The sequence below is a fragment of the Cydia amplana genome, chromosome 15 (genome assembly GCF_948474715.1).
Source record: "Cydia amplana chromosome 15, ilCydAmpl1.1, whole genome shotgun sequence".
NCBI classification, from domain to species: domain Eukaryota; kingdom Metazoa; phylum Arthropoda; class Insecta; order Lepidoptera; family Tortricidae; genus Cydia; species Cydia amplana.
In genome coordinates this window covers 12,598,677-12,742,855 of record NC_086083.1, presented here as the reverse complement: position 1 = coordinate 12,742,855, position 144,179 = coordinate 12,598,677, and the positions used below count along the sequence as shown (strand labels likewise).

The following is a 144,179-nucleotide window of genomic DNA, read 5'->3' as shown; positions in this document are numbered from 1 at the left end:
GAGCGTCAGCAGAACAAGCGGTAATTTCACTAAATAAAATTACAATTTCAAGCTCATCTTCCTGGCGTTGTTCCAGCTTTTGGCCCTAGGGTTTGCACGACGAATCCGAAATGTATGGGAAGATCCGCGAATCCGGATCCAGATCCGGATAATTTCATACATTTCGGATCCGGATTGCAAACCCTAGCCACGGCTCATGGAAGCCTGTGGTCTGCTTGGCAACTAATCTGAATTAGCGTAGGCACTGCTATCTGACCTCCCGACCCAGAGGAGAAACTAGATAGGTCTTATAGTTATTAAGATTAGTCCGGTGTCCTCACGATGTTTTGCCTTCACGGAAAAGCGACTGAAAAATAAGTTCCGAAAAACTCCAAAATATTGGGATATAATTATATTATTTTATTTATATAATAACCAATGAATATAACTTAATTCTATGTGTTTTGTAACAATGTTTTTGAATATCCAAACTTATGATGTAAACGTATGGGTTATGTGACTAAAAAAAAATGAAAAAGTCAATAGCACTAGTTAAACTTTTCTAACGTTAAACAGCCATGTAAAATACCACTTTAGACCAACTGTATTAAAATAGTTATTTACGATACAAATGCGGAAAGTAGGAGATTCGCAACGAGTGGTGATAAAGTAAAACACTACCGAAGGGAGAGTTTGAAATTAATACGAGTTGGGACGTTTTACAGTACCTACAGTAGGTACTTTAAAATTTCGAAATAGTGCAGGAAAGTAGCATCATAATATGTACCTACTGTAATAGTTACGATACAAGTGCGGAAAAGAGGAAATTCGAAACGAGTGGCGGTAAATTAAAACACGACCGAAGGGAGTGTTTTAAATCGACACGAGTTGCGAATTACCTATTCGCACGTGTATCGTACAACGTTTTACATAATTATGGCCCTTTAAACTTTTGACATACACACGAAAAGTGCTATTTTACGCACTAGTGCGGGAAAATAGGGCCATATGTACTGTAAAAATATTTTTTTAAATGTATCACGTTTGCTGACGCTACATTGTGCTAAAACACCCATCAGGGGCATCCAGGCAAAACAAAGTTAGTGCCAAATATTTTGCTAAAAGTATTTTTAAATGAATTATTACGGAGTTTTACGGCACTTTTATAATTAATACACATAGGAGCAAACATGTTACATATTAGTCAAATAAATTTGTCGAAAATATTGTTTTATAGTTCTCTGCTCATGAATATTGTTTAAAGTGTAATTTTGATAGCTTATTATGACAGACAGACGGACGGACGGACAGAAGGACATGGCGAAAATGAAGCTCATCTGTGTTTGTAGTTTCGAGTGAGATGCGCTGCGCATTGTATCAAATCAATATCAAATAGGTTTCGAGAGCCACTCTAGAGGCCGATTCACGTTTAACGATTTGTTGTGTTTTAAAACTGGTTTTGACACGACCTTGTATCTCATGCACGACTTTCACTTCAATTCAAATGCACCAATCAGCGTGAGCGATCTTCAGGATCGTATTAAAATGATATCAAACCCATAACAATTTTGTTAAATCTGAATCGGGCTTCTTCTTCTATATCGTGACGGTGTCCATATGATGTATAGCATCAGGCACTTTCAAACGCTAATGCACTTCCCGTGCACGCCGCCATGTTTAAAAACATGTTAAAGTGTTACACAACTTCAGCAGGAAGACAACCGACAGCGGAACCGGAAGTTCAGCCGCAGACAACATGGCCGCCGGCCACTTCCGCCGGCTCAGTTTCCGGTTTTAGCTTTCCAGTGGATGTAATAAGTTTTAAAAATGTCGCAGCCGAGGCGTATGTAAATTTTGTGCAATGATGTCTTTCTGATAGGGGTTATGCATACAGTATTTTTTATGTTGGTTGGTATTTTTAAGGGTTAGTAAAGGTAACATGATTTATTTCCGCTTTAATAGAAAATGGGCTTAAGAATGTTTGCTTCACTACATAGTATAAAACAAAGTCGCTTCCCGCTGTCTCTATGCCCGTTTGCCCGTATGCTTAGATCTTTAAAACTACGCAACGGATTTTGATGCGGTTTTTTTTAAATAGATACCTAGAGTGATTCAAGAAGGGGCAGGTCGCTAGTTAGGTATAAACGTGTCGTTTGTTTATTAAAATTATGTATCATTCAGAAATAAAAGCAAAGGCTTGATTGCGCGCATCTCTAGCGCCATTTTCACTTCATTTTGCATTCACGAATCGGCCTGAGAAGGCGATTCAAGTAATGATATTTTCGTCGGGCTCCAAAACAGCACTCGTCGGCTTACGAGATCTCTACGACGTAGCACTTTGACGATAGCGTCTAGTGCTACGAGATGGCGTAGAAAGGAGAGTTAGTTATATCCAAAGACATATTTTCAAATTGATGAGTGTGGGCCCGATTCGGGTTTAGAAATAGACATCTATTCGCAAAAAGACCTGTCCGCCCTCGGAGTACCCAACTGGCGCGAAGTGGCGCAGGATAGGGCAGAGTGGCGCTCTCTTGTGTCAGAGGCCAAGATCCTCTTTGGGTCACTGAGCCAGTGATGTATGTATGTAGATATCTAACTCTATCTAACGTAAAAGTGATATTGGTTGCCCGAATTGCGCTGCAAAAGAGAACTAGTTGATATCTAAACTATAACGTATCTAGAATGGATCTAGTACGTGTCGTCTCTTGTGAATATCTTGAAGTTCGAATACGGCAGTTTCTTTTGTTACATTTGGAAGAGACCACTTCTTATACCATGAAATATGGCGTTAGGCAAACGTGAGTTCACGCGATTGTAAGTGGACACTACAGTGTACAGACGCCAGCAATTCTAAGTCTTAAAGTTTTCTATTCTTGTCGCCATACAGTTGTAGGCTTTAAAAATTTCGAAGCTTTGCTTAGCTGTGACAACAGCACATACCTTTCAGAAGTAAAAAACGATATCATAGCCACGTTAGCTTATGGGCACGATTCGGATTTTGTAATAGACATCTAATAGATATCTTTTAGACATCGCCAAGATACGATAACGATATGTTTAAGATCTAACCTGTCAAATTTGACATTTCCGCGATTCTGGAGATACTCTTAAACGATTTCCACAAGATATTACTTAGAGATCTAATTCACATCTAATAGATATCTAACACAATGTATCGTAAAAGTGACATTGGTTGCCCGAATTGCGCTGCAAAAGAGAACTAGTTGAAATCTAAACTATAACGTATCTACAATGGATCTAGTACGTGTCGTCTCTTGTGAATATCTTGAAGTTCGAATACGGCGGTATGACACTTTTTATAGTCTAATTTGGCTGTTGGTAATTATTAATCATTCAGTTGAATAATTTCTTGCAAACTTTTTGTGTATTAGCTTATAATAAAATAAAATACTTTGAGTTTCTATAATTGTTTAATATTTTTATCAGATTTAAGACGACACAAGCCTAGATCTACAATAGTATACACAAAGGGTACAGTTTTTACAGTAACTATTTATACAATACATGAGCTTTTTAAGAACGTCTATATAAAATCTTAACATTTAAAAATAACATAGCTACTTAATAGCACTATAGTTTGTTAGAGTATATTTATGAATCAATATTTATACACTATTTATAAAAATGCAAACGTATTAAATGCTTACATTTGTTTTTTTTTACGATTAAATGATGTATTACTTATAAATAATATTAGGGAACAAATAGATAAAAAAATATGCCAATAAATTTGGCAAACAGTCACATAAACACAGACATTAAATTACTATGATATACATATAAAAGAGCACTTAAAAAAATCGTAAAGAAATTCCCACACTTTTCAATTTCTATCCATTCAAACGATTATAAATATTTGTGGTAATTTATTACTACTTATTTAAAAACCAAGTCTTAAATAGATAAAGAATGTTAGGGCTAAGTCCTATCCCCAATACCACAAAAGTTGGTAAATAACTATGAATTTACGTTGACAATCTTCTGCATATACCTATTTAATTTCACAAACGGGTCTAACGCGATATATTTTCATTGGTTTTTACGTCGGAATTTAAGGTAAAAACAATGAAAATATGTATATCGCGTTAGACCCGTTTGTGAAATTGAATATGTGTACAAAACGCGAGAGTTTAAAGTGGTTTAATCTTCTGTACATATATGCATACACGGTGTCGCGATCAAACGAAGATAAAATAAAAATGTTATTTAATGATAAAATAATAATGTTAACGGATTATATCGCGTGTAATAAATTTAAAATACATCCCGACGTTTCAAACTCTTTACAGCTTTCTATTATATAGGTAAAGTCAGCAGAATCATAAGCAGTAAGTACGGTTATACTGCTACATATAATATACATATATTTCGCATATGGATATTCGTAAAAATATTGTTTCTATCTTAACAGTAGTTACCTAGTCATAAGCTTTTTTTAGTCTAATAATTATTTTTTCTATATAGATTTTTATTTAAATGGCGAAGGCTCTGTAAAAAACAAATTACGGAACCCTAAAAATCAATATCAAGTTATTCAATTTGATAACAGACAGCACTATTTGAAGTACTACATATTTACGATAAGAATCTAATGTCTGTTTTCGCATAAATGTATATTATATTTTGCTCCCTTAAGACTCATCTACGCATATCTCTACAAAATTTAGATATTTATTTTTACATAACTAAATTATTTTTAGTATGTTACAATTCGATTGTCTGGTGTCAAAATTTAAAATTTACACTTACGCCTACTGGCGTTATATCTTTTGAAGCATTACCTCATACCATAATTATAGTTTTGCCGAAGCTTACCCATAGGTATAATATTCCTGTATACTTATGTTTTGGATAAATACAATTAAATTGTGGACGAAATCCGATACTTCCATTTATAATTAACCTATGAAACACCTATACATATATACAGGTAGGTAGTACATACACATACTTCTAAAGTTATCGTCTACTTCTACAACTACATTTACACAAATAACATTCAGAACAGTAGGCACACTTTACACTAGATTTTATGTGGGAATTGTTGTAGCAATGGCGTATTGACAAAAATGCATTAATTCTCACATGACGTGATAGATTTACGGTAGTCTGCATTGCGAATAAATTTAGCACGACTAGCTGCCAAATAAGCAAATTGAAACGAACCAAAAATAGATAGGATTACAAACAGTTGGGTAATAAACCGGACTTTAGAATTAAATTAATGACTAAAAGCGCCACGTAGTGGCAAAAACATCGAATCTCAACTCGATTAATTCAATTATAAGACGTGTAAAGTGAGTCTATTGCGCCAAGGTTCTAGCGTAGGTACTAATCGTAGTTAAAAGCATTGTTACACTTTCATATTGCTTAGTTTGTTATCCAAGAAGATATTGTCTACACAATTGACGTTTTAGAATAATAGCACAGAATATATACACAACAGAACAATCTGAGGAATAATCGGTTTTAACCTCTTCGACGCCGTGTCAAACACAAAAGCTGTCACTCAGACGCCACATCATTGAATTGTCAAAACTGAAGTTGAACTTTATGCCTATGCACGTAGGTCGCTGTTACTCTGTGGTCTGTGACCGATTAATCCGTCTTTGGCGTTGGACCTGCGGTGCCAATATATACGTCTTTGGCGTGGAAAAGGTTAAAAATCTACTGGTACCAACTGCTAGTAGACTGATAATTTTAACGGGTATCGATGGTTCAACCAGAATTGACCTACTGGCATTGTATTTCAAATGGCGCATAGTTCACCTCAGGGCTAATAAATTAGGTATATTTCTAATATTTATTAATATGTAGGCAAACAAAAAAGTTACAAATTAAATCTAAATTCTATAAAACATCCGTATTTACAAAGCTTAAAAAATTACGACGCACCTAAATATTATTTATTTCACATATGACTTTTTATAGATGGCTATTACAGATTTAGGTAAAACAATCTTCTAAACAACGGCATAATATGCTCACCTATAAATACAACATGCATAGGTACTTACAGAGTGTCGTTATTTTAGCAAAAGTTACAATTTTGTCGGTTACCAATAACCTCCAGACTGTGTAACTTATGATTAAACATCCTGACCGAATTTTCAGTCATGTATTTGGTATTTTCAAGGATATATTTTTTGCTCGATACAGCACAATCGCGGTTTGTACAGTCACGCTCCGTGATTGTTACGCCATTTAAGAGCCAACAGGAGTGGTCATTTCTCCATACAAACGTACTCGACTGTTTCCTCCGTGGGTTTTGAAGCTAGAGCAATGATTTTTTTAACACAGATTAATATTGTCAATATCTGTGTCGGACCGTTTTGCTTTTTTTGATATTTTTGTTTATTAAGGCGCTAGAGCCCTTCAAAAATGGCCAAAATGGCCTAATTGACTATGCCGCAATGAGAGGCGTGGTATTCAAAACTGATATCAATTAGCCAAAAAAGCAAAACGTTCCGACACAGATAATTTCATAATCATTTAGATTTCCAAATTTGGTTACGATTGGTTAAGTTTTGAAACCTCGATATTTGAGATTTTTACGCAGGTTTTTTCGCCTTGTCCTTATCGCACTAGTTTTAGGAGCCGCTTCCGTTAGCGAGACGGGTATATTTACCTAAAATATTTAAATCTCAGCTCCTGTTGGCTCTTAAGGTTCTAGCTAAATTGGACATTCCGTAGTGTAAGTATGGAACAACCAATTTAGGTAGGACCCTAAATGGCGTAATCGCGGAGCGTGATGGTAATAACGATTTTTGACCATCACAAGCATAGGGCCCGGCCACATGTCAGCGGTGCGGCGCCGCCGCCGCCGCGCGGCGCGGCACCGCAGAAATCTGCGGCGACGCCCGCCGCAACGCAAAATTTTGCGGTGCCGCGCTGCGGCGCCGCAAAGCGGTGCGCGGCGCCGCGCGCGGTGCCGCAAAGCGGTGCGTTTCGCCGCGCGCGGTGCCGCAAAGCGGTGAGTTTCGCCGCGCGCGGTGCCGCCAAGCGGCGTGCGGCGCCGCGTGCGATGCCACGCTGCATAGTAATGAATAAAATTCGACTACCAGTTGTTTAATCAGATCCCTTCACACGTGTTCTGCTCTTGCTGTTGTTATAGCGATAGCGGTTTGCCAAAAAACGCTGCAAATGGCGTTAAAGGTATGAAAATCGGTACGATTGATCTTTAGGACATTTGAAACAATTTGACCCGAAGCACCAACAAATAAAAAAAAATGAGAGGAGTTATGACGTCATCTTTTTTTTGTATGAAATTAAAAAAAAAAATTGTTTATAAACCTATCGTGTGTAGTATTAAACGAAAGGGCTTTCTGAGCCGATTCCAAAAATATATCACATCATTACACTTGAGTCATTTTTTTTTCAATTATAATAAAAATATTTTTCAAAACATACTAAGCTTGGGTTTCTCCTGATACAATACCGTTAAAATTTTTATCTACACACATGTCATTAGTGCTCTATAATACGTTCAGAAACCGTAGGAAATGACCAGCTTTATTACAACCAATTTTACTATGAGAACTTTCTTATCTGTGGTAGTAGGAAAATTTGTACTGTAATGTTATAAGTAGTATAAACCTTACAATTTTTTTCTACCCCCCATACCTTTATTTGTCATTTAAAAGGTCGTACACACACCTTTAAACCCCTATGTTATAGTTGTCAAGCCAAGTCTTTAGTCTATTCCCCAAAAAAGTATTTGTGCATACACGCAGTATCTTTTTGGTACTTTTACGATACTTCGTGTAATTACCACTTAAAAAATATTCTTTGAAATGCATTGTTGCCAACCTAATTTTAATTGTCATCTCTGACAGATGAGTACTAAGTGCATTGCTGCCAATTTACAAAATTGGCAGCAATGCACTTAGTTAAAGGTGAGTTTTTTCAGTTAATTCTTACATAGATAATTTTTACTACGACTTATAGATTCCGAGATATAAGCGACTTTCTGGAAAGACCGTTATACTTATATTAATTTTATGCTTTCTATTTAAATATTTAATTGAGAGATTCATAGATCACACTTTGTAAAATTGAAAATTAAAAAAAAACATATTTCATGTAATTATTTTCAAAATTGCTTTTTTAGGGTTAGGTATGAGGATATTAGGTAAGTATAATTTGAGGTATATTTTACAAAAAAATATTGAACGGTATTATATCTGGAGAAGCCCAAACTTGGTATGTTTTGAAAATTATTTTTATTATAATTAAAAAAAAATGGCTGAAATGTAATGATATGATATTTTTGGAATCGGCTCAGAAAGCCCTTTCGTTTAATACCACACACGATAGGTTTCAAAACAGTTTTTTTAAATTCCATACAAAAAAAGATAACTCATCTCGTTTTTTTTTATTTAATGGTGCTTCGGGTCAAATTGTTTCAAATGTCCTAAAGATCAATCGTACCGATTTTCATACCTTTAACATCATTTGCAGCATTTTACTGAATATCTCGGTGTACTGCCAGCGCTATTAAGAAGGCGCAGAAATAAAAAAACAATTGAAAAGAAAATTTTGGGTGAACCCATATCTTCGTATAATGAATGAAGATGCAAATCATTTCAAAAGAAAATACCGGCGCGGCACCGCAGATTTCTGCGGCGCCGCACGCCGCTCGGCGGCACCGCGCGCGGCGAAACTCACCGCTTTGCGGCACCGCGCGCGGCGCCGCGCACCGCTTTGCGGCGCCGCAGCGCGGCACCGCAAAATTTTGCGTTGCGGCGGGCGTCGCCGCAGAGCGGTTTGCGGCGCCGCAGATTTCTGCGGTGCCGCGCCGCGCGGCGGCGGCGGCGTCGCACCGCTGACATGTGGCCGGGCCCATATTATTATGAAAGGTTCTTTATTATTAATATGTACTTTTTGTCGTAAATATGCAATCTTTTAATGTTTCGTTGATAGGTAACCAACAACATGGTATAATTTACAAGAGCGTCACAATTGGTTCAATTAAAGATGGACTCTATCAGAACGAGGTAAAGATCTAATTGGGCTGCAGCATGGCTAAGTCTTCCGCGCTCCTATACCGAAGGTTGTGTTCACGAGGCCATTGTGTTGCTGAAAATTTTACATAGTAAATAACATGGACATTGAAAGAGAATTAACCTCCTAAAGTCCAAGGTCCTAACTATAGTACCTATTCGGTTCGATGTAATTTAAACCATATGCAATTGGAACAGAGTCGCTTTTGCTTTGATTCGTTCAGTTTTCAATCAACGCAAAATCAACTCTATTTCCTACCATTTAGGTTCAAATTTCAGTGGCAAATTTTGGATGTTTCGTTTGTATGGCTGGGCCTTAGGAGGTTAACACATTAAATAACATAAGTAGGTACAGTCACCTGCAATTATCTTTAAATAATGTTGAGTTCAGTTCATTAACTGAGCTTACCAATTTCTGCTGCTTACTGTACAAGCTGTACCTACTGCAATTTATTTACTGGTATATTTTACTGTAATTAGTTATTAGTAAACAGCTACTGAATACTTACCAGTACTTCACGTAAACATTATTTAAATTGCAACTACATAAATATGAGTATATATGTATAGCTAAAATAATATTAGGTAACAACAAAGCAAATTAATACACCATTCGTGCAACTAATAGGTCTTGACTGATGATACAGTAAGTGATAAAATATACGTAGGACAAATGTACAGACTAGACTAGAGCGTAAAAAATATATTTAATATTTTAACAGATTAAGATAAATAGGTTAAAAAATAGGTTAGAAGGTGAAGTGCGAAACAGCTATACCTACTTTTTTGCGACACTTTTTTTGCACATGCTTGGGTTTGCATGCAATACTTTTTGTGGTACGAATCTTGCGTGAATATCGTGCTGAAAACATGTAACATTAAGATTATTAAAAAACATATTTATAACAAGTACATATTATGGATGGATGGAAGAAGAGGGGGGAGGCCTTTGCCCAGAAGTGGGACACAATAGGCTCACAATAATAATAATAACATATTATGGTTGTGTCGTATAACTAACTCAAGGGCCACATAACGCACGCTCCGAGCATTAACGCTTGACGCTCGGTCGATCGTCAACATTGTTTGAAACAAAAGTATGGCGGTTGGCGTTGGCATCGAGCGAGTTTCATTGACTAACGGCCTTTAATATACTTTAATATAATTACGTCAAAAATTTGCTATAGATACGATATTCTGGGTGGGGAAAAGTGACGATTCTTCAAACAAAATATCACTTTTGACACTGACATATCCAATCCATATCGTAACTAGAGCTAATTGTTGACGTATATAAAAGTTCAAATCAAGCCGCGAGGCGTTAGTCTTTTAACAAGTGTTGTGTTTATCCCCTCTTTGTAAAGTTAGAAAACATTCAACATGCTTCGTGCTTTTACACATTATGAAAGGTATGGTTGGAAGTTTTATATTATAACAATCATTCACGAATAGTATACAATGAAGGTAATAAATTATTATCATGCTACGTGCGAGTGTAGATAGACAGTTTTTGAATTTTAAATTTTTTCTGTCATGCATCGTGCATTTAATTGTGCCATCTTGAATTTTGATTTTTGATATTGGGTAGTATTAATAAGTAAGTATTAAATTAATTAAAATATACCTGTATAATGCATATTCCGGTACATGTCTGGACAGTTGCTGTTGATCTGTGGAAGACAAAAAAAAATTTGAACAATTAGTACATGTTCTTTAAACGCTGTCAACGAGTGGCCCTCCATTTTAATGTTTTTTAGTAATTAAGGGCTTACCAGAATAAAACTTAAGCATACACCTGCCCTAGTAGCACGGTCGCATTTTTATCGCTTGTCACCATGCCTGTCACGTTCTAACAAGTATTTAAGTGCGAAAGTGACGGGCATCGCAACAGGCGATAAAAATGGAACCATGCTGCGCCCGCTGCAGTCACCTTAATTTCGCTCGATAAGAAACCAATTAAATAAAATCTAACATTAAAATCTCCTAACGTTTTTAGTCATTACGGTAAGTAAAGCCATGTGTTGCTAGTTCGATAATAAATTGCGAATATGCGCAATGCGACGGTTACCAAGTCGCACGTTTAAATGACGTCATATGCATTCTCTCCTACCACACTCCACCTGCAAATCCCTATCTCACAGCCCCGCCTAATCTAATTTAATCTTTAATAAGCTTGCGCTTAGGTCGTTTTTACGTAAACTAGCTTGATGGACATAGGATTTTTTGAGCGGTTTTGGTGGGAATAGTTTGAATCGTTCAATTAAGTGTGCAACCTGGTTTAGCCAATGCATATTGGTTGATAGAATAGCCGCAAGCAATTTAGTATTATCTGTTGCAGTATTTGAGGATAAGATGTGGTTGCGGCGTGGTTTTGATGCATTATATAGGTACTTGGTCAACCAGATCTTGACAGTAGAAAAAGGCAGCAAATTTGAAAAATGTAGGCGCGAAGGGATATCGTCCCATAGAAAATTTGAATTTCGCGCCTTTTTTTACTGACAAGATTTGGTTGACCAGCTATATTTCACTTTTTTTTTACCGTATGTGTATCTTTTATGTTCAATATTTATACTGGTATTTAAATGCGTTTACTGGTATTTAAAAGATAATCTTAGGTGTGCCTAAGGTTATCTTTTATTTAAATTCGCCTTTGTACGAATGATGTGTGTTTTTTTCATGCATTATGTTTATTTTTGTACAATAAAGTGTTTTACTACTACTACTACTACTTAATACTCTTTTCCATTATACTAAGAAAGGTACACATTTTAACATTATATGTTATCCGACAAGCCAACTTTTCCAGTAGAAAAAGGCTCTAAATTAAAAAAAACTTGTATGGTTTCTCCATCCATCGCGCCTTTTTATTATTTGCCACCTCATTCTACTAACAAAGCTGGCTTGCCAAAGTATAGCTACCAAACTCAAGCAGCCATATTGTTTTACTCTATAGTCTACGCCATTATAGATGCAGACTATACCGGCCCAAGTACAGATGTAGTGCACCGGACTTCCGCCTATAAATCGCGGGGGATCCCCGGCTAAGACGAGCTTGTTCGACTCACGGCGTAAATATAATTTACACCCGATGTTAATTAATTCTGCAGTGCTGCGGTTGTGGTTAGAGGGCTCGTGGCTCGTAGTAGCTTATTGCCTATAGGGCTTTGACCTTGATAGTTTGTGCTTATAGGGTTCAGTGGCAAAAATGGCTGAAACGGAACTCTAATAGTTTTGTTGAAATGTTTGTTCGTAGAGTCTGTGCGGAAAGAGAAGAGTCGTGGAATGTATGGGGCCCAATACATTCGACGACTCTTCTCTTTCTGAACAGACTCTATGAATGATTTGATTTGCCGTGAGACTTAAGGTGTCATCAGTTCGGATGTCAACTGCAGCTCATTGCTGTTGCGATTATGACGTTCATTCTGTCAATGAAATTGACAGATACAGCGGCAACAACGATGCTGCAACAGTAATACAGTTGCAGTTGACATCCGAACGTCACCTTTATAGTTTTGTATTTTTAGGGTTCCGTAGGTAGGTACCTCAAAAGGAAAAAACGGAACCCTTATAGGATCACTCGTGCGTCTGTCTGTCTGTCCCCCCTCTTTGAAAAAAATACGCAAAATAGGTAGTTCTTTACCTAAAGATGACAAGAAAACCTATAATAAATCTGCAGTCAAGCGTGAGTCGGACTTAATTACTAAGTTTTTGATCCGAACCCTACGGGTTTATTTAAAGTCATTTCATTCACGTTCCACATAAAAAAATACATTATTAAAAATTGGGTAATGTACGGAACCCTTGGAACGCGAGTCCGACTCGCACTTGACACATTTTATTCGTATTTTGTATTTCATATTAATGATTCCATTTCAGATATTGGGATGATTGTCGTCAGACTTATTTAATATTAAGGCATGTATGTAACTGCAGGTCTAAATATTATCTACAGTGTGCTCGCAGTGTAAGCTGCGATATGTTCAGTTTGACAGTAACACCCCCTTGAGTTATAGCATCGCTTAGTACACTGTTACCAGAGTTCGATTGTACACCGCCGTGTGCTATTGAAACAGGCGGCGGGCCAATGCCGATATTATCTCCTGGCTTGTATTGTGGCTAGGCGCACTTGGATAGTGAGTTAGGGCATTAGTTTATGGGGCTCTAAAATCTTGAAATTGATATGATGAATTATTTTTTGTTTATAGCATAAGTTTACAACTTACGCCAGAAAACTTACAAAAGTACGAATACCTACTTAATTCAAATATAACTTGTGGCGCTGTAAGCTGTAGACCTCGCGAGCATGGCTTAAAACTCAACAAATGTATGCCAATTTTTTAAATTTTTTCAATACTGAATCTAAAAAAATCATTAGTAACATTTCATTTTAGCGTTTCCTATACAAAGAGGCACTTGACAGTTTTATAAGCTAACTTCACTTTTTTTTTAATAAATTGAAATTGTAAAATGAGTCCCAAATAATACGTTTTTGAGACACTGATATTAATGTTGACTAACTAAATATACTCAATCTGTGAATAAAGTTTCATGTAGTTTTTTTCCATACAATATCGCCTTGAAATAGTGCCAAAATATTTAAACCATTTACATACCATTTACGCTCATTAGCGCATACAAGCTCGTCGTGAAACGGCGATATATTTAGGAGCTCAGTTAGACAGTAAAAACTCCTTAAAGTTATAGCTTTATAGGTAGATATTATACCTGGTGGCTTGTATTGTGACTAGGTGCATTTATACACTGGGTTAGGGTATTAATATATGGGGTTCTAAAAATAGAATTTAAAATGATTTACGGGAAAATTCCTCCAACCTTTCATAATCAGTTTATTGTTATTTATAATCCACTTATTGTTACTAGAATTAACATGCCCTTTATATTTAAATACAAAAGTCAAAGAAGCTTGTTCATTCAGTTGTAAAAGTAACGTTGATAAAATTTTCCTAATTCCTTTTATCTTAATTCCAGTCTTACTTTAGGGAATAAAACGGAGAAGCGTCTTGTCTGTAACACAGGGGACTGAACTTATCCAAGGACTGTCTTGGAACTAGAAGCAGTAAATAAACTGTAATAGAAACTCAGACTTATGGCGTCCATGGAGATGTCATGCGAATTATTTAGCAGTCTCAAATCTTCTATAGTTTAGTCTATTTAATCATATCAAAAATTAAAATGCATGTCATTGGTAAGTATTCCATACCTAGTACCTATCAGTTAAGGGTGGCATTATGTAGTTTAATACTGCGGAATTTGACCTCTAGCTCACCTCATTTAAATTTCCTTATTTAATACCTATCTGTCCAAAACCACTAAGTTAATTATTATGACAGTGAATCGTTCTAACCGAGTAAAAGTGACTTTCTAAAAAACTGACACGACAGCATGTTGGTCTATATATATTAACAACTTTTAAATACACATGTTTGTACGTACAGCTTTCGTAGATAATTAAATGATTGATATTCCCTAAGAAAATATTTTAAGCTGCCGACTCCATGCAACCATTGTCCCAAGTGCAGCACAATCTCTGTCTAGTTCTTGTTCACACGTTCTAAACAGCTCATTTGCGTTTGATAAACTGTGCTGTTTTTGCTATCACAGTCCGTTTTATTGCTCACTGCAGTTGCGGTTGATATCCAGTTTTTATTGTTCACATAAAGATATGGATATCACTGAGAATTGCTTAAAGCAGTTTTCTTATTGCAGTCTTTGGCTATTTTCACTATTAATAAATAAATATACAATAAGTATTAAAAAGACATTTTCACACAAATTGAATAAGTCCCACGTTAATTAAGCTCAAGAAAGTTTGTGATGTGGGCACTCAGACAACGATATACAAAAACTTAAATACTTAGAAAACATCCATGAATCGGGAGGAATAATATCTGTGCTCATCACACAAATAAATGCCCTTACCGGGATTCGAACCCAGGACCATATATCTGCTTCATAGGCAGGGTCGCTACCCACTAGGCCAGACCGGCCGATTAATAATTAAGTTGATGTAAAAAGCTAGTGATGACATCTTTTGGCTAATGTGGTAATTATAAAATAATTTACCTGAGAGCCTTGCTTGTTGAAATTGATGTTAGTCCGGACGGTGCGGTGGTGCAGTGGCTGAGTTGGTCGCGCATTATTCCCCAGTGGTGCCTTTGGAGATACGTCCGAGCCTTGCATCAGGCGACGGAGGGCGTACATCTGTGTGAACAACAATTGTTACCACATTATCATCTACAATTACACAAGGTTTAACCGGTTAAACCTGGAGTTTTACAATTTAACCCTGTGTTAACGGTTAACTCAGAGTTAGTGGGTAACCCTGAATGTTGCAAGTGGCCCTAAGAGGTAAAGCTAGACTAGGAAAATTTCGAAAACGCATTTTCGGAAGCACAAAAACGTGTTAGCAAACGTGAGAGTGTTTAGTAAATAATTAGTGGTCATGATAGTGATGCTCAATGGACACTAGAGATTAGAGAGAGTGGTGTCCCGTTGTTTCCCATAAAGTTTTAAGTCATAATGTATCGTTTGTCATATTATCATTAGTCATAAAACTGAAACCGTTAACTTTTCAGGATTTTCGTTAGGTTTGTTTTATGGCAATCCTGAAAAGTTACGCGTTTTTGAACCAAATGAATGATGACTAACGAAAATGCGGACAAACAATACTTATGACTTAAAACTTTTTAGGATCCTTCGTACGTGAGGTACTGCTGTGTGTTGGGAAGCAACGAACTTTTAGGAAACAATAGAGACCCGAGAGAGTATTACCTCTTGCTTGGAGATATAAATGGGCTTGTTAAAGATGATCCACACTGCGGTCTCCCAGCAGCCGGGGTGCGTGGTGGACCCTTCGTACGTGAGGTACTGCTGCGTGTTGGGAAGTAACGAACTTTTAGGAAACAATAGAGACCCGAGAGAGTATTACCTCTTGCTTGGAGATATAAATGGGCTTGTTAAAGATGATCCACACTGCGGTCTCCCAGCAGCCGGGGTGCGTGGTGGACCCTTCGTACGTGAGGTACTGCTGCGTGTTGGGAAGTAACGAACTTTTAGGAAACAATAGAGACCCGAGAGAGTATTACCTCTTGCTTGGAGATATAAATGGGCTTGTTAAAGATGATCCACACTGCGGTCTCCCAGCAACCGGGGTGCGTGGTGGACCCTTCGTACGTGAGGTACTGCTGAGTGTTGGGAAGTAACGAACTTTTAGGAAACAATAGAGACCCGAGAGAGTATTACCTCTTGCTTGGAGATATAAATGGGCTTGTTAAAGATGATCCACACTGCGGTCTCCCAGCAGCCGGGGTGCGTGGTGGACCCTTCGTACGTGAGGTACTGCTGGGTGTTGGGAAGTAACGAACTCAGCGGCAAATGCTTAATAGAAACCGAGCTACCTGTGAAGTTAAAATTGGTTAAATTATGGAATAACAGTATATCTTTTCACTGAACAATTGCGGACTTTATGTCTTTGTAATAAGGTCTACCAATCGCCTAATAGTTTGGACGATGGTACCTAAATTTGGAAAACCTTTGTACATTTTGTATTAGTTTAATATTGAAGGACGTTAACAGTAAATAAACGTGCAAATCTTAAAATATGATCACCTGAGGGTATCTAATAACTGAGTAAGTAAGACATAGGTATTTTAATATTTTTTTATAGGTATAACTAATTCAAAAGATCGACTGACATGGGTTTCAAATGCACTTAATAAAGTGTTACTAAGTGAGAAAGATATTTAATTTTCATCATAATTCTCGTGTACACGGGTTTTGTATTAAATAGACACTTATCATGGCATGTAGATTAATTTTACGAGTAGATAATTGAGAGCTTAAATTTAAGCTAAAACACTTACCTCTATAATTGACTCTGTTGAAAGCACTAGTTATTAACCTGAGCTCTTTATTAGTCGGTTCGCCGATCTGGAACAAATATGCAACTATGAAAATATTAGTTCTCAGACTTTCGATAACTATCCAGTTTAGCCTGTAAAGTGGGGGCTCATGTACTGAAAGTTAATATCGGATTCCAAGTACCTATTGAAATATAGAAGTACGTTTTATTTAGCACTAGCGACCCGCCCCGGCTTCGCACGGGTACTTCAACGAATTTACACAAAACCTCTACAAATTATACACCAAAACCTTCCTCAAGAAACACTCTATTAATAGGTGAAAACCACATGAAAATCCGTACAGTGGTTTTTGAGTTTATCGCGAACATACAGACAGACAGACGCGGCAGGGGACTTTGTTTTATAATATGTATTGATAATTGAAATATAGTAAGTACGTTTTATTTAGATCCCTCTTGATCTAATCAATTCAATGTATTACAGTTACTACTTTATGAAAACAGACTATTATTTAATGTCGACATAAGCTGGTAAATAAAAATAGAAACTTCATAACACAGTACACATTTTTTTCATCACGTCTTTAAAAAAGTTTCAACTGTACCCATGTAGCATGGCTCCCTCCTGACTCTCCTCTACTTATGGCTCCTCTACACGATGGGCCAACGCCGGCCACTCCAAGGGACGCAGCCAAGCGGTAGAATGAGATAGCAATATTTGAGCTTGTTTTAGATTTAGGTACTTACTAACTTTTAATTTAAGATAAAAGATAAGAGCGCACCGCCAACAAACTGTTCTACAGTTTGGCGAAATTTTTGTTACTGTTTATGTATGTGTTTTTATATAACAATAAATTAAAAAAAAAAAATATCACTTGCTCGCTCTAACGCATAAATGCGTCCCTTGGAGTGGCCGGCGTTGGCCCATCGTGTAGAGGAGCCATTAGATTTTTACAAGAATTGTACGATATCGCGGTATTCCCGCAGCTCGGCATCGCCAAGTGCTTGTGAAAATTGAGAGCCAAAAACACAAAAAGAAAAATAGGAACAAATAGCAGCGTTCTTTTATAGGTAGTACAAATGAATTTGGTTCATTTTTGAAGTGAAAACTTCTTTAGGTCGAGACAGGTCACGTGACCGACAGATTCGACAGATATGTATATTGAAAATTTGTAAGACGGACACGTGACTAGGGGGCCGATTTTTGAATATCGATCGCTCGATTTCGCCACTCGAAAATCGGTGGAAAACGGCGAAATGCTGATTTTTGAAATACGGGTGATAGAAATTTGGAATCTAGTGGTATATTCCAAATTTCTATATTCTATTAGTAGAATTTAAATGCTTAGCAATAGAGATATTACTGAACGAAATACACGAAATCGAACGGTCGAAATTCAAAAATCGGCCCTCTGATCGAAAAACTGTTACAATGTCATTGAGTTTTCACTTCTGCCGGCACTCCCGTTGTTTTTTTTTACCTCACGTATGCTAACTGTGTGCTAAATGAAGTGAAAACTTTAGCAACTTTTAGAACCACGTAGCACCCAAATTTGCCAAAACGCACATGCATAGGTACATTGTATTTACCACCCAAAAAAATTTTGGTAACATAAGTAGATTACATAGACGAATATTACGAATAAATGACTTTTCTTTCTTCTTCTTTCTTTCTTTCATAGAAATTAAAAAGGTGTGTTACTTGAACCATGAGCGAGATGCCCACGATGCCCTGCGACTTGTGCTGCGCCTCGGACATGTTGTGGTACAACTCCTTGTTGAAGCCGTATAGCTGGATCTGTATGAAATAAAAGAGGAAAGTCATTATAACTACCATTACTTGTACATTTTTTTTTCATTTGCAGCTTGTTTTTTCTGATGAATTCAGAATTTTACAAAATCATAGAAATAACTATCGTCTTTATATCTGTATTAATAAACCTCGAAGCACTGCACCTCAAGTATTACTTCTTTTTTTATATGTGTAAATTTTTAACATAATAACTTGAAATTAAACAAATGCTTGATCTATAAAAAATCGCATGTCCTATCTATCTTTTCAAAGAACAATGCATGTCATAGAAAACTCGCATTTAAAATTTCACAATCGAGGCACTTAAAAATGAAACTCTTTCATTTGCAATTAGCACAAAAGTTGGAGCCGAGGGTCCAGAAGTTGAACAAACGGAGAGCGATAACGGCGATGGGGTGAAACTTGGACGTGTTAATTTGCTAAAAGTTGGCTTTAACGATTTTAAGGTCCAATAATCTTATTAGGGAATTAATTGGGAAATTCTTTTAGAATATTTTAAACGTCTTTTTAGATGAGCCGAAGTAAGTACTAAGCGAACATTTAAATATTTTAAATGCCTATCAGGCTACGATTCAATCAACATACAATGGAAAAAATATGTTTAGAGTTTATATCGGTGTTTTGTCAAGTTCTTCTAAAACGATTTCATATGACAACATACAATAACACGATGGAAATCGTACATCTACAACCGCCAATCGAAAATAAAATACCAGGGGCCCGTTTCTTAAAAGCTTGTAACTTGTAATCCAAGTGGAAATCCCTTTCTAACAGCTGTCAAAAAGTGACATCCGCTTGTATTACAAATTACATGCTTTTGAGAAACGGGCCCCAGGCCGCGTAGCCAACGTACCAATCGCTTACTCTCCGTAGCGATCGAAACGCAACTGTCACTGTCGCACTAATATGGAAGAGTGATAGAGAGACACAAAGCGTTTCGTTGTCGAAGCGATAGCGATTGTAACCTTAGCTAGGCCGGCAGGATGACAGATGACTGTAGACCCCGTTATCTTGTCGCACTGACATTAATTTTCCGTAGAGCGTGAATGTTTTTTTTATCGACTGTTTAAGTTTCGATAGTGTAGAACTTAAAGTTATATGTCAGTGATAATGTCAAATGGTTTACATTCGCGTGCGAGCCACGAGCCGAGCTGCGAGCCGAGCCACGAGACGCGAGTGTAAGCTGTGGGGTCGTGGCTCGCACGCGAATGTAAACCGGCGGTTTACCTATTTATTTTTAATCAAGAAGTTTTCATTGAGATTGAGCATAGACTTAAAAGGCGAAAATTCAATTGCATTATAATAAACATCGATATCAAGATAGTCGATAAAAAAAACATTCACGCTCTACGGATAAGGATAGGCCCCAGTTCAGTATACCTACCTCACCAGGAAACGTATGGTGGTCGATCTGGTGCTCCGAGCCCCGGTTATCCTCCAGCCCATAGTGGAAGTATATCTCCTCGAACTGGTAGCGGTAGGAGAGCGGCCCTCCGCTGATGTTGACCTGGTGTTTCGAGTCCTTCTCGACTCGGAACACGAGCGACTGGCCAGTGTTTTGGAGGACTCCGCTGACCTGGTAACATGGATAATAATTTAATTTTAAAAGGTTCATTTTAATGATGACGCCGGGCCGGAGCTTCCGGCGCTTCGTTTTATATGGTACTAGCGACCCGCCCCGGCTTCGCACGGGTTAACCTTCCTCTTGAATCACTCTATCTATTTAAAAAAACGCACCAAAATCCGTTGCGTAGTTTTAAAGATCTAAGCATACATAGGGACATACAGACAGCGGTAAGCGATTTTGTCTTATACTATGTAGTGAAGCACCACGTGACCGATCAGCAGGCATACAAAAAGACGTGTCGGACGCGTCGACCCGGGCTCGGCCCGGTCTAGAGTGAGTCATCCTTTGCGGAATATACAATACTAATTTGTATTTTTGTGCGGTTCTAAAAACTCAATCTATCAGGTTAAGTTACGAATTTTAGATCAAGATAGAAAAGTAATAAGAACTCATTCGTTATATGACAGGGAAGAAAGACAGACAGACGAAGAGGGTTATAAAGTTCTGAAGATAGTGTCATTTCTATCACGTATACAGTCTATTACGCGTAATAAATTCATAATCATATTGCGCTGTAAGTGGCTTTCCAGTTATAATTTTGTCCAGAAACAATGCAGAAACTCATTAGCGCTGAAAATCACTATCGCTTTTGAAGAGCCCGTCCCAAACATTAATCACACTAGATTAAAATAAGCCCCAAAATGTAATCAGCTCGAAAACTAATTCAAATACCCATTAAACCGCGTTGAATTTTAAAAGCCACTATCACGGGTAACTTTAATTTGGCTCTGTTATGAATGATAACAGCCATTGGCATCACAAAGAGTAGTGGACTGAAATAGGCCAACGCGGATATAGATTAGGAAACCACAATTTTCATTGACAAGTTTTGCATTGTTTAACTCGGGTATTATGGTTGCGTTGTTTGAGTTTGTTGGCAAGAAAGTTCCCTATACTTTCGTCTTGTCCTTCTGCCCTTCTATCCGTCAATATTTGTGTATCAGTCTTAGCTTAGTGACCCATATAAAAGTATGACTAGAAAAAATTGCATAAGTACTTATACTCAATCACACCCAAAGAGTCGTGAAATAAAATATCATAGGGTTCCGTTCCGTAGCAAAAATTGTTACAGGCATTTTAGATACTCAGTGACATGAAGGTATGTTAATTAATATAAGGAACTCAAGAAGCTAACTGGATGTATGCATTGCCATAAAATATGAGGAAGGTGGGAAGCACTCCATATATGAAAGAAGAAGCGACTTTTTTGAAGTGAAAACTTCTTTAGCGGCGCTGTGCACTTTTTGTGATGGGGAAATATGTTAAACTCGCGACAGGTCACGTGACCGTAAGATTCGTAAGACGTAAGACGGACACGTGACCTAATCGAAAAACTGTTACAATGTCATTGAGCTTTCACTTCTGCCGGCACTCCCGGAGTGCGACCCGTTTTTTTTTCAACGGGTACCTAACAGTTGTTCACTTTGAATGTATGTGACAAGGTTATGGGAGGTAGTGTCATAAACGTTCCTTTCTGTTCAAAGAGAGAGAGAGTTGCGTCACACCTGTTAGTGCACAGACTGACGTCACAAGCTGTCACGTGAAGAATTTTATGGGTATCGGTACCACAGCCTACACTAGGTTTAAAAATAGCGTGCTGTTATGCACGCCTTATCTAGCGCGGTAAGTCATCGTTCGCGTGTCAACCAGCAATACGTCATTCCCACTCAAAGCAACTTTCTGGATTTAATCAAGGTGCGACCATTGATTGATAGGATCCACCCGCGGCGTTATGATCTATAAATACGAGTAAGGGCGCGTGTACACGGTGCCGCCTTCGCGCCGCCGCTTCGCCGCCGTCGCACGGGCTCGTGTACACGGTGCCGCCTCCGCGCCGCCGCACCTTCGCGCTATGTACACGAGACGCGTAAAGCCCGCCGCCGCGCCGCCACCGCGCCGCCGCACCTTCGCGCTATGTACTACACGAGACGCGTAAAACCCGCGGCACCGTGTACACGCGCCCTAACGTCATCGCTAGCCTAGTCAATAAGGTCACATTTACAAGGCGTGATAACTTGCATCCAATATTCGATACATTGTTAACTACAGAGTACCATGAATTCCGTCGATTTTGGAGGCACAAAACCCATTAGCTAAATTAAAAACTTTTGTCGTTTAAAAAAACATCTAACATTTTGTTTTGATTATTAGAGCGGCAAATCACATGTGAGCCGAGATTTACGCATTAGTTGCCCAACAGAATAGTCCACGCTGAATCCTTTCGTTAAAATCCTCATTCGGACACAAATAGATAAATCTGAATAGAGCTGACAAATTTAGCTGCGGTACCTGATCATTAGTAGACCTTATTCAGTTGCGATAGGGTTCAGATTTGGTCGGTTAATTTATGTGGTACGGTAAAGCGATAGACCAATCGGCCGCGGCAGTAATCCCCGCTTTTCACGGATTACCTGCATCCAACATTAGCTACCCGTGCCACAGATTAAATACAATTAGAGGTAAAACAGTAGAATAAATGCAGATTTTACTGTTTGAACTACACAAAATATTTATTTAATTTCAGAAATAGAATAATAACAGTGTTACATTTATGCTGAAGCCCAAACTAAGCAAAGACTGTCCTGTGGGGAAAATACGGTTTACAGTAAATCCATTTGTCTAAAGTAGCGGAATAATTTTCATTGATTTAGAATGTTGACACGGGAGCGATGACCTACCGAAGTCGATCTTTTTCTCAGAACTGGTAACAATTTTTCGCTGCCCTGATAACCCCGAGTCAATGTAGCCCCCTTTATCCTAAAGTCACCCTATTTACTGTATGCAAAACCCGTTCGAGAATACATCATAAGCCGTGCTAATCCAGTGTATGTTGCAAAAACGCCTTCGATATCCAGCCCGATAGGCTATCGCACGCATACATTTCCATAGCATTACCTCCGTAATTCACTCTAAATGAATAATTCTGCATGAACTGAGCCGTTACAATATTCATTAGCCAAACATTGCAAGCGATTATGGACTTTAAAGTATTAACGGTAAAGTTGAATAGCGTACGTTTTCGTGGTTAGTGTTTTGTTAGAGCTAGATTGGCGGCGCAGTGCTCCTTGCATTTTTTATTGGCAATTTCGTTCTTGTGAGTGAGATTTAGGCTTAGTGTCAGAGCTAATTTATTTGGTTTCGGTAGTTCATTTAATTTCTAGTGGGGGAAGTAAGAACAGAAATGTATGGAGCTGTATGAAACGTGAACTGGCCCCGTAGACAATATGCCATTCGCTAACACTCCGTAGCGAACGAAACGCTACTGTCACTGTCACACTGTCCATAAGGAAGAGTGAAAGAGAGACACAAAGCGATGCGATAGCGAAGCGCAAGCGATTGTCACCTTGGCTAGGCCGCCTGGCCCGCCAGAGACGACTTTTCCCCGTCCCTTGTTGATGGGTAGCCAAAAGTAAATTTCGAGGTAGTCTTGGCTAGGGCCTTAGATCAGCTTACTTAGTAAGATTCAAGGAACCAATGTGCCGAGCGGCGTCACCTGAGACAAAAGTTCAAACTCACTGCACTTACTTTCCTAAAGCTAAAAAGGGTAAATTCATACAGTTAATGTTACTAAAACGATTACTAAAAATAAGAAAAGCCCTTATTCTGGTTTGGTTATATCAGGCCTAAGTGTTGAAGTTAATAGTTAATTAGTTATGCGAAATAATTCTATACTCCAATGAAATATAAAACACGGTTTTTAACGGCAAATCGTAAAATCCACGTGCCGTTAATGGTTCAAATAAATAAACAGTCTCACATTTAGTGCCCGTATGCACTTTATATCGTGTACGTGTAAAGTTTAATGAAAAAGCACCAATCCCGTACGAATCACATAGGGACTTACTTTCTTTCGATTCAGTCAGAATGGCCGAATCGGAATGCTTTTGATTTATTTAGCTGCAGTTTTTTCGAACTTCGATCTGGTGTTAAAGTAAATTTACGTTTAAACTTGCTTTTGGGAATTCTATTCATGTACGATGTTCATAAAAATTCCGTAAAACGGTAGGCTGGGTTGTGTCCTAATATTTGTTTTTGGAACGCATATTTCTAAATCCTATATAGTGTAGGTATTGGTGTTTTGAACATAGTTTGTAACTATGTGGTAACAAAGCCTAACATAGTTATTTGGAATCCCAGTCTAAAAATAGGATGCAACTGCCATGTATTTGCAACTAAAAAAAGAGTACTACAGGCAGACTTAATGCCACTATAGGCAGTCTCTACCAGTCAATCATAGGGCAAAATAGAAAAGCGTCAAGGTGCTTATCGCGAGCTTCAGCTCTCAGAGCCACTTAAATCTATGTTTTATTTTTTATTTTATTGTAGTTAGTTTATTTTAAATGTATATGGAATTTTATTCTGAAATAAATTATTATTTGAATTTGATAATCGACAAAGTATGTGTACGAATGTGTTGCTTAAAGCCACCAGCAACATGCTGAGATGAGGCCATTTTGTGGCACTTTAATCTGATTTTATATTTCTTTTATATTAATAGGTATGTATTGTTTCGTTTGTGTGCTTACGAATAGAAAGTTATTATATTATATTTTATTTAAATGAATTTGAGCAAATATCTTGCTAGATACAATGATATTATATAACCAGGCATCGGAGTTTTTATCGCATGGTAAGACTAATAGCAAGCTATGGAGTCGACATTTGCCATAAATGTAAACTCTTATTCATACTCATACTCATGATTAATTTTATTTAATATGTAGTAACTATTTAGTAATCTGTTCTCGATTACTAAATAGTTACTACGTATATGAGTTTAATGATGATATGACACAGATATGTTTTAAAATAAATGTATGTTTTAATTGGGTGAGTTGTACTTCACAACTCAAGCACACTATAGCAGATTTTTCATAGTCATATTGTAAATCGTTGTATGGCTCTATCCATGCCAAAATTGCAGCTATTTCTGGGTTAGGCATAATAATTAATTATGGAATATTCCACAACGTATTTACCACTTACAGATATAAATAACTACTACGTTTGCAATCACCAGTGATTGACACATGACAAATACTAATCAATTTTATCAGCGGTCAGTACCTACATGACATTAGGTCTTTCGCAGCGATGTAGTTTGTATAAGTAGTTGTATGTTAAAATAATTGAAGTTATGAATTCATAATGTAATAGAAAAATATTTTTATATATAATTCGACTAAGATAATATACACGACCGACCGCTCTAAAGGCATTTTAAGATAAATGAAATATGTAAATGAGTATGAGTATGAATAAGAGTTTACATTTATGGCAAATGTCGACTCCATAGCTTGCTATTAGTCTTACCATGCGATAAAAACTCCGATGCCTGTATATAACCATAGATAGGTTGTACTCATACTTGAGGAGCACAAAAAATACTTCCATATTTATTTCTGTGCCTACGAAGAAATCAGTTATTTTTGATTAATTTTCTCTTTCCATCCATCTTTGTCACACTCGTTGTTAAACATAAGCTCGTCTCTTTCTCTTTCGGTGTGCGGGAACTCGTTAGCATGTGCACATTTCTCGCTTGTCCAGCCGCGACTAAAGGCAACTTGTCCAATTTGTCACAAGGTAAGCGCTTCAATTTTGGAACGCCTATAACCTATCTTATAAATCATTGGCTAGATATAAACATAAGTAGGTAAGTGTTTTACGTACCTTATGCTTGTCGAACTGAATGTCCCTGAGCCAGGGGTCGAAGAGGAGTTTATCAGGCTCTATGTTGACGGGGCTCTGCCGCCGGCCCTTATTGCACATGCTCCACTGCGGGTTGATCAGACCCCAGAAGCCGGGACCTAGAGAACAAATAGAAAATAAATAATTTGCATGAAGTAAGTTTTAAATTTTTTGTAGATAGGTAGGTATAAGCGCTACTTGCACCATACCATTAACCCGGGGTTAAGTAGTTAAACCGTTAATCCAGAGTTAAATTGAACTGGTAGTCATGGTAACTCCAGCTTAAATCGGTTAACCCCGGGTTAATGGGATGGTGTAAGCGGCCCTAAGTCGTTTGACCTCGAGGTGTAATCGGAATTTGACAATTGTTTACAGTTGAAACAAGTCAAAATTCTTAAGACGATAGTGGACTTCTACTTCTATATTGAAAATGCAAAAATGATGCTACGCTATGAGTCATCGTCTTCATCTTCCTCGCGTTGTCCCGGCATTTTGCCACGGCTCATGGGAGCCTGGGGTCCGCTTGGCAACTAATCCCAGTAATTGGCGTGGGCACTAGTTTTTACGAAAGCGACTGCCATCTGACCTTCCAACCCAGAGGGCCCGTATTGGGATTAGTCCGGTTTCCTTACGATGTTTTCCTTCACCGAAAAGCGACTGGTAAATATCAAATGATATTTCGTACATAAGTTCCGAAAAACTCATTGGTACGAGCCGGGGTTCGAACCCGCGACCTCCGGATTGCAAGTCGCACGCTCTTACCGCTAGGCCACCAGCGCTTATACGCTATAAGTATAATTGTAAAAGAAAACAAACAATTAAATCTTAAATAATCAAATTCAGAAAAGAATGTGTATCTCCACTATTTTCCCCATAGTTGCCCTATCTGCCATTCCAAAACGCACGCAAAGCGATCTCCAGATAACTAACAGTAGAATAGAAAAGTTTACAGTTCGCGGTAAAGTTTGAAAGGTATCGATTGCCAACGGTGCTTAAATAGTAGGTGTATATTGTGAAAACTACCTTTAAGACAGGGAGTAAAGTCAGGAAATTAGAAGGGAATAAAAGATATCACGCGCCGCGCGTTTCGTATGAGAGAAGATATGGCGATCGCGTGGGTGTTTATCTTTTATCTCAATTATTTTGAAAATATACATCTCTTTAAAGTTATGCTCGTCAGATCCCTCGGTTACATCACTAGCTATTCTACCTACTGTACTTGGGGACTAAAAGTATATAAATAAGAGCCAGTTACAATACACTTGTAACTTTGGTTACTTTTGTAAGTAGGTACGTATACAACTGCTCATAACTTAGTTTATGGTAATGTCTATAAGCGTCATAGTTCTAAGCTGTTAGTTGGGCAATATTATGATTGGTGCCAGACAAAAGTCCATGATACTAGAGCCTGTCAGTATTGTGTAAGGTATGTATATATCATCCAAAACGAAAACTAAAACAATAGTACGTATTGTTCCAGCCTTTATCCAAAGCTGCTCTATTTTCGAGAGCAAAATAACCGTTGTCCGTCAAATTACGATTTTCAGCGAAAGCATACAACAGCAGAACAGCCAAGCTTCATAATCATTTCCATCCGGACTACCGCATCGACACAAAACCTGTATTCCACCAAAGACTAGTAAATATTTAAGAATAACCATTTATACAACACTTCCTCGCGTGACTTTTTAATTGTTTTTTTCACTATAACTTTATACATATAAAATCTCTTGCTTTTATGTCTTCTAAAATTAAAATTCTACTTTTCTATCCGCTGACATACTTATGCACAAAAATATATTTAAACAATGAAAAAAAAACTTTTTAGACACATTCTTATTGAATGCAGTTAAGTATTTTCAAACTTTTTCTAAGGACTCAAATTTTTTTATCTACGCTTTAAACCTAATATCTGGGTGACCGAGCTTCGCTCGGAAAACATATAAAAACTCGAAAATGCGCGTTTTCCCAGAGATAAGACCTAGCTAGATCGATTTCTCGCCCCCGAAAACCCCCATATAGTAAATTTCATCGAAATCGTTAGAGCCGTTTCCGAGATCCCCGAAATATATATATATATAAATAAATAAATAAATATGTAAATAAACAAGAATTGCTCGTTTAAAGGTATTAGATTTTGCGACTAAAGTGCAAAATACGTAAAAAAATTATTGCCAACTAGATCCATTGAGTATCCTCGCAGCGTTCTATGAAGGCTGTCAGTCTTATTTATTTACTAGACTCTGATACCACTAACCCTACGTTTTACAACTGAATTAACATTTAAACGAATCCTACGAATGGGCATATTTAAAACGATGACGCACCAAAATTACCCTCGCTACTCAAACAGAACGGCTATCCGAGCCCATGTAATACACTATCCAATTCAATAGGAATTTGGGACCACACAATTCGGCCATCACCGTGCATTGAAACGTACGTAATGTTAGTAGGGTGTCTGTGTCATTACCGGGGTCCAGTCATTACCGTTACATTAGGATTTTTGTAGGTCAAATAAAATATACACCACGGTAATTATTTTGCTTTATAAAAACCAAAGGTGATAATAGCATGTGTTTATAACGAAAATACTCTTGTTTAGGTATGAATAGTTTGGAGAAGTGTTATTATAGGTAGAGATTGGAGATACGGTGTAATTAGGCTAGCATAATTATACGTGCCGGGTTTCAGTGTGTGTAATCAAATTTTTGGTATCAATACAAAGCGCGTTTATTTTTTTAATATTCAATGTCTGCTGAAACCTTAAATATAAATACAGAGTTGCTAGAAATGAGCTATAGAATATTTCGGGACATGTATCTGAAAATGCACTCAACAAAAATATTTTACAATCCATTCGGTCATGTATTATTAATGAGTCTGCCGTAATAAGAGTATAAATATTTTTGATCGTAACGGTAACTGTATTAAATATTAAGGGTGTGCGTTTATCTAAATTACATTGCCAAACTATCTCCCAGTACATCATTCAATTATTGTAAGATCTTGGCATCGGTTTATTTAGCCACCAAACGGGGTTTTTGAAGTTATGAGCCAAGTTCCCAAAATTACTAAATACGCCCGTGTTTATAAAAATATTCCAACCACAAACATTTCTGTTTGAACAGATATCCTAAAATAGTTGTATTTGGATAGGTTAATCTCGCAACACAGTCATTACCATGTCATCAGATTCCAATGTCCTTTGACTGTAGATAAATGTGACCCGGGTCGGACACTAGCCGATACAAATGATACGGGCCGTCATTAAGATGGTATCTCCGTCATTACCCCGTGTCATTACCGTGCCGGGTAGTTTTTCGAGTGAACGTGATTAGGGGAATGAATGAGAATTGATATGATAGTGTCGTTTGATAGTTCAGAATTGTAATTAGAATACTATATATACGATATTTCTAGATATACGAGTATTATAAGTAGGAGGAAATTTTTGGTGTGCATGAAAAATGATTGAGAAATATAGAAAAATGCTTACCAGAAATTCCATCGTACGTCCACCATTCCTCCCAGCTTCCTGATATATCTGTAAGGAAATGAAATAGCAGAAACATGTATTAGGTACTTTCAAAATGGACAACATTCATCGTTTCATATAACAGTTATTATATTTAAAGCATTATATTTTTTCAATACTAATGTTTCATAGACAAAAATTATATAGATCCCATAATATCACGCTTAAACGGAAATACTCAGGAGAGTACCTAAGCCATTTTGAAAAACAGAAATGATTGTCAAACACAGCTTCAGGATTTTTAACTTTTAGGTTTGAAAAATTATCTAATTCGGAAAGACAAGACGGGCCGATCCAGATTTAACAACATGTAACAAGTTTTGATCTTATTTTGATACGACCCTGAAGATAGCTCACGCTGATTGGTGCTCGTAAAATGTAGTAAAACTCGTGTGCATGCCAATCACCAAGACGATCGTCAACATCGGATGTCGTGAGTGTTGTGTGTAGGCGAAGTGACAACCCTAGCGTACAAGTGAATAATCAAGATCAAGTGCGGGTAGTTTGCAAAACCCGCGCAGCAAGAAGATGATAATACAACTCCTCGCCAGTCTGCCCGTAACTATTTCGTGACTATTAAATGTTGTTGTATGTTACTTGTTGTTTTCTTTTATTTTTTGTCACGAAAAATTCTCTCTATTCTATTCTAACGTCATGTTCGAAACGTCAGGCCATAAATAAACGTAAGTCTAAAGGTGACAGTCCATTTCCAACCGCAGCTGCACTACTGATCATTTTACTATGGAAATTGACAGTAACAGCGACGCGTTCAGTACTAGTAGTGCAGCTGAGGTCAGAAATGGAATGTTACCCTTACGCGATTAAGGGTCGGTTGCACCAAACTGTTTGTCATCGTTAAAGAGTTCGCTAAATTGTATTATATGGAAAGTTTCATAATAAATCGCCGCGGAGCGCCGGGCGACGTTGATCAGTCTGTCAAGTGCGGATGGTGAAACTGGCACTTAGTCCCGTGTTAGTTATAAAAGTACTGGTTGCACGTGGGTAGGGTTTGCACGACGGATCCGAAATGTATGGGAAGATCCGCGGATCCGGATCCAGATCCGGATAATTGCATACATTTCGGATCCGGATTGCAAACCCTACACGTGGGCGGAGGTCGTAGGATCTTGAGGGGAGTCGGAGACAAAACAGCGTGTGCTTCTTATGGTGTATATTCGAAAAGTGTCAGTACATTTAATTCGTTAATTCGCCTAAAATAATAATAACTAATTACAGCGCCACCTATGCACTGTAAAGGGAACTAATTACCGTACTGGAGGACTAAGTACCTTTATGTAGATCATTAAGCCATCTAGGGTTCATTGAAGTATCTAAAAGGTCAGATAGATGGCGCTGTTAACTGCACAAGTTAACAAGTACGTCAAAGTAGTATCAAAACCATTTAAAAACCCTTTGTTAAATCTGAATCGGACTCAGATCGATGGAAAGTTGTGGTGAGTTTAGCAACTGACTGACCTTTGACTGAAACACAGAGTAGCGTGAGTATGAAGAGTGAGCATTGGTGCATGGTGCTTGAGGTCACGTCAGCATCGGGTCGGGGGCTGCAACAAGAAATAATGAAAATTATTTAGAAAAGAATAGAATATAAATAGCTAGTTTATTCGTGGCAATAAAGATAGATATAAGCTTCGTCACATGGGCGTAAGGTGAAATATGTATTCACTATTCATTATTTTTTATTATAAAATAGTTCTTGTAATAATGAAACGGCCAAGCCACATATTTTGACTAAGATGTAGAGTCTGTGAAGGTAGGGCCTGTAGAGTTAGAAGCTTGGCTCTACAAGATATCTGATAACTTTTTGTCAGTGCGAGCCTTATGGTTTCGTCTTGGCAACATTTTACATGAAAATGTTTTTGGTGGGATTTCACATCTTTTTGTAAGTTGCTTATGACAATCTTCTGATTTAAAGGGTTGCGGGTGATTTACTATTAAAAATCCTGAAATACGTACTTGGGGGGCATATTTTATATACAATCTGCTTTTTTACTGATTCCCCATACAAACTTCAACCCCCTTTTTTCCCTAACGCCTTTTTCCACCCCTTTTCACCCTTACGGGGTGATTTTGGGGTTGAAACTATTTTATATCCTTCCCCATAACAATAACTATCTACATACCAAATTTCAACTAAATCGGTTCCGCGGTTATCGATTTCCCATACAAAATTCCACCCCCCTTTTCACCCCCTTTTCACCCCCTTAGGGGCTAATAATTTCAAGTTTTTGAATTGTTTTGTTGTTTGTGGACTAATACTATCTCACATACCAAATTTCAGCTTTCTAGGACTTCAGGAAGTACCCTAGAGGTTTTGATGATCAACAGTGAGTGAATGAGTGAATGAGTCAGTGACGAAATCGGGGTTTTTTAGACATTAATAAAATCCAAAGTATAAGAGCTATGTAATTGAATTTTTTTATGCTTAATAAGTCCACTATTGACATCATATCTCGAGAGTTTTGTTTATCTGGTATAATCCAAACCCAAGTTAAGAGGGTTCAAAAAAAACGACGAAGCGCTTCGAGAAAAGGTAGGTGCGCATCGCTTTGCTCGTCTTGGCGGGGGCACTACCGTGCCCCCAGATTAATAATTATTAGTAAAGTAATAATAGTTCAATGCTTTAGTCAGACTACTATCGCTATTCAATTCAGTCAGTGTGCAGCGAGCCGAACTGCTCGCGCTGTGGTATTTTCGCGCGAACCTTCCGCCATAGTGCTGGCTGGCCGCCGCGCCTTCTATGCCGTATATCTTGAAAACGGCTAATTGCATGAAAAAATGTTTGATACCTAACTTGTTGCAAATTTAATGCTCTACAATACTTATCTACATGTAAACATCATTGGAGCTATAGTAATTTTGATATCCTCAAAAAACCGATTTTTATGACCTTTGACCTTGAATAACTTCCGACGCGCACACGATATAAGCGTTGACTTTTAAGAGAACCTTTAATACGTTACAAAGAAGGTGTATACAAGTTTCCAGCTTATTATCTCTCATTCCGAGGTGAAACCTTTAATTTAACTGGCCTATTTAGTGTTTGATGAAAATGCATCGTAATACTTAAACATGGCGCTTACAAACAAGTAAAATTTCACCTGTGTGTGGTGACCTCGTGGTCTTTGTAAATGCTTCATAATGCGATGCGGTGTGTAGTCTATGCTCTAATGTAACAAAATCTTGTACAACTCTTTACAACCGTGTTATTGAATGGGCGTTTTTTTTGTCCCCTACACTTTTTTTTCAAATTTGGGATTTATTATGTTATTTCTACTCAGAATCACGAGCTCTTTCTATCCTAATAGGAGAAAAAAAGTGTCTCAAAATTTCCATACATTTTTCGATCATTCCATTCCGCGACCGCCATACAAAGTCTATGAAAAATGGTGACGTAATGGAAATAAAAACCTTAGGACACTTTATTTCTCCTATTAGGATAGAAAGAGCTCCTGATTATGAGTAGAAATAACATAAAAATCCCAAATTTGAAAAAAAAAGTGTAGGGGACGACAAAAAAAAAACGCCCGAATACAAAATACACTTCCGTAACTTAAACTTCGCCTTAGGTAATCCAAACAGGTGTAAAGTGCAATCAATTCACTTAATCAAGCCAACCTGTAATCACGGGCATTGTTGAGAGCTTATAAATGAATTCAAATGATAGCGCGGCTCGTTAAAGGGTAGCCGCGCCGGAACCGCTATCAGCGGGTTAACGGCGCGGCCTAAGGCATGAGCGATAGCGGAAATGGCTCTATTAAAGGCACTTTTAGACGGCTCGCGAACTCGTCTACGGTTTCACGGCTGTATTCGAACTTTAAGATACATCAAATACTAGAGATTGAAATTATATGGAATGGATATGTCAGTGTCAAACAAGTGTCAAAAGTGACGTTTCTCCAACAAACGCGTCACTTTTGACAGTTGTTTGACATTGACATATCCAATCCATATCGTTTAAATCTCTAGTATTTGACGTATCTTAAAATTCGAATACAGCCGTTACTAGGTAAAAGTAGTTATCTTTATTACCTATTCACAATTTTAGTTACATTACGGACCATTGAGGTTACATCAATTCAACCGACCGACCAAATGACGCAACGTAATGAAACTCGCATGCCAGTTCTCGCACCGTCTAAATGAATCCTTAAGTAAGGACGCGAAGCAAAAAAAAGTCGTGTATCTCACGCCACTTCCTATCTCTATCGCACGCGCATAAATAGTATTGCGGTCCGGATCGCACAGTGGCTTGACCGCCGGCATCATCAGCGGGACAGCAATATAGTTATGCGCGTGCGATAGAGACAGACAATGGCGGGTGTAATTAGCGTTTTTATATTAAAATATTATGCTAGTCATTTATGCACCTTATGCCTTGCCTTCTGCCTTATGCACCTAGAAGTATATTAGCTACACTAACACTATGCGTAGCAGAGTCGTTTTCGTTTACCTCACATGATAATTAAAGAAGTAGGTACATCAAGAAAATTGGTTTCTATTCAAAACGTTGCTCTTACTGGCCTTACATGACTGCATTACCTGCTAGGAAACGTCAAATTTAATATAAATATCTTGATGAACGCTGGTGCAGTCTGAATTTGAACGGCAGTAAATGCCCTGAGGAAAAAATAAATTGTTTTGGATTCATCAATATGAGTGATATTGATGAGACTATTTATTTTTCACACCACCTATTCGGAAAAGACCTTTTTCTTCCCTGCTAGGAGGGATCAAAGTGGCACTTTTCCTCCCTGCTAGGAGGGATCAAAGTAACACTTTTCTGTTCTAGCACACTATTTTTAAATTTATTTGCACATTCTTTTTTAAATAATCTGTTTAAGCATCAGATTGTGTCAACACTAAGATTTTTTATTTTCCTCATAGTTGATGTATGTGTCACACAGTATCAAAATTATTTCGTCTTGGGCGTTAACACTTGAATCCCTCATTACGCTCAGGATTCTACTTTAGAATCCATCGCTTCATTCAGGATTCAATGTACGCCCTTGACGGAAATATATCATTTTGATCCCTTGTAACAAACTACTATTTATTACATTCATAGCGCTTGTGCTTTGTGCCTTATCACCGACGCAAGTAGGAGTGGCTAACGACCAAAGATTGCTCGCGGCTCTAAAAGATATTTGGCGCGAAAGCTTTCGTTAAAGATTGTAATCGTCCCGCGGGGTTGTATCGCCCGTGTTTACGCTTTTCTTAAGTGATTATTTAAATTATCCTTATACAAGTTACAGTAATGTCTGCATCAAAATTATAGTCCCAAAACATGTCGCCAATAGCGACTAAAAATCTAAGTGAGTGAAACCGTTGTCGTCTAGAAACAGTTTAAAATATGTCTCACGAAAGTTTAATTTCGAAAAGTACCTATAGTCTTTTAATAAAATAAGAAAATCTGGAATTTAACCCGCAATTTTGACTTTATCGGAGACAATGAACTAAGTGAGCCATATTAAATTGTGGATAAATGATAAATCCAGGGTAAATTCTCATATTCGTGTTAAAAACGCGATTTTAACAAACCTGTAAATCATTAGATATCGGGCGTGCGATTTGCCAATCGTGGTATAAAGAATAGGGTGCCAGAATTATTTAATTTAGTATGTACTTACAAAGGTTAACAAGACGTTTTTGCTTCCTATTGTCACTATAGGCTATGGCACCCACGCCAGCACAGTTCGGTTCTAAACATATTCACTGGCTTCTCATACAAAATTGAATTTGTAGTTAAATAGTCGTCGGCTTTGGAATAATTTTACTCTAGCTGTCCCACCGTTCCGTTCGCGTGTCCACTCGCAATTAACTCGAACTCATATTTGTCTTTAGCTTTAATTACAACCACTGATTCATGTCTGTAGGCGCAGGTCACTTATGTTGATGGATTTTCACAACTAATTATTACAATTTAGACAAAATAAAACGACCCACTTCATATGGGGTTTCCCACACACCGTTAGTGACCTATTGTTGTTTTTCTTTAGAGTATGAACCAGGGGGCCTAGCCAAGATAGACAAATGCGATGACGAATCGAAACTTAAATAAAGTATGGAAATAGTCACGTGACTTTTCGTACCATCTGTCATCCCCCTAGATTGTTCCTTTTCGTTTGGAGTTTGTCGATGTATGATTGTCATCGTGGCTAGGCAACCTAGGATGTATACAACATCGTAACCATGACAAACAACTATAAGTAATGCACCTAATAAACTCTTTAAAGGTCACATTATGTCCGTCTGCTTGTCTGTCCGTGTGTCAGACATTTTCTCGAGTTAAGGTATCAAGTTGAAATTAATAACAAATTCTCAAGTCAAACTTAGTATATCTCGATATAAAATCCATCAATTCCTCTCATAGTCTCATAATGATTGTTTTTCCTTAGCAATACTCAAGGTACAGTCGCCATCGGATACATCTGAGCAGCCAAGGTGTTCACAAATATCTGAGCGCGCCTCTATTGTCAAGGCGTTATTAGAGTGCTTGTTCAGATATTGTAAACACCTTGGCCGCTCCGATATATCTGATGATACTGTACTATGCTAGGAAGATTGTTAATTCTTAGTAATAACAGTCTAAGTTTGCCCCACTGCATAACATGCACCATCCCAGCCGCAAGTAATGCGCGGTATAAATAAATAGGAACAGTTTCATTTGCTTGGCATTAGCGTTATCCGCAGGACCGAGATACGGTTAATTTCCTCCCCGAAGAATCTTTTTTGTTAAGGAAACAAGGTGCCCGATTCAGATGTAATAACTTGATATGGTTTTGATCTTATTTTGATACGAACTTGAAGATTACTTACGCTGATTGGTGCATGCGAAATGAAGTGAGTCGTGCGCCAATCACCAAGATGATCGTCAATGTCGTATAAAAACCGTATCAAATTGGTAAATCTGAATCGTCTCCAAGGTCATGGATAGTATAGTGGTAGGTTGTAACATTTGAATACACTTTATATATGTTTACTTTCAAGTTAGCCTAGTTGGTAGTGAAAATGCTTATACGAATCCGGTGGACCTGGGTTCGCGTTCTGGTTAGGGAAATTTTTGTAATGAACTTTGGTTCTTGATCCCAAGTTATATAAATATAGATTATTATATAGAGAATATAGACAGTCTACAATCCTGCACTAAGTATAAGTTTTCTGTTTGACCCATTGGTTGACTGGTAGAGAATGCCTTAAGGCATTAAGTCCGCCATTTGTACAATTTTTATCGTGAAATAAAGTTTAAATAAATAAATAAAATTATTTCAGAATGTCGTTTTAAAATGAAACCGTAGGAAACTTCGATTGTATGGCGGCGGCCTGTGACGTAAGGATGACTCACATTGGACCGGGCCGTGTCCGGCCCGGAACTTCCGGCGCTTACTTCTCTATGACGATGACAGGTGATCACTTAATGCTTTCTATAAAAAACGAAGCTCCGGAAGCTACGGCCCGGACGCGGCCCGGTCTAAAGGGACCCACTGATTAACAGTCAGTATTGGCAGAACAGTATTGGCCTGTCAGTTAGAACAAAAAGTTGACAGTTCCGAACAACAGACCAGGGATGTTGCGAACATCCGCATTCGCATCCGCAACCGCGGAACTTCCGCATTATTTTCAACATCCGCATCTGCATCCGCATCCGCATAAAATCGATGCGGAGCTTATGCGGATGCGGATGTCGAACAAGTCGGTACAGGAACGTCTTAGCGGCGGTGTAAGTGCTAGGTATTTTCGTTCATTTCCTATAACGAAATCGTCTAGATCCAGAAAAGTCGGCCAAGAAACTATTTATTAAATATAATGCACCTATATTCTTACTCAAATCTAAACGTTTAATTTTTTTTTAAATTTAAATTTTTAAATAAAAAAATATTTGATATTTTCTAAGTACCTAATATTGACATCCGCATCCGCATCCGCATCCGCGGATGTGAGCCTTAAATATCCGCATCCGCGGATGTCAAAAAATCTGCATCCGCAACATCCCTGCAACAGACAGGCCAATACCGTCCGGCGGACTGGTAATCAGTGGGCCCCTTAACGTGAGTTATTCTTTAATCGTCTAGTATTTTGCAAATGCGTTGGCATTGACCTGCAAATCGATAAGCAAGTGAACAAGCTACATCACCAACAATAACATTTCGGTCCCCCCGACGCCAGCGCGGCGGGCGCCAGTCTGTCTGCACCCGTATCCGTACCCCGGGAGAATTGGGACAGATACTTTCTTGTACGCTAAAATTGTTGGAAACTGCACTCGGTTGGCGCTTGTGCAATTTATCGGGGACGTCGACTTCGTATCCAAAATTTAGCTTCAAAGAGCAGCGAACGTAGTATCGAGTGCGTCCACAGGTCAAAAATAAATAGATAAAGTATCATTCTATGGAACTTGCTAACTATGTAAACAAACCGCCATATTAAAATTGACTCTGAATGTCAATTTACTAGTGACTTTTGTTTACATACAGGGTGGCCAACTTCTCTAAGTTAAGGTAATAAAATGGCGGCAAAAAAAAGTTGTATACCTCTGTATACAACTTTTTTTTGCCGCCATTTTATTTGGGCGGTAAATATGACAGTTATCGCATAAAAATTCGTTTGTGTAGATACGGCAAATTTATTATGGAACGTTTTACGACGGAAGAACGTGTTTTAATCATTAAAAACAATAGAAACATTAAAAATAACGTTTCCCGGTCGATTAATTTCGAGAAACGGTGACATTGACTGGCCCCCAAGATCGCCTGATTTAACAGCTCCTGACTTTTTTCTGTGGGGCTATCTAAAGGGACGTGTCTATGCTAATAGGCCAACGAACCTTCAGCAATTAAAACAAAATATTCGAAACACTGTCGCTGAGATAACGCCAGAAATGTGTGAAAAAGTGATGAAAAACGCGATGAAAAGGGTTCGCATCTGCCATGCTGCTGGTGGACATTTGTCTGACATTAATTTTCCATGTGTAATTGCTGACCCTACATATTATATTTAACAAGGAATACTTAATATTTTTTATGTTTTATAGAATAAAATTTCAAAAATAAAGTGTATACCTCTTATTTGGCCACCCTGTAGTTAGCAAGTTCCATAGAATGACATTTTAAATAAATATTGGACATTTTAACCGTAGTTAATTAGCTTAAATAAAAATGCCTGTCAAAAATCAAATCGCGACCAAATACGGAATGATGTCAATCGTAATTTAAATCGCATTGATATGTTGCGATTACATTATTTTATACCCACCCATCGTACGTGCTAAACAGCTTTTTGTATACGTGCGTTTATTTTAATGCCTTATTTTTTGAGTCTTCTGTTCTGAAAACCCGTTATCTACATTTCTCATACGGAATCCCATTATAAGAAATCCGTATAGAACATATTATAAGATATCGTAACATGAAAAACGCCTTTTGATAAGAATGGCTCATTAAATGTGAACTTGTTTCCAACAGAAAAAGTTAAGAAATGTAGAAATAATAAATCTTAACCGACTTACGCCATTTTAATGTTTATTTTTAGCGTAGTAAAGATCAAAACGCGTTGCGTGGTCGTTAAAAGTATTCCTCGCAACCGGAAGTAAACAGCGGTTGGTAGACAAAGCTCGTTCTGCACCGGAAGTGGGTGTATCTGCAAGTTACGTTACTTGTTAATGCAATACAAGTGTTTTTCCACCCTATTGTTTAGTTTAGACTTGGGCAATCTAAAAGATAAGATCCAGTATGCTCTTTCTCTGACGATGGTTACAGTTAGTTTGATAGCATTTTTACCTAAAGCGATACGATATCAACCTGTCAGTTAAACGCAAAAGGTGACAGTTCCGAAAAACTAGGCAGATATCGTCCGGCGAACTGCTAATCTGTGGGCCCCTTTAGAAGCAGGCTGTCCTGTTTGAATCTCAGTAAAAGTAACTATGAAAGGATTTCCGGCTGAACTTCAAAATGCCGATGCCGTGCTGTAATGAAATCGGACGACGGAGAACGGATGTAGTGCGTAACTTACCATAGATTAGAAAATTTACGGCTACAACGGACCATATTTTCACGGGTTCGGATCGGATTCGGATCGGACGTAGTGCGAAACCGCTCTTACGAAACGTTAAATTGAATATAAATGTCTCGATGAAATGACCCACTTTATTAACATTTGTCTGCTGCAATATTGCGGTGCGACATTACTGCCTACTCCATTGCTGCCGCAAATGTCAAAATCTATGATGCCACCCGGATTTGCAATGCAGTCGGCAGTGATATCGCGTCGCAATACTGCAGCAGTAATGCTGTAGCAGTCTGAATACGGACAGTACCTTTATTGAACAGCGTGCATGCGATCACTGCCTTGGCCTACTTTCCGTAACCAAATATCACATTAATTATGTATCTATTGTGCTCGAATGCATAATTAACTGATAAATTATGTGTAATTAAGACACTTTAACATAACATTAGGTGTGTAAATCGGTGCCACTTTTCATTCCAGCTGTTTTAATATATTGAAAATATTCCTCCGTAATACAATACGGGGTCCGTATGAGAAAAATTAGCTATATACTTATGGAAAAAACCTTTTTGTTGTGTTATTTGATTTGACCAAGTCCGATAAATATATATTCAATTAACTACTTTACCGTTGTAGTACATTTCAAAAACTTATATACTAATTAACATATAATAATATGTTCCTACATTATAATTATATAGATACAAGAGTTTATTACATTATATGGGCATCTCTATTTTAAAGTTGTACGTTGTATCCTCAACTTCCGTGTTAGAATTGGGAATTTTCATATAATACTTACTTAGAAACTGGGGTAATAGGTTTTCTGACTATATTTACCTATGTCGAAATGCTATCGTAGTTGCAAGCTACCGCGAGTTACAATGTCCACTTATTAACTATGTGCCAAAACTAAGTATCCATTCCATAAAAGCTGAGGGGTAGCTGTCGGGTCATTGACCTCGCGGCGCCAAAACGTCGCGACTGCCGGAATGTATCTATCGCAGATAAGGGTGCTTTCAAAATGGGGGTGTGACGTCATATTATTCATATTACAACAACCAACAGATGACGCTGGAGAGCCTGTTTGTCGTACAGTCAGCATCAATAGTAATAGATGAAACAACAAGCCAAAAGATCTGCCACAGTCTACCTAATTGTTTCTACATACATATACTTAGAGACATAATATTTCTTCTTGTTACGTAATTAGAGAATGGACACTTTTGACGGGTAGTTAGATTAATTTGAGAAAGACTGTACTTTCTATCAATATTAGTGTTTTTTTTTAAACTAGATACTAGGTAAATGCTTCAGTAGAAAAACGTGAACGCTCCCGACTCATTCATCAGTCGGCACTAGTAAATTACTATGGATGGGGCCCGAGGGACGCGACACTAGTTTAATGCCTTAACACAACCACTGAATAGTGAATAGCACTAACTACATAGAGGGCAACTATCTAGGTATACTAATGTATCACATAAGGTCAATACGGTTAAGTGTAGTTGTGGGGTAAGTGTAACTGGGCGCGTAGTCAACGTGTCAATCGTTAACGCTCCGTAGCGTATCGTAGTTTATCTCTCTTTATCACTCTTCCCCAATAGTGCGACAGTGACAGTTGCGTTTCGTGTTGGCTACGCACCCTGGCCTTCATACCGGGGCCTGTTTTTGGTCGGTTTTCACATCCGATATCGGATCGGACAAAAAAACAACAATTAAATCAATAAAAAAAAATGCGATATTTTAAATTAAGTTACTATTTTAAATTAATTTTTTTATGTTTCAAAGCCTTGTCAGTTGTGAGCCATGTCGCTTGAAATACATAATTACATTACAATATGCAACGCTCGAAGCCCTCGCTTCGCCCGGTGTGTTCTTTTTGACAACCTACATTGGCTACATTACTATTAGTATGCAAAAACTGCCCCGAATGAATAAGGTCAAAATTCAAAATTCTATTTCACCCTTAAATTTAAAAATAACCGCTACATTTAACCTCGTTTACCGTAATGCGCCCCGCGTCACCGAAATCACCGTATGTGAACTGCGCTCTTTTGTCAAACAAGTCTTTTTGTACTGTAAAATGGTGGAGGGACAAAGGCGTATGTTACATTAGAGGAAATTAGATAGCGACCGCAGGAAGTGTTGTGTAGACGACAAAAATACTGATGAAATTAAACTGGGGCCTTATTCAGACACGAGCAGTTGATGCCAATATAATTTCAATTTAATGTAAATGTTGTTAAATGATATGCGTTGCTTTCACACTCATTAGAAGCAAGTAGGTACCTATTCTAAAATGTTGATCTGCTTTGCTGCTTATTGATATTTCAATATTTGATTGGCAAGAATTAAAAAAGCTTGCTTAATAAAAAATAAATTGAAACTAGACAGGTACGTAAATACTGGAGATGGAAATACGGGAAAGTTAAAAATTCAAACATGACACCCAGCTACCTATATCGATTTATCGAGTTTATACGGCCCAAAAATACGTTGTCATAAAGTATTTAGGAATATTTTTTATAGTTACCTAATTTGCCTACCTACTCAGACGCAAACTTGTGTTAAAATTATCAATAATATGCCGCAGTAAACCTACATTTCATTGCATACGTAATAATTAAGAGTCAAAATCGTTAAAACTGCTTTTGACAGTTTATTTACTTAATCCTTGTAAGTATTGCTCGTTCAATGGTAAAGAAAAACTCGTCTAATTATAGTTATCGATTCAGATTAGCACAAAGCCACAGATACGTCACAGTACGGTCTGCAAGTACTCAGTGACTCAATGCTCACAAGGGGGAACATATCGGATTCCCGCAAACGAAATACAAATAAATGTCGCCTACTGTTACACCGGTTTGATCATAATAGTTATTATTGGTATTTTTTGGACATCACTGGCATGAAATTTAATTTATGGCATGACATGTATGGTTGTTGTCGCCGCGCCGCTATATCTATCAATTTCCTTTAGATAATAATAATGTTGAAGTTATGTGTATTACTGAACATTGGCTGAAACATGGACAGTTTTTTTTGATTTTGTTAACTTTAAATTAGTCAGTTTTTTTGCTAGAAAGTCTGCTGTTCATGGTGGTTCCCTGATAATTGTTAAAAATTGCATGAAATCTAAAGAGCGTAAAGATATTGTAAATTATTCCATAGAAAGAGTTATAGAAATTTCCTGTGTAGAATTAGAAAAATATATTATTGTTTGTGTTTATAGACCACCATCAGCTGACTTCAGCACATTTGAAACTACGTACAATGGAAAGTGTGCTGAAGTTAGTATGTAAGGGCCAAAAACATGTTATAGTCTGTGGAGATTTTAATGTTAACTTGCTCGAGTCCTCTAGTAATACTCTTAAAATGCTGTGTTTGTTTAAATCATTCAATTTATTTAACTTGTTTCTTGAACCTACCCGGGTAGGGGTAACTAGTGCAACATGTCTGGATAATATATTTTGTAATTGTGAATGTATAGATAAGCAAATATTTAACTGTTTTCATTCTGATCATAGCGGTCAAAGGGCTGTTTTCTTAAGCGATATTCATGATACTCCACAAACAATAACATACAGACCCATTACTAGTAGTCGCTTGGAATCATTCAAAAATGAAATTCAAAAAAATCTCTGTATGTTACCATTTTCACATTATAACTGTAATAGCCTGTATGAAGATGTTTTTAGTGTAATTCTTTATCATTTTAATCAAAATTTCAAGGAGAAAACTATTAGTGGGTCAAAAACAAAAACTAGAACAAAGTTTAGTGAATGGGCTACTGCAGGCATTTATAAAAGTAGAAAAAGGCTTTATGAACTTTATGGTGAGAGAGAGCTGAACAAAAATTCTGATTTCCAGGACTATGTAAGGAACTACTCAAAAATCTTCAAGAGAGTGTGTGTAACAGCCAAGACAAACTATACAAGTTCTAAACTGAAAGTGTCGGACAACAAAGTGAAGACAACATGGAATATTATAAATAGGGAAGCTGGTAAATGTAAATCACGCGATTGTCAAGTCAACATTGTCTCGGATAAACAACTTACCATGTCAAACAACGATGTTGCCTCGGCATTCGAAGATTATTTTTCTAAAATAGCTATTAATACCACGAAATGTCTACATTCATCTTCGTCTCGAGCTCATTCCTTACTTTGCGCTAATGTTAAGAAATGTAATATTAACTTTGAGTTTATATTGTTAAAATATTGTTTATATTATTAAATATTGTTAAAACATTCAAGTCACTCAATTTAAAGAAAACGGAAGATTTATGGGGAACATCAGTTCGAGTCATTAGTCATGTCATAGACGTAATAGCGCCTTACTTAGCCGTAATTTATAATATTTCAATTTCACAAGGCGTCTTTCCAGATCTTATGAAATATAGTAAAGTCATTCCTCTTTTTAAATCTGGTGACTCGAGTAATATGGCTAATTTCCGACCAATATCAATACTTCCTGTACTAAGTAAAGTTTTTGAAAAATTAATGTTAAATGATCTACTGGGTCACTTCAACAGACATACTTTACTTACAAGCAATCAGTTTGGTTTCACAAAGGGCCGTTCCACGACCGATGCTGCTTCGGTACTCATTAAACATATTTATAATATTTGGGAAAATTCTTGTGATGCAATTGGCATATTTTGTGATCTTTCTAAAGCATTTGATTGTGTGGATCATGGAACGCTCATTTTGAAATTAGAACACTATGGTCTGTCAGAAAATGCCCTAAACTTTATGTCTTCTTACCTTAGCAATAGAACACAAACAGTTGTTGTAAACAAAACCCAGTCTAGCGGAGCTGTAGTCCAATTAGGAGTGCCGCAAGGTTCTATTTTGGGTCCATTCCTGTTTTTGGTTTATATAAATGATTTGCCATGTATAGTAGAAAATCTTTGTGAAATAATTCTTTTTGCTGATGACACATCATTACTTTTTAAGGTTGATCGGAAATCTACCGATTATAGTGTAATTAACAGCACACTCGTTAATGTACTTAACTGGTTTACTATGAACAATTTGCTTCTTAATGCTAAGAAAACCAAATGTATTAGATTTTCTTTGCCGAATGTTAAACCAGTCGATACTAAAATACTTTTGAATAATGAATGCTTAGAGATGGTAGATAAAGCTCTGTTTCTTAGTTTAACATTGGACAAAAATCTACAATGGAGTCCTCATATCGGAACACTAGCTAACAAATTAAGTTCGGCCGCTTACGCCGTGAGGAGAATTAGACAACTGACTAATGTTGAAACAGCTCGCCTTGTTTATTATAGTTATTTTCATAGTGTAATGTCATATGGTATTCTGGTTTGGGGCAAAGCAGCTGACATACAGACTATATTTGTCTTACAAAAGAGAGCCATTCGTTCTATATATAACTTAAGAGCGCGTGAATCATTAAGAGAACTTTTCAAAGAAATTAATATTTTAACTGTAGCTTCCCAATACATATATGATAGTATTATTTATGTTATTAAGAATCTAGACTCCTTCACTAAGAATTCTGATGTCCATAACTTTAACACTAGAAATAGAAATAAGCTTGCTATCAGAAAGTTTCGTGTCCGTAAAGTACAAAAGTCATTCGTTGGGCAATGCATTCATTTTTATAACAAGTTACCTGAGAATGCTTTAAGATTACCCTTTCCAGCTCTTAAGAATTACTTAAAAAAGTCATTGATGTTAAAAGCTTATTACAGAGTCGAGGACTACTTGACAGACAAACATGCATGGTCCAAACCAGAAACTAACTAATAAAAAGTAGTAGCAATTAAAAACATTGTATTATGTATAGAGTTATAGGTGACACAGCTCAGGTAAGCAGGAAAGCACATCAAATATTATATGTTGGTAATTAATAATAATCAATCAGATTTATATAATATGTTTTCCCATTTCTTTTAATAACTTTATTTTCTTTTCCTTTTGTAAGAATTTGATATGTTTTCTGAAAGAGCTACGATTTTGTATGATTCCATGTACATATGTATATTTTCTAAATCAAATTTCTATTACACCTTATGTGTATAATTGCATGAATTCTATAGTAATTTAAATTGTATTTTTTCCCTTATTTTCTCGTAATGCATGTTAATTATAAGATGTAATTATTTTTGAAAAGATGTGTCCCGCCGAGTTTGTTGCCGGTCCCATATTGGGATACCCTCCTCCAATTGAGGGGGGATTTAAATCTTCTCGGGGCAGAGGTGTAGGGTTGGAGCCGGTCTACCTAGCTTTATTTGACGTTCATAAGCGCATTGTAATTATGCCTACTTGAATAAACTATCTTTTATCTTATCTTTATCTTTATCTTGATAAAATAAGTGTCGATCGCCGCTGCATTACAGCCGTCATTATGACGTGAAGGGGTAAAAAACCGGCCAAGTGCGAGTCGGACTCGCGCACGGAGGGTTCCGCACCATCAACAAAAAATAGTGCTAAACAAGCAAAAAAACGGTCACCCATCCAAGTACTGACCCCGCCCGACGTTGCTTAACTTCGGTCAAAAATCACGTTTGTTGTATGGGAGCCCCACTTAAATCTTTATTGTATTCTGTTTTTAGTATTTGTTGTTATAGCGGCAACAGAAATACATCATCTGTGAAAATTTCAACTGTCTAGCTATCACGGTTCGTGAGATACAGCCTGGTGACAGACGGACGGACGGACGGACAGCGAAGTCTTAGTAATAGGGTCCCGTTTTTACCCTTTGAGTACGGAACCCTAAAAAAGGTATTTTTTTTGCTGAATTTTATTTGAATAGGAACCAACTTAATTAGACTAATATAAATCTTTGTCTTACCTACTTTAAAAGGTCATCCTCAAAAAATATGTCTGCGGTCTAATTACCGCGACCAATACAAAATGTATGAAAAGAGTCGTAGCAATGCAACCGCAGACATATACTCAGAGAATGAATACCCATTTATTTAAAATACCAAATTCCTTTTTTTTTACAAGAAGGCAAAATCCAGTACATTGTGAGTGTCAGCCGACCAGTGAGTTAATTTAGCTGAGTGGATTTGCCATTGTCAACGCTTGTTTATCGTCGGCCGACCGACTAATGGTATTAAACTTGAGGAACAACGCCGCTCTTTAATAAACTTATTCACATGAATAGTGAGAATGTGTGGGTATGTAGCTTTGTTGCTTTGAATAGTTGTAGTATTCTTGTCGCAAAAATAGGCCATAGGTACCTATTCTAAGTAGCCAAACTTGTTTTCTAGAATAGCGTGAAGTTAACATTTCGCATGCACCAATCAGCGTGAGTGGTCTTCAAGGTCATATAATAAGATCTAAACCGTAACAAGTTGTTAAATCTGAGTAGAACTCCTAGTAAAAAAAAAATCTAACACTGAGTTAAAATACTATCCATCTAAATACTATTAATTTTCCGTACAGTCAGTAGCAGAAGTTTCCTAAGCGGGCGAGGTGTTCAAAATAACCTTGACACGCTCTTATTCTTTTAACAATAAAGTCGCGTCAAACTCATTTTGAACACCTGGCCCGCAACTATTGTTGCGGGCCAGGTGTTCAAGGCCGGGCAAGGTGTTGTATTGCTGACTGTACAATCAAAGCGAAACTCAAAGTGTACTTATTCTGTCTTATTATGTGCTCTGAACCCACTTAAATCTGTGTAAATACGAGCCTAAAGCATCATACATTCCTAATTTCTTTTAGTCTAGCTACAATCTTTCCCGCATTCAATTTTCGTTCTTCCAAAATGCCGTATCTCCATACAACTTTCGTAATGACATACTGTGTTTTGACTTTAGGCGGCATTGTATGCTCTAGGGTAGTGAATAAGCCAGATTCACAGATTAAATACGAATAACTAAAGCAGACAAAACATGAAAGCCGCTATCTCGGCGCGGCGTAAGTAAAACACCATTTACAAATAAATTCAGTTTACATACACGTTGTATACGGAACTTTTTTAAATTGACTTCCAACATAAGTAGGTACCTAATTTTTGTGATGTTAACACTACCATGCATTTTTTTTTCAGAGTTGGTATAGTATAGATACTAGAAAATTGTTAATTATATCATCTCCCGATTCTCCCGCGCGGTCTCTAGTATAACGACTATTATAATTAGTATGGGCTTGTACATATGTGTATGATTATTTTACCATTTTGCTCATTTCCTAAACAAATCATGTTAATTACTCATGCTGACCGTTTAAATCAAGGTGAACTATCATCGCGAGGAACGAATTCATGATAGTTCACCATTGTTCTACACTATATTGTGCTTAAAAAATTATGCTAATATAATTGTTACTGTTTTCCTATTCAACATGTCTATTTGTTTGTTTTTCTTTTATCGTTTTTGTATTCTTGTATGTGTGTGGCAATAAATAATTCTTATTCTTATTCTTAATTGCAGATCATGGACAAGCGCCCGCTAATCAAAATTCGGGAACAAATTTTTACTGGCGTATCTGTTGTAGGTATTACATAATCCGTGGCAGAAGCAGCACAGCTTAATATTGCACACTCTAATTATCCTGGATTACGGCGTTACACCTCCGTCTGAGATACCGTGAGATTGCTCCCGCTGAATTAATAAGCATCGGGTCGTGTAGGAGGTAAAAACTATGGTAAGAGATAGGTAATTTTGGAGTATGGAAACTGGAGCCAATAAGTATATGGAGGGGCCAATAACTAAAGCAGTCACCCTATAGATTCATAGGTCATCATCATCTTCCTCGCGTTGTCCCGGCATTTTGCCACGGCTCATGGGAGCCTGGGGTCCGCTTGGCAACTAATCCCAGTAATTGGCGTGGGCACTAGTTTTTACGAAAGCGACTACCATCTGACCTTCCAACCCAGAGGGTAAACCAGGCCCATATTGGGATTAGTCCGGTTTCCTCACGATGTTTTCCTTCACCGAAAAGCGACTGGTAAATATCAAATGATATTTCGTACATAAGTTCCGAAAAACTCATTGGTACGAGCGGGGGTTCGAACCCGCGACCTCCGGATTGCAAGTCGCACGCTCTTACCGCTAGGACACCAGCGCTTCATTAACCATAGGTATGGTACATAAATACTTGTATACTTACTTATGAATAATTCCGGGAAGAACAAATATCCGTGATGAACACACAAATAAAGGATGACTCACGCTAGACCACGCCGGAGCCGGGCCGGAGCTTCCGGGCGCTTCGTTTTCTATGGAAAGCACCACGTTATCACCGATCAGCGGTTATAGAAAATTACATGTCTGGCGCCTCGGCCCGGGCGCGGCCCGGTCTAACGTGAATCATCCTTAAATGCCCTTACCCGGATTCGAACCCAGGACCTCCGGCTTTATAGGGGGTCTCTACCAACTAGGCTAGGAAGCCGTTGTTGGTTGGCCGTTTTTTTTTAATTTTCCGAACGTACCACTGTTACCACGCAGTCTTTTGTTTGTGTTAAACATAATTAATCGCCACACAATGACTCCGCAAAAGCCGTTGTTTTAAGAACGGATGAAAAGCCATTTATAACGCATTAATTAATACTAATGATGTTATACAAAACGACCAAATGAGACAGCATGACTCGCCTTTATGCTAGTGATCTGTTTTAGTTAGAGCTTCAGGCTATTTATTGACCGAGCGAAAGCAAAGTCTCAGTCTCAACCTCGGTAAAAATGCTTTCGTACGTACCTATGTCTGACCGGCTGTTTACTTCTGCAGGTCACAATTTTTCTCTTTCAAGCCTTTTAAACCTTCCTCAAGAATCACTTTATCGATAGGTAAAAACCGCATGAAAATCCGTCCAGTAGTTTTTGAGTTTATCGCGAAAATACAAACACACAAACAAACAGACGCGGCGGGGGACTTTGTTTTATAAGGTAGTGATAGTGACTACGTATTGAATTTGTGGACCATAATAGTTACTATACTATGACTACTCAACTATAGTCCTATCCTGTACTAACAACTGTATATGTATAGTACTGTAGAGGACTATAGTTGAGTGGTTTTACGGTAATATTTAGCCAGGTGTTTACTCAAAAAGGGTAAAATTAATCCTGTGTTCGAGGGTTGACTATTAACCCTGTTTACACCCCATTTGAGACAATATCATTACAAAAGGAAGTATGTTGTAGCCTATAATTTTCCTGATTATTTGGGAGGATCTGCTGTTATATGTATAATGTTGGATAACCTTTGTTTAGGTACTGAAATTTTTTAGAAAATGCTAATTTAAGCGCTGTACTTTTGAACTTGTTGACTTTCAATTGCTTATTAAAGGCCCCAATGTGATGGTTAGCCACACTTATCCCGCAACCACATTTACCGGTACCTATTGACCTTATCTACGAGTATTACAACACATTATCTTTCTAGATCTACAGGCCAATTCAAACGTACATTGACAGTAAAATTATATTTGAATCATATTATTTAGTAATCGTGCGATTACGAGCGAAATACACAATAAATAATAAATAAATAAATAATAAAATGCATTTATTTCAGACTAATACACTTATTAATAGTTTGTTAGTAACAAGAGAATACTTAAATAACTATACATATTAGTATAGTATGGCTCTTCTGAGGTGAACTTTTCGCTTCGAACCTTAATCTTTCAAACAAAGGCCATTGTCTCTAGTATCGCAAAACCGCTTGCTCCCGACTTAGCACGTGCCAGTACAACATTCATATTGAAAAACAACCGGTATCGTCATAGTATTAAGGTTCAAATTTAATGTCACTGACATTCTAGATATTACGTTTTGGTAGTGTAGGACGATAGACCGCCCCGAAGCGATACGGCACTCATATTATTTTGATACTTAGTGTGGTGTTAAAAATGAAACCCGGTTATTTATGATAAAGCGTTGTATATTTGTTATATAACAAAATCTAAGGTAACAATGTAAATTTAAGATTAATAAGTTTAACATAGGTATAATCAACATTTTTCCGTGTAGGTATATAAACAGTTATACGTACTACTAGATAAAATCGTGTCATAAAAAATCAGATATAATCAATTTCTTTCTTATATTATAACCGACCTTTCTTCTGACCGTTGACACGTGACGTTTTGTTAGAAAAGCTGTACGCTTCAAAGCTCCACGTTTGCCTTATCAGTGTTTTTATTGTCACTATGCGTCGGCATCACATCAGAGGTGCTAATTTCACAGTATGGTTATTTTAAAGATAAGAAAAAATAACAATGCTTGCAGCTGCACCTTTGTAAATTATTACATTTACCAACGCAAGCTAATAATTTAAATAAAACAATATAATAAATAACCACGTTTCATTTTTAACACCACACTAAGTATCAAAATAATATGAGCGCCGTATCGCTTCGGGCGGTTTATCGTCCTACACTACCAAAACGTAATATCTAGAATATCAGTGACATTAAATTTGAACCTTAATACTATGACGATACCGGTTGTTTTTCAATATGAATATTGTACTGGCACGTGCTAAGTCGGGAGCAAGCGGTTTTGCGATAATAGAGACAATGGCCTTTGTTTGAAAGATTAAGGTTCGAAGCGAAAAGTTCACCTCAGAAGAGCCGTACTATACCTAAACCTAAGTGAAGCGAGGACCAGTGCCTGACCAGGCCACTGTCCCACCACCCCGCTACTACTATACTCAGGAGGACAAGATAATATTATACCTAAATAACATGATCCAAATATCATTCTAATGTCAATGTACGTTCAAATTGGCCTGTTACTTTTTATACCTACAGTCCTACCTAATCTTAAAAACTTACTAAATCATATATGTATTAAAAACCGTTTCAAAAGCGTTTCATAAAACCGTCAAAATACCTAGTTCACTTATCTTATGAACAAAGTTCAAACACACGCCCGAAGTGTTAAAGAAAAAGAAAATTTAATCCAGAAGCCATAACTTTGGTTAAAAGAGTACTCTTACAAAGAACCTTCTGCCATGACTACGTCAAAAAGTTCCTCCTATCTTCGCGATGGCGATGAGCGAAGAATTTCAAATGCGGTAGTATTTTATTCTCAAATAGAACTTCTACACCAGAAGAACATGGAATATTTTTATTTTAAACTAGCAACCCGCCCCGGCTTCGCACGGGTTACATAAAACCTTAACAAATTATACACCTACAGCGGTATTCGGAAAACAAGATCCGTTCTAGACTAGAGAACGATACGATATGTACTAGATACGTTGTAGTTTAGATTTCAACTATGTAGTTCTCTTTTGCAGCTCAATTCGGGCAACAAATGTCACTATTACGTTAAAATATCGTTTTTTTATTTATTTATTTATTTAACACAAATTATTATTAAGTATCTTGGTGATGTCTAATAGACATCTAATAGATGTCTAGTTCAAAATACGAATCGGGCCCCTAATCTTTCCTCAAAAATCACTCTATTGATAGCTGAAAACCGCATGAAAATCCGTTCAGTCGTTTTTGAGTTTATCGCGAACATACATACACACAGACAGACGCGGCGGGGGACTTTGTTGTATAAGGTGTAGTGATCTAGCGTATCTTAACCTATTAAGTATAGGTTTCTTGTACTAAATAGAAAATAGCAGTATTAGGTAGTAATACCACAGTTATACAATGTTTATACCTAAGTACGCCTATCAAATGTCAATAGTGCGACCAAAATTGGAACCATGTCGAGTGTCATAGGAAGTATTGAATTATACTACGTAAATTATAACCACAACATTACACAAAATATACTTAATATAATAAATAAATATAACCACCCACGGACGATGGAATGAAAGTCATCATCGCTACAGTATCGCCGGCAAAAGAGACTCATTTTATCAAGGAAATTTATAAATATAATTACAGCGGCGACAACGACGCCGCAACCGTACAGTCGCCATCAGATATATTGGAGCGGCCAAGGTGCTCACAAATATCTGCTCACGCGTCTATTATCAAGGCGTTAGAGTGCTTGTTCAGATATTGTGAACACCATGGCCGCTCCGATATATCTGATGGCGACTGTACAAGTAATTCTCTATTCTAATTAGGTTGCCCTTTTAAAAACCTTCGAATATCATGTTTATGAACGTTAAAAGCGTAGGTATAATTTTTTAACGAAAACCATGAATCTAGTATTTTAACAGGATCAGGGTTGGGGGGAAATGACCGAACGTGATAGTCTCATGTATTTTTCAGTAGGAGTAGCAGCGAAAGCGATATTCTAGTTTTTCCTTGTCACAGTCTTACATTTTTTTTTATTCCCCACCATAAGTATGGATTATGGTGGGGTGGGCAACAAATAAATTCGACCAATCATAGTGTCGCATTGCCTATATTTTGTCCCTCATGGATACACGCTTATACCATATCCGTATAGCGTATAGGATCCTACCATCTACGGTTAAAAGCGTAGGTAAGTATAAAAAATGAAACGAAAACCCACGCAATGCCACATCCATCCTCAGACACATTATGCGTCATATCGTTTTAAGTTTTTCCATGAAATTGAGTGCGGGGTTTAATAAAACGTCTTTCACCTCCGCAAACAATATGCCAACTTTCACTGTTTGTCTGCACGTGAGGGGTTTTTATAGTTTAAGGATAGGTAACATTGCTAAAGCTTTTGGAGAAGAAAAATGCAGGTGGGAATTTGCACATGTGTACAAGCAATTTGAAAATATAGTCTGGCTAACCATTCGTTACCTACTTAAAATAGTAGAAAATAAAATATATTCGTACGTAAAAAAGGCAACTGTCAATTTATATCCATGACAGTGGTTCCTAAAAGATTTGCATTCCGGAAGTATTTATTCCGCGTTGCTCTGTAGTAATAGGAATCCACAGTTATACGAAAAACTTCAAAATTAAAAAATAATGAATGGTCCCTATTCATCTTATCTCTCACATTCTCTTGTCGTATGAAATCTAGAAGGGCGCCATCTACAATTAGCTTTGTAACTTTTTATTTTTGCTCGTCAAGTCGGCTGAAGTTAGTCGTCAGATTGTGTCAGATTAGCATATTTTAAAAGTGCTCGCACCTGCCAGCCGTGAAGTTGGTAAGACTCGAGCTGTCTGCGGTTTACACAGTTGGCCTGTTACAGTATGTCAGATTGAATACATTCAGGTATGAGTTGGAGTTAGTATTTCCTGTGGATCTCGTAAAAACTTTAAAGCGTACTTTTCTTCCTGGGCCCTTATAGGCATGTTCAAACCTACTACATTTTAATTCGTATAATAAAGTTGTTTATTGAGGCAGATTTAAGTAAAAATATTGAAAATCTGTGGGGCCGCAATAAGCAAAAGTCTTCCTCCTGCCCTTATTCCACGTTATGTAAGGTCGGCGGTCGGCACAACATGTTTTTCTCTTCCATTCTCCTCTACCTTGCGTCACCTCAGCACTCACTCTTTTCTTTCTCATATCCTCTTTCACACAATCCGTCCATCGTTTTTTGGGTCTTCCGTCCGCTTTCTGTCCATTTCGCAAACGTTCCTTCTAATTCTGGATACTAGTTACATTTTTGAAACATTTTATGTCTCTGTTTGAACCAATGGTTGACTGGTAGAGAATGCCTTTTGACATTAAGTCCGCCATTTGTACATTTTTCTTTGTTAGTGCAATAAAGTTTAAATAAATAAATACATAATATATTATTTCGAATTTTAGAGATACAAGGTTACCTGCTGTTTATGTTTCCACTAGGTACCCACCGCGTTTGCGTCTCTCTTCCCGGGTGTTAACTCTCAAATTATCATACCGCTGAAATTAGTTTGTAGAGTATTATTAATTAAGGTACATCGATGGACCTTATTACAAGAGGCATAAGGCCCACCGCTGTTCAGTTAACAGTGTGGGCGACGGTACCACTTTTATTAGGTATTAAAAATTGTTATACAAATAAAATAGAGTGAGTGGAAGTTTTGTATGTAAAACTAGCAAAAGTAGTTTGATTTTGACTATAAAAGAGAAATAAATTAAAAAACATTGTGGGATATTAGAGAAAAAACAACGGGTTGCACTCCGGGAGTGCCGGCAGAAGTGAAAACTCAATGACTAGGTAGTGCAAAATGTCTGTAGCACTATGTATAATTGAGGTTAACGCCATCTAGCGTTATTAGTTATTTAAATCAATAAAGAGAAACTCAATGACATTGTAACAGTTTTTCGATCAGGTCACGTGTCCGTCTTACGTCTTACGAATCTTACCTCTCGCGAGTTTAACATTTTTTCCCCATCACAAAAGTGCACAGCGTCGCTAAAGAAGTTTTCACTTCAAAAAACTATATTAAACTAAGTATGCGTTTTTTAATCAATATAGAAAAAATAAAAACGTGTTCTTAAAAATGATTTCGGCAGAATGGGTTGTATTGTTAACTATAACATAATTATGTATAATTAAATTATACTATTTGTGTTATATGACAATTAAGGCTAATTAATTTCATGCTGTGGAAGTGGGTAATCGAGTTATATTTTTTATTTTATTATTCATTTATACTAACGACAAAAAAGTAGGTACTCTTTTAATATTTCGATGATTATAATTGTCCTCATCTTTACATCTAAAGAATAGTTCTTTTTAAGACTTAAAATTTTACGCTTAACTTAAATTCTAAGTTTATATTAAGTCTTTGATCCAAGTTCGTACGAACTTCCCACCGAAGCAAACGGCAAGGGAGCTAGAAGTCGGAACTCTTAACAATAATAAGTTAGAATTCTGTCCTGTGCACAGAAATACGTATCTAATGTGAATTTCTAAAAGACATATGACCTTTTACACTTGAACGAACACGCTAGAACTCGAAGCAGTAAGTTTTCGAAGTTGCACAAATAATTGATTTATTTAGTTCTGCATTTCAATGTATTTTAGAGTGAAATATTGAATTCAGTTCACCTTGCACTAGTTGCAGTGGGCATAATATATATTATGATCACCTATTTAGATCACTAAATACAATTTTCGGTTCCAATAAAATTCCGTATAAGCTCTCTAATTTTTCGAGCTTTAACTCATTAATCAATATGAGTAGTTTATTACGATTAAGAACATCGTTAACATCGTTACATCATCAATTAAATTGTATTCATTGAAAGTTTTAACTGGGTAGCTTTAATAATCTCCAACTTTTGAGATTTTTGAACAGAACCTTAAAAAAAGTCCATTCGTAGGTACCATTTACGTATTTTGGTAATGAGATGTTGCAGTTTTTAAGCGGTATTTGTCCTAGGAGAAATATTTCGGTGTCCAGGATTTTTTTCATTGCCTATCCTTATTTATTTGAAAATTTACCGGCCTTTTTAAACAAAATGCAATATTCCCTTATTTTTTATCTTTACCAGCTTTAAATTCAATAAACAATGACAACTCACCCTTCAAAACAAGCACACACTCAATATTCACTTTGCAAAATCAAAAATTCTCACTTTCACCTTCAGATTACACTTACGTTAAAGTTTTCCGTAATTTTTAGCGACAAGCGACAGCTTTTCCCAAACACAGCCACCCGCGCGAATGCTCGCGGTCAACTAACTTGCCAGCCTGTCTCCACTTTCACGAAATGAACTGAAAGGTCCCACTCAGAAACGAAAGAGCTTTAAGCAATTTTTTTGATAAGATATTCTCAAACTTATCGAGATGTGAAAAGATTCATTTTTACTTGTGCTCGATATTGTTGATCGTAGTACTTCGTTGTTTGTTTGGGAGGGTCGCAGAGGCGGGAATGAGTGTGTCGAAAAAAAAACGAAGCCAACCACGACTCAGTGAGTTAAGGCTTTGGGGCGGGTATTCACTGAATATCTTTAATTAAAACGGCAACTTTGCTTCCGATGTAATGAGTTCAAGTTGCAAAAATCTGAAGGACGAAGTGGCGTTGAAAACTAATGAGTGTAAATACCTACCAACTGAAGTACCCGGGCTTTCATGAAGTTTTGTTTCTAGCTACTTTTTTCAGTACAAGTTTTACGTGAGTTATTCGAGTTCGAGACTTACTTTTAGAAGTTCTAAAAGTATGGTTCAAATGTTTATTTCAGTACTTTGTAAGTGATTCAAAATAATAAAAATCGATACAGACTTTTATTACCTTACTAAAGAGGTCACGAAAAGAGTAAGATACAAAAACATAGATGTTTCTTCAACGGATATATCTGAATTAGCTTCTGCTCGCGACTTTGTCTGTGTGAGATGATAATGAAGATGATTATAATTGTGTCTGTCTCCATGTCCTTCTTCGGGCCTCAAACTAACTCCATACAAAATTAATTTTCTTCTTAATCGGTTCAGCAGTTTAAGCGTGAAGAGTTAACAGACAGACGGACATTTTCTTCATTTACTCTTGCATTTATAATATTAGTAGGGATAAGGTGATTCACAGCAAACCCAAGGTAACCGAATTGTCCACAAAATTTCCAAACGTAAGTGTAAGTCCTGTGATATAATAGGAATAATTAGTACAGTATATTATGCCCAATTTGATAGTAAAGTTATTCAAACACTTATAATTATGCTATCCAATATGATTTGAAACTGGAAATTTAGTTTTTTTGTGATATCCAAAAATCTCTACGAAGGTCAGTAAAGAATTAAGAAACCAGAGACATATACATATATACATACTTAATTTCGGCTACCTACCTCAAGTTTTCTGGAAAATATCGCTAGGCGATAAGACCGCCTGGTTTTCACCTACTAAATTTTTCTCTAATTGGAATCAGCAATAAAGATCATTTTTATGGAATGAATTTGATTACGTAATAAAAAAAATAAGTAACCTAAAATGGTCGTCTTATTGCAGTTTTAATCAAAACACGATAGTGTGCAGATACCTACATTACTTTTGTAAACATTGATAACATTTAGAACAACCTTGACCTTTTTCATAAACAGTCGTATTTATCGGAGACTACATATACTCGTAATCAACACATATTTAAAATAATACTTAATTCTTGAATAACAAGAAAAACAAATTATGAATAATGTAATTGCTTAACTATGTGGTTAGTTCAGCACAGCAAGAGTCATTACGAGGACTTTTTTTTATACATTTTATATCTTAAAATAAAGTAAAGTATCCCATCATATCAAATAAAATAAAAAATAAACATAAGTAATTTACAAAAAACCTACCTAGGGGCTCAAACATCATCAAACGTCAAATTACGTCAATTCAAATTTCTGGACATCGGATGATGGTAGCATGACGTAGGAGGAAACGGGGTCATTCGAAGCATAATTTTTGGATTTTTCTAAAATCGTCAAAAATAGATGACGTAATTTATGAATTTAGCCCCCTACGCTAATCGGGATATAATATTAGAATACAGCATCCATCTCTTACTGCCTAACCGTGTCAGAAAGTGACGTATGCTTTATCTTGTAACGCGACAAGTTAGGCAATCAATCGTAGGCCGCTAGAGACACAATGTGTGTTGCCCTGTTGCCTCATTTGTTTATTTTAAGTATAGACATTGGAAATGAAACAGGGGGCCCGATTCGGATTTTGTAATAGATATCTATTAGACATCGCCAAGATACGATAACGATATGTTTAAGATCTAACCTGTCAAATTTGACATTTCCGCGATTCTGGAGATACTTTAGAACGATTTCCACAATATATTACTTACTTAGAGATCTAATTCACATCTAATAGATATCTAACACGATCTATCGTAAAAGTGACATTGGTTGCCCGAATTGAGCTGCAAAAGAGAACTAGTTGAAATCTAAACTATAACGTGTCTAGAATGGATCTAGTACGTGTCGTCTCTTGTGAATATCTTGAAGTTCGAATACGGCAGAGGGCCACTACTATAAATTCGTTTTTTTTTAAACGTAACACCTCTATTATTATTAACATGATTTTTAAGGGAAATTACATCCACAACAATGATATCCACGAAAATGTCCGTTTCTAGGGAAATAAGAATAAATCGGACCATGCTAACTCTGCACGGCTTTTGCGACGAAATGTGATGTGACAAAATGACGAAATGTGGCTGTCGCTTATAATGACTATTACTCACTTTATTCTGTTCAAACCGATGCAACGTTAGCTTATACGGAGCCTAGCACTAAAATCAACATAGTGCATCCTTAAAATTTCTGGCAATCTTACTGACTACAACACAACATACCAATAAACATACGAAATTCAAACTTATCTAAATTGTTTTCTATTTTATTGTCCCCATCAACACATCAAAAGAATCCCACATCCGCAGATGACCTTAAAGACCTCGTCTCAAATTTATCTGAAATCAATCTTCAGATGAATCAGATTAAACTTTTCTGAGCACAGAAAATGATATTCATCCCTTTCCCTCCAAGGCGTGGCTTATCGCCCACGCATGCGTATAGAAAACTTCTTAAGAATAAGAATCGTCATTTTCTTCTTCAGTGCGATAATACATGAGGATATAATATAGGGATCTATATACTTGAAAGGTCTGTATATAAGCCTAGATTCCTTTTATGCCAGCCTTTCTGTCTGGCGTTTGGATGGGATGAGATAAGATCTTATTCGGCGTTGGGAGGATTGAACTTTGAGAGATACTAAGGTTGGATTTTTTATTTTGTTATAAAAGGTACCTTTATAAAAGAGTCAAAAATAACATCATTATGAGGATATATTTTTGTTCAATTGCCTGGAAGATTTTTGTAGCACTTCTGGTTATTTGTCAGAGGTCCTGTATGAGTCGAAGAAGTTGCAACTGATGTTCTAAATGACCCGAGCACAACTTGATAAGGGACTAAAAATACGTAGATAATTTTGAACACCTCACTCGCTTAGTTACTTTCGCGCTGACTGTGCCATACCGAATAAAACACCATTAAAATAAGCTAGGTACCTTCTTATAAAAACATGTCCACGAAAGTGGATCGGAAGGAAAAACTCTTTGCTTACGCTCTAAATGCAAATGATATCTCTAAAAAGTGTTAACTTCAAAGTTATCAAAGATAACCAACAACAATATTCAATTTAACAATTTGCTGAGACTTAAGATCACATCGGTTTATTACTAGTAAATATACTGTTAGTTACGTACCATTGCCCAATTTGCAAAGACGTAAGACAAAGGTCAGTCAGTATTGCTGTTTGTACAGTCACCAGATATATCGTAGTGGCCAAGGTATTCAAAAATGTCTAAACATGCACTTTTTATGATACAGGAGAAAAACGAACAGACGAATCACCTGTAGGGTAGCAATTGAAGCAAGTGACAAAGTAACTTAGGGCCACTTGCGCCATTCACTAACCCGGGGTTAACAGGTTAAACCTGGAGTTACCATGGTTACCAGTACAATTTGACACTGGCTTAACTGTTTAACTGTTAACTCCGGGTTAGTGGGATGGTGCAAGTGGCGCTTAAGGAAGGTATACTAAAGCAAGCGACCACAATACGGTTCAACAAACCGGAACCGGTTACGGTTCGGTAAACAATAGGGTTGTTTCTTATAAATAAATTAAATTATTTTCCAGTGGTTATTATCTCAAATTTATGAAGAGGAAATACATATAAAAACCAGATCTAACATGAGATTCATAATTCATATATTTATTGCATCCATGGTAAGTACACAGGTGTTACATAGGTAATAGTTGTTTCACATGGGCCCTGGTAGGGCACGGCAATATTCTTAAATCTATTGAGTTTACATGTTTCATTTTAAATTAATAGAAATATTATATCATTATTACTATCATCAAAAAAAAAACAAATTATCAAATTATGTCACTAAAAATAACATAAAAAAAATCATGCTTAAAAAAATCGCGAACCTTATTATTTTAAAATCAATAAATTCATTAAAAGAAGTGGATTAATTGCGACATCACTGCCCTCGTGTCTCGTACTAACTTCACAGTAACGAATAATTTCGATATTTCATAAAAAGTACCTATTTGACTGCTTAGTACACTTTACTTTACCCTGGAATAACCGTGAAACAAGTTCGAGACTTATGCTGGCATTTTGCCATTTGAAATCCTCCTCGAATCCAATCTGTTCAGATTAGGGCTGTACTATTAGGATATACGGAACAGACTATTGCTTCCAATCGATCCTTTTCTCCGTTTTTATCACTTTTTATTGACGTAAATTGAATGGAATAATACCACCTAACACGCAGTGATACTATTGTTTGTGGGCAGATAAATTAAACCACTAGTGACAGTGAAATATAAAGTTTTATCTTTATCAGTTCATTGTTTACGATAGCAAGTTTAAGAAACGGTTACCCTATTTACTGAATACTTGGCCGCGGACATAGTAAAAGAGCCCAAAAAAAGTAGATTAAAAAAGAGTCTTAACATGTATCTCTTGAATACACTATAGGGGAATGTGTTGCCCTATAGAGTATTCATGACATTACCTAGTATTATAGTATTATCCCAATGTAACCCTATTACTGATAACATAAATTTATTTAAGTATAGAATAGTAGTAACGTGCGACTCCACAGTCAAACAAATGTAGTTTTGTGGAGCTTTGTCCTTAACAAAAAAGTTGTAACTTTTGTGTAATAAATAACTAAAATAAAATAAAATAAATAAGTATAGCAACATGTTAAATGCGTGCTTTTGTTGTTGAAGTATGAAGAAGAATTTCTACCGTGATATGATTTTTTTTTAAATATTTTGTTCTAAAAATGAAAACAAATATTTAGATTTATGGTATCCTATTTTTTTGTAATAATAGAGTAAATTTAATACGGTTTCCACTTCTATGGTTAAGATTTGCAAATCAATAACTTTAATCTGTCAGCTCCCACGGCTCATATATGAGCCAGAACGCTTATGGTGACGTCATATCGTGGGATTCGACAGGTAACATCATTCCCATAAACATGGATTCCAGTCAGTCGGTACCGCTTTATTGAATTCCATGTCTGACGCAAATACCTCCAAATTTACTCAAAGCTTTTCACCAGCGTCGCAAAATACATTCAATGGCATCCTAGCGCTACAACTGAATACGAATTCGTATATCAACTTATTTTTCCAACCTCTACTCTCCCCAAACATAACAAGGATATTCAACTCTATTTTACTTAAGTTAAGGTTGCTTTTATTAAGACGCGAGTAAGATAGTAGGATTGGAAAGTTACGACGCGTATTTTGTTACTGTTAAACGTGACATATCCACTTATTGCGGAGTTCGGTCACGGATGCTCTGCGTTCCGCTACTGGGCGAGAGGTGGCGCTGTCGATTGACAGTGAAAATTGGCGCCCAACGTGTGACTAGACGGTTTCTTTAAGCAAATGCAGGAACGTGTTGCTGACTAAATGGACAAGTATTCGTGGAACAGTCTTTATGAGGTTACATCTTATTCTCTCTCTCTTTGCTGCTCGTACTAATAAGTCTAAAATATCATGCTGTGCGTGTCGTGCGGAGATATTAATTATAATTACTTACATCGAAGTCACAAATCTAGACTCGACTAAGTAATATATATAATATGTCATGTCTACGTACTTTTTATGCCCCATTTAGACGGATTAAGAACTTGATTTTCGTCACCGATCGACTGAATTCATTGTATTCTGCAGTTAGCAATGTATCAAATATTGCACACATTTTCAACTTAAAGGATACAATATTCAGTAGTCTTGTCAGAATCAATCACTTGAATGAGTTAAGTAGGTAGGCCTTCAGTTTGCTTACTCGTAAATGCATGGCATCTCATCGCATCACGTCACTTTCATCGTCCAATTACAACGGGTAACAGCCAAATAACCTCCGTTATCGACTATAAATCTCATTATATTCCAAAACAAACTCCTTCAAGCACAAACAAGCGAATGACGCTTTCCTGTAATCAAGTCAAGGTTCAAAATAGAATACATCAAAGTGGTACGCGGGGCAAAGCTGAATGCGTTCGGTTCAAAATGCGGTTACGGTGCAAAGCCGACCGCGATTCACTTACAGACTCTTTCCCTGGGGAGACTCGTTTTATCTTCGGATTCCCCGACATTCTTCAGTGGGATGAATACATCAAACGCTAGTCTTTAATCGCTTGAAAATTCTCGGGGGAACTTTGAACGCTCTTTTGTAGGGAAAAGTATTGGTAATAGAGGTTCTCTTCGGTTAGTTAATATTTTTAAATGTTGGTCGGAAGCTACGATCATTATAAAATGAATAAAAAAGCACATTTCTGCTAATGTAATTTTATTAATAAATTTTAAAGAATTGCAATACTTTCAAATTATGAACTACAGGTATATTTAGAAGGGTTGACATAAAAAAATTACACAAATATTAATAAATGACTTCTGTTACCTTAGTAAAAATAACACCATTTATAATAATTTAAATTGTCTATCGTATTATGAAATTCTATAACCACAATACATAATTTATTGTAGAAAATAGTACTAAACTTCATACAAAATCTCAAAGCAAATCTTATTACAAATTAACCCAATCAAATCTCCACAAGATTGTTTGCACAGGTAATTATGCAAACAGGCCACAATTCTCGTTTTCCTCGGTATATTTAGCTTTAAGAACGTTGTAACGGAATAATAAAGACATCCTCACGGTTTGCATTCCGCTCACGAACTGATTTGAATTTAGAATTCTTGCTCCGTTGGCGCTACTGTTGCTAGGTTTTACCGAGTTTTACACCTGCAGAAACGCAGGGTCGTTCTCGCATTTCGTGCAAATCGGTGTTTTCGGAAATTTACCAAAAATGTGGTGGCGTTTTCAAATATCTGTTAATGCAAGGTTGTAACATAGGGCCTAAAGTATATGTCTCTCCAATGAACAATTCTAAAAAGGTATGTATTTTCTTTATATGTACAATTAACACCCAATTTTTTCATTCATCTCTACATGTAACGCGTGAAGATATAACTTTGACCTACATTTTAACCTTAAGATACTACAAATAGAAAATTCGTTGTTTGTTTAATGAATGACTTATTTAGTTATGTTTTAAATCGTATAATATTAGAAGCTAGAAATAAATAATAAAAATTATACAGCCTTATAAGTGTATGGTTCAAGTAATTTCTTCATTACCGACGCGAGAAATAGATTAGCTATATTTTGCTATATAGCGAGGGTATATAGCGCCTACCGCCGATGCAACACATTGTTCGTCAGTCAGTTGGCCGCGTGATCTCGTAGCGGACGCCCGTGTGCCGCTGTTAGCGAAAATATATACGATCTCTCGGGTCGGGAAGGAGTGTGGTTCTCGTTAGTCTTCATCGCCATCGCGTGATTTATACAGTAAGTAGCAAGTGTACATTATTATAATTATACGTAATGAAGTGTTTTAGTGTCGCCTTTCAGATGGTTTATTCTGCAAAATTAAGGTCTGATGCCAACTGATGTAGGCGACAAAAACTTCCAAAACTTCATTCATATCGGTTTCATTCACTTCTTTTCCTTCCAATTTTACTGGGGAAGGTAATGAATGACTTAAGAAGGTAATGATAATATATTCGAGGCAGTGCATTTAATGGAAAGAGGCTTAGTTATTATAAATATTACGTTGTTATAAACATTTAAAACTGTATATGATAATAGGGGAGCCCAACCGGGGAGCCTTTGTAGTCTAAGATGGTCGACCTTCACCGATATGTCTGACGGATGAAACTTACATATTATGAAAGAAAATATGTTCCTGAACATAAATAAATAGGGTTGCTTAAAGAAATATTGTCAAGACTATTTTTAATTATTTTTTGAAAAAAAAAACATTTTTTTCTTCAAATTTTACCGATTTGTCTGACAAACGAAATAAGTTCCAATGGAAAGTATACAACTTGTACAATATAAATCAACTAGGTTGCCTACCTTTTTCCGGTCACTATTATGTGGTTATAGGGTTGCTTGCGAAAATCCGGTCACAAATAAGGGTTGCCAGGCTTTTAAATAAAATAAAAAGGGAAGACTTTTAGCGATAACTCATAAACGGCTTAACTTATCAAGTTTGCTTTAATTTTGTTTGAATTAGTTTATTAAGCACTATTTTTATGATTTTTTTCATATTTTTTGGATCGATTTTTCAAAAGTTAGAAGGAATAACCGTTTTTTGTTCTTTCTAAATTATTATTTCCGAAATGGTTCACTTTATCAAAAAATGTTGTTTGCAAACTCCTATTTATTTTTAAAGACCTATCCAACGACACCCCACACTATAGGGTTAAAACGATAAAAAAAAATTTACATAGGTACAAAACGCGAATGATTTAAATATATTTTGTCTATGCTAATTTTTAAAAATTTGAAAACTATGTTTTATGTGATATGGTGCGCAGATGATCAAACCGACTTAACAAACACTTGGGGTTGACAATCTCGACTTATAATGATGATAAGTAAATGGTAAATGTACCATCTAGCTTGAACATTATAAGTTGAGATTGTCAACCCCAAGTGTATGTCAAGTCGGTTTGATCATCTCCGCAGTGCTTAAGACACATGTTTTTAATATTGTTGATTTTAATTGGTGTTAATTTTCTTGAAATACAGTTTTTTTATGTTCGTTTTCATAAGTTTGTTTCATTACCGTCCACTGATAAAATTACCATCTCGGCCGAATTCATTACCAGCGCGTAGTTCATTACCAGTAGCCTTATTAAATGAAAAGTAATAACGTTACAAAGGTGCCTTTAGCAGAAAAATGTTAATAAATGAATCCACAAATTGACGAAACTCAAAAGTTTACCATTTAAAAAAAAATTACAAATCGAGAGAATCTCACCGATTTGCACGAAATGAGAGAATGACCCATTTAGTTTTCTATTGAGTTTCTTATAACGTTTCTCTTTTTAAATTGGGCTTGCTGTTCAGTTTGGAGCTTAGTTGAAAATCGGTATGTCGCGGCCATAGGTTACACATATTCTACCTAAATCTTAGACAACGAAGAAATGATTTAAAAAACAATGGGTTGCACTCCTTGAGTGCCGGCAGAAGTGAAAACTCAATGACATTGTAACAGTTTTTCGAACAGGTCATGTGTCCGTCTTACGTCTTACGAATCTTACAGTCACGTGACCTGTCGCGAGTTTAACATTTTTTCCCCATCACAAACGGTGCACAGCGCCGCTAAAGAAGTTTTCACTTCAAAAAAATCCGCTAAGCCCTAAGTAATTACATTTTTAAACCTCTTTTTCTAGGAATCGGGATATTCTGGAATAACTTTCCACGGATTGGGCGATGAGTGTTAGATAATTAAGACGTCAGGACCTCATAGTTCTTTTATTGTTTTGGACTGGTGTTTTCATATCACTCTGTTTTCACATCCGACAATTTATAAAAATACTTTCATAGCAAAAATATTACCTTTAAAATGCATCTTCCAATGATTAATATTTTGAAGAAATAGCGGGAAAAGAAACTTTATCTTCGCAGACTTTCAGAAACTTTTTAAGACCTAATCCTGCTTAAGAGAGCAACTTATCTGAGAATTCTCGCCTCTTACGTCATTTTTGTTGGCCTTTACTAGTTTGAAGTGAAACAGTCTTAGCTTCTTGGACTTTTGTAACAGTTATGGCATTTTATTCTTATGCGCTTGGGCGGTTATGTTATAAATAAAACTGCCTTAACTCACAACACTTTCAATCCACATAGGACTTCTTAATACCAGAATGGCCGAGTATTTTAAAGGACTGTATTTAAAGTTGTGCTAATTGAATAGGAACTTCTAGGTGAAAGAGACACGCTCGAGGCTGGCAACTTTGAAAAATTCCACGAGTTTGACAGTAACTTAATAAAAACTATGGCGGAGTTGTGAAGTTACCGGAGTTCAGAACTGTTTGTGTCGTTTCTGCTCCGTAAATATTTTGCTTATATTTAGATATGGTTTATCTTGAAATTATTTACAAAAATGTGTATGAAATATATACGGCATTATTTAAATAGTCTTGTAATATAACCAACATTAACCCCAAACATAGCTAAAAATACCAATAATTTGTGACTTTAATGTAGGTATTAGGAATTATATGAAACAAGTTGTTTCTAGATCAGATTTTTAGTGCGATCAGACATTTTTTTAAAGGCTTTCCTCGAGGATCATATATAAAGACCGTTCACACACTACGCATGTCCATTTTAAGATTAGCTTTTTCTGAATCAGTTGTTTCGTTAGTACGTTCAATTTAATAGTATAATGCGTCCTTTTAGGAATCTAAGGCTTAAAGTCTTATAAAAACAAAACCGTGCCAAACTATGAAACAAAATTAACAAAAACAAGATTTACTCGCAAATCCTTCGAATCAAACGCCGGGCGGTAAATAAAAAATGGGAAACACTCCATTAATTCCGCATTCATTATACGGATTCAAGTAACATCTACACTTAAAAACACACCCTATCTTGTAACTGTTAAGGTTTCTAATCCATTGTCCTGTTTTAATCTTGTTTCTTTTGCTCTCCTTAATTTGAGCCAGTCACTGCATTAGCATTCCCACGGTAAGTCTGCTTAGCATTTCTAAGTAAACAGACCAAACGTTAAATATTTAAAAATATTTACTTTTAGTGCAAAGCTTGGTGCAATGGATTTTTTAGACCACACTCTGAACATTGTAATTTTGGAACCTACAAACATGGGGTTCTTCAAGAAGCAAAGGTCGGCAACGCATAAGGGGCTCCTCTGATGTTGCTTATGTCCATGGGCGGCGATGACTGCTTCCCATCAGGCGACTCGTCTGCTCGTTTGCGTCCTATTACATAAAAAAAACAGCAGGAACTCTTTTGACCCAAGAAAGTCATAGAAAATACCTCACATCGTCTTGTTATATAGTGGTGCCAGTTAAAAAATTGAACTTTGTTTAGAAAGTATATGTGCTAGTTACCACATTAATTACTAGAGTCTGTTCGGAAAGAGATGAGTCGTGGAATGGATTGGGCCCCATACATTCCACGACTCTTCTCTTTCCGAACAGACTCTAAACGCCAATGGCTCTATTAGGCTATAGAGGCCTGAAAATATCTTATAAGTAAAATTTCAACTAGGGTGCCAATAGGTAAGTACACAGGATGGTCCACCTAACACTGTCCCCGATCCAAAATATGTGACTGCCAGGGGGCCTAGCCAAGAGGACCATCGTTGATAGAAAATGCCAATCGATACTTAAATCATGTATGGAAATAATCACTTTACTTTTCGTATTTAGCATATATATATTATCTGTCATCCCACTACATTTATTTATTTATTTGGCTGGGGATTGTAATAGTGGCTAGGCCTCCAGGTATCCGACATTGATTTCATGCAGCGAACGACCCAGTGCAAGCAATCTCATTAATATCTTAGCACATTTAACGTTATCTCACAAACGAATGGAATTTCGACCCTATAGGTACACCACTCTAAACCTTAACATGCAAAATGATGTACAACACAATTCTTACCAGATGCGCCACTATTTGTAGACCTATCTTATCCTCTTTTTCGTCGGCTAGAAGGTCTTCTTGCTCGATGCTGAAGGTCTTGATAAAATGGTCGCCGGTAACTAACGACGTAGCATGGTTCCGGACATTCGTCTTGCTGTAAGCGATTCGCTCATTATGAATGCTTATAAATTGTTATGAATATGTTAGCCCGTTTTGTTGGGGTTCTAGGTCGTGAAGTTTTATATGCGGATAAGAATACATCTTTTTTTCAAACATAAGAAGTAAAAATAAGGTTTAGGTAGACATTATTCCTAGAAAGCGAATACACAATTAGTAGACTGTAATTAGTGTCTGTAACAGAATTTTGTACCTACAATATTTCAAGTCTGCAGAGAAAACTTGTTTTATAGCAAAATCAATCTTTGATACAGCGTCATAGCGTTCAACCTTTTAATAAGTAATTGGTAATTGATGATCTTTTCATTCATATCGTAGAAAAGTAATATTCCCATCTAAAATGAAATGTCTTATTTCAGTTTTCAAATCAAAGAAAAATGACGACAGCCGTTTTCGAATTTAATTACTTATACCTACTTCAAACGTTTACGAAGTAGCCAAGGTAAACTACTATCTATATCTATGCTATTCAATCAAAGTCCGCAGTAATCTTCATTATAAAAATAGAAATATTTATTTGCTTTACCTATGATTATTGACTGAGCAATCTAGTTTAACTAGGTACAATATAACATATATTATTATCACACCTACACTCCATTTCAGCTGTTAGTATCACGCAATTCCACTGGGCTACATAGACTGTGGAACAATACTCCAACTGCAATAAGACCCACTCGCGCCCAAACTTTGGGGATGAGCTCGCTGGACAGTTCTCAACTCACTACATTAGTGTCCATGCAAAATCGACGTAAGTGCTTTTATTTGCAATCTGATATTTTGTAATTGGATAGGGCTTGTTATTCGTTATTCACAAGGCAAGGCAAAGGCGCTGGGCTATGCATATCTGTTCAGTGTTAAAATCCAGTAAAATAGGTAAATGACAAACCGAACCAGGTTTACTGAGGAAACAACCCCAAAATCGCAACATACATAGCTGCTTCATATTTTCCGAAAAGATTTTGAAGTACCGTAAAACGGGGTGAGTAGGTTTCGCGGGGAGAGGTGGGTTATGAATGGGGAGAGAAGGTTTGAGAGGGGGGTGAGAAGGGATTTTAAGGCTACTTCTACAAAAATAATGTATTCCAATTTAAAATGGAGCTATAGTAATACGCATAATAAAAAAAAATCGATCCAACAATCTTCCAAAATCACCTTTGTATGAAAACCCCTCTCACCCCAAATACGAGGCACTACGGGGTGAGGTGGGTTTTCCTCTTTATTGTCAAAGTTATGAAATGGAACTACCCAAAATAAAATAAAAACTAAAATACAAACGTCCGGAACACTTATTATATATGTCCATTCAGTTTTCATATGTAAAAATAAAATGTTATCGAGGTTTGAATTTCAGTTTTGACCCTACTCACCCCATTTTACGGTATGAACTATCTAAAGTTACTCAGTAAATTAAATAATTTTCTATATACTACCTATACCTTCTGCCAGCGATAACTGCTCGAAGGGATAACTTTCAGTGATAGGTAAATGTCCGTCATATCCGGTTTTCGCAGGAAAAAATACTGAGAGCTTCGTCTATGTATATTCCGTCGTTGGGCACATTAATTAGCAGCGGTTGCATCAGCATCGCTTCAAAATGTGTCATACTAAGACGTTTTAATACTATAGCCTCCTAAGTCCCCGCGTTCAAATTTTTGTACATATTCCAAAAAATATTTTGAACTTTCATTGAGTAACTAAGGGTTCCAAATTCAAAAACAAAACAAATGCTTCTGGGTCTCAGGAGGTTAAAGATCTTGCTCACACATGTGCATGTCCAAATACCACTGTGACGAAAGAGACAAACTTTCCGGACGCTGCACGTAACACAGAGAAACACAATCGAACTCCGAAACAGTTCATTGTGCACCGTGAATTTCCAATGATGGAAGTTACTATGTAATTAGTGCTTGTAACTTTAGCAAAGATCTTATACAATAACATTATTTACGCCTACCTGACGTTAAGAACCCGTATAATATAACTCTTAACTGTCTTGGAATCAATCAGGAACAGGAGATCTAAGTTTATGTTTTATGTTTCTTTGAATTTTAGCATAGCTAAAGACATGTCTTTAACTATTGCACCGAGATCTGCGTAAAGCACGTTTAACCTGATTTCTAGCAAAGCATGCTTAAAAAATTATACTTATAGTGTTACTTTTATGCTGAACTTCACACTAGGCACGATCTGTGCGCTGGGGGAAATAATACGGCTTACAGAAAAACATTAGCAGCTGATAGAATCACAAATGAATTGTTTGTTAGGAAAACATGCATTTCATGGTAGGAACCGGGATTGCTTATCTTGTATTTTGTATTACTAAACGGCCTCGCTTGCGCTACATGCACTGTTAATCATCTTTCGACAACTATAGCTATGCCCTGACCCGGGGCCCGGGTGAACCCCCCTTGACCATCTCTGTATGCAGGGTATGCAGACCTTGCATGCAGGGGTGGTCAACTATCTTAGCAGCAGATGTATTTTATTGGACCATGTAGGATTGGTCCTGAATACCTATTCCACAAATCACAATCAGTAATCATCAAGCCTCAGTTATACGGATAAATATAACTTCGCTCCCTTTGTCTCCAAGGAGCCACGAACAGCTAATTCAATTATGCGTCTGTAATCTCAAACTTGCGATACCTGTCGCACGTAATAACCTACCGGAAACGGCACAAGGTCTCTTTGAGATACTATGGCAGGTATTTAGTTACCGATTAGTCTAGAGTTTAGGCTACATTTTGTATTTTTGGTACTACAAAATATAGCCAAAATATGTACAGGCACTTTGGGTATAATGAAATAATTTTATGTATCACCATTTTTACCTTACCTAAATGTCAAACACAACCTTGTATGCTTTCAGTCCAAGGAAGCCATTTATCTCCAAACTCATCTCTTAAATCTACAGCCTCGGATTCTGACAGTAGCGTCACACCTTTGACACTGTCATTTGTCAGTCGTAGCTGGCAAAAAATGGCCGGTCGCGGGTGAAAAACGGGCGGGTGCGCCAGACGCCGTTGACTGCCGTGCGGGAATGTCTCGAATTCACAGCGTTGGCATAGTGGTACCAGTAGTACAGTAGGCGATAAGGCGATATGGATGTGATAGGCAAGGAAGATAATGCGTATGTGAAGTAAAAAGGAAAAGTAAACAATGTATAACAAGTAAACATAGAAGTCAGAAGCGATTTGTGTAGTAACGAATATAACCATAAGTTATAACCTCTAGCCGCCCGAAGTTCTGTGAAATTAAATAAGGTCTCTAATTCCATTCTAATTTTAATTTTGAAAAATGAAAATTGCATTTGTCTTGACATGTTTTATTGTGTGGGCGGCTGGAAGATAAGTGGATATTTCTTACGTTGCTTTTGTAGACGCATTTGATCCCTCTAAACACCCTGAGGCTATGTGACCTTCTTACCACCAGGCAGCTAGTAGTTTGACAGTTGCATTGTGAATTTCTCATATTTAAGACGCTGATAGAAGTGTAGCTTTATTTGAGGTTCATATGCCTACTTGAATAAATTATTTTTATCTTATCTTATCTTTATCTTTAAGACGTTCGTAGCTGGCCTACTGTATTTTCTCCACACGCCCTCGACGGATGTTGGCTGCTTGTCGGACTATGACTGCGATTTTTCATCGGTGAATTTTTTATGCTCTCTCCTGGATTACTTGTAATAATTTTATGGACATTTTTCTTTGGATTTTGACTGTACAAGGACGTGAAATTTGCGTTGATAGGTGACGATTCTTTTACAAATTCTTCTACTTGTTCAAGAATAAACATTAATATGTCTATGGTGAGACTTCTCAAAAATCAAATTACATCTTTGAGAACAAATAAAACTACGAGGGGCATTCAAAATATTCTCGGTATTGATATCTTACGACCTCTTCTAAAATTTCTTTCGTTACTGGCCGCTAAGGTTTATTCATTGACATTAAAAAAAAAGTATAATTCGAACCGAGATAGTCTTTTGTTTTTCTGCAATTGCTGAACAAACATGAACATCCTGTGCGAATTGACAATGTTAACTAAATTAGAACATCGATGCGTGATAAAATTCTTGACAAAACAGGGTAAAAATCAAAAAACCATAAAAGAGGAAATGGATTGTGTTTACCGTGAGTCTGCTCCTTCTTTATCTACCATTCAAAAGTGGTCAAGCGAGTTTAAACGCGGAAGGGAGAGTATTGAAGATGACCCTAGACCTGGCCGGCCTGTAGTAGCTACTTCACAAGAAAATATTGATAAAGTGGAAAAACTTATATTGGAAGATGGTCGAGTGAAGGTAAAATCTATAGCACAAGTAACCAATCTCTCTATTGGTACCGTACATGATATTATACATGACCATCTTAATATGTCAAAAGTAAGTGCAAGATGGGTTCCGCGAATGCTGACTCGGCTTCAAAAAGACATGCGTGTAGCTTGTTGTTCCGATTTTATTGACCTGTGCGGTGAAAATCCTGATGAGGTGCTGCAAAGAATAGTTACTGGAGATGAAACCTGGGTTCATCATTATGACCCAGAGAGTAAACAAGAGTCCATGCAGTGGCACATTAAGGGTTCAGCTCATCCCAAGAAGTTGAAGGTCATCCCTTCAGCTGGCAAGGTCATGGCCACGATATTTTGGGATTGTGAAGGAGTATTACTAATCGATTATAAAGAAAAAGGTGTAAATATCACAGGACAGTACTACGCTAACATTCTACGTCAATTAAAGGATGTAATTAAAGAAAAGAGGCGAGGAAAGTTAACCAAAGGTATTCTGCTTCTGCATGACAACGCCCCCGTCCATACTGCTCATATTGCCAAGGCAGCTATTGTTGAACGTGGGTTTAAAACTGTTACTCACCCACCGTATAGTCCGGACTTAGCCCCCAGCGACTTCTTTTTGCTCCCCAATCTTAAAAAGGATCTGCGTGGAAATAAATTTTCTGACTATGAAGCATTGAAGGCGGCAGTGGAGGAGCATTTTTACACGAAAGATAAAAAATATTTTTACGAGGGATTAAAAAAAATAATTGATCGATCTTTTAAGTGTATGAACATAGGGGGGGGGGGGTATATTGAAAAATAAAAATATCAAACTTTTCGTACTTGTTTGTTTTCATTCTCATACCGAGAATATTTTGAATACCCCTCGTATTTTTATTATATATTTTGATTTGTGTTTTTTAAGTATGTACTTATTCACACTATAATAGTGACATAGCCCTCCGGTGGCGGAGGCCAGATTAGAACCGGTGTCTTCAGCTTACGCGGCTAACGCCCTAGACCTTTAGGCTGCCCCGGATTTCTTTAGTACCTATATGAAATCTATTTTAGTTTATAATTCATTTTTACTTATAAATAAGCATTAAAGTTTATTCAGTGATCAAAGCTTACCAATGTTATTCAATTTTCACTACGGAACCCTAGGAACCTACGGAACTTAAATAAAGTATCAAAATACGTCACTGCCAGTCATCCATAAATTACGTCGGAATGTAGGATAATGACAATATCAGCGAGTCCGAACGGAATAAATCGATTTCAAAGAGTTATAGTCTGTGCGGGTAGAGAAGAGTCGTGGAATGTATGGGGCCACATACATTCCACGACTCTTCTCTTTCCGAACAGACTCTACTAGCAATGCAGAGTGGCATTCTTTTTCATTTGGAACGTTTTATACAAGCTAACTAAAGGTGACGTCCGAATGGCAACTTCACCTGTAGGGCTAAGATGGTCACCTCTTTATCGTCTGTTACCATTCCTGTCACGTTCTACAAGTGGGTAAGTGCGAAAGTGACGCATGACAAGACGGCCGATAAAAACTACTACGCCGTAGCAGACTGTACTGCGTAGCAACTAGCAAGCTTTACTATCAGAAAACTTGGCTTAACACAACATTCAGGGCCACGCGCTACAAGCGAAGCCGGCCTAGCGGGTAGCTGGCAGTGAATGTGTTAAGAGTCACACGAAACAGCCGCCGTCATATAATTTTATCTTACGCGATTAGAGTCCAAGCTAACTATGACAAAGTGTGGCGATGTCATCATTCATATCAAATTTCTATGAAAATATGAGATTTATAATGACCTTCCCTTACGTGGTTCTAGTCAAGTTGGTGCAAAGTTAGCTTAGCCGGACTCTAGCGACGTTATTTACGCAAAATCGTCGTTTCAAACTAATTAATTAACATTTTTAACAAGTGTCATAACTACATTTCATCGCTCCCAAATCCGAGCGGCTTGTAATTAAATTGCTAAATGATTGGCCCAGCGGGTATAATTGTGCGCGTAATTGTGCTCTGGTTTTTAATGTTCAGATTAGGATTAGTCGGCTTTGTGCAATGGAATTGGATTAAGTATCTATGTTCTATAGGTAATACCGAAGCATGGACTGCACTATAATAGTAATGCTGCGTCGCTTACGTAAGCGAACAACTCGAGAACGCGAAGCGGCGCGGCGCGGCGCGGCGGGCCCACGGCGTTCGCGTTCGCAACGAAATCGCCCATGTAGGACACTTCTATAGGCATCAAAGGATTGATTCACCCCGCGCCGCATAGCTTCGCTTCGCGTTCGCGTGTTGTTCGCCTACGTAGTCCGCTGCGTAAGCATCTACTGCAGTCATACTCCGTATTAAGAAGAAGCGTCTACGAAATTCGCGGTCCTCACACCTGTGCGTTTTTAAGCTCTGTCCAAACGGGACAATGTTTCGTACGTTCTGATTAAATTGTTGACAATTAAATCGTTTTAATCCATGGTGGTGTGTGTTCACTAGATTCGCTTGTTAGATTATGACCGATAAAATGGTTTGGTTTGGAGGCATTTTTTTTTTGTAATCTGGTGTAAAAAAAACCGGCCAAGTGCGAGTCGGACTCGCGCACGGAGGGTTCCGCACCATCAACAAAAAATCTATTTTTTGTTGATGGTGCGGAACCCTCCGTTTTTTTGCTTGTTTTGCTCTAGCAAAACAAGTAAAAAAACAAGCAAAAGAACGGTCACCCATCCAAGTACTGACCCCGCCCGACGTTCCTTAACTTCGGTCAAAAATCACGTTTGTTGTATGGGAGCCCCACTTAAATCTTTATTTTATTCTGTTTTTAGTATTTGTTGTTATAGCGGCAACAGAAATACATCATCTGTGAAAATTTCAACTGTCTAACTATCACGGTTCGTGAGATACAGCCTGGTGACAGACGGACGGACGGACGGACGGACGGACAGCGGGGTCTTAGTAATAGGAAAAGTAGGAAGATATTTTATTGACGGCCACTTACGGCGAAAGGAAAACCAAATTTTATTCAGGCAGTCTCAATTACTGCATTTGCATTATTTTTGTCTCTCTACTAAATTACCTCAACCAATCAGGCGCGATCTAAACCCGTTTTAAACCCAATCCGTGGCGCCGACAGGCCTCACTCGCGCTTCGTCGACAACCGGCTTAAAAATGTTCACGCTCAAACTAATTGAACCAATTTCGACTGTTGAGTGCGTATACGAGATAAACGGAAACATTCGAAGCTCACAAACCATTGTTTATGACTTTGGAACGTTGCTACACACACACACACACACACACACACACACACACACACACACACACACACACACACACACACACACACACACACACACACACACACACACGCACGATTAATAATGAATCTCGAATTTGACACGACTGAATGTCACGATACGAGGCAAATACGTAAATGAATGATATCAAACTATGGTTTTCTTTTGTCATTATCTCATCATCTTCCTGGCATTGTTCTGTCTTTTTGCCACGGCTCGTGAGCCTTTAAGGGATCCGCTTGGCAAATAACATTAAGAATTGGCGTAGGCACTAAAGTTTTACTGACCTTCCAATCCAGAGGGGAGTATATCTACGTAAATTGCAACAAAATAATCCTTTATACCTTAAAAACAAACCGAACGAAATCACTTTTAGATAAACATCCCCAAAGGCACCAATTAGTAATGGACCCGTGTCGGGTTCAAGAAAAAGGGTACAAGTGCGGGTTTAGAGTTGCTCGTGTAATTGCTTCGCGTTTAGAGAGGCAAAGAATAGATAGGGACAGAAGACTATCTGTAAAACAAACCATAAAATTGACGAAATGACTGCCATCCGACCTTCCAGTCCGGTTTCCTCACGAAGTGTTCCTTCACTAAAAAGCAATTGGCAAATATGAAATGATATTTCGTGCATACCGTAAAATGGGGTGAGTAGGGTCAAAACTGAAATTCAAACCTCGATAACATTTAATTTTTACATATGAAAACTGAATGGTGTATATAATAAGTGTTCCGGACGTTTCTATCTTAGTTTTTATTTTATTATGGGTAGTTCCATTTCATAACTTTGACGATAAAGAGGAAAACCCACCTCACCCCGTAGTGCCTCGTATTTGGGGTGAGAGGGGTTTTCATACAAAGGTGATTTTGGAAGATTGTTGGATCGATTTTTTTTTATTATGCGTATTACTATAGCTCCATTTTAAATTGGAATACATTATTTTTGTAGCAGTAGCCTTAAAATCCCTTCTTACCCCCCTCTCAAACCTTCTCTCCCCATTCATAACCCACCTCTCCCCGCGAAACCTACTCACCCCGTTTTACGCTACGTTCTGAAAAACTCATTTTGGTATGATCTATTAGGGTTAGGTCGGGTTATTATTAGAAACTAGGGTTACAGTCATTAACAACTTGCTTATGCTTATGTCCGTGACTTTGTCTGCGTAGAATAATGATTTTCATCAAAAAACCCTCTTTCTTCTTCCTTGGAACTCGAATTATCTCCATACTTTATCTGAATCGGTCAGTAGTCTAATCTAACCTCTTTAGCCCCTCATCGGAGCGGCCAAGGCGCTCACAAATACCTGAACACACATCTATTACCAAGGCGTTAGAATGCGTGTTCAGATATTTTTGAGCACCTTGGCCGCCCCGATATATCTGACGGCGACTGTACAAGAATAAATTAAGGTAGTAGTTCAGAGGAGCTACCGCGAAAACCGAATTTCGCAAATTACGGGGATCTTTCTCTTTTACTCCAATGAAGGCGTAATTAGAGTGACAGAGAAAAATGCCCTCCATTTGCGAAATTCGGTTTTCGCGGTAGCACCTCTGACCTGACATTTAAGCTGCATAGCAAGAGTAACTACCAAGAGTACTAGACCAAGTACTAATTATGGATCTCCCATTTCCTTGTAAAACTTTCTAGAACGGCAACATTTAAACGGCCATGTACTTTCTGTACTTTATGCTCAATCCCGCCAAATTCAAAAGTTACTTATGCATTTAATAATATAGTAAAGATAATAAACTGAAATAGATATCACACACTAAAGAAAATGTGACCAAATCCACCTGTCGCCGAGGCGGGAACCGCGCGAACCCGCGTCTTCAGCTTACGCGGCTAACGTCCTGACCACTAGACCACCCGGCCACGGCGATACCCGTCCCAAATTCCCTGGTGTATGCTATCTCTGAAAGGCTAAGAGCCTTTGACCAACTCTAAGGGCGAGCAGTGTGTGCTTGTATCTCCTATACGAATCCTCTACTAGATCACGATATAGCGAGAGAGATGGTGCTGCCATCTTCATAATTTGATTTATTCCCTAGTTAGTAGAGATAATGTTTAGAACCTCGTTTAGCTCTATTCAGGCCAGCATTGGTGAACCGAAACAATATTGCCCCATCTGTGTATCATTTAATATTTACCCAATCGAAGGTTTGTTCCTTAGCCTTTGTTTCTATCATAAAATAATCAAAGAGAGCAAAACCGACAGCCAACCCTTTGAAGGCGCTCATTATAGAAATGTTTCATTTAGTTTAAAGTGTTTGAACGGTGTTAATTAAATTGCATTCTTGTTACAATTTGCGGTAGAAACTTAAGATTTGTCGTTGCTTTTAGGGTTTTTGAACCCTCATCACTTGAGTTTGGATTATACTAGATAAGTGTTTATACCACCAACTCAAGTAGGTACATAGAGTTTTGTATCATGAAGGTAGACATGTCATAAACAATTTTCGATGGACACAACAGCATTAACTACGAAGTACATTTAGCGAGGACATGTCGCAAACTTGCTAAGTGCCGGCTCGGCCCTTATCGGACGACGGCGATCGTTCATCACTAGCAGACCAGTCTATGCGGTCTCCGAATAAGTGGTATTCAGAATTATAGTAGTTTATGTGACTGCTATATAATGAAAGGTGGCGTGCGTGCGTGGATTTATGAAACGAGCTGAAAGCGAGTATTAAAATTTTTTTTATAGTGGCCCAACCAGAGATAATCTTGATGAATATTTAATTCACTAGCGACCCGCCCCGGCTTCGCACTGGTTAATATACATAAACCATAAACCTTCCCCTTGAATCACTCTATTTATTAAAAAAAACCGCATCAAAATCCGTTGCGTAGTTTTAAAAATCTAAGCATACATAGGGACAGACAGCGGGAAGCGACTTTGTTTTATACTATGTAGTGATTGTGACAATATATAAACATTGCTTTTAAATATCAATCGCGAGATTCGCAAGGCTACAGTAGTTAGTGTAAGGCCTGAGTGGACGCTCGAAGCGGAGCTTAACATGCACGCAGCACGCCCCGCCCCGCTGCACGCCCAACACGAGCGTCCACTCAGTCCACACTATGTAAGGCCTGAGTGGACGCTCGGAGCGGAGCGTTCGGCGGGGCGTGCAGCGTGGCGTCGAGCTCACAAGTGATTTGAGCAGCATGCACTAAGGCCGCTACTATACGCTTGCATTTGTTTAACATGCACGCCGCACGCCCCGCCCCGCTGCACGCCTAACTCGAGCGTCCACTCAGTCCACACTTACTGGCTTTCGTCGAGCGATCGCGGTGTTGATAATATACTCGTCTAGAATAACAGCCAAGTGCAAGGTAACTAGGTTATTGTCCCGCATGGCGAGCCTACGAAGTTAGTTCCTTTGCCATTTTGCCGATCCTATCAAAAAGTATTAGTAGCAAGTCGGTAGGGAGTTAGTTATACGGTATTATTTGACCCAAATAAACATACACAAGAATATGGGTATAACGTTAACTAAATAACTACTATCAAACTTAAAATCTTAATCAAAAGACAATTAAAAACTAATCATTAAATATATAGCCAGGTAGGTAAAATATAAATAAATCTGTTAAAATAGATAGGTGCGAGTAATTAGGTGCCAAATTCCAAAAAATTATATTAAATTATTTCATATAACTTTGACACATATTAGGTACTTGTAAAAAATACTCCTGATGCAGAAGTTGTCCATCGCGGTTCAATGTGGCGATGCGGCGAGCGATAGGCACATTGCGTCTGGAAGCACGCGGGGTAGGTTTTGTGTCTTTTGTGTGTGGGTAGGTAATAAGATATTAATTTATTTAAGGTTAAAAACACCTAAAAGGGGTTACTATGTCTATTGTCTAACGGAATGAAATTTTTTTTATCATTAATTCTAGATGTTTTATTACTTACTAATCCTCCCAAACCACAGAATTGTATCCTAGTGATTGACTCTCATTTTAAAGTGAAAACAAACGGCCACGTGTAAATTTATATCTCCTTCTACGCTTTCAATTTTCTCCCGCGCATATTTCACAGGCTAACAAGGCAGAGGGATTGGTTAAAAATTGCCTGCATGTTCGCTATAAATTCCGAGCTTTGGGCATGCCGCATTAGACGGACTTCGCGTGTTACTCTGGCCGCGGGGTGTTTCAGAGTAAATGTAGATTAAAGGCGTATTTTGGCTGGATTTATACACGTAATAAAATGAATGTCACTTTTTAACTAGACTAGACTGCGTAGTTGTAAGTTAAGTTTAGTTATTTGTTTTTGTTTTAGCCTTAAATAATACTAACATTATTCTCTATTGTTTTGTTTTGATTTTTGTTAGGTTACTAACCAATGATATGGATAATGTGTCTGAAATAAAAATACAATTTCAATTAACAAAATGCGATTGAAGACAGACTTTATCACTTTTTCACTGTCAAATACACCTAGAGTTAGAACGAGATAACTCTGCAACGATTTTGATAACACAGAAGTGATATTTATCGTCATCATTTCATAGAAGTTTGACGTTTAAAATAACAATAAAATTGCGTGTGCTATCAAAGTCGTTGCAGACTTATCTTGGTCTATCTCTATCAGATGATGAATCGTGTAAAATAATTAACTCTTAATCGTTATTTATAATAATCTTAATCGATACCAGGCGTGTCTCACTCCGCGATTTCGTCGCTTTGCTACAGGTAGCTAAAAGTACATCCGTTCGGCCCCAATTTTGGGGAAAGCCATAAGCCGCGCGTGGCGCTGTCGCCACCTAGCGGCCATATCTGTACTGATCGTAACAGACGCGTTTTGTTAGAGAGTGAGTCTTCTGTACTTAGTACTATTATTTATTCTGTGTCGATACGTTCTAATAATTGCTCTTGATCGTTATTTACAATAGGTAATCTTAATCGTTACGTTCTAATAATTGCTGTATTTACTGCAGTACTGACCTAGTTAAAATCAAGATTAGGTTAACAAGTCAGGGAAAGTGAAGGTTAACACTATTCTCATCAGTACGACTACCATGAGTTGGCATTTGACATTTACGCATGGTTTTATGAATAAGAAGCAATATAATATAGCAATACAATGAAGCGCTGGTGGCCTAGCGGTTAGAGCGTGCGACTTGCAATCCGGAGGTCGCGGGTTCAAACACCGGCTCGTACCTACCAATGAGTTTTTCGGAACTTATGTACGAAATATCATTTGATATTTACCAGTCGCTTTTCGGTGAAGGAAAACATCGTGAGGAAACCGGACGAATCCCAATAAGAGCCTAATAGTTTACCCTCTGGGTTGGAAGGTCAGATGGCAGTCGCTTTCGTAAAAACTAGTGCCCACGCCAATTCCTGGGATTAGTTGCCAAGCGGACCCAAGACTCGCATGAGCCGTGGCAAAATGCCGGAACAACGCGAGGAAGATGATGATATTAACTATACAATACATGCCTAATTGCATTTCTATTATACCTACTGAAACCGGCCGGCCGGTCTGGCCTAGTGGGTAGTGACCCTGCCTGTGAAGCCGCGGTCCTGGGTTCGAATCCCGGTAAGGGCATTTATTTGTGTGATGAGCACATAAATTTGTTCCTGAGTCATGGTTGTTTTCTATGTATTTGTATATTATATATATCGTTGTCTGAGTACCCACAACACAAGCTTTCTTGATCTTACTGTGGGGCTTAGTCAATTTGTGTAAAAATGTCCTATAATATTTATTACAAAAATGGATGTATTACAAACAGTATAGGGAAACAGTGAGGGTGGTGCAGCGAGGCGGGCGAATTGTTCAGGGAACTGGGTCGGCAGCTGAGGGAGAGGGGTAACGACCCCCGTTCTGGATCTTGGCTGGTCCAACAGGTCTCCATCGCCATACAGCGCGGTAACGCTTCAAGTGTGATGGGGACTTTTGGACCGGGCATAGCACAGAACGGGTTTTAGGTTAGGTTTAGGTAGTTTTAAGGTAGTTTTAAGTAATATATGTAGGATTTTTGTTAGTTTTGATTGTGACATGTGATTTTATGTATGAATATTGTGTCTTCTTTTATTTATAATTGTATAGGGAATTCTCAATATCGACTTATCAAAATGACATAAAAAACGTATTGATTCCATCTACAGCATCCACTTGTGTGCAAGCGCGAAGCACTGATACCACATTGAATTTGCGTTGAATTTCCGTTTCTGAATACCCCTGGATACGTTTAATTTCCGGACCAGCACACAACGGATATTATGGAAATGCAACCGATATCGTCATGCTAGGAGGGGTATTCTGATTTTACAATTTCATTTGATATTGTTAGATTAGCGAGACAGCAATATGCGAGTGCGATAGAGATAGCAGATGGCGTGTCGAAGTACGAAGTTCTTGGTGCTTAGCGTCCTTACCTGAGTAGTGCAACTCATGCACACCATAAGTACGATACAGATGAAGAACTGCATCGCAAAATTCGACGTGAGCAATTGAGCATTATGCGCACATTAAGACGAAACAGGAGCTGAGATTTAAATATTTTAGGTAAATATACCCGTCTCGCTAACGGAAGCGGCTCCTAAAACTAGTGCCATAAGGACAAGGCGAAAAATCCTGCGTAAAAATCTCAAAAATCGAGGTTCGTACTCGACTGTTAAAAACTTAAGCAATCGTAACTAAATTTGGATATCTAAATGATTATGAAACTATCTGTGTCGGACGTTTTTGCTTTTTTGGCTAATTGATATCAGTTTTGAATACCACGCCTCTCATTGCGGCATAGTCGATTAGGCCATTTTGGCCATTTTTGAAGGGCTCTAGCGCCTTAAAAAACAAAAATATCAAAGAAAGCAAAACGGTCCGACAAAGATATTGACAATATTAGTCTGTGTTGAAAAAATCATTGCTCTAGCTTCAAAACCCACGGAGGAAACAGTCGAGTACCTTTGTATGGAGAAATGACCACTCCTGTTGGCTCTTAATAAGCGCGACTTGTCGCATCATTTCAATATCAAATTCATAACAGATTATGAAATCTAAATACGCTCTAGGACGCTGTGGAATCATTTATTTAGTTTTATTTCAGGATGTGGGTATTCGTGTTACGGTCGCCATGTTTCAATTTATTTATTTGTTTGTTTTTAGACGTTGTATTCACAATTCAATTCAGTAGAAGATGGTTTTTACTCAAATCATTAATGTTTTAAACACTAATTGATTTCTCACAAGCCTATTTTAATATTTTTAATACGTACTACGTACCTTGATAACGCGATGTGTCACAGTGAGTGGCGCGATATACAGTGTGTAAGTCCAATACGGGCAATAAATTAAACCAGGTATAAGAATTTACCCGTCTAATCATTAATTAAGAAGTTTTTTAAAGTTACACTTAATATGACTCCGTAATGAATTTTTTTTACATGTACCAAGCAGCAATGTACTGCAAACATTAAGAAACAGAAGATGACATGACATTACGAGATACGAGCTTTTTATTGTAACTGCTAACAAACGTTGACAGTTACTTTAAAAAGCTCGTATCCCGTAACGTGTGGTGTATTACATTGCGCGCCGAATTATTTTGTATGGTTAAAATTTTCATTGCATTTCTAAGTAAAATGTATCTGAATATACTTTTTAGGTCCTATGCTAACCACCGTTTAAATATTCGCCCGTATTGGATTTACACACTGTATTTAATTTAAAAAAAACTGCCACTTCAATTTGTTGTTGCAGATATGTAAACGATAATTACATGTGGCTTTTGCAAGTGCCTATTTTATTAATCAATCATAAATCCGAATCTGCTAAATGTACTACGTCTATACCACCTCGGCATAAAAAGCCCTGCAAGCCGATGAAGTCCGGCCCGATTTCCGGCGGACGTCGCGCCTCCACCCGCATCGATAAATATTTAGCCCCCAACATAAATAACTCTAATGGATTCCTTTGCTAAGCCATTTTCAGCTTCGGAATGTAAGATTGGCTCGCTGACGTTTCATAAAAATACAAGTATATTTAGCGCAACTTACAATACGAATATGCATAGTAGATAGATATAATACTCTTTATTGGCATACCTCAGTAAAAAAAAGAACAATTGATTAAATGCGGAGGTAGAGGCAGACAACAGGCGGTCTTATCGCTAAAGAGAGATCTCTTCTAGACAACCTTTGGGTAGTATTATATTTCATGTTTAATTCTTCGATCTTCGCTAAGTAAAAGGGTAGTTTAGAGGATACTTTGGTTGTATATTATTAACATCAATAAACAGTGTTTTAATTTCTTTATCATATTTCAGAACTATTATAATTGCCTCAAGGGCCTATTTTAGATTTAAGCTAGTTTTTAATTTCTTTTAGTAATACACTGTATATATCTTGTTTGTAAAAAAATGATTATTTTGGAATAAACACAAATTATCATAATGTTTTGTAACGAATTCACACAAATGGAATGCTTTTGACAGATTATAATGCGCGCGATATCGAGTGACTGAAACGGGCTCGTTGGAGCGAATCGTCCGCCATTGTACCTATTTTCAGTCTGAATTTAACTGACCTATTATTTATTGTTTCCCACTGCGAAGTCAATGAGTAGTCAATTTGATACATTTTATATCCAAAAGTGACGTCTTTGAAAATCATCTTTGTCCGTCTGATTGCACATTTCGCTAACGCGAAATTGATGACTGCCATATATATATATATATATATATATATACATTTTACTCATATTTTCTACAGGAATCTCAGGGTTTTTTGGATATATAGGTATTCCCAAGGACTCCTCCTCCTCCAAAAATTTACAAAGAATACGATTATTGAAAAGGTACCTACTTCAACTTAAATTTACTTAACGCATTCACTGCTAGCGCGAGTGTCACGCGGACCGTCCGTGCGGATCGCTCCGCACCGCCAAATTGTATGAGAAAGCTGTCCACTCTAAAACGCTCCCAGTACGGATATGATGGTCGTTCTTGTCTACGTGACAGCGTGATAAAACGGTGTCCGTCACTTTCTTTCCCACGGTGTTAAACAGTGACAGTTATTTTATCACGTGGATAAAGATGGATAAAGCTATCCATAATAGGCTGGCTGAACGTACAAAATGTTGTTCCGGGGTATCTTTACACGCGCGATACGATTGTATATATCTACGCGTTTTTCCGTTTTGTAGCGATAAGTGAATGTGTTCGATCAAATACTAAGAGTTTCTAATATAACATATGTTTTAATAAAAGGACAAAACCATTATTCTAAAATGTAAAGTGTAATGATACACGTCGTCATTTATATTAATCCATCTAATAAAGTCCTAATAACTACAAAAATCTCCTTCACACTCGTATATTAAATTCCCGTCGTTGTCAGAACATCCCCAATCTACAGACGGCACGGAGTAGTGTGAAAATTAAAAAGATAAAAAATGAATCCAGATTCCCGGTTGATTCAGTCGACGAGATGAAAATTGGATTTGCCCCTGATTGGTTTTTTATTTACTTAAGACAAGAAAAATTCTCCAGGCGACGTCTTTATAAATGATTTACTGGGACCCCTTCGTAACTGTGAACGTTGGAACTCTATAGTAGATTTAACAAGCATACTGTCCCTTTCTCTCTATGGTTTTGAATGAAGAGTTAGAATAGGACAGGGTTAGATGTTTCCGATGTCCTCTTTGGTGAGGATAGACTCAAGACTGATTAACGAATGGGTTTTAGAGTGATCAAATAAAAGTTGGAGCTGTGAGATAAAGGAGTTTCGCAAGGCGTTGTCAGTATTACAATCTACTCCAGTGGAATAATGTAGGTATTTTCAGTCTCTTTGAAAGTCTGGTGATCGTAGGTAGTTTGGTTATTTCAACTCTTTTTAAATCGTTATTTGTATCATACTACTGAGCAAAAACTTCTCTTCCGACGCTCGTCACGAAACTATGATTCCATATTAGCAAATAAAAGTTTTTGTTTAATTAATCAAATAAGTATTTAGTTAATAAGGGCGGAAAATGTGCGTGATTTTCCGCTTTTCGATAATTTGTTCCTTGATAACTTTAGTACATTTGTTCTAATAAGTGAATTAAGGTATATGCCAAAGCATAGTTCAGGTACATTCATGTCATGTTTTAAAGGTCTAACATGAGCAGTTTCTAGGTATACATAAATACAGCCAACCTCACATTGAGACACAAAAAATATCTGCATAAAAATCTGCGCGTAACTCCGCAAATGACCCGGTCTCTAGGGCGAAAGTTGGCAGCACATTTCAATTGAGCGTGCTGAAGTGCATTCTGGGGCCACAGTACACTCAAGTTTACACTTTTTCACCACACCACTGGTACTGGTAAAGACTCTCTTGATTGTTCAAAAACTGATAGCAAACTTACTACTACTTACTACTTACTTGGCTGGCGCGATGACCCAAAATGAGCCTTGGCCTCCAACACAACTTTGCTCGGTCCAGAGCGGCATCACGCCGGCTTTCGCCGACGCCGAGCTCACGGAGATCTGCCTCCACTCTGTCCGCCCAACAATATTTAGGATGACCAACTAGGATAGCAAAGTTGGATTTTATTCACATGTGGGGCAAAGTAATCAAATGAAAATTTTGAGTTGTTTTCTTATGTTTGCTGGTAGAATTGACTTTTAAACAATGAGTTTGAATGATAGATATTTGTATATACTTTGTATATTTGCAAAGGCGCTTGCAAATATACAAAGTATATACGCGCTATTGGCGCGCAAATAAATAAGCTTGTAGGCGTAGAGTCAGCAACGCGCGTGTAACCACTAGAGTTGTAAGCGCCCATAGGCTGCGGTAACGGCTTACCATCAAGCCGGCCACATGCCTATTTGCCACTGTCATGATATAAAAAAGTAGTCAGTAGTGACCCTGCCTACGCAGCGGGAGGTCTTGGGTTCGAATCCTGGTTATGAATGTTTTCTATGTATATTAAATAACTATATGTAACATCTAAATATAAATATATATATATATATCGTTGTCTAGTACCCAGAACACAAGCCTTATTCAGCTTATTGTGTTCACAATTGTCCTATAATATTTATCATATTGTATTTAGTTAAGAGAACTGTTATATTTCACAATTCCCAAACCTTATCAAGATGATATTTACGTAATTGAGTTATTGTTTACAAACTGTCTACTACGCAATGACCCGCGGGATCCCGAACCACGTCGCGTCAAATTTAATAACCATAACTTGCTCTTAAGGCCAAGTCGGGCAAAATGTTTAGACGGGCTTGACCAAACATTTTAAGTGACGTCACAACAGATAAGTGACATTATGAACGACGCCCATGGTCGATCTAGATAGAATGACGCTTGCGCTTAAAGATATCTAACGAATTAATTGAAGTGTGCAAAAGGGATAGAACTGTGCAAAAGAAAATCTAGATCTGTGCCCATGGCACATAAGTGAATAACCATTTTATTGATTATAAACTGAAATAAATGTCATATATTAAAGAAAAATCCGGCCTTCACCACTGAAGGGGTTTGTCACTTTTTCTTTAATATACGACATCTATTTCAGTTAATAATTTATATATGTATATAGTAGTGTGCCTACTTAAAGAACACAAATCATAATATTTAATAAAATTTCTTTGATTTGTTCCTAAATTTGTGCAATTTATTGATCTTATTTTGTCAGTGTTAGTATTTCTTTTTTACCACATAAAAACTGGATAAAATTTAAAAATAAACTTGGCTCGTATCACCAAAGAAACATTTATTATACTTTGATGGAGCATTAAAACTCACATTTATAAAGTGTTCAATAAAAACAAGCGAAGGATTTTCGTGCAAAAAAAAATACTAAGAGCATATCAATATCAGAAGATTAGCCGTGTTTCAGCAGACCCGTCAAAAGGGCGGAAAATGCGCGTGAATTTGTTGAAAATTTCAGTATTTATCCTTCCTACCTCGTATCTCGCAAAGTTTGCACGGAAAAATGAACTTTTTTTTCATTAACTCCAAGGGCGTTATTTGCAAAAAACACTATCGAGAAATACGCGTTTGTGTGAATGGATAGTCGATATTCACCCCGACTTCTGAATTCTATGAATACATTGCGGGCGAATAAAACGTGAGGTTAATCATGGTTTGAATATATTTTGTGAGGGATTAAAAGTGTTTTTCGCGGTTCGTTAGCTTGGATGTTACTTTGTTGGCGTACGTCGGGGTGCATTTTAAAAACCTTCGTAAATAAAAGTATATTCAAAAGCTGAAGCAAGTCAAGTTCTTATTTTTAAGTTAATTTAAATACTTTTCCGTTGAATATATAAATAGCAGAAGTTGCTAAGCGGGCGAGGTGGTAAAAATTACCTTGACACGCTCTTATTCTCTTACTCTTAAAAATAAAGTCGCATCAAGATCATTTTGAACTCCTGGCCAGCTTAGCAACTTCTGCCTGCCTGCCTGACTGCCTGCCTGCCTGACTGTACGCAACCCTTCGGCAACGTACAAAATACTGGACATAGCCTTTGACCCTCTTGTATTTTTTCTGAACCAGAATCATTGCTACCATTGTAAATCATTGCTACATCAGTCCACGCACACGAAGACGCGGGCGAAAGCTATTAGGAAATAAAACACGATATGTATTAGTTATAAAGGCTATAATACCACCTCACAATTAACTTGTTCAAATTTTATTGGAACAATATCAAGCCAAAGCAACCTTTATGCCAAAATCGCAGATAACTTTTTGTATGAAGACCGTAGAGAAGAACTGAGACTGTGTGAGAAGAGCTTCGGTGGCGAAAGTTGCCAAATTTGCCCTCATGAAAGCAAAAGTATTTGGCACCACTGGATCTGGAACCATATTGTAAATCAGTTAGGTACCTACTCATATACTCCATTCCAAAAACGGGTGACTTTGGTTATTAGGTATTTTATATTTATCGAATTTAATTTGTGAACTAACATTGAATCATTTTACGGTTTAGACTCACTGGTTTTTGTCACTCGCGCGACATGTTTCGGAGAGCCTAGGTCTCCTTTCTCAAGCACTAACAGCAGCAGCGTTCACGATGGCCCTGTATCGCGTGCTCGCACTTTTAGTGCTTGAGAAAGGAGACCTAGGCTTTGCGAAACTTCTCGCGCGAGTGACTCAAAACAAGTGAGTCTAAACCGTAAAATGTTTCAATTTTATATTTAGTTGAGTGTATGTACCTACATATACCTAAGTTAGGTTTTTAATTAACTTGTTGTTTTTCCAAGGTCTTACCTGAGCTCTCTCCCAATCTAGGGTCCATATCGACTTTAGGTATTGCGTTAGCGTAGGCGAAGTTGTCCGACTTTTCAAACAGAAGGTCGTTCACTTGGGGTATTGTCACGGTCAGGAGAATGGACGCTAAAAAAACAAATGTATGATACAAATACATACAACTTACAAGATAACCTAACCTATCATTAGAATGATGCTATTAAAATCGGATCACATATAAATAACGCTTACGCTTAATGATAATGGAAGTGTCCAAAAGGGAAGCTGAGCATTTATATGAACATTCCATGAGTGTGAAAGAAAGACTATTACAAATCAGGGATGTTGCGGATGCCGATTTTTTGACATCCGCGGATGCGGATGCGGATTTTTAAAGGCTCACATCCGCGGATGCGGATGCGGATGTCAAGATAGGTACATAAAAAACGTCAAATATTACATTTTAGTCATTTTTATTTCAAAAAACCGGCCAAGTGCGAGTCGGACTCGCGTTCTAAGGTTTCCGTACATTAAGTCCCACTCACGCTTGACTGCTAATTTTTAATAGGTTTTTTTGGCTAATGACTAAATTACCTAGCAGTCTAGCACTTACGCCGATGCTAAGACGTTCCTGTACCGAACTGTTCCACATCCGCATCCGCATTAAATCCGCATCGATTTTATGCGGATGCGGATGCGGATGTTGAAAATAATGCGGAAGTTCCGCGGTTGCGGATGCGGATGCGGATATTCGCAACATCCCTGTTACAAATGAAAAATGTGACCACTTATGAGCTTCATAGCGGCCGCTGACGGCCGCTTCGATGTACAAAAACATAGGATACGCACAATAAATCTAAAATTATTTCAATCTGTAGACAATCTGCTTCTGCGGGGTGAGGCAATTCTGTCATTGACTTATATATAATTTCGTAAAGACGGGCAGTAAGAATGGTGCCAGTTCAACAGTGTCATTTTGGGTGTCACGCACGAATTCGAGCCAATCGTGCAGTCTAACCCAATTTGCGACCAATCGCGCGCGTGATGCGAACTCATCAACAAATCGTGTTGTAGCATTCCACCCAGGCACACCAAACTTTACTTTTGAAGTCATTGAATTCCGTTATAGGTGAGGTGGAAATGAACACGTCATTTATATATTTGATAAATGCTTGTCAAAAAATTACATACGGTATTCTATGACGGTGTAGCCATAGGTGATGATAGGTTCCCTGGCCCTCCTGTGGTATCTCAGGAATGTGTCTCTGGATCTCATCGTCAAGTTGGTGAACTCTATAGTGACGACAACCTTGTCTGTTTGTCTGTTAACACTAAAACCATAGTTTACATTATTCGCCGTCAACCATAGGGCTAAACAGACGTAAAAAAGGTGCAAGAATAAAAGTAAAATAATATGTATATAGTTAGAAATAATACATTTGTAAACCCATTAAGTGTTCTATTGCTAGGCAAAGGTCTCCCGATTGAATGCAACCAGTAATACACAAAAATGAAGTCTATTATTCTTAATTTGCGTTTGTTTATGTTATTCTTTCATATAATAAAATAAATTGAGTGGGTCTTTAAACCTTGCGAACTCGTCGAATAATGACGCACTACTCACTATACATATTCGAAGTATTGATGTTCGTAAGAAAAAACCTGCCACAGTTTAAACGTGTTGAGGTCACGGGCAAATTAATCAGATCCACGGGGAGACTCAGAACAGTGCCGCGACGCATGGCACTTTCATGCAAAAACCCGCGAGTAATCGGCCCGACATACTACGAGCGTCTACCCGCTGAATTACGAATGGAAACATCTGACGAAATATTTGAACGTCAACTGAGGGTCCTTTTATTGAATAATCCACTTTATTCAGTAAATGAGTATATGACTTTGACATTTGAAATTGTAAATTGAATCGTGTAAATTTGACATGTTCTCATTTATTGATATTCAACGTAATGTATACCATATTTATTGTATTTAGAACATGACGATCATTAAGAGATACTCGTACTTAGTTATTCCCGTATTTTGTTTTGGCATGAATTGATAAAATTGTTGACAGAAGATTGATTATTTTTAAGACATTTTTAATTTGTATCTAATAAATAATATCATGTTAATGTTAATGACGATCATAATATAAATTCATGTAGATTTGTTTAGCATAATTTATAATGTAATTTCATATTATGAGAATAAATATCTAAATCTAAATCTAAATCTATGATATGATATGATATGATATGATATGATATGATATAATATAATATAATGTGATAGTGTGACAGGGAGACAACACGTCGAACGTGGTTCGCGGTAGTCCCTCTGGTGAGAGACGGGTCAAGACCAGGATACGTGGAAAGGGAGGAGGGAGGCTTTTGCCCAGCAGTGATGTCCTCAAATATAAATAATAAAAACTATTTATAATCAATTATTCCACTTACTAGAGGTCCTGTACCCTTCCCGTATTGAATCCAGTATAGTAACCGTTCACAGTAGTAAGCGTAGTGTTGAAAGCCGGGAAGAACTGGTTGGAAAGGGGATGCAAGTAAGGTTCGGGGACCTTCCCCAGGGGCTTCTTGCAGTGGGAGTGGTCCTTGAAGAAATAACGGACGCATTGCAGATCGTAGCGGCGACAAGGCCGGTTCACGTTGTTCGGAGGACCTGCAATAATGAATTAATGAAAAACTTTAGGTATTTCAGGCAAATATTGGCCCATAGATAAATACTTTAAAACTAGCATACCTACGTATTATTATGAAATATATCTTAAAACGAACAACACACACTATGGCTGAGATGCAGTTCGCAACCCAGCAGTGTCAGGGAGCCGGCCGCGGAACCGCCGGAACTTGACACTCTTCGGGCAAAACTCCTCCTTGGTGAAGGTCGCTAGGTGTCCAGTCGGAACGCTCACCACAGAGGAATCAAAATTCACAGTGTGTCGAGATTCCAACTTCACGACCCTCAGAATGGATACTTTACGATCTCCTTGACCTTCGTAAGGTAGTGTAACCGGGACACATATAGCAGCGTCGTCGGTAATAATACTTACATACAATTCACTTAAACAAAGAGTAAAGACTCACGGCTCGGCCACGACATTACGCGACTGACGGCAGCGACAACCATAGGTGGGAACGAAAGGTCCGATCGCTGTGTCTCGTAACCTATGGTTATCGCTGCCGCCGTCGCAAGTCGCTCAATATCGTGGCCGAGCCGTTATTCTAGTACGATCCGAGTCCGGGAAGCCTTGATACACTTCGTTTGCTATGACGACTGATGGTGGTCATGCGTGATGCTTTCTATAGAAAACTATTACTTATTACTATAGAAAAGTGTTTGACGCCTCAGCCTGGACCAGGATCGTTCTAGCGTGAGTAGGGTTTGCAATCCGGATCCGGAATGTAGGAAATTATCCGGACCTGGATCGGGACCCGCGGATCTTCCCATACATTTCGGATCCGTCGTGCAAACCCTTAGCGTGAGTCATCCTTTAATGGCATGCTTTGGAGTGCTTATAGCGCGGTAAGATAAAACTGATCTGTGGAGTCGATCGTCGAAATTAAAGTCATACTCATTTTCATCCTCATTTAGTACTTTCGCCCTGAAATGATACTATAGAGAAAAAAAATACTCCAAAGTTTTTCATAAATCTTGTACATATCTTGTATAATTACCGACGTTACCATTTATATCTTAATAAATGTACTAATTAATATACTTACCAGCAGGATTTCCGAGGGGTATCTCAGTTGGATTTGGGGTACCACCTTGACCACCCGTTGATGGATCTGTCACCCCAGCCCCAGGCATAATTCGCGTTAAGTTTAATGGTAACTGTGATGGTAATAGTGGTAAGTTGGGAACAGGAAGTATTCCTCCGAGCCCAGGGACGGGTGGTATAATTTGGGCCAAGCCGCTAGCGACCAAAAATAACACACACAACTCCTTCATTGTGATCTATTGTCTTCAATAATCGTTCTATTAAGACCAGCAAGAATGAGCGAAACGCATACTTTATACCGACAAACGTAATTATATTTAAATCGGTACTTAAGGAATTATAATATGGAATTTAGTTTCGTGTATAGATTGACCTTCTTATCTCGCTTGTGTATTACGCAATTGTAACATTTATTGATGATTCTTATTCTTATATTTTTTGGGACCTGTATGAATAAGTAGCATATATTATGTATATGTTTCGTAAGAAGTTCAGTATATGTATTAATTTCCTTAGGTAATAAATTACCTCGAGGTATGTATCTAAACAGTGTGGGTTTTATCCTAAGGTTATAAAAATTATTTATTTAAAATAAAACATAACAAGACCAAAATGTCACGAACCTTGCAAAATTTTGTAATAAATATACAAAACATGTAACACGACTCGGATTTTATCTCTTCCAGAGGGTTTGCACTAAAATGTACACTGGCATATTTGTGTGTGCGTAACACATGTAAAAGTTATGTAGACGTTAGCGGATATGTCAGTTTGATACTGCTAAGGCAGTCGTGGTAGGCCTACAGTAGACCATTTCATGGAATGCTCCTTTAGTAATTTAGCCGTAAAAAGGACAGACAGACACAAATTTAGTTTCAACTACATACATTAGTACCTAGGTATAAATGAACTAGTTAACATTAAAACATCTAAGTAGGTAATAGGTACTTCAAAATTGATCATCAATAATTAATTTTGTATGTACACGCAAGCATGCTTACTGCACGAAATATACAAAGTAAACTGGTCATACGTGCAAATAATCAGTAGGTAGGTAGGTCAAATACTATTTAATCTCTTATTTCATACTTCGCATGTTGAGATTCTCTAGTCAAATTCTGGGTAAATTGTACACATAGGTATTCATTAGCACCACACTGAAAAAATAATTAGCCGCACTCATTGACTAATTCAAATAATTACTCAATGAGTGATTATTTGAGTGACCCGGGCTCAGACCCGACCCGGGCTCGGTTCCGAAATCAGACTCGGACCCGGGGCCCGATTCCGATTTTATAATAGACATCTATTAGATATATTTTAGACATCGGCAAGATACGATAACGATATGTTTAAGATCTAACCTGTCAAATTTGACATTTCCGCGATTCTGGAGATACTCTTGAACGATTTCCACAAGATATTACTTAGAGATCTAATTCACATCTAATAGATATCTAACACGATCTATCGTAAAAGTGACATTGGTTGCCCGAATTGCGCTGCAAAAGAGAACGAGTTGAATGAAATCTAAACTATAACGTATCTAGAAAGGATCTCGTACGTGTCGTCTCTTGTGAATATCTTGAAGTTCGAATACGGCAGCCGAACTTCCGAAAAAATATGTTAGAGACTCAGTGAAAACTGTAGTATTCCCTTCTAACTAAGTAAAAAGACCCCTTTGCTAGTTATGTACAGTCAGCTGCAGAGAAAAATCCCCCTTCTGCAATAGAAGTTTGTATGCAAAGGTGTTAAGCGAGTAGTATTACTGACTGGTCATGATAATTACTTTAAGTCCCGTTCAAAGCTGCCTGTTATGTCGGATGGGTAACTACGGAACCCGATGCATTATGCTGGTTTATTTATCGGCTCAGTCTGCAAATTAAGTTTATTTTTATTACCTATTCAGAAATTAAATACACGCCAGATTATTCAAAAATAAAGTAGATCATTTCAAATACTTCACTGCATTAATCACTCTTCCGACAGTGAAGGAAGTCAGTTGGTTTGTTTTAAAATGAAGCATTTTATTAGTTTTTTCATTATTATAGTTTATTTAAATCTTAACCCCGTTCTTGGTTCAGATAATAATATCTTAGATTTAAATTTAAAGGAATTAAGTTTTCCTGAAGGATTTTACAGTAATGAGAATTTTGGTAACATAGGTGATGTTTTGCTCAACAAGAGATTTGACAATGGTCACGACGAAGGTCGAGGAATATTTGGAAGAAATGATCACAAGTTTGCTTTTGACGAAGGAAATCCTGGTAAGTTTCTAGTTTGTTTTATGAATATGAAATATGAATGAAAAATATAATAACAAATTGTCCAGACATGGCCATGCTAAGTCGCGCGCCAATTTTTAACCTTAAGTACCTAGTTATGGGCAAGACCATACAATATTTATGCAAGTGCACAATGCCAAGAGTGCTGAAACTAAATAAAAATTAGAATGATTAATATTATATTATATAGTGAATTATTTATATGACGTACATCCCAGGTTGGGCCGGTTGTAATTAATTAATGACGTTGCTAATAACGCCTTAAACATAATATAATTCGCAATACATTGCGTCTTAGAATAAACTGTAAAGTGTATTAAAATTAAAACACAAGTTTTTTTAAGTGGCTGAATAAATGTTAGTCAGTTTGAGGATTTTATCTTAGAAAACTCAATTTCTATTTAAAAACTTTCTGGTATGAAGAAAGGTCAATAATACTACTTTTTATTGTTAATCTTAATGTTTTGGACTTAAGAACACGTAGACCAAAGTCTAGGTAAAAAGCAGAGTAAAACGAAGCTTTGTTCAATATTTAATAAATAAGATAGATAAAAGTAGGACATTGCGTTAACTTTTAGTTTAATATTAATAGATGTTTAATTTACTAACTTGTAAAATAAAATACCCATAAAATGAATATACTCTTTTTACATTATATTTAGATTAAACAAAAAAAAACAAATATATTAAAACTACATAGGTATGTCACTCAAAACGATCTTTCAAACACCTCTAGAAGGCGGTGTAACATTGTACTTATTTCTAAAGGCGAGATTCCACCAGTTCCAGCATTTTTATACTGAACATGCTTGTGCCGCACAGTGCCGCACCCTGGTGCAATCCCGCCTCAAGGATTTCAGAAAACATTTTAACAGTTTTTTTTTTCAGATATCCACGGAATTATAGAGCGTCCATGCCAAGTATACGACACCTTCTGTATCCGCAAGTTCTTCGCTGAACACTCCAAATGCAAGATATCGGGAAGGAGGGTACCGGAACCGTTTTTCCGGGCTCAGGCTGGATATCAGTATACAGTTGCCAATATATCAGTTACTGCCGTTAACGGGATGTACGATGGAATAAGTAATGCTAGAGTGGCAGAGTTTTAGTAAGTTTATAATGATTTTATACGAGAGACATATACACAAAAAAAGCGCTGGTGGCCTAGCGGTAAGAGCGTGTGACTTTTGAAAGTCACACGCTCCGGATTGATCCGGAGGTCGCGGGTTCGAACCCCGGCTCGTACCAATGAGTTTTTCGGAACTTATGTACGAAATATCATTTGATATTCACCAGTCGCTTTTCGGTGAAGCAAAACATCATGAGGAAACCGGACTAATTCCAACAAGGCCTAGTTTACTCTCTGGGTTGGAAGCTCAGATGGCAGTCGCTTTCGTAAAAACTAGTGCCTACTCCAATTACTGGGATTAGTTACCAAGCGGACTCCAGGCTCCCATGAGCCGTGGCAAAATGCCGGGACAACGCGAGGAAGATGAAGATGAATGATACGAGAGACATATACCTATACAAGTTAGCCCAAAATACGTTGTCATTTTTTTAAAGAAAACTCGTTTGTTCACAAAAAAAAATTGTGTGTCAAAACACGTTGACTTTCTTTGCAAAAAACTTAGTACAAAAACTTTTTACCTTTGCTTTGAAAGGCTTGAAAAATATTTCAACACAAAAAGCAGCTAATTTTCAGGTTTTCGCGCTAATCACATTTTTATTTTCAGTATCAACAAAGTAACGGACAACTTGGTCATTGCTTTCTTTTTCGACGATGTCTCAATAAAGTCGAACAACACAAACGTTAAATTTTATCTCAGAGGACGAGAACCGGAAGTACACTCAGACTTCGCTAGTTTGGATTTTAGTAATGATTTTTAGTTATATTTAGGGATGTAACGATACCGATACCGATACGATATATCGGCATCGCCGATTTTAATACACCCGATATCATAACAAAATTTAAACAACCCACAGAAAGGTATTTTATTGGGCAAGAATATTCTTCACCTCAATTTTAATTGGATGTGTCAAAACTTACGTAAGTTTTACTACGATAGATTACTTACTCAACGTAACAGTGAAGCTGCTATAATCGCGCTATTTTGCTAATAGGAATATATTTTTCTTTATTTTTATTTTTCAGTTTTCACACTTCATAAAATCGAGTGTCTACTAAACATAAGTATGTTTTATGCATATAAAGAATATAATTCTTAATTTATTTGATTTATTAACTAACTACCAGGCTATCGATATCGGTATCGGTATCGCCGATTATTTACTTTAAATATCGGTATCGGTATCGTATCGGCAAAATCATGTATCGTTACATCCGTTTTAAAACTCACTATTCACTTTTTTGCGTTCACTGTTTCAAAGTTATAGAAAAATTTATAGCAAACGATAAAAGGGTACATATAACATGTCAAATCAATTCCTTTTATCGAACTGACAAAACGATTAGCCACTATGGAATTTATATAAAAACAGATCAAGTGACTTCACGTCAAGTAACCTACTTTTATATGTTCTATCCGATCCATTACATAGACATTGTATATAAAAATAACTGCTGTAAAGTTTTTCTATAAATTTTCTGTTGCACAACTTTGGGAACAAATCAAATTATTTTATTAAATATTTTAATTTGTGTTTTTTAAAGTAGCCACACTGCTATACCATAAACTAAAATAAATGCCATATATTAAAGAAAAAGTGACGAAGCCCTCCAGTGGTTTCATTACTTTTACTTTAATATATGGCATCTATTTCAGTTTATAATTTTCTGTTGCTTTATTTCGTACGTGGTGTGAAATAATTTATTTTAAATACAGGCAACTTCCACAATAAATAAACATGATTTAATTGTAACACACATTAACAATTGATTTAATTTGTGACGTTTTCTTAGGGCAAACATCTGTGACACTGATCATACCGGGATTAAAAAATCTAAGGTTGGACAGAGCCGAGATATTCTCAGAAAATCTTATTGCTCCTTTTACTGCTGGGCCCCGTATAGGCTTGAGTTCAGGTTGGTGGTCTTTGCGGCCGATTCTAATTTCACAATTTGTTATAATGATCTTGTTATGATACGACCTTTACACGGCTCAGGGTTTTCACGCGCACCTAGTATATAGTGCGAGTAGTGCGACATAAAATAGTAGAAATTAAATCCAAATGGAACTTTAAAAACTTCCATAACAATTTGTTGCCATATTTAAGCATTTTACGTCAAAAATGTGACAGTTACGTAGGAAGTGGCGCCCTCGATAACTTTCTACAATTTATTGTCGGGACTATTATAATTGAGCGAGCAAATGTCAATGTAGTATCAAAACCTATTTGATTACATATACCCTGTGCGTCGTTATCTTACAACTTACAATTTATAGTTGGTCAAACCAAATTTGTCAGTAAATAAGAACTAAAATAACTATACTCATCCTTTTCTTTTGGGTGCTAGTACTGATTATCTCTGTCTATGTTTGAAATTAGACATTCCTTTGACAAACTATAACTTTACTAACCCAATCACGATAGAATAAGTACCTACTTTTATAGTTATTTTTTTATTTAATCACATCTGATTGTTTTCAGATCCTGAAGTTGAAGCGATGTTTTTGTATTTTGTGACGGTGGGCATACCAGTGGAAAGATTTGAGGAAATAAGTACGGAAGGCGTGTTTCTTGCCACTACCTACTTGCAATACAACATTTGCGATTTCGGTCTTAAAGTTTTGTAATTTATGTTTATTAAACGCTTTCAATAATTTTCTAAGTTTAATTTTTTATAACATTTTTAAATGTGCTTATTAACCCTTATCTTGGCATTGTAACACCCGTGATACAAGGAACTTAAAAAAATCTAGCAGGTTTTAACTTTATTACCTAAGAAAATTATTCTGCTATTAATATGTCGAGCTACCCTCCTTTATTATAGAAAAATATAATGGAGACAAGTGTCATTGTAAATTAATTAGTAATAATCAACATGGCGCCGCGGAAACAACAAATTTCGTTTCGTATTGGAAGTTTTGCACTTATTACTTAGATTAATATGTATAATGTTTTCCCATAATGTACATTTTGATGCATTAACTATCTGTTAGTGCATACATATTTCCATTGCGGTCGAATTTTAAAACATTGAATACACAGAATCTTACATGAAACTGTTATGTATTATATTTGATACATTGCCAAGAACTCAGAAATGTACATGTCAAAAGGATTGTATTACATTCAATACATTGCCAAGTTGTCATCAAAATAGGTTTACATGATTTTAAATATTTTTTATATTTGTGGTGTTACAAAACATGTTTCAAATATATCATATTAGTTGTCGTATTATTTAGATACTGAACTTTGATTTTTTTAAAGTACTAGATGTTTTTTAACTGTTTATTCGTACGCTGTAGCATTATTGCTACGCCGTAGCTCGTAGCACGGAAAATTTTGTGTATGCCCAAAAATGCCCTCTAAGTAAAAAAAAATGTTTTTTTTTTAGCTTTTATTTATTTGTTAACTTTTCCTTTTTGACAGAACTTCTTGTTGACGACTATTTTGAAACTTTACGGGATCAAATTTTTCTCCCATGTGATCAGGTAAGATAAGATAAGATATATTTATTTGCAAAAATGTAGTGATAAACATAGGTGGACAATAATTTTGGAGGCGTACATTTCACTTGAAGAAGCATGCAAATTTTTCTTACTAGCTAGGTACTAAAACTAAATATATACAAATTGAAGCTAAGTTTAGTTATATAATAATAACATATTTGTAGATATAATTTATTTTTACAGGTGTAATAGTTATCTGATGCTTTAGATTGCGTTTAATAAGCAATAAATGATGATTTCTGTTGCACTACATGTTTTATTTTTATTAAAATCCACATTTTTCTTTTAAAAAGTCGGTAAGTGATTTGTCGAGGGATTGGCATTGTATCAAATATGATACATATGATTTTCCGAAACTGGGAAAACTTGGATTTTTTTCCTTATTTTTTTATAGTCTAGTATGCTCAATAGGTGACCAAAATCTAAAAAAAAATATTATATTTAAGATATTTTGAGCCTTGCCAAGATAAGGGTTAAGTATAAGTTCAACCCTTGAGTGGTCGTATATAATAGCAGTAGAATGCATGGCGGCCCACCACACACGGGTCGGTGCGAAAATCAGTAGAGTTTAACGTTGAGACAAAATTGAACGATTTTAAGTATAGTTACGCTTTTCTAGCTCCCGAAAGTAGGTAGGTAGTTAGACAATGACAACATATATACTAAGAAAAACAATAACACTTGGTACAAAAATGTATTATTTATCATTTAGGCACTTATGGTTTTTATTTACAGTGCCATACAAATAATGTGAATATAGCAGTAACTATGAAATAAAAGCGTTTGTGCTTTATTTATTTTTTCTAATTTATACTCGTTGAAACCGAAATAACCGGATGCATTATAAAGTCTATTCGGTTAAGTCTTCAACGAAATAATTATTATATAATCAAAATGCCTTACGTTACTTTGTTGCAGTAAGTATCTTTTTTGTTCAGAAATTAAATGCACGCCAGATTGCTTACAAATGTAGTTGATAACTACAAATACTTCACTACATAAATCAGTCTACTGGCAGCGTAGGAAGTCAGTTATTTTGTTTTAAAATGAAGCATTTTATTAGTTTCATTTTTCTTATAATTATTCATTATTTTCAAAATCCTGTTCTTGGTTCAGATAATATCTTGGATTTAAATTTAAAGGAATTAAGTTTTCCTGAAGGATTTTACAAAAATGAGGATCTTGGTAACATAGGTGATGTTTTGCTTAACAAGAAATTTGACAATGGTCACGACGACGCTCGAGGAATATTTGGAAGGAATGATCATAAGTTTGCATTTGACGAAGGAAATCCTGGTAAGTTTCTTAAGACCGCGTCGACCTTCTAGTGGCACCCTTATTGTATTTTCTAATAAACCAATTAATTTATACATAAATCAGTATATTACTATTGTTTCCCCAACGTTTTGTTTTTGTCATATAGTTTTATTTTGCTTATTTTTCGCTTTATCAACAAAATCTGAGTAAGTTTAATTGGACTCGGTGTAATTTTGTGTATAATGATAATTTTAGCGAACACGTTAGTAGTTGTACATGTTAAAGATAATTTTTAATATTTCAGATATCCACGGAATTATAGAGCGTCCATGCCAAGTATACGACACCTTCTGTATCCGCAAGTTCTTCGCTGAACACTCCAAATGCAAGATATCGGGAAGGAGACTACCTGATCCGTTTTTCCGGGCACAATCTAATTACCACTACCCTAGTGCCAATATTTCAGTCACTAACCTTAACTTCATACATGGAGGACTAAATAATGCTAGAGTGGAGGAATTTTAGTAAGTTAATAAGGTTTCATGGTAAATGAGATGGAGCTAAGGAAAAAATATACCTTTTATATTGAATTTTTACGTTTAAATCAGGGGTAGGTAATAACCATAAAAAATTCACACGAAAACTAGACTATATTTGCGAGGGCAGACTCCAAGCAAAACCCTAAAATCATAAAGTTATAAATATTTTCATTTATTTTCAAATCCTAAGATCCCGGCCCTGGGGAAAACATTTCCATTTCTTAGAAATATGATGTGATAGGATATATAACATTTGTAACATTTTCGGTCTTATCAGATTTTTTATTTATTTCAGTATCAACAAAGTTACAGACAACTTGGTTATTGCTTTCTATTTTGATGCTGTCTCATCACAATCGAACAATTCAAACATTAAATATTACCTGAGGGGACGAGAACCAGAAGTTAATACAGACACTGGTAACTTGATTTTTCGTAAGTATTTCACTATTCACTACCTATTCAACCTTTTCCAAGTATTAAATTAAACCTTTTGCCCAAATAGTTTACTTACGAGGAAGAAAATTTGTTCAAAAAATAATCGAATGAGCGAGCGAAGCAAAGCGAAGTCTTATACATTCAAGTTTGAGGCTAGGGGCAATTGCCAGCATTTGAAGTTTTTTTTGTTGATAGTTTGTTCTGCGATAACTTTCAAGAGCGAACTTCTATTTGCATTATACAATTTATACATGATTGTTTCAGTACAATTAAGCATCACAATAATTATACCTGGATTAGATAATCTAAGATTGGACAGAGCTGAGATATATACGTACGGGGAAAATCCGCTTCTTCCATTTGCGGTCGGTCCACGTTTAGGTCTGAGTTCAGGTTAGTAGATTTTATTTGATGTTTTATAATGCATGATGTTATGATGTTATTCATGCAGATTGATCTAGCATAAATTTATAATGTAACATGATATTATGAGAATAAATATCTAAATCTATAACACTGACCTCCTCAACTATTTGACAGAACACAATAGACCATAGGTACTTTAGCGCTCTCATACAAATTTGTAATTAGAGTTCCGCGAGATAGCAACGATGCCCCAACGCCAGCCGTAATATGCGGTTCCTGAAAATATTATAGAGAGCTAATAATATCATATGTGTATATATAAAGTAATGTATGTAACTGTATACATAATTGGGCAGTAAAATATTCGTGTGGTCCTTTTATGGAACTCGCATCGCTCGTTTCATAAACCCACAATCGTATTTTAATGCCTTTCATTATGTAGCAGTTACATAAACTACTATAAATTTATAGTCTGTTTGGAAAGAGAAGAGTCGTGGAATGTATGGGGCCCAATACATTCCACGACTCTTCTCTTTCCGAACAGACTCTAGATACGAGGTATTTGATTGTAATTTTACCGCTTTTATGTTTTCAGATCCTGAGGTAGTAGCCATGTTTTCATATTTTGCCTCGGCGGGTATTCCAATTGAGAACTTGGAACAAATGAGCACGGATGGCATTTTCTATGCCACTAACTACTTGCAATACAACATTTGTGACTTTGGTCTTAAAGCTTTGTAATTTTATTGTATTAAAAGCTTGCAATGTTACTCTTATTTTTTTATTAATCTATCTGTCTGTGGCAGCACTACATAGTATAAAATAAAGTCGCTTCCCGCTGTCTGTCTGTCCCTACGTATGCTTAGATCTTTAAATATGCCAACGGATTTTGATGCAATTTTTTTAATAGATAGAGTGATTCAAGAGGAAGGTTTATGTCTTATAATTTGTTAACCCGCGCGAAGCCGCGGCGGGTCGCTAGTCATTTATAAGCTGTGATCTAGGTACTCGTTTAATTGCTTACATTTTGTAAGAAGTATATATAAATAATTGCATATACTGGGTCAACCAAATCTTGTCAGTAAATAGGAACAAAAAAAACTATACTCATCCTTTTCTTTTGGGTGCTAGTACTAGTGTAAGACAAAGATAGTATGATTCTCTCTGTCTATGTTTGAAATCAAACAGACCTTTGACACACTATATGTATTATATTTGCGCCATGAACGACCCAGGCCAAGGCTTGACCCCTCTCCTGCAGGCGACGGCGACTTCAAGCTCCCCGAATTTTTCTTTATATATTATCGTCCTCTAATTAGTACCCACAATACGTGTTTCTGAACGCAACCATATTTAAGACTGAATGGTTTTAAACCTGTATCCATTCATCGACTCACTCACTCTCTTCTTTCTCAACAACTCCCACTGTTAACATCGCTCTGTAATAAATATAAGTTTTTATTGAAAATACACAGTTTTCTAATAATTAAATTGACTTTTCATCATCCACTAACATAAATGGTGCCGAAACAAGTGTAGTTCGTGCAAAAGTTACGATATTTCAAGAAAGTTGTCGCCTCGTGTGAAGTGCCGGTCGGACTTAAAATCTCTCATTGTGCAAAGATATCGCCGAAATATTAACGCCAAGTCGCGCCTCGCAGCAAACGAGAAGATTTTCAGTGATATTTCGAAGCCGCAGCATTAAATTGAGCAAAATCAAGTTTCGACGCGACCAAGCCCATTTCTCGGAATTCAACTTCCAACGTTAGCCATTTTGATGAATTCAAGGACAAACCGAAAAGACGCGGAATGACAATTTTGGAGCGAAGATCGGACCGTTCACTCAAACTTCGTGAAACGTCATTCGAATCTGACATCCGCTGTCAATGTCATAATTGACATTAGACTTCATTCTTCAACTTGTTTACAATTGAACATCAAAATGAAAAAATCCAACGAAATAAGGAAGCTGAATGCGCAAATCGCGTGGTGTAAAGGATTTACAACTAAAATAGAGAAACTTTTAAACGGACCGGACAATCCTTTGGATCAAGAATCAGCAATAATAAGATTAGAACAAACTGAAGCAAACTTTAAAAAATACAATGACTTGACGCTGGAACTAGCCATATTAACAGAAAAGGATTCATCTGAAGACTTTGAAGACGAAGATGAGCACGAGGAGCGTACCATAAAAGTCATCTCACGATTACGGAAAATAACCTCAAAAGCGCCCACAACCAATACGTCGTCGTCAACGTCGAAAACAATAGCGGAGGCCACGGACGTAACGAGTCATCATGGTGGAGTGCGGTTGCCGGAGATAGACATCCCTACGTACGACGGGAAGGATTACACGAAATATGTCGCCTTCATCGAGCTCTTCGACGCGATAATAGACTCCAGTGAAAAGTTAAAACAAGTGCAAAAACTATATTACTTGAAGAAATACCTGAAAGGTGAAGCATTAGCGTTAATTGAAGGTCTTCCATTAACCACTGAATCATATGTAAAAGCCAGAGAGCTAATTAAATTGCGGTATGACAATAAGTTTCTGGTAATAAACAATCATATCCAAGCTATAATAGATAGCACACCCATTGTGAAAGGTTCTGCAACCAACCTGCGGGACCTTGTAGCCAACACGCGTCAGCATCTAGGCGCCCTTAAAGCCCTAGGTCAGCCAATAGAGCAATGGGACTTAATTGTACTAACTATTGTCTTAAAAAAGGTGGATCAGTTTTCATGCAGAGCCTATCATCAGGAAAGGGACAGTGACAAGATGCCAAATCTCGAAGACTTCTTGTCATTCGTGGAGAGAAGAGCCAGCAGCTTTGAAGAAAGCCAACAAAGCGAAGGTAAGTCGCATACATATCAAACTAAAAGTGCTAAAGTGTGTAATGTGGCCAATATATCAGTACCTTCATGCTTATGTTGCAAAGCAACATCACACAAATTGTTTTGTTGCCCAATTTTTGCAGCACAATCACCCAATGAAAGACAGGAGTTTGCTACCAAACACAAATTGTGTAACATATGTTTAGGTATGCACAAAAATAAATGTAAATTTCATTTCAAATGCTCCACATGTCAAAGTAAAGCTCACAACACATTGTTGCATATTAAATCTGAGCCAAAAGTTACCAGTTGCCATGCAAACTCGACAAATGCTGACGTTACTGATCTATTGCCCACCGTTAAGGTCAAAGTACTAGGGCCAGATGGAAAGTCATATATTACAGCTAGAGGTTTGATTGATTGTGGCAGCCAAGTTTCTTTCATAACAAATAATCTTGCCAAAGCATTGAATTTGCAGCCAATAAATAAAAACCTCAACATTTCAGCTCTACAGTGTCAATCTAATCAAACATCAAAAGCTGTAAATGCCAAATTTGAGTCGCTGCATTCAGATTACAGCTTGCAAGTAACATGTTCACTGGTGGACAAAATCACCACACAATTGCCAGAAAACAAAATAGATACAAGTAAATTCACAATACCAAATTCTGTTGTACTAGCAGACAATGAATGGTCAATTCCAGGTGATATTTCATTCTTGTTTTCTGCCAGCATATTTTGCAAAATATTATTGCCCAGCAAAACCAAAATCTCAAATACTGAACTTTACCTCATCGGTACAGAATTTGGTACAGTAATATCTGGCGACACTCCATGTCATAATGGAGCAACAACCTGCCATCATGTTTCATTGCATGTGGCCACCCATGAGGCCAATAATAATATTGAGCACCTCCTAACAAAGTTTTGGGAAACAGAAATTGTTCCTGAAATGAAATCGGAGGTTACAGCAAAGCAGGACTCCTGTGAGGCCGAGTTTCAACGCTCGGTACAATTAATTGATAACAAGTTTCAGGTGTCTCTTCCCCTTGCTCAGCCCATGGATCTACTCAATCTTGGCAATACCTTTCCAATTGCAGTCAAAACCCTTAATTGTATAGAAAAACGATTCAAAAAGGACCAAACTTTGCACGAGAGGTACAAAGAATTTATAAATAAATACATAGAGCTTGGTCATGCTAAGGTGCTGCCCTTAACAAACTCTAATAAGCAACAATTATATTTCATGCAACATTTACCGGTCATTAGAGAGGACAGGAAAACAAATAAAGTTAGAGTAGTGTTCAACGGAAATACTAAGGCAGGCAAAGAATGCAACAGTCTTAATGATGTGTTACTAAATGGCCCTAAAATTCAAAAAGACCTGTTTGATATATTGATATCATTCAGAGTTCACAAATATGTAATGATGGCTGACATCCAAAATATGTACAGAGCCATAAGAATAGACCCCAAGTTTCATCACTTGCAAAATATCTTATGGCGCAATAACAACAATGAACTAATTATCATTCAATTACAGACCGTGACCTACGGACAAAAAAGTTCGAGTTTCCTGGCGACAAGGTGCTTAGAGGAGCTGGCGGCAAGGTATGAGGCAGAGCTTCCTAAAGCAGCAGAGGTGGTCCGCACTGCAATGTACGTGGATGATGCCCTCTTCGGAGCAGACTCCATCAAGGATGCATTGGAGGTAAGAGATCAATTTACTAACTTGCTGTCTCATGCAGATTTCCATCTGCACAAGTGGGCAGCCAATGATCCCAAACTGCTAACTGGTATCTCTCCCGAAACTTGCTACGCTGATGATCACCAACTCTCTATGAAAACTGATCTAAAAGCCTTAGGCATGGTATTCAGTCCCAATCAAGATGTTTTTAAAATTAGTTATCCCAACAAAGACATACAACATTGGGACAAACGCTCAATCCTTAGTTTCATTGGGTCCTTTTTTGATCCCTTAGGGCTGGCGGGGCCTATAGTTGTTAGGGCAAAACAATTTCTACAGGATCTTTGGAGGCAAAATTTAGACTGGACCTCTCCAATACCAGAGGAATTCTTAAATAAATGGATTAAATTTCACAAAGAAATATTGGAGATGCCAAATATACAAATACAAAGGCATGTAATGCCTACCAAGGATCAAGTAGAAATCATAGGGTTTTGTGATGCCTCGTCCAAATCTTATGGGGCATGCATATATGTACGAACCTTTCAAAATGGAAAGGCTACAATGAACCTGCTATGCAGCAAGTCAAAAATAGCCCCAATCAAAAATGAGCTTACAATTCCAAAATTAGAATTGAATGCGCAGTGTTGCTAGCAAAATTATTTGATAAGGTAAAACAAATTTTAGCAAATGTAAAAATAACTGCTAAATACTTACTATCTGACTCAAAGGTTACTTTGTGCTGGATCAAGTCAAAAAAAGAATCGTTACCTGTTTATGTCAAAAACAGAATACAAATAATAAATAATGTAACTAGTGATTGTATTTGGAGCCATATTGGTGGCACAACCAACCCGGCTGATGTTTTGTCTAGAGGCTGTAGTGCGCTTGACCTCGAAAAAAATGACTTGTGGTGGCATGGCCCAAGTGACTTTCTGGATCCTAAGTACCATCCCCAGCCATTCACAGTCACCAACAGCTCAGAAAACACCAGTGAGACTGTCAGCAGCCATCTAGCCTGTTTGATTGCTACACCAAATGAATCAGAGTTATTTAAAAAATACTCATCATGGATAAAGTTACAAAGAGTAGTTGCTTGGATTTTAAGATTCTATAATAATTGTAAAAATTCTAACAATAAAGTTAATGGTAATCTCACTGTAAATGAAATCCAGCAATCTAAATACAAAATTGTATCACTCTTGCAACATGAGTATTTTAAACAAGAAATACACTGTATAAAGAACAAGTTACCAATTAAGAGTAATTTAAAAAGTTTAGTTCCATTTTTAGATGCAAACAATGTATTAAGAGTGACAGGAAGATTGCAAAATGCAAATATCCCATATGCACAAAAGCATCCAATAATTTTGCCCAAAAAATGTTTTGTGACCAGTTTAATAATCCAATATGAGCACAAGTCATTATTACATGGTGGTTTAAAAGATACAATTAGCAGTCTAGCTCAGACATACTGGATTATTAACTGCAATAAAGAAGTTTCTAAAATAATAGGAAAATGTATCACTTGCTATAGATTTAAAGCTCAAGCTGCCTCACAGCTGATGGGGTCTTTGCCCTTTGATAGAGTAAATGAGGCCAAAGTATTTGATGTTATTGGTATAGATTACTGTGGGCCTTTCAGCATCAAACAGTCTTCACTGCGAAGAAGCATTGTCACAAAAGGTTATGTCTGTGTATTTGTGTGCTTTGCCACTAAAGCTATCCATTTAGAACTAGTCTCGGACATGGCCACCCCAGCCTTCATTGCTGCACTAAAAAGGTTTACAGCCAGGCGTGGTTATCCATCCAAAATCTTTTGTGACAACGCTAAAACGTTTATAGGAGCTGACAATTCTCTTAAAGAGCTTTCAAATTTAAGCTCGAAAGAGCATCAAGATTCTGTCATAGACTATGCAGTGTCAAAAAATATAGATTTTAAATATATTCCCAGTTATTCACCTACATTTGGAGGCCTCTGGGAGGCAGCCGTGAAGAGCTCAAAAAAACATTTTAAGCGGGTCATAGGTAATAGTCTATTCAATTATGAGGAATTTAATACTATAATAGCAAACACAGAAGGGATTCTTAACTCAAGACCCATAACCCAAATATCTAGGGACCCCACAGATTTTACATACCTGACCCCGGGTCACTTTTTAATTCACAGGCAAATAAATGCCATCCCTGAGCCAGACATAACATCTATACCTCAAAACAGGTTGCGTTTGTGGCGCCGTTGCACCCAAATACATCAACACTTCTGGAGAGCTTGGCACAAGCAATATTTAAGTTTGTTAAACAACCGTCCTAAATGGCATCACATACAACCAAATGTTGAACTTAATAACTTAGTGCTTCTTAGAGACACTAGATGCAGTCCATTGCAGTGGCCGGTAGTAAGAATCATAAAGATTCATTATGGCGCTGACCAAAAAGCAAGGGTGGTGGACTTGAAAATGCCTAATGGCAACATTACTAGTAGGGCTATAAATAAAATAAGTGTTTTGCCCATTGAAATGTAAATCTATCAATGTTAATGATAGCTTAATAATGTTTCTATCTTTCTGTTAAATTTAAATGTATGTGTTAATTATTTGAAACTTTGTAATCTGCATTTAAAAAAAATGTACCTAGCTTGTAATGTTTAAGAAAATAGTCTTCAAAGTTTAATTTTGTTAGTCAAATGTAGTTATGCTTAAAACTTTAACAAATGTTATTTTTTAATGAATATCTAATAATTCAAAACCGGATCTCTATGTGAAATTTGATCTCATGTACTTATAAGGTAAATGTAACTAACTATAACCTACCAGGTAAATGATACTGTAACTTACCTTTTATTATTTTTATAAAAGCATTTTTTACTTTGTTTATCTGTAATTCAGCATTAGCATTAGTCCCAGGACTACTTAACTTAAGAAAAAAAATGTATAATGGTCAAACCATCCCCCGGGATTATGTTTCTGAACGCAACCATATTTAAGACTGAATGGTTTTAAACCTGTATCCATTCATCGACTCACTCACTCTCTTCTTTCTCAACAACTCCCACTGTTAACATCGCTCTGTAATAAATATAAGTTTTTATTGAAAATACACAGTTTTCTAATAATTAAATTGACTTTTCATCATCCACTAACAATACGGATTAAATAAATAAAAAGTAATGAAACGCTAGCTAGCGCTTAGGTACTTATTTAAAAGAAAAGGCGAAGAAAAGGAAACATTAAATCGGTGCCAAGCTAAATCTTAAAAGCGTAAACACACTGTCGAAACAAATGAAGACCCGTAAGGATCTATCATGCTGGCAGGTACCTACAAATTAAGTGCAAAAATGATTTAATAAAAAAACAGACACTTTAATTACCATATTAAAATTGTTTAATAGCAAAGACACAAAGTACTAAATAACCTTCAAACCAAAATCACAAATATTATACTGAATGTAATTTAAAATGTAGAAAACTCCCTCAGTTGTCAGCGATTCTTGTGTAGCCGTTGGCACATTAGCGACTGTTCTGGCGAACATTGTCACTACTTCTGGATCTGTAAGAAAAAAAAACATAAAAATTTCAGCTCTATCCTTGCCGAAACTACGAGAGTTCGAAACGTGCCGAGAAAAGATATGCACTGCCTTTTGCCCTTTGTCTCGTCTTGGCGGGGGCACGGCCGTGCCCCCAGATTAATACAATTACAAGATAGAATTAGGAACAGTGTGATAAGGGAAAAGTGTGGAAAAGTGTGTGAACGAAGATGTAGTCACAAAAATTGAGAAAGGTATTATGTTGAGATGGTTTGGAGACGTGGAAAGAATGAGTGAAAGAAGGTTAACAAAGAGAGTGTATATCAGATCGGGGAAATCTTGAAGACAGGCCAGGTCAAGAGCACCCTAAACCGGCGAGCGTATATGAGGAATGTTATGAAAGTAACGGAAGCGAAAGAGGTATGTCAGGATCGTAGCAAATGGAAGTCCGTGGAAAAATGAAAGCACAACTTCAATACAATCGGAATCGGTGAATAAATCGTATTACCTGTGCTCAAGGCCAATCGAGGTCCAGCAAGGAACGGAGGTACAGGATCCCCATTATACGTGAATATTTCTGCGCGATCCAGCTTCAGGTCCTTCAGATTTGGTATCATCGCCGTTACGGATACTTTCACTGAAAAATATTTCAAATTAGACAAAAACATATATTTGTAAGAATTCATTTGAATTGTATTAAACTCGTCCCGCCCAAAAATTTTATTGCTTAATTGAATTTATGTAGTTGTAAAAATTGCATTTGATTTATTCAGAAATGTAATTAGCTGCACCTACTAAAATATGCCTGTGAATTTGTCACAATTAGATTAATGAGACAATGTACGAGGTTGCTAAACATGTATCAAAAGTGCGACCAAAATCAGAATAATACCTGTGGGCAGATCTGATAGACACATCTATCTATATGTATATCAGAATTTGGCAAATCACAGTAGAATAGAAGTTAATGAACATAAGTTTTACCAAATGTAGCGCCAGCGGCGTCCCGCACTACGACCGGTTCTCGACCTCTCAGGTAGTACTTCAGATACAACGTTTGAGAGCCGAAAGTAACCTGGTCGAAATCCACAGCAATAACCAAGTTGTCTGTCGCTTTGTCGATACTGAAAAAAGTTTACTTGGTAGATCTGGTTTTTCTTAAAATTCCTCTATACTTTTAATTCAATCTGGAAGAAAGCATGAAGGTTGGCATACACGTAGAAACACTAGAAACAAACAAATCATTAAAACTATGCAACGGATATTGATGCGGTTTTTTTAATAGAAAGAGTGATTCAAGAGGAATGTTTATGTATGTTAACCCATGCGAAGCCGGGGCGGGTCGCTAGTTTAGTATAAACAAAAACAAACTATATTCAAATGTCTTATAATTAAGACGCTCCTAACAGTGTAAAGCAGCATAAATAAGGGTTCGATTAAAAAATTGGCCTTTATAGCCCTTAATTTTTACTCAGATCCATAGGAGAGGCGTGAACCTAATTACTGTGATGAAGCATTCAAATTAGCAAATTGCAATTTTGTAGATTTACCAACGAATGTACAAACAAAGCGACGAATGAATTGACACCTTAATTCATCACACTTACTAAAACTCTGCTACTCTTCCATCTTTGATTCCTCTATACTCCACATTGTTAAACGTAGCCGACACGTTCGTGTTAGGGATGTTGAGCGTGGCCTGGGCTCGGAACAGGGGCTCGGGAACTTGTCTCCCGGATATATTGCATTGGGAGTGCTGTGCGAAGAACCTGCGGATGCAGAATGTGTCGTACGCTTGGCAAGGACGCTGGATTCTCCCGTGAACATCTAGAATTAGTGTTTATTTTATTAGGAGATTTTATACGCCTGGGATAAAGGCTTCAATCACGCTTAGTTTGCATAAACTCGGCAATGACAAAGGAGCGCAATTCTTGATGTATACTAGAAAGCATGAAAACTTAGCTTGGTCGGAATCTTTATCATATTTTCCGAGAAAAATATGTAGGGTCAGGTGGAGTAAATATAAAACAAGAAGCCTTAAATACATTTTTGGAAATGGGATAAATAAGTAGTACTTACCCAAGTTTTGCTGAATGCCATTGAATATAAAGTTTAAAGAAGCCTTGTGTGTAGACTTCTTTTTAAATGGAATATAAATTAAATAGAATAAGTTTTAGATTGTAAAAAACTTAAGTCTTATTTTTACCCGTCTTTTATATTTACCCCACCTGACTAAGAAATGCAAAAAGGGGTTACATTAATAAATAGAACTATTTAAAAACCTGGATTCCCATCGTCGTATTCATAATGTTCATATAATCCTCTCGACCTTTGTAACGTTTCAACATCACTTAATTTTCTGTTGAACAAAAAATATTCCACATCCTTGGCAAAGTATTTGCCATTGTATTTGTTTCCATAATTGTCTCCATAATAATCTAGCTCTCCATTTCCTCCATAATAGTTAGTGTTTATATCATCACCAGCCGTATTTTGATCTGGAACATTCTCGACAATTCCTCCACTGCTGGCAGTGACCTCAATGTAATCAAGATTTTGGCCATTGGCACCAAAAGTTAGAAGAATTATACAGAAATAATGCTTCATCCTTATATGGAACTCAAACCACTGGATATGTCTGAATGTGCATTGCTGTTCACACTTAGGATTATATTAACACCTTTTCTTGCATGATCGATCAGAATAGAGCAATTATTCATTTAATAACTATTAGATATGTCCGAAGTTTGTCTGATCAATATGCAAAAAATTTGTATACAACAATGTAAACTATACCTACTTTAATATTCAACAACCACTGACAAAGAAGAAAAAGGCCAAGATAAAACGACATGTAGTTTGTTTGTGTGAATTATCTAAAAGGGTGCCATTATCAAATGCAAGGGTGAAATTATCAAAAAACCTATTAGCTGTTACTAAATAATTAAAAATAGATTAGGGCGACAACTTTTTTAGTTTTTTTTTTCTAGCAACTAGTAATAATCACAGTGTTAATTTTACTTTACCTCGCTGTATTTAAATGTGTCAAATGGATTTTAAAAAAACGTATTATCTAGGATTTGGATAAGCAATAAAACCCCTAAAAATCCCACTTTGAATATCCAACCGAACACACTTTCGTCTTGTGTACCTGTAGTAGACACCGGTCTACATTACTTCAATAAAAATTCAGCTCATGATATTGTATTTAAATTATAATAAAAAAGGTACCTATCTGAGAACATTTCTTTTAATAACTTTATTTTCTTTTCCTTTTGTAAGAATTTGATATGTTTTCTGAAAGATCTACGTATTTGTATGATTCCATGTACATATTATGTATATTTTTTAAATCAAATTTATATTACACCTTATGTGTATAATTGCATTAATTCTATAGTAATTTAAATTGTATTTTTTCCTTATTTTCTCGTAATGCATGTTAATTATAAGATGTAATTTATTTTGAAAAGATGTGTCCCGCCGAGTTTGTTGCCGGTCCCATATTGGGATACCCTCCTCAAATTGAGGGGGGATTTAAATCTTCTCGGGGCAGAGGTGTAGAGTTGGAGCCGGTGTAGCTTTATTTGACGTTCATAAGTTGACGCATTGTAATTATGCCTACTTGAATAAACTATCTTTTATCTTATATTTATCTTAAAATAATAATAATAATTCAGCCTCTATACGTCCCACTGCTGGGCACAGGCCTCCTCTCACACGCGAGAGGGCTGGGGCTATAGTCCCCACGCTAGCCCAATGCGGATTGGGGACTTCACGTACACCTTTGAATTTCTTTCTTTGATCTTTATCTTATCTTATCTTAAAGTTAATTGATAAAGTACTTATGTTATGGAATATAAATATTTTATTTATTACTCACAACCAAATCAAAAGGTAATCCGCCACATGCTTCACCATTGCACAATTACTGTCCGCACAAGCATCGTTATGACCCTATTCTACATTAATACTTATACAAACTATAATTTCTGCAACAAGTTTCGTCAAACAAAATATCATGATTATGACTAAAATTATATAAGGTATTTAACATCTATTAGGTTTCCAACCAGGCCGCGTATTGCCTACGCAATGCCGTGTTGCGCTTACGCTCCGTAGCAATCGATACGCAATTGTCACTGTCACACTAATATGGTAGAGTGATAGAGAGGCACAAAGCGATTCGATAGCGAAGCGCAAGCGATGGTCACCTTGGCTAGGCCGCCTGACGCCTGCCAGCCAGCGCTAGCCAAGGTGACGATCGCTTCGCCATCGAATCGCTTTGTGTCTCATTATCACTCTTCCATATTAGTGTGGCAGTGACCGTTGCGTTTCGTTCGCTACGTAGCGTTAGCGATTGGCATGTTGTCTAATACGGGGCCTGATTCCGTTAGGTGAATACAAGCTAATCATACAATTAAGTACGAATTGCCGAATATCGTGCGAATAAATGCAGATATTTCTTTTGCATATAACTGACCGAAGATCATCCTTGAACTGAATCTAGCAATGAATTTAAAGTGGAGAATAATAGCAATATTATTCTGAATGCATAATATGTAATAAGTACTGATTTACTGATGGTCAATGGTTGCGCAAGTCACATGGCATGGCATAGCATTCGCAATTCAATTGAATTCAAGTACAAAATCAAGAATAACTTGTACACATAATTAGTAACCTTGAAAAGGATATAGGATACATTTTATCTTAGACGATAAAATATAATCACGAATATAATAATCATATATATATCATAGAAAATAAGCACGAGTCAGAGTGCCTATACCTCACGCATCGAATGATTATCCCTTACTATGACAGATTCTTCAAGTCTCATTTGGTTGGACTTAATTCAAGAAACAATAGAAGAAATATGTTACATTTCTAAATAAATGAATGTGTAAACTTCCAATAAAATATGACATTTTACGTGGCAGCTATTACTTCATTTTTAGGGTTCCGTACCCAAAGGGTAAAAACGGGACCCTATTTCTAAGACTCCGCTGTCCGTCCGTCTGTTACCAGGCTGTATTTCACGAACCGTGATAGCTAGACAGTTGAAATGTTCACAGCTGATGTATTTCTGTTGCCGCTATAACAACAAATACTAAAAACAGAATAAAATAAAGATTTAAGTGGGGCTCCCATACAACAAACGTGATTTTTGACCGAAGTTAAGCAACGTCGGGCGGGGTCAGTACTTGGATGGGTGACCGTTTTTTTGCTTGTTTTGCTCTATTTTTTGTTGATGGTACGGAACCCTCCGTGCGCGAGTCCGACTCGCACTTGGCCGGTTTTTATCTACACATTAACGTAACCTAACCTACCCTAGGTTAGGTTACGTTTTAATAAAAAGAAAATGTTTTTAGAAATAGAGCCTAGGTATTATGGATACCAAATAAAACATTATTTTAGGTTATATATTAATTGTTTAATGCTCTAAATATAAATCTAAACAAAAGTAACAATTCATAAATGTATATCATTTTTTGTCTTGTTATTTTTTTTTTCTTGTAAGTGCTGGTAGTGTTAATTCACTATTTTATTTTATCGATCAATATTATCTGGAATAAATGAAGTACTAATGATTGAAAACAACGCCGGCTCTGCCTAGAAGGCGGTTCACATCAGAGGGGATTCCATACTTATCTCCAAATACATTTCCAACATTACTGGTACTAATGCTTTCGCCATTTTTTATAAGTTCACTATTCGAATCAAAAGGAATTCCGTTGTAATACAGTTCAGTATTTGGTATTTCATTGTTAACAATCCCATGATTATGTTGACCAAACAATACATTAGCGTCCAAGTATTTAGCACCTGCATAACTATTTAACAGATAGTCTCCTTCGTAATTTTTATTAGAGTTTACAACATTTTTATTATTAACAATGTAATTATTATCCAAAATATGTTTTAAGTAAAATCCTCGTAAGTTGGGAGGAACTGAGGATCTGATATGAATAATGTCCTGCTGTTCATTATTATAGTTGAAAATCCCTTTTTTTCTTTTTGTTCCATCCATGTGTCCGTTAAAGTTGCTGGGTCCAAGAAATTTGGGCGAAATAGGAAAATTGTTGGGTGCTCTTAATATTTTGTTAACCATTTCATTATTCCGATAGAAATTGTGTTTTCCTTCATAGTTATTATTCCAATTATTTTGATTAACTGTGCCTAAATAATTATTATTTGGCATACCATTATAATATCCAACTCCACCATTACTATTACTTGAGGGCAAATTATTATATGAAGCTCCTTTGTTGAGGCTACTCAATAAACTGCCAAGTGTACCGATAAGAGGTTTGAGACTCGAAATATTATTTATGTTTCCTGTATTGTAATTTGGCAAACCACTCCAGGCTGTTTCATTAAAAGATTCTTTGTCGGAACTATTATATGTTCCACTCAAAATCGCCGAAAGATTCCTAAATCCCCAAAACATATTTATCCGTGTATTGTTGTTGTTTGGATCCGTCAAATTGTTCCCTAAAATTCCACCGCTAATATTGTTATTTATTTGATCTCTCAAATTATTTAAAGATACGCCACTGGTAAAGTTTGTATTCTGTTGATTACCTAAATTATTAACCATGTTGTTTGTAAAATTCATATTATTATATGGTAATAACAATATTCCACCAGTGAAATTGTTGCTAGATAGACCCATGTTGTTAAGGGGTATGCCATTGCTCCAATTTGTTTTTGAGAAATCTCCAAAATTGTTAAATGGCACCAACACCATACCACCACTAAAATTATTGTTCCAGGGCCCATCTACATTCATATTACGTAATCCTCCCGAATTCCTTAGTGGGACACCATTGGTAAAATTATCGCTTAATTTATTAAGGATACTGTTTAATAGTATTCCACCAGTGTAATTGCGGTTTAATAGATTTACCATGTTGTTAAAGATATCTCCCGAATTATTTGTATTTTCACTACTCTTTAGTCCATTTTCTTCAGTTGGTGTATTGTCTCCAGTATTCTGATTTTCAGATATACTTCCCATGTCACTATTATTTGGGTCATTATTTTGTCCACAACTACCAACTATTAAAAATATTAAGCAGAAATAATTTTTCATTTTCGTTCAATCGGCACAAGGTATTTGCAATTCTGACTAGATATTAATTAATCTTTGCATATTAAATTACGAGTATGTAGTTGCGTGATCTATCAAATTCAAACAAATACTTCAAATTTACACTCCGTTTCCTTGATCGGGTTCCGTATTTAACTATAAATTATCATTAAATATTTAAATAGGTACCAACGTAAAAGTTTAAATAAAGTAGTAACTGATGACCCAAATTAACGTAGGTAAACAATTCTTAGTTGAGAAACACACTTTAGTACGAGTCAAGTGCGTTATAATTCGGATACAGTTCCCTAGGTTTATTAAACAAGACAACGTTCTTTTCATATGGTAAAGATTTCTTTGTTTCCTCACTATTCCTCTGTTTCATAGCTATAAACAAGCGAATATGCGAATGTGTAAATAGTGTATGTGTAAATCGTAATCATCTTACGCCGAGAACTTATGGTCACCACCAATTAATACATCTGAATCATCATTTGCGTGTTGAAAAATGTTGCTTGTAATTATTGTACCATTAAATACAAACGTAGTTGTAGAAAAAAAATGCATTCGTGTCAGTGTTTTTTTTACATTGTATATCTAATTAACAACATATTTGAATTGTTAATGTCATAATGAAATAACACTAGGCGGATTTTAATTGCAATCATAATTTAAAAAAACGAACAAGTGCGAGCTCGTTCGAGAAATCTCATGATTTTATACTCTGGACAATATTAGTATTGGCAATTACATTAAGATTGTTGCTTTCAAAATTTTCGTTAACTCTTCTTGAGGTTTTTGTAGATCTGATTTTTATTTGACATGGCATATTATATTATGATGTAGATTAATCTATCAAACCAATGGGTATTAAAAATTCAATTCCGTTTTCTTGATTAGGTTCTGTAATTGTTATAATTTATATAACGTATGAAATATGATTACCTAAATTAAATGTTTGAATGAAGACCTGTTGATATAAATTAAATATAAACAATTCTTAATTAATTGACACGCTTTATCCAAACAAAGTAAAAATGTGCGAAACACTTGGATCACAATGTTTTACTGAACACCATATATGCAAATGTAATTGGATTTCATTTCGTGTAATGTAACAATAATTTATATTATTTACCCGAAATTACGGCAACACTAAAATTCCAGATTATAATTCATTCTTCAAATTTTATCACGACAGTTTGTAGGCCAAGTTTGTAAAAATAACAAACACATTCTTTGTTAAGTTTATAAATTTTAATAACAAAACTTCCGTGAGACAAAGACATATTAAATAGGTATATTAAAAACGGGTCACTCACGTATTTTAAGTCGAAAGACGCTCGACACGTTTCACTTCGTACCGAGAAGTGTCATCAGGAGCTTGCGTTTACGGTGATCGTTTGACAGTAATGCCATAAATGAGGGTAGTTTCTCGCCCTCCCTGCCGCCACCGGTGCCTGCGCCGAGTCATCGGGCGCGGAGAGCTGCGGCCCGCAGTCTGCGCCGGTCCGTCACCGTAAACGCAAGCTCCTGATGACACTTCTCGGTACGAAGTTTTTTTTTTTTTAATTTATTGTTATATAAAAACACATACATAAACAGTAACAAAAATTTCGCCAAACTGTAGAACAGTTTGTTGGCGGTGCGCTCTTATCTTTTATCTTAAATTAAAAGTTAGTAAGTACCTAAATCTAAAACAAGCTCAAATAGAAGTGTACAGAAATACAAACAAGTATAACTAGTTAACAGTTCACCTCGATTTAACTGCACTAAAAGTAATAATAATGCTATGTAGTGTACATATACCTATACTAACAGTGGTTTTTAGAATAATTATTTAATAATATTTCTTTAAGCTTTGCCTTAAGACTACCTATTTTTAATTTATTTTTCTCCAGTAAGAGAGGATATTTATTACAAATCTTGGGTGTTACATATTCTTTAGTTCGTTTACCGTAATAATTTTTAGCCGTGATTTGACATAATTTCCTCTTTTTAGATGACCTAGTATTATAGTGGTTAACAGATCTCTCAATTTTAAAATCTTGGGTATAGTAACATTCTATGGCATTTAGATATTCTACTTTACATGTAATCGGAAGGATTTTACAAGCCAAGAACAATTTTTCATAATTAGTTCTACATTCATTTTTTATGTTTCTGCTAACTAAGTATTTTATCAGCCTTATCTGCAATTGTTTAATTTGATCCAAGTAGGTTTTAAAAGTGAGTCCATAACAGCTTAATCCGTAGCTCAGCAATGAGTCGGCAAGGGCATAGTAAACCATGTACAGGGTGCGCTTATTTAATATTCTGTTCAAATGATAGAACTGGCCTAAGACTGAACGAAGTCTATTACTTACTTGATTTATGTGCAATTTCCAATTAAAATGTGTATCTATCACTAAGCCTAAATATTTAAAGTTCTCCACTACCTCCAGTTTATAAGTGAAACATGTCGAGCGTTTTTCGACTTAAAATACGTGAGTGACCCGTTTTTAATATATTTAATAAGTTTATAAATACTTGTTTAATGTCGACTGTGCAAAATAATAATGATAATGTAATGATAATAAAATATTAACGTAATTAAAAGAATGTGATAAGCATATTTTTATCAAAACAGGCCTTAATTGATTAATGACTAGTTCATCTATTTGTATTATGACATTTATTTACATTTTAGTAAAATACAAAAAATACAAACTGTTTGTTATGTTCCCCATAAAAAAAGACAGATCGCTCTGGTTATTAGCATGTATATGTACCTACATTTAAAATACCTATTATTATATTTATAATGGATGGAAAGAGGTTTCGGAAGTCACTAAGCTATCAAGTCAGCGTTCATTTGTAACAAGATATTTTTTTGAATTCGGACATGTTTTTATAAAACTTGGCATTAATTGTAGTTCTCACATCTCGTTAGGTATAGTTATGTCAAATTGCAATAGATTCCTTTAGATTAAATCAGATTTATAACTAAATACGACCTTGATCAAGATATATATAACATTTGTACTAGATTTCTACATTTAAAAACGATGATCATGCCTATTTAAACTTATTAGGTGTCCTCTTTTAGTCTGTGGAGGTTCATTATGAAGAACCATATTTTTGTAACTGTTCTTATTGTAAGTAGTTTTTGGAATATTGGCCAATGTGGAAACGTTGACAGCGACGAAGGAAAATACTCCAAAAACCTCAACAATGAAGAGAAATACCGACATAGACATGATTACGAAGTGGTGTCTGAAAACAATATCGGAAGCATACCGATTAATGAACTCACTGGTACAGAGAGAGTAGGAGATTATGGACAATACAATAATAATAAACATGGATATAGTAATATGGGAATGCGTTTGTTTGAAAGGAATGGTCATAGGTACGGATTTGATGACGGAAATCCAGGTAAGTTGTTTTTATTAATGTCGGAATTCGTGTTTAATTTGAAAAAGAAAAATCAGCATGGCATGGCAAAGAGGGTGAAACGCTGGAGTGGGTTTAGTGGGTAGGGCCAAATTCTCCTCTCGCGAGGAGAGGGGAAAGGAGCAGCGAGTTCCACACACGGTGCGTAAACGCATTCCCACTCCGTCAAAAAAACCGGCCAAGTGCGAGTCGAACTCGTTCCGTACGTTAAGTACGTTAAGTACGACTCACGCTTGACTGCTCGTTTCTATTAGTTTTTATTTTTTTTATTTTAGACCCATTAGTTTCGGAGATAAAATGGGGATGGAATCGTCGGACAGACAGACAGACAGACGCACGAGTGATCCTATAAGGGTTCCGTTTTTTCCTTTTAAGGTACGGAACCCTAAAAAAGGAACACAGGCTGTGCATTGCTGTTTCCTCTGGCTCCTGGCAGAACCTGCATGCCGCGTCTTGTTTCTTACCCAGTTGAAACATGTGTTATAAATTAATTTTAAAATAGAAAAAAACGTGTAATTTTTCTATTTTCCAGATGTTCATGGCGATACACAACGACCATGCCAAGTATACGACACATTTTGCATTCGGAAGTTTTTTTCGGAACACTCGAAATGCAAGATCTCTGGAAGGCGTGTGCCCGATCCTATGTACAGAACCACGGTTACAGCCAATTTAGGTTCCCTCAATATCTCAGAGAACGTGCAAGGTGCTGAGTACAGAAATTTGGACAACGCCAGAATTTCAGAATTTTAGTAAGCGCTTTTTTACTGTACTATGGGCTATGGATTTTTTTTACTTATACATTTTTACATTCGATAGTAGTAGTAGTAACACACTTTATGGCACAAAACCAGTACGCAACGCAGCGATAATATCTATAATAAAGGCAAAATTATCCCTTTGAAGGATCTCTTGCAGCTAACCTTTGCGAAACTGAGAGTGATTAGAGAAGATTTGTACATGACAACCAAAGAAGTTGCTAACCCTATAAACACACCTGGCGTGAACTCTAAATCTTCCGCAGATGGGTTCAATTGCTCTGCCAACTGCCTAATTGGACACAGAGGGGTTACCGCGAAAATCGCAAATTGCGGGGATCTTTCTCTTTTACTCCAATGAAGGCGTAATTGGAGTGACAGAGAAAAATGCCCACCATTTGCGAACTTCGATTTTCGCGGTTATAGCCCTGGATATTTAAAGGTTCATTCTGTTTGCGACTATAGCATCATTGCAGTGGTTGCAGCAGTAGCAATGGGCGATCACTTTGATCGAGTTAGGACTTGCACCATCCCACTACCCGAGGTTAAACCATTAACCCAGTGTCAAATTGTACTGGTAACCATGGTAACTCCAGGTTTAACCGGTTTTAGTGACTTATTGAACGTTCTAATCGCGATAGCAACATAATTTATCAAGGTAATTGACAGTGACAGCGCCCAAACCCTGCTACACCATCGTTAAACCATTAACGCAACTGCAGTCGTAATCAGAATGTAACGTTTAGCTGTCCAGTGTCTAAAGACAGCAGACAAATACAATTATCCATAGTAATTTTAATATATATAACGGACGTCTCAATTTCATTGTTTTCAGTATCAACAAAGTAACAGACAATTTAGTCATTGCCGTCACGTTCGAGAAAGTACAAAAAAATTCCAATGATACTCACTTTAAGTATTATCTGAGAGGCAGGGAGCCCATAGTTACCACAGACCGTGGAGGAATTCAATATGGTATGCAATATTAGTTATTTTTAAAATAAGAATAATTTTATAATATTGATTTATGAGTTTATTTTGTTAAGAGCTTATATGTTAAGAGCTTATAACTTTGGAGCATTCGGGTATATTTTAAAGATAAAGATCATTTACTAACATGACTTTATAATGTCAGTGAATTCCGGCAATCATCCGTAACTAGTTAATTTTCGTAATAATGCGTCAATCTGAACTAGTTTACCCAAATACCTATTTACTCGTACACCTTAGGGTTAAAGCAAGTTATATAAAGTATTAATTTACCAAGTTAATACTGACTTCGATAATAATTATGAATACCTACTGAGATACTTAGTAACTTAATCTGGAAATAAAAACTTTTTAACGGTAATCCGTTAATCGCGTATAGGTAATATTTTTATAAACACATCTTGTCGGAAAATACATTATAAATTTGTCGGAGGTGAAGTATATTTTTCACAATTTCTCATTGCCTAAGCACGCTGTGAAGGATTCGAAACGTCGAGATGCATTTTAAATTTAGCATACGCGATATAATCCGTTAAAATCGCTTTATTTTATCCCTTTAAATGATAAATGATTTAAAATACTTACTTTTATATTATTATTAAATGTGTAATAATATTTCAGGAGTCTTAACTGTAACTGTAATAATACCGCATATACACGACCTGCGACTCGAAAGATCTGAGATATATACGTACGCAGACAATAAGATTTTTGGATTCCTTCTAGGACCCAGGACTGGTTTAAGTACAGGTAATTAATGATTATTTAATCATAATCATACTGATTTATTTCGTTAATGCACACATACATTGCGCGTCAAAAACATTTTTAAGGTAAAGAAAACACTACATAGTATAAAACAAAGTCGCTTCCCGCTGTCTGTCTGTCCCTCCCTAAGATGTATGCTTAGATCTTTAAAACTACGCAATGGATTTTGATGCAGTTTTTTCTAATAGATAGGGTGATTCAAGAAGAAGGTTTATGTATAATTTGTTAACCCGTGCAAAGCCGGGGCGGGTCGCTATTTTCACTAAAAGAATAACGCATGGTAGCCTATCGCTTTCACCACTAGGTGAATTGCTATTGGCTATTGAACCTAGTAATAATAATAATAAAAAGTTTTTTATTTTATAGATCTCGAGGTCGATATCATGTATGCTAAACTGTACTCCAATATCCCAATAGCGTATCAGGAAGAAATTAGCAATGAAGGAAATTTCTTCGTTGGAAACTTCATACAATACAACATTTGCGATTTTGGACTTCATATAATATAAGTTAAAAAATGTGAATGGAATTTGTGTAAATGTAATGTTAAAATGATTTACAATGTGTAATTGTGTGTATATAATTTTTATAATACTGTTTTTATGGGTTTTTTTTTCACTCAAACTGAAAACTTATTTACCTAATTTCACATCTTTTAATTTAATTTAAGTGACCCTGATGTAAAACGGGTAAGTTATTATTGTTACATCGCTACGTTCAAAATAATAAAAACAGGAATGCATCGCTTTCAAAACCACCTGTATATCCACTCACATGATTCCAGCAACTAGAGTTTCAAGATTGCGCACCGCTAAAATGATCGTCGCAACTCGAGTTGCAAAACGGAGTGTATGCGGTTTTTTATTTATTATCTGTGAAGGGCTGCACAGATACGGTATAAACAATTTTTAAAACACAGACTACCAACGTGACAATATTTAAAAAATGTTTCAACCATATAGACATAACCACAGTATTTCTTATCTATTTTACTTTGCAAGTTGTTCAGGAAGTGCGATGTGTAAAAAGTTGCTGCGTGTTTTAAAATGCCTCAAGTATTCAAATTTAGATATTTCTATTAGTAATGTATATTAAACTACTCTGCGTTTATTGGTCTATTAGTTTAAAACTATATTTTAGACCTACTTAATATTGATGACCAAATAATATCACTTCAAAACAATAGTTCTGTAGATTTTTGACGTGTTTCTTATTTGAATGCCCTACATTTCTAAGATTACTAAATATATCTTGAGCAACCAATTGCCATTAAATAGTTCGATTATTAAGTTACATTAATAAACCATAGAATGTATTAAATCACTGTGTATTACACAGGATTAGCGATCAAAACATGTGACGGTAAATTGTAAGTACAAACCCGGCAACTGTGGTTGCTTAAAGCATTTCTGCATATCGTAAGGCATGTGGTGTACTAGACGCGTTGCATACGCGTTTTGGGATTTTTTTTACTACTTACTTATAATTTGTATTTACTAATATTTCTTTGCTATTTACATTGAATAAACTAAATAATTATACGATTAAATAAATAATTAATTAGGTATTACAATTTTAAAGTTCCTATTTCTGTTGAACATCTGCACCGCGCGCTGTTGTGTCTCCACCTTAAATGGGTAGCCATCTTTATTTTTGAGATGGAAGAAGTCAGTTTACCGGCTTATTTACGTTTGTAATCAGTATAATTTTATGCGTTAATAGTTATTATTGGTTTATTGTGCTTAATATGTTGTGAAGTGTGTGTTATGGTGGATGTATTAAACGTGTTAGTGTAGTTATAAGTTAGTTCGGTTGTTGGTGATCGGCAATTATAAAAACACCAAAATTTAGTAGGTACGTAGATACTCTTTTGTTATTTTAAGTTATATAGCTACTATCATCGTTATAATTGCATAAGTTATGCATTTTATTTCAAGATTCTTAGTGTCTTAAACTGTTTTTTACTATATTTTAGTACTTCAGTGTCTAAATTAGCCACAAAAAAATCATGAACATAATATATAGTTTCACAGCAGATTGAGCAATTCGAAAGTTTCTTATCGGAATTTGAATTAGTTTTACTCTGCAATTTCATAGGTGAGCTATCAAGGTGTTTAGTACCAATTAAAAGCTTATTAACTCTTCTTTAAATTGAATACAAAAAAAAGATATGTTATCGATTTAGATTTTTAATTAAAAATAGTTTTCTACTATAACGCGGACATTATTTCATTGGGTAAACTTTGTGAATTTTTAATAATTATTTTTAGTATAACAGCACAATGCTATAGTAGTAAAATAAATTCTTTGTTTCTTTAACATTAAAAAACCAAAAGAATCGTTGCAAATGATTTAGCAGAAGTAAAGTTATCGATTTTTGAAAATATCATGACACTGTGCCGTCGTATCTGCGAAATGGCAGAGCAGTTCAGGGCACCTTTCGTTAAAATCGGAATCATGTGAGTGGATATAGGTCACTTTATTTATTAAATAATTATTTTAAATAGGTATGCGTGCATTCTAATCTATTTAATTGATTATGATTAAAATTGTGATTATATACACGTATAACCGATTAAGTATGAAAGGAAACGTTTCAATAATTAGTATTTAATTGTTTTTAGGATTAGAGTAGGTATGTATATGGACAAGGAAACATAAAACATCCTTTTATTATATTGTTTATGCTGAATAGCCTTAGATATGTTACAGAAAAATGCACTTACCTATTTGACACATAAAAATTATATAAATTTACAAATTATGGTTACGCATAAGAAACATAGGCACGTTGCTTTAGAAACAATATCAACAGATACCTAGGTAAATTATGATTTGCCGTAATGAAGACAACAATTATCAATCATTCTAATGTTAAGAAACCATTGGTAGGATATTTGATATATATACCCCCATGGCATGTTTTCGTGGGACACAGCAGTAAAAAATAGCAACATGTATTATTATACCAACTGTAATTGTACGTTTTTTGCTAAAGATATGAGGACAGGTAGTAGACTAACTAGTAGACTATAGGTAGATTTATCTAATACCTTTAAACGAGCAATTCTTGTTTATTTATTTATTTATATATATATTTCGGGGATCTCCGAAACGGCTCTAACGATTTCGATGAGATTTGCTATAAGGGGGTTTTAGGGGGCGAAAAATCGATCTATCTAGGTCTTATCTCTGGGAAAACGCGCATTTTCGAGTTTTTATATTATGTTTTCCAAGCGAAGCTCGGTTACCCAGATATTATAATTTTAAACAATCACCTGACGGTAATGTCGTAGTATTTTGGGAAGAAATCGGTTTAAGTAGTCAACTTCTGTTGTCCATTTTCGTTTAAGTTGTCTGTACATTCGAGGTCAAATACTTACGCACAACTAGGGCTTGCAATTCGAATATTCGAATATTCGAATTTGTCGAATATTCGACCTGTTTTGATATTCGAATATTCGGTCGCTCAGGTTTCGAATATTCGAATATTTTTTATTACTATAAAAAAATCTATGTCATCCGCTGTAGTTACAGTTTCTGTGTGTTTTACGGGTATTTACAGTGAATGAGGAACGGTAGGTACCCAAATACGAAGGAAATAATATTTTTACTGTATTCCTCTCGATAGACTTCGTGAATACAGTGAAACCTAACTCAATTTAAAAGAAAACGAAATCAAAAAGAATATTTTTACGGTGCGTAAGTTTTAAGTAAAAGGGTCATTCTGTTTATTCAGTACAAGCGTACGTTAAGCGAATTTTTGAAGTCTAAACCTTGCCACTTATCGCAATTCTCAAATTTAATCATACCAAACCTGCCCAACTTGGTAATCTAACCATGCACCTTTAGCTGACGAATAATCCACCCAGTACTCAACTAACTTTTTCCCTTAAATATTCCAATATTATATAATTAGCCGACCATTAGGAATAATAACTTGCCAAAACAAATAAAGTCAATAAAGATTCAAAATACAATTAAATTAAAGGCCTTTTTACAGGCCTCCGAGTGATTACAAGTTAATTTAAATCGGAAAATAATTACCTACTAAAAAAATATCTTACATACCTAGGTGTTTGGATGGTTAAAGTTATATTATTTCACGCAACGACGCATTTATAATAAGTTTCATCTAGAAATATTAAATACGTCTAATTTTGGCGTTTTACTTGTTTTTATAAATGTGGGCATCTTATAAATAGTAGGATGATAAAATCTAGTCAATTAAGTGGATTTCTGCCAAATATCCTTAGTTTTAGCAATATGTGAAAAAAGCTTTTGAATAAAACAATATAAAACCGATTTCTCGTTCCTTTTCTTATTTTGTATAATATTCGAATAATTATTCGAATATTCGAATACGTCGTCAGAAAAAGTCGAATATTCGAATATCTGAAAGTTTCGAATATTTGCAAGCCCTACGCACAACTTTTATTACGAGATTACCGACGTATGTAAAATAAATAATATGAAAAATTACAAAACACCTACTTTCATGTTTACCTAATTGAAAATAACCCCGGCTAGGCCAAGACGATGGTTAACGTCAGTCGGGATTCTATAGTTTTCACCAAATACATTACCAACGTTCTTTGTACTAATGCTTTCGCCATTTTTTGTAATTTTGCCATCCGATTCATTAGGCATTCCGACTAAGTAATACAGTTCAGTATTTGGTATTTCATTATTCACAACTCCGCGATTATTTTGACTAAGCAATACATTAGCGTCCAAGTATTTAACACCTGCATAATTGTTTAACGGATTGCCTACTTTGTAAAAACTATTAGAGCTTACTGCATCCTTACTATGAATAATGTAGTTCCTTTCGATTCCATTAAATTCGATTTTGGGCGAAAGTGGAAAACTGTGAGGTCCTCTTATTATTTTGGTGAATATTTCACTGTTCCATTTATAATTTTGTTTTCCTTCTAGGTTATTATCCAAATTATTGGCATCTACTTTATTATTTGCCATATCGTTGCGTAAAGCTCCTTGGTTGAGGTTATTCAATGTACTTCGAAGTGTACCGTTAAGAACTCTGAGATTAGAAATATTATTTAGTATTCCAGAATTGTTATTTGGCAAGCCGCTAAAAGCATTGTTATTCAACAGTCCACCATTGCCATTTAGTAGGGCTCTCAAATTATTTAAAAATACGCCACCGGTAATGTCTGTATTTTGCAGATTTCCTAAATTGTTAAACATGCCATTCGTAAAGTTCATATTTGGTAGTCCTCCCAAATTGCTTAGTGGCATACCATTGGTAAAGTTGGTGTTAAGTATATTAAGCATATTTAATAATATTTCACCAGTGAAATTATTGTTTAACAGACCTACGTTGTTGTTCAGGGTATCGTTTAGTTTAGTATTTCTATTTAAAATATCTCTCCAAACATCGGACATACTGTTGAATGTATTGTTGACAATAAAATTCAATGGGACTCCTAAATTGATTGGTGGTATATTGCTAACTGGTATCCCGCCCGGAACTGACATATTCAATAAAGCACCTCCGGCAAAGTTATTATTCCATGGTCCCAGATTACTTATTTGTGGACTACCACTGCCATTGTTGTTGAATACATTTCTCCAATAATTCATATTCCATATACCTTCCCAATTATTAAACTGTGGGTCAGTTGAAACATTTGTGTTCATTTGATCCCCTAAGTTCCAGGGCCCGCTCAGATTATTTAAAGTAAATCCACCGGTGAAGTTGTTGTTCATTAGATCATTTAGTACACTATTTTTGCTTAAAATATCTCTCCAAACATCAGCCACGCTGTTGAATGTATTGTTGACATTAAAATTCCATGGAACAGCTAAATTGTTTAGTGGTATAACACTGCTAAAATTAGAACTCAGTATATTTGGCATGTTCAATAAAACACCTCCGGGAAAGTTATTGTTCCATGGTCCCACATTATTCATTTGCGAAATACTGCTGCCATTGTTATTGAACGCATTTCTCCAATTATTAATATTCCATAGACCTCCCAAATAATTAAACTGTGGGTCAGTTGAAAAGTTCCAAGGCCCGCCTACATTATTGAAATTAAATCCACCGGTAAAGTTGTTGTTCAGTACATCATTTAGTTTAGTATTTCTGTTTAAAATATCTCTCCAAACATCGGGCATTGGTGGTATACCACTGCTAGGTATATTTGGAATATTGTTAACTAGTATCCCGCCTGGACCTCCTAAATTGTTTGGTGGTATACCACTGCTCGGCATATTTGGCACATTGTTAACTGGTGGTCCGCCGGTGAGGTTGCTGTTCTGAATCGTTTTACTGCCGAAACTGTGGTTCCAGGGACCACCCAAATTATTAAACAGAATTCCGCTTATAGCATTCAGCGGTGGATTAGCGCTGCCATTTAGTGGGCTTGGAATATTGTTAAAAAGTATTCCGCTGGTAAATTGATTGTTTGGCATGCCATTTTCCAAATTTAGGTTAGGTAGATTTCCCAAACTAGTAAATGGTACTACGCCGCTAAAATTGCCGGTCAATAGGTCTCTTAAATTATTAAATAACACACCATTGATCACGCCATTGTTCATCACATTATTGGGCAAATTACCGTTGGAATTGTCGCCTGGAACACTTCCCGAATTATTTCCTCCAGTATTCGTATTTCCGGCTACACTTCCCACGTCACTAATGTTTGTGTCATTACTTTGTCCATAACTGCTTGCTATCAAAAATATTAAACAAAAATAATTCTTCATATTTTCGTTCAATCGGCACGAGTTCTTTGCAATCCTAACTTTTAATTAGTGATGCCATTATATAGGATGTAGTTGCGTGATCTATGAAACCAATACATACTTAAACTCCGATTTCCTGATCGGGTTCCATGATTGTTACATACGCATTATCACGAATAAAATAATTTTGTACAGACGTAAAACATTAAAATGGTATCCTATGATTTGAAATGGTTATTAATTTTCAAACACTCTCACGATAATTTAAATTCGATCACAAATTTTATGTCTATTTTAGAACAACCAGCTTCTGAGATAGTTGGCCCCCCTACAAACAAATTTCTTTTCAGGGGGGTCAGTTATATCTGCAGCTGACCTATGCCCATATACCTATATATATGAGGTACCTATGTCCATGAAATAAGATTGGCTAATATAATTTTATTTTTGTTTTTCTCATCGTAGGTAATTCTTGCATGCACTCATGCCGCTCCATCGTGGTAAATTTTATTGTAGTGACTGCATTTAACGACTTATTTTGACTTAGGCACAATAATATACATTTTCATGTTTTAAATGAATAAATACTATCCACCACGGTACGCTAACCCTAAACGACAAAAAGTACTTAACACAAGAGCGGCGATGAACCGTGGCGAGTTTTCCTATATACGGAACGCGTACCTTGAGTTAGAATAGAATGTAATAACGCACATGCTACCAAATAGTTCATCGTCTATTATCGTTTTCTCATGCATGATACATGACCATTAACACCGCCTTCGTAATTCCGAGATCGGTAAAAACATTTGTTTTTAGTTCAATATGCACAGAATTTGAATACAAATGGGGCAGTGCGGATACATTTAGATGGAACTCAGCCATTATTTTTATAACAATAGTGCTATTTTAGAGTTAAAATACAGCATCGAAAAAAAATCTAACATCCAGCCAGGAATCAGTCATTTGATAAATGAGTAATAACAGGTCTACCGTTTATATTAATCGCGAAGTAAGAAATTATGGCCAGCTAAGGGCTGTCATCATCATCATCATAACTTAAGAGCTTTGGGCTCTATGAACGCTTAACTGGATGAAGCTGATTTGTATTATGTGTATTAGTAAACATTTAATATTTCAACTAGTTTTAATCTTAAAACTGAGCTACCTTTTACTATAAAACCACCAAATCGTTCGCAGAATAACTCGAGATTAAGTGGTAGATATATGAGAACATGATGTTACGAGTACTTTGACTTCAAAATTGATTTTCCTTCACTGGCCTAAATATTTGAATTAAAGACTTAATGTGGCTTATCTTTTTGGCTAATGAAGCTCTATGGTATATTAAAAAATAAATATTATTTATAAATAGTTTTTATTTTAAGTGTTATTTATTATGCTTAAAAAATCATTAAATAAAGTCAACTCATAAAAGAAAAGTATATATTTTCAGTTGCTGTATAAGTTATAGTTTGATGACAAAAGTAAGCTGCAGATAAAAGTAACAATATTTATTTTTAAACTCAACAACAAAGTAGTGTTTCAACAACAAATTTAATTACATTCAATATCCCTATCCTAGGGTAATAAAAGTTTTACTTCAAGTTACATACATGATTATTCAGGACCAGTAAGTTTTAGAATATATAATCAGCAGAAACCTTTTTAATTATCTTCCCAGTATCTTGATCAATGACGTATCCAAATGCGTCAGTAAAGAATTCTATGTTCAATAAATCAGTGCCTTTCTGGATAGCCGACATTTTGCTAACAGACTCCACAATTGCTTTTACGTCGTAGGCCCAGAAATGATGACCCTCGTGTCTTGGATTATAATTCGCAGCTACATCTCCGATTAGACTTGACTCGTAGTCTATTAAAACATCCATATTAATTTTGGTAGCATTCAAAATGAACTCCGCAGTTTGTGAGGGCTTTAGCGTGAATTTTTATTTAGATTGTATTTTCATGGCATTTTTTACAATACCATTTGAACTTAAATTTGACACTAATTTTACGGGCATCAGTAAATTAAAGCCTATAACTAAATCTATATTGTAATCAGCGGCCATTGATATATGTTTACCAGTGTAGTTATTCTTAACATAGTTCTCTACATCTGCTTTTACATCTGCATCACAAACTATTTCAACTTAACTTGTTATTATAAGCTTGTTTATAAAGCAACACTGTCTCAGTTGCGAAATTACCTATCTTAACTCTTTTAACTTTTGTGTTTCTTTTAACTTCAGGCCAGTTGTACGTTTTGTACAAGTCTCCCCACGGCGTAGGGCTTTTCAAAAATACGTCCAAAGGGGTGCCACCTGCGTGCGCGCGGACAGCTGCCTTCAGATTTGAAGAAGTGATGTTAAAGCCAGGGATGTAACGGATGTGGTTTTATCGGAACCAAAAACGGAAACAGATGTTTTCAGTTTAGTTTATCGGAATCGGAAACGGAAGCGGAACCAGAAACGGAACCGAAAACGGAACCGGAACCAGAATCGAACCTGAATGATACATAAGTAGGTGGACGAGATGTTATAGTCCGTGGTGTTAACCACAAAAAAGTGCCATTTACGGGAAATGATGATGATGGAATTTCCTTTTGCACAGTTACTCCTTTTGACTCACAGATTAATTTAAGAAGGGGAGCCAACCGAATTTCTGATGCAAAATTGACTTAAGGGGGGGTGCCCCCCGAAATTTGTAAAAAAATAAAGTTTTGCTATGTGGTATCGATATTTTCGTGTAACTCAAAGATGCAATTAAGAATTCAATTGGCTCCCCTAACCTAAGTCAATCTGTGATCCGGAGCGTTCAAGTATTACGTAACGAACGTGGCCTTTAGGTAAAAGAAGGCGTTACATGGGGGGGGAGGGGGGGTCAAAAATGTCCAAAAATTGCGTTACGTAATACTTGAACGCTCCCTGAGTCAAAGGGAGCAACTCTGCAAAAGGAAATTCCATCATCATCATTTGCCGTATAATTAAGTGAACACCACGGACTATAAGGGTAGGTCTATTAAAAACAAAATTCCAAATCGAACTTTGAAACTGATTTTGATTTCATTGTTCGTTTTTTTACTCACTAACATTCACCACACACAGTAGCCTGTACTGTCCGTAGGTACACATTACGCAACACAACACATACGAATAGGTAGTTTTAGTTTCAATAGGTAACACGAATAATACTTACTAAACAACAAATTAGTGCAGCACGTGGCAAGCGGGGCGATGAGCGAATGACTGGTATAAACCTGTTTGTTTTTGATGGACGCTGCTCATGTCCCGCTGCCGCGCTAAGCATTGACATCCGATATACTTCCGTTTCAAAAGTAACGGAACCGGAACAGAAACGGATGTGTAATACCAAACTTAAGTTCCGATTTAACGGAAACGGAAACGGACCTCCGTAACATCCCTGGTTAAAGCTTTCTATTTCGATGTATGGCGTAATCGCAAATACAGCAATGATTATATAAAGTCATTGTATTTAATGCTGACGCGAGAAATGTGCGATGCTTGCATTGTACAGTGGCTTTTGAAGATAGAGCAATGATTTTTTCGACTTAGATTAAATAATATTGTCAATGCGTGGTATTCAAAACCGATATCAATTAGCCACAAAAGCAAAACGGTCCGACACAGATAATTTCATAGTCATTTAGATTTCCAAATTTGATTACGATTGGTTAAGTTTTGGAGGAGGAAACAGTCGAGTACGAAACCTCGATTTTTGAGATTTTTACGCTGGCTTTTTCGCCTTGTCCTTATCGCACTAGTTTTAGGAGCCGCTTCCGTTAGCGAGACGGGTATATTTACCTAAAATATTTAAATCTTAGCTCCTGTTTCGTCTTAAGTGGGGTTGTAGCTTGTAACTATGGCAGTCCGCACGAAGGACACCATTTCTGGGCGTACGATATCAACGCTGTGCTGATTGCTGCCGGTCGGCCGACCAGCATCAGATCGAAGGAGGTAATATCGATCGGCTTCTACGCTGACGAGTACGTGTCTGCTTACGATGGAGCTGGCCATAAAATTGCATAATAACTGTTTTTCCTTTATTCATTGATTTTAAATTCGTTATTTTTTGTTAATTCATTATTTGTTCAATGTTGTGAATTTCCTATAGATGAAAAAAAAGAAAGAAAAAGCAGTTACTTAAACTAGTTTTATTTCTTGTGAAATAATTCAAATGTAATACAGGTACACATATCATAGTCTACTACTACCTTGGTTTCCAAAAAGTGATAAAGTAAATTGGAATATAAAAAAAATTTAATTTGTTTCAATTAATTAAATACCAGCTTCTAGGCACATTTAAATTTCCAGTTAGTCAATTACTTACGAGTATTTAACGTCGTTGGATTGTTTCATTTAAAATTCTTTGGTAATTCGTCTGCTTCAAGACATTGAAAAATAACTGTTCTCTCTAGAGTCTGCTTAAATAAATGTATAAATCAAAACACCGCATAAAAGGCAGAATAAAACCGTCGATACATCATCGTCCCGATATTTCATCATTCGAGATTCAAAGTAAACTTCGTAAGACGCGATCCATCATCTCTCACAATACACAGCTTCCACATTAAATAGGAATAATAATATATTCTGGCGAGAATTGATAAGAATTTCATTATATGATAGAGTGTATTTTTACGGGAGCTGAATTCTGTTTTTGCAATTTTTTTAGTTTTAATATTGACGATATTGTTAAGATACGACAGTACAGTCAGCATCAAATGGGTAGTGACAGTCAAAGTGACCAAATATATGTGTTACTCTAGAAATGAGGACGCATACCTACCGATATATTTAGCCACTTCGGCAGTCACTACCGATTTTTTCTTAGTTGTTACGAGAACAGGTTAGAAAAAATGACCAGTACAAGTACATTAGTTACCACCAACATTTTGTTAGTGTTCAATACTAATAAAACCCACCTACATTGTAAAAATCCAACTATATATAATATTTAATATGGTTTATTGAATTTAACATTCGAGTCCCTCATAAGTTTACATAAAAAAACTCAAGGTACGTATTGTATAGTTATATCAGTTTTTATGAATAAAATATTACAATACTTTAACACCGAAGTCGCAAATATTGTACTGTAAGTAGTTTCCGACGAAGTAATTTCCTTGACTGGATATCTCTTCCTGATACTCCGATGGAACGTTAGTGAAGAAACGAGCATACATGGATGTGACTTCAGGATCTATAAAAGAAAATTATAATACTTATACATACTATCTTCTGCCCGCGCGAGACATCGTCTGCGTGCAATGATGGTGATGACTAATAAAAACTACACTGTCTTTGTAGTAGTAGTAGTAGTAGTAAACTCTTTATTGTACAAAAAGACATATGAAAAATAACATACAATTAGTAAGAAGTACAAAGGCGAACTTATCCCTTTAAGGGATCTTTTCCAGTTAACCTTTGAGTAGATGAGAGGAGAAAGTGAAAAGCGGGTGACAAATGCAGCAAAATGTACAACAAGGTACCAAAAAGATAACGGATATAAATACATACAAAATGTATAGGATAAACATACATATATTACACAAAAAGGAATGGGGAAAATATACTAAAAATTGGAAAGAATTAGAAAGATATAAAGCAATTATACAATAGAAATATAGACAAATTAATCAGTCAGATCAGATAGCCATAGCTTCTTTAACCTCTCCTTGAACGACGCAACCGATTGTGCCTGCCTGAGCGAAACAGGCAGCTCATTCCACAGCTTCACTGGACGCACTGCGAAGGACTTATTGTATCCTCGAGATTTGTGAGGAGGGATAGCAAGTGATAAATTCGCGCTCGAACGCAGACGGTGGCCACTGCCTTCAGCCAGAAATTGAAATTTTTGAGAGAGGTATAAATGAGAAGAAGGTGTAAAAAGAACATTAAAGAAAAGAGAAAGAGTGTGAAGATCTCTACGGCGGCGGATTGGAAGCCAATTGAGTTTTTCACGATAGTAAGACACATGATCGTACTTCCGTAGGCCGAAAATGAATCTTATACAGACATTCTGTAAGCGCTCTAACTTGTCCAGGAGTTCTTCTGTCATGTCAAGATTCACAGCGTCGCCGTAGTCGAGTAGAGGCAGTAACAGAGATCGGGCCAGCATGGCTTTGGTATCCAGTGGAAGAAAGTTCTGAAGGCGCCTTAAAGAATGGAGAGATCCAAACAGCTTTTTGCTCAATTCAGTAACATGAGGCGCCCAGGAAAGTGTCTGATCCATGGTCTGATCCTTTGCCCAGGTTTCAAAGTATATCCATACAAAATTGTATCTATTCGGTTCAGCGGTTTAAGCGTGAAGAGGTAACGAACACACAGAGACACAGACACTGGCAGATTTAAGTTATTATTTTTAATTATAATGAGTACTTTAGAAGTCATGAGGGAACAAATGAACATACATAATATACATACTGCATACATATATGCATGTACCGATCAAAATGAAATTAGGTACATCAAATTTTTAGGTTATCCCCTTATTCATAAAATTTTACAAGCCTCTATTAAGTTAATTTTTGTTTCATCCCTTTCTTACAAATACATAAGTCAAAAGGAAAGATTAAGACACACGATAAATAGCCTGTAGCGCGTTTATGAATTGTACCATTAAATTGTACCAATAACTCCTTGCCTGATTGGTAGTTATACCAAACAACACATTCAGCGCTAATCAGAACCATTGTCGTCATTTCCTCTACATACCGGGAAACCCATGTTATCGACTACAACGTAGCGCTACTATTATAGCTCAGCGGTGAATGTGTTAACAAAATCCATATTTCAAGTGTAAATTATAAAATCGATCTTAACCCCTTACCGCATACGGAGCCATATACGGCGGATATGATATTCAACTCTATTGTCAGCTATTAAAGTTCAAATTTAAACAAATAATGTTATTCCATGCAGTAAGGGCTTAATAATCTGTATAAAATGAAGGTTTTACATATATTACCTGTACTGGTTCCAATCTGGGGTCCGAGGACAAAAGGAAAAACGTTGGTGTCTCCGTACGTATATATTTCAGATCTGTCCAGTCTTAGATTGTGTATATGGGGTATTATTACAGTTACGGTCAACACTCCTGGAATAACAATCATTTACTTAATAACTATGAAATGACCTGCGGAGTTATTTCTAATCATAAAAAATCTAAGTTTAGGTACGAGTATCCACCTAAAGCCCCTAAAGCAATCCTTTCTTAGTAACGCACTTAAAAACTGTTATTTAAGATCTGCACAAGCAGTCACATACTAATATGTATACCTAATGAATAATAAATGTTAATCTAAATTAATTGGCTTTTATAAAATTTGCAGGAAAAAATAAAATACAAACCATATTGTATTCCTCCGAAGTCTCTGGTAACCACAGGCTCTCTGCTTCTAAGATAGTACTTGTAGTAAGTATTGTTAGAAAACTTTGAAACGCTGTCGAATGTGACCGCAATCACCAAGTTGTCTGTTACATTGTTGATACTGAAAATATTAGTTTAAATTAAAAATAAGTATTTAATAGTATTATCAACTAGAATGACGCTTACGTTAAAAGATAATTTAAGTGTGGAAAAGAGAAGTCATCACGTCAGGCAAACTAGAAATGGAATATTATTTTTCGTGTAGATTACATTACATTCAAATCTATAAACCACTTACTAAAACTCAGAAATTCTGGCGTTGTTCAATCCACCGTAATCAGCAGTGATTTGGGTGTTCGACATGTTGTTACTGGCAAAATTAATGCTGCCTTCAGCCCTGTACAGAGGGTCAGGCACAGCCCTTCCAGAGACCTTGCATTCCGAGTGTTCCGCGAAGAACTTTCGGATGCAAAACGTGTCGTATACTTGACATGGGCGAAGTATTTCACCGTGAATATCTAAAAATACGAAGATACATAGAGATCGTATGTCTGGCATGAAATCTTAGAGAATTGAACTGTCTGTTCGTCTGTTTGTCCGCAACTTAGCTCAATGCTGAACGCTGCAATTTGGCACCAAAAAATTGTGAAATGAAAGCTAGTAGGTACCAATGTTAGGTACGTAAATGTTCATGTCATGTAATTAAATTAATGTCGTTTGAAAATGAGAGCGTATTTTCGATTGTATTGCGGCGACTTGTAAACATGCATTCTTTTAGGAATTAATAAAACGTCTTACCCGGATTCCCTTCATCAAAACCGAATACATGACCGTTTCTTTCGAATAAACCCATTCCGTCATCATACCGATCATTGTCATCGTATTTATAACTTCGTAGTTGTCTTATTCTGTCATTGTATGCTCCAGCGAGTTCACTAATAGGTATGCCTCCTATATTTGTTTTAGATAATTCATGTCCACTGTCCAGATTCTTATTATTTTTTACCCCATTGCTATCAATGCCTCCACTTTGGCCACTATGCAAAAAACTATTTAAAACAAAAAACGTTAGACAAATATGTTTCTTCATGATTAATCTATCCACACTGACGATAACTTAATCTGCTTTAGCAGATGAGCTAGTCCGTTATAAATGTAGTATTCATGTGCATTATACTTTTTAATCAATCAATCAATCAAGACTAATAGGCCAGACTTCAATACCAAATTCCTAGGTTAATAAAACGATAAATAAAAACTTTAAAAACTGATGCCAAGTTCGGCAAACACCCGCGAAGCCACATACATCTAAGTATAACATATATGTGACGTTATCTATGAAAAGGGACCTTATTGTCGATGTCGCTTACGTCGTTAATAAAACGATGCTCCGATATAAATACAATGCCGCGCGACGCTGTGCGGCGTAAGCGCCATCGACAATGAGGTCCCTTTTCATAGATAATGCCCCATATACTGTCCCACACCACACAACCCTAACAGCCCAGCCATTTCAAAATCTAAGGTCCGATTCAACAATTCGTTACGGTTTCAATCTTATTTTGATACGACCTTGAAGATTATTGAGCTGATTGGTGCATGCGAAATGGAGTCACTGTGAAAGTCGTACGTGAGGTGTCGTCGATGTGATATCAAAACCAATTCAAAACAATAACAAACTGTTAAATTAGAATCGACGGATTTGGAAACTACTGCGGCCTATTTTCTTTGAGGTATTTCACAATCTATTCTCTTAAGCCCATGTAAGACTGTTTCTAATTCTAAATAAAATGAAAACATGACCGACAAAAAGAAATAGGTGAAATATATTGCAATGCTTTTATTGAAAAGCAAACTTGGCTTGAAACTGACGTGCTTACAACTAACTCAACATAGATATTCGAAGGTGATTTATTACGGGTATATTACAGCAATTGCGAGGGAATATAGATTGGTGCTGATTGCACAGATTAACATGATACAAGTTAGAGTTAGTTAAGAATGGTTCTCAGAATAAAGCAAGTATTTGGTTCAACTAGGGGTGATGTTGGAAAATTAGGCAAACACTCTGATAATTCCTTAAATTATAAACTTTCTCACTTTGGGGTTCATTTTTTTACGACTGAATGTTTTTTTCGGTGTGAGGAGCGCAGGGGGCCTGTTCAGCAATATGTTGCTAACCAAGTGGTTCACGCTCTATTATTTTCTGGGAACAAGTTTGCATTTATATGAGTTTTTTTATCCGACTATAAATAATGTCTTAATGCCTTAAGTAATATAGATGTATGAGATATTATTAGTCCCGGCCAGTCCCGCGAATCATTCTATGTAGGTGACGTCGCGGGCAAAAGCAAGTAGTATTTTTTTCTCAAACACTCCTCATGAATGCATTGCGCTGAAGCGGGAACAGTGCTATCAAAACCAAGAAAGCGTTTTCTGTGTAGTAATTTGATACCATCATAATACTTTTTGGTTCTTGGATTTATGAATTAATTCGCAGTGCTAACTGAATGGAAACGAATGTTAACTTGGTTGAATTAAAATATTTTTACGTTCATAACGAGACGAAAGATTTAAAATTAGCACAACGGAGTTAAAGATGGAAAATCTCTAGGTTTAAGGTGTGTTAGAGTAACTTCGAATGCGGGATATTTCTGAAAATTGACTGACCTGATTGCTGACCAGTAATATATGATCACGCGACATATTGCGGAATTTCATTGGAACTAAATTTTTCATATAAAACTGAACTGTCACCCTATACAAGAGAATAACAGCGCCCTCTTTAGCTTGGTTCCATAGTAAAAGTTATATATATATATATACAGTCTAACCAATATATTCACATCATAAAATTTGGCTAAGAGTTAAAAAACACCCCATATTATGCCACGAACGTTCCCTCAAAGAAGATTATTCGTATAAATTATTCTCGCAAGAGTTTTTCACTCGCTTTAGATTGCAATTTTACGCGGCCTGCACGCGTATATTAAAAATTAAACTTAATAAGCAAGTCTTTGTGCTCGCTGAGCAAAGTGGTTCGTATCAGTGGCGGATTAACCTAACAGCAAAAAAGGCATATGCTACGGGCCCCGCACCTATGGGGGGGGGCCGCGCTTTGACCCTGACCCCCTGACCCCTGACCAAGCGATTTTGAAATTGACTTGTATGAAAACAAAAAAAAATTACACTAAATAACGAAAAGGCGCGTGACAAAATCAAAATCATCTATCGCCTTCAAAACCTTTCGCCATAATCGCGATTCGCACCTATATTTTTAAAGTGAAACTTTTATTCTATCGCCCCATATTTTTGGACTGTCTATCAGCATGTCGCATTACATAATTACAGCATTAGTAAAATTCTACTTTATTTCTAATACTTTAGAGTTCATAGACTTTAAAATAAGCATAAGACTTTTTGTTTTCGAACATCACGGATACAATACTAAATTCACGAAGGCTGATATTTGCTTGTAATATCATACAAAATTTTAAGGACCTTATCTTATACATTTAAACGAGCAATTCTTGTATGTATACCTATTTATTGATTTATATATATTTTTTGAGTATCTCGGGAACGGCTCTAACGATTTCGATGGCATTTGCTATATGGGGGTTTTCGGTGGCGAAAAATCAATCTGGCTAGGTCTTATCTCTGGGAAAACGCGCATTTTTGAGTTTTTATATGTTATCTGAGCAAAGCTCGGTCTCCCAGATATTTAAACTTAAATATACAGTAACAAACTCTCTTTATTTCTACGGTGAATGGTAAATAGTCATGTCATAATAGGAAGTTAATAGTCACATACGACTTTTTGTTTTCCAACGTCACGGTCAACGTCCCAACGGTTGGCTAAAAGAATTTAAAAAAAAAAACGGCCTAGAGCGTGTCGGGTCATGCTCAGTGCAGGGTTTCGTAGTTACCATTCTGTCAGAATAGGCCAAACGGGGGCTATTAGTAAGTACATGTCATGTACATTACAAGATTTACAAGCATAAGGGAACTGAGTACCTTCGCAGCGCTTTTTGTACGTCTTTTTACTAAGAAGAGGAGATTTTTGGCAATAACTCAATATTAACTACTCCGAAAATATTAACTTTATCAAAAAATGGTTTTGCTCACCCTTATTCGTTTTGAAAGACCTATCCCACACTATTGGATCGAAGCAAAAAAAAAACATTTATTATGGAAGCGCGGAATTTTTTTTTTAGTTTTCCTTTTATCGTTCTGTCGCCATACATGATTTATGTATTCATGCCAAATTGCAGCTTTCTAGCACTAACGATCACGGAACAAAGCCGAGGACAGACAGACGGTCATGGCGAAACTATAAGGGTTTCTAGGTGACTACGAAACCCTAAAATCGAATTGAGGAACACAATGGGGCAAGAACGTCTAAATCATCTGTCTTTGATGAACATAGAACATGACCTCCTTGAAGAAATTGACACAGACCCCATAATACATCAATTTGCAAATATATAAAATCACGAAAAGTGAATGGCTAACAACTTTGTTTTTTTTTATCCTCTTAATCTAAGAAACTAAATGAAACCATCAGGGGGCCCCGCTGACGTATGTGCTACGGGCCCCGGACCAGCTTAATCCGCCCCTGGTTCGTATACTAGCTTTTATCCGTGAGGCCAATTCAAACTTACATTCAGATATTAGAATTATGCTATTTTGTTATTCGCGCGTGCATTCCGCTCGTTCTTGTTCGTATAAGTACTTATCTGAAAGGTGAATGATAACAAAGTGACATAAACAAAATAAAATCGGCCTCCGTGAATTTTCTCGAAGTAGGGTTGCGTTCTTGTCCTAACTATAAGCAAGTAGTAAATTAAGTATAGTTCGTCAAATATAAAAAGTGCGGCCAAAATCGGAATTATGTCAATTGTCATTGGATTCGGAAATAATATGAAATTGCGGAAATTATTTTCTTGTAACAGTATTTTCCAAGATATAGTCACCCACGTATCTCCTACATGTATACAGCATTTCGTTTAAAGTTTTGGTATATTCAAGCTCAAAAATGATCACGTTTTTTTTTATTTGTAGTCTGCCTCATTCGCACTCATGAAATTTAATGTTCATATACAGATGGCTTCCCTTTTGAAAACTTTAGTTTTCTTTAAGTATGACTCACGTTATAGTTCGTTATTTTTAGCATTAGAAATAATGTAAACAATCTTGATGTGTCTTTTAATTGAAAAACACATTTTAAAAATAAGTTACGGTAAATATGTAACAATTATGAATCTAATACGATCTTTTATAGTCTTCTGCTTTCATAAGTAATATTGATTTTTAAAGAGTGTTTTTCAATTAAAAGACATGTCATAATCGCTTACCTTTTTTCAAGTTCTTTCTAATGCTAAAAAAACGAACTATAGACCGGGCCGTGTCCGGGCCGGAGCTTACTTTTCTATGACAGATTACTGGTGGTCACGTGATGCTTTCCATAGAAAACGAAGCGCTGGAAGCTCCGGCCCGGACACGGCCCGGTCTAATGTGAGTCATCCTTTAAGCGTAAGCATCACTCTAGTGCCTTCTTCTGACTCTCCTTGTTTAAAATAGTATTGAAATAAAAATAGCCGTCCAATTCTAGCCGCAATAAAAGTCGACAGTCCACTAATCTAGCCGTCGGGCGCACGCGGCGCCGCGCTCTTCACGCCCGAAATTATGGCCACTTCAACCGATTGTCTTTCTGCGTTTGCGGATATTTTTGAAGTACGATCAGGCGTTTCTGGGTCGGCTATTATATGTCAGAGTACCGATTGGATTGGTATTGTTTTTCTAAAAACTGAATCATTTATTAAATAATTTAAAGCGAGTTTTTTATTTGTTACCACAATAAGATTTACCAAAACACGGGCTTTGACCCGGGGCTCCGGGTTTTGTCTGAGGCAAATCGCAATCTAACGCGGCAACGCAGCGAGCGTAATGGGCACTTTTGCGTCGGGGGCAGCCCGGGACGGGTTTTAGTAGGTAAGTATTTTTTGTTTATTTAGTTTGTATTTATTTATTATATTAAAGTTCCTTGACAAAGACGGCATCGGCAATTCCGAAATCTAAAATATATAAGTAGTAGTTATCCTGTTTTCAATGCTCACAAATAAAATCTTACATCGACAAAAACACAACGAAATTTTTTACAATATTCACAGTTGTAAAAAAACCTCTATTACATGCAAAAAAAACAATCCTCGTTTTCCATTAACACAAATCATTGAGAACCATTTGACTGTATCACCCCCGGATGACACTCCGGGCACTTACATTTATCACTGACTCGCCGAAGCGGCCTTTTCACTAAATAAAGAAAAATGACTGAAGAGAACCGGCCAAGGACATTTTTAGGTTCCGTATCAACCTTTTCAGTAGATAAAAGCGCCGTAATACCTAATTTTATATTAAAGGAAAAATGGAAAAAGTTACGCTTCCGGCAGGACTTGAACCCGCATCCTCGACTATCTGTGTGTTGCTCTTAACCAATTGAGCTACGGAAGCCTTTTTTTGCCGTAGTACCTACTTAAGTCGAAAACAAACGAATAAAGTTTTTTACAAGGTGACTTTCGGATAGAGTCTGTGCGGAAAGAGAAGAGTCGTGGAATGTATTGGACCCCATACATTCCACGACTCTTCTCTTTCCGCACAGACTCTAGAAGCTGAAGCTGCATTACTGCTGCGGCCTGGACGTGAGGAAATTGACAGATGTATATGCGATACATCTGACAATTTCCTCACTCACTTTATCAAGGAAATTGACAGATACATCGGCGCCATCACCGCCGCAGAAGTAATGTCGTAACAGTAGTGCAGTGGCAGTTGCCATCGCAATG

The 144,179-nt window shown here is 36.6% G+C and overlaps 4 protein-coding genes across 4 annotated transcripts; all 4 read right to left on the bottom strand.

Moving 5' to 3' along the window:
* Positions 1 to 8,921: 8,921 nt before the first annotated feature.
* LOC134654881 (carbonic anhydrase-related protein 10-like) lies at positions 8,922 to 56,389 on the bottom strand. The gene is made up of 12 exons (XM_063510342.1): positions 55,919 to 56,389; positions 31,027 to 31,112; positions 29,512 to 29,559; positions 25,995 to 26,131; positions 20,082 to 20,273; positions 18,587 to 18,682; positions 16,886 to 16,952; positions 16,266 to 16,420; positions 15,087 to 15,224; positions 10,627 to 10,672; positions 9,785 to 9,864; positions 8,922 to 9,078 (listed from the first exon to the last, which is right to left on the bottom strand). Exons 2-12 carry the CDS (start codon positions 31,076 to 31,078, stop codon positions 9,025 to 9,027), a joined length of 1,065 nt encoding a protein of 354 aa, XP_063366412.1. The 5' UTR covers positions 31,079 to 31,112; positions 55,919 to 56,389; the 3' UTR covers positions 8,922 to 9,024.
* A 31,928-nt stretch (positions 56,390 to 88,317) lies between these two features.
* Positions 88,318 to 112,868, bottom strand: LOC134654602 (uncharacterized). Its single transcript, XM_063510070.1, has 5 exons — positions 112,458 to 112,868; positions 111,783 to 112,002; positions 90,052 to 90,191; positions 88,882 to 89,007; positions 88,318 to 88,466 (listed from the first exon to the last, which is right to left on the bottom strand). Exons 1-5 carry the CDS (start codon positions 112,780 to 112,782, stop codon positions 88,318 to 88,320), a joined length of 960 nt encoding a protein of 319 aa, XP_063366140.1. The 5' UTR covers positions 112,783 to 112,868.
* Positions 112,869 to 131,576: 18,708 nt separating this feature from the next.
* LOC134654821 (spherulin-2A-like) lies at positions 131,577 to 132,336 on the bottom strand (the record flags this gene model as incomplete). Its single annotated transcript, XM_063510291.1, has 3 exons — positions 131,577 to 131,873; positions 131,958 to 132,070; positions 132,150 to 132,336. Coding segments are annotated over 3 exons (597 nt in total), but the record flags the coding sequence as incomplete, so codon positions are not given.
* Positions 132,337 to 135,003: 2,667 nt separating this feature from the next.
* LOC134654880 (uncharacterized) lies at positions 135,004 to 138,238 on the bottom strand. Its single transcript, XM_063510341.1, has 5 exons — positions 138,130 to 138,238; positions 137,630 to 137,849; positions 137,313 to 137,452; positions 136,930 to 137,058; positions 135,004 to 135,162 (listed from the first exon to the last, which is right to left on the bottom strand). The coding sequence occupies exons 1-5, from the start codon at positions 138,182 to 138,184 to the stop codon at positions 135,020 to 135,022; spliced, it is 687 nt and encodes a 228-aa protein (XP_063366411.1). The 5' UTR covers positions 138,185 to 138,238; the 3' UTR covers positions 135,004 to 135,019.
* Positions 138,239 to 144,179: the final 5,941 nt, after the last annotated feature.

Excerpts from the sequence above, each read along its gene's own strand:
- LOC134654881 (XM_063510342.1), bottom strand. The coding sequence starts at position 31,078 with ATGCACCAATGCTCACTCTTCATACTCACGCTACTCTGTGTTTCAGTC. Across the intron at positions 20,274-25,994 it reads TTCAGTTCGACAAGCATAAG|GTCAGCGGAGTCCTCCAAAA; the intron begins GTACGTAAAACA and ends CCATGTTACCAG. Across the intron at positions 10,673-15,086 it reads TCAACAAGCAAGGCTCTCAG|ATCAACAGCAACTGTCCAGA; the intron begins GTAAATTATTTT and ends TGTCTTCCACAG.
- LOC134654602 (XM_063510070.1), bottom strand. The coding sequence starts at position 112,782 with ATGAAGCATTATTTCTGTATAATTCTTCTAACTTTTGGTGCCAATGGC. Across the intron at positions 90,192-111,782 it reads GGAAGAGTAGCAGAGTTTTA|TGTTAACAGACAAACAGACA; the intron begins GTAAGTGTGATG and ends CTATGGTTTTAG. Across the intron at positions 88,467-88,881 it reads TAGATTGGGAGAGAGCTCAG|ATCCAGTGGTGCCAAATACT; the intron begins GTAAGACCTTGG and ends ATATGGTTCCAG.
- LOC134654880 (XM_063510341.1), bottom strand. The coding sequence starts at position 138,184 with ATGGGTTTATTCGAAAGAAACGGTCATGTATTCGGTTTTGATGAAGGG. Across the intron at positions 137,059-137,312 it reads CTTCGGAGGAATACAATATG|GAGTGTTGACCGTAACTGTA; the intron begins GTTTGTATTTTA and ends TTGTTATTCCAG. Across the intron at positions 135,163-136,929 it reads CCAGATTGGAACCAGTACAG|ATCCTGAAGTCACATCCATG; the intron begins GTAATATATGTA and ends TTTCTTTTATAG.